The sequence below is a fragment of the Schistocerca piceifrons genome, chromosome 4, assembly GCF_021461385.2.
Source record: "Schistocerca piceifrons isolate TAMUIC-IGC-003096 chromosome 4, iqSchPice1.1, whole genome shotgun sequence".
NCBI classification, from domain to species: Eukaryota; Metazoa; Arthropoda; class Insecta; order Orthoptera; family Acrididae; genus Schistocerca; species Schistocerca piceifrons.
In genome coordinates, this window is record NC_060141.1 from 56,826,397 (window position 1) to 56,970,575 (window position 144,179).

At 41.2% G+C, this 144,179-nt stretch overlaps 1 protein-coding gene across 4 annotated transcripts; it reads left to right on the plus strand.

Moving 5' to 3' along the window:
• Window positions 1-21,198: 21,198 nt before the first annotated feature.
• Window positions 21,199-112,272, plus strand: LOC124794709 (prefoldin subunit 2-like). Of its 4 annotated transcripts, none has more exons than XM_047258288.1 (2): window positions 21,199-21,452; window positions 110,979-112,272. In XM_047258288.1, exon 2 carries the CDS (start codon window positions 110,987-110,989, stop codon window positions 111,476-111,478), a length of 492 nt encoding a protein of 163 aa, XP_047114244.1. In that variant the 5' UTR covers window positions 21,199-21,452; window positions 110,979-110,986; the 3' UTR covers window positions 111,479-112,272. The 4 variants fall into 4 exon arrangements, with proteins under 4 accessions (XP_047114244.1, XP_047114241.1, XP_047114240.1 ...); XM_047258285.1 differs by lacking the exon at window positions 21,199-21,452 and adding an exon at window positions 90,177-90,401; XM_047258284.1 differs by lacking the exon at window positions 21,199-21,452 and adding an exon at window positions 90,178-90,372.
• Window positions 112,273-144,179: the final 31,907 nt, after the last annotated feature.

Genomic DNA, 144,179 nt, shown 5'->3' on the forward strand with positions numbered 1-144,179 from the left:
TCTTCCGAATGCGAAAATATTTTGTTGAGCCCAACCTACATAGGTAGGAATGATCATCAAAATAAAATAAGAGAAATCAGAGCTGGAACAGAAAGGTTTAGGTGTTCGTTTTTCCCGCGCGCTGTTCGGGAGTGGAATGGTAGAGAGATAGTATGATTGTGGTTCGATGAACCCTCTGCCAAGCACTTAAATGTGAATTGCAGAGTAATCATGTAGATGTAGATGTACGCTGTTCCGCCTATAGACATTTCCAACAGAATGACACTGTCGAAATACCGCGATGTGTTACTAGTGTTATGCCTAAAATCTGACAACAGAAGAGAGAGAGAGAGTTATGACGTTATCCGAAACTTTTGTTTCAGCGTTGACACTCGGATGGGAAATATAAGAAGTGTATCTTCCGCAACGGCGAAAATTTTATAATGTTGACAAATATAATCACCTTGAGGAAAACATATTTTCTACAGTCCTCGGCATAGTCGTGTTGTTACACCGAGGTGTGTCACAGAAGGGTATGCAAACTATGTAAATCACTAGAACAATGGCACGTCCGCTGCGTGAGCATTGCCCGTTTACAACGGACAAACAGGAACTGATAGCACGGCCGTTAACTGTAGTTCCGTGCACTGCGCGCTGCGGGCGCCGCAGAATGATTCATGCGCCCTGCATGCAGTCTCGTCAAGCCTAGTATGTTGACGACCAGAAGTGTGAACAGCAGCATTCTCAGAAGTGACGCATAGTACCCAGCTGAGAAACTGGGCTGATACACACAAATTCCACCTATCGTGCTGATATTACCCTGTGGAACGTATGGTTTCCCTCACGACGAACTAGATCGTAACCAACAAAGGGTAGCATTAAATGACTGAACAAGGCAAACAAACTGCAAACGATTTAATATTTCGTCCTTCAGCTGTGTTCCGTACTGTGTATGGAACATGATAGGGGCATGGCCCAATGAAATGTGTAAGATCCACAAGTAAACGATGTCTTACCCTAGGAGACACGGCCCTTACTACGTGGCTCCGTCCGTGCGAGTACAGAGGTCCGCAAGTGAATTTGCCCGAAGAAGATAGTGACGCTAGCAGGAGTGTAGCTACTAGGACAGTCTTGTCAAGAGCTTGATACAGCACATTAATAACAAAGTATGGCTTCACAGCACCTACTCACTCCCGCGTGAGAGTCACTATCCTGTAATACCCATATATTGTCCTGTAAACTTCTGACAGTATGAGACAACGAATTCATGTGCTAAGACCATTCCAAACCAAGCATTCGATTTAGTTACTACTACATGCACAATAGACTTTTGCTGAATGATTCTTCATTACTGAAACCACTTAACAGCTTATATAATTGCGTAGGATTCCGCAGCCAGAGTCAGTCGACATAAAAGTTTTTTGGGTATAGTACCGCGTCATAACGTATAAAACTACTGCGACTGCAGAAAAACTTATGTCGACTAAACAGCTTCTACGCTCCGAGTGCTATTTGGTAGCCGTGTAAAATCACGCGGAAAATAAAGCGTCTTTGAACTTGAATGCTTAGAAATCTGGACTGTGCAAGGGCTCCAAGTGGCACAAAGCAGATGTCTGACGGCTTTCAGAAAGGAGATAAATGTTTTTCTTAAGAGCGTCACTACGAATGGGAATTGGATTTCCGACAGTAGTTGCTCGATAATAGGTCGCGAAAATGATGCTTAACCTGGAAGAGAGAGTAAGCTTTTCCCCCGCTATCCGGCCGTCTTAGGTTGCGTACCTCGCAAAAGTTCGAGGAGTAGCAGTGTGGGGAACGCCCTGCGGCACCGATCGATAGCCCAATGCTGTTAGGAGTATCCACTACGGCCCAGGGAAGCTCAATTACCGGCTTCTGGCCAAGTGGGGCGAATGCTGGGAGTGACTCAGCGGTAACAACTTCCGGCCAACTGATCTCGACACACATCCCAAAATTAGTTTTGCTGTTGATCTAATTTTAGCTATTCAAAGTGTTAAAGGCTGCTCCATCACCCAAGTGTCTCTCTCTCTCTCTCTCTCTCTCTCTCTCTCTCTCTCTCTCTCTCTCTTTACTGGATTTCTGCTAGATGTATTACTCTGTATCTTATCTTGATCGAACTGGTCTGCTCTTTTGTACTTCCAGAAAACTGCTCGGTTTCCGAACCAGATAAGCGGTAACGTATTATGCTCATTATCTCCCATCTCACGTAAGTGTACTCATTATACTAATTTTTAATAATATGTACGGTGTCTAAAATAACTGACGACCATTTTTTCTGTCTGTATATACGAGGAAAACTAACGCCTTTACCACAGCGTATTTCTAGGAATGGGTATAACATCTGCAGAGAGATGTCCTCTGCATGTTTCACATTCAGGCGCTCACCTGTTCTGCGACTGTTCAGGGACGACTGATGAAACTGCCAGGTCGCAATGCAAGTCTCTCACTATGCGCCACCACTGTGTGTGTAACGAAGCTAGATTCAAAGGCAGACGCAACGCTGACGTCTTCGATGCAGTATCCTGAAATTAAATTTCGGTTTTAGTCGACAGATAGTACATATGTGCGCGACAGAATTCTCAGACACTGAAGCCACAACAAACTGGATCAGATTGCAAATCAACATGCTAAATGACGGAAGTGTTATCACAGAGTTCTTACCTCTGTTGTAGCCTAATGTTTGAACTACAAAATTTTAATCAAATACCGATCGTGCAGAATACATAAACACTATCCAGTGACACTTCATCAGTTAACACACTATTCCTTTCTATCATTAATACCACGTATGCGTTTTTCACCTAATTACGAAATTGCAGTGCCTAAGTTATTCTGAATTACAATGCAAAGTTCCTTTGACAATGCATGCGTGTCCAAAGGAACAGGCACTGTGGTGACTACAGCCGTTAGGAAATACATTAAATGTATTCGCACTTGCGAATATGGGGAACCACCAGCTCAGAATGAAATGGCAATGAAAATCTGTGCCGGACCGGTACTCGAACCCGGGTTTCCCGCTTATCGCGATCGGTCGCCTTACCATTACGCTATCGAAGCACGCTTCACGACCAGACCAGGACTCCCGTATGTCGTCAACCATGACTCTACAACCGGCACTCTTACATCCATTATGCATGTTCCCGCAGAGAAGGGGCATTTTTAATTGAAAGTCGCTTGCCCGGTGTCGGCGGATAAATTCCATTACACACATTTATGGTTGTCCGTATTCGCAACTGCGAACGTTTTTCATCATTACACAACGGTTGTAAATGCCGCAGTGCCTGCTCCTTTGCACACGCATACATGTCAGAAGGAACGTTGCATCGTACTTTTGAACAACACAGACACACAATATCGTCTCGTAAAAATAAAGTAATTCACATAAACAGACATTTAAGAGACCTACAAGTCTCGAATAACAGGGATGGTTGGTTGGTTTTTGGGGAAGGAGACCAGACAGCGTGGTCATCGGTCTCATCGGATTAGGGAAGGATGGGGAAGGAAGTCGGCCGTGCCCTTTCAGAGGAACCATCCCGGCATTTCCCTGGACTGATTTTGGGAAATCACGGAAAACCTAAATCAGGATGGCCGGACGAGGGATTGAACCGTCGTCCTTCCGAATGCGAGTCCAGTGTCTAACCACTGCGCTACCTCGCTCGGTAACAGGGATGGGACAGGTAGTCGGCCGTGGCCTTATAGTATGAACCATCCCAACATTTGCCTGAAATAGTTCAGGGTAACCATGAAAAACTTATATCACGATGGCAAGATGAAGATTGGAGCCTCCACCCTCCCGAATACAAGGTCACTGTTAAAAACAATGCTACCTCATTCGGTTTACTCCTGGTGTACAATATTGTTTTACAAATAAGTTGTGAAATAATGGTAAAACCTAATGCTACACAGTTCATTCATTTTTCGCTCTCAGTCACTGTACTCGCGCGCGTCACCACTGTATGTGTAACGAAGCTTGATTCAAAGGCAAGCGAAACGCTGATGTCTTCGATGCAGCATCCTGAAATTAAATTTCGGTTTTAATCGACAGATAGTGTACACACACACACACACACACACACACACACACACACACACACACACACACACACACACACACAAAAGAGTGCGCGCGCACCCGGGTACGGACTTTAATACCACTGTACATATTATCAGATGGTGTCACGACCATTTTGTGTACCGCCATTTCCTATTTTCTGATCAGAAAAGCTGTCACCCTTCTTCTATAACAAGCGAGATGTAGATCTCAGAAAGATAAGGCGTCAGTATTATGTACTACATACATTTGGGAGAAAGTGTTTCCAGAAAACGGGAAAGTAAGAAAAAATATATAGTGCGAAAGTGCTGTGTGGAATGTTGGATGTTTTATTATTATTTGCGTTATATTTTTTCCAAACCACTACTCTTCTATTACATGAGTAATCCTTCAATATACAGTGTGTCCCACTCAAACCTCCCTGATTGCAAAGACCCAGGGAAAAAAACCACAGTAGATATGACAATGAAAAATGTACCACATTGTAAAGTACCTCAAAGAATTTATTTATTTATCACTACAACTCTACATGTGAACCCTTTGTAGCAAGAAGAATATAGAGTCCATGTTCAATTTCTTGCAAGATCTTTGTAATATTTCCTCTGTTATTGTTACAATCGCTTTAGTGATACGATGTCGCAACGTAGGAATATCGTCCACTTTGGTCGCATACACGCGGTCCTTCACGAATCCCCACATGAAGAAATCAAGCGGCGTAACGTCGGATGAACGTGGTGGCCAGGCAATGGGTCCTCCGCATCCGATCCAAGGATTGGGAAATTTCCTATCCAGGAACTTGCCAACAGCCGTTGACCAATGCGTCGGAGCTCCTGCTTGTTAAAAAATGATGTTGGGTTGCAAGTCTTGTATCTGAGGGTACGCAAACTGCTCCAACATGCCCAGATACAGTGATCCATTCACTTTTTGTTCCGCAAAGAAGAACGGTCCAACAATCCTGTCGTGCATTAGCTCGCACCAGACGTTTAGTTTAGGGCTATCACGAACATGTTTAATGACAAGGTGTGGATTTTGCGAACCCCAAATCCGAACATTATGCCTATTAAGCCTTCCTGATAGGTGAAAGGCTGCCTCATCTGAGAATAAACATCTTTCAGGATCCTGGCATCCATATCAATACGCTGCAACATATCCGCAGCAAATTATTGTCCTCGTGGTTTGTCGTTCGGCGTCAGATGTTGCAGAATCTGCACTTTGTAAGCACACATACGAAGACGCTGGTAAACTACACGACGCAATGTTGACCGAGGTACATCAAGTTGCCTAGATGCTTGACGAATTGACTTACGTGGACTTCTAAGAAACGCTTGTCTGATGTCCTCCACTGTCTCTTCTGAAACTGCGTAACGTGCACAGCCAAAATATTTCAGAACACTTCCTGTTGCTAGCAACTTCATATACCATTCCTTAATTGTTTTCACATCAGGTCGATCACATTCACACACACGACGATAATTTCTTTGCACAGTAATCGGCGAACCACACTACTGCTTGCACGCGCTGCTGTGGAGTCGCCATTTTCGCTTCATGCGACTATGCTGCACTCTGGCGACGATACTTGGCACTTCTGACGCGGGAATATAAATTCTTTGAGATGCTCTATAATGTCCTTAAAATCAGTGAGGTTTCAGTGAGACACCCTGTATGAAGTATTTGGGTAACAGGTGGTTTTTAACTGCCTTTCTATATAAGTTTGTTTTAGCTATTTCTTTAATCTGCTTTGGCAATTTATTGTACATCCTTATTTCTTCGTGGAAAACACTATTTTGAAGTTCATGTTTCTTCTTTCTTAATAAATCTAAGGCCAGTCTAGATCTTTTCCATGGTCTTGGGCAGAGCTGTTTGTACAGCAACTACCAAAGATATTTTTGAGGTGTAGAACTGTTTGGTAATTGTACTAACATAATGCAGTTAAAAACCCCCACCGTTTTGAACAGATCATTACAATGAGCTCGATTACTATTTTTGGTTGTTGTTTGTCAGTAGCTGTTAATGCAAGGTGGTTAAAATAAAACTTCCATTATTTAGGCCAATGTAGGCGGAAAACTATTTACCGCATGGGTACCATAATTTAAAGGAATGATGTTCAGTTGTGTTGTCAGCAGCGTTAGTGTCATAACTCGCAGTTAGGCGCCAGTACTAATGCGGCGACATTGCGACCCATGCATCAGTGTGTATTACAGTTGCAGTAAACTTGGATTTGGATAAGGTGAGCAGCGCTTTACTCGTTAAGCTATTTCAGCAGAACGACGACAACAGTGCTGCTGCTCTTCATAAGTACTGAAGGAATTCGGAGTAGTCCTGTAACCCGCAACAGGGTTGAAGAACATGACTCGGAAGTTCAGTGCTCCTAGGCGAGGTCGATGACCAGTTGCGCCGCAAACTATTGAAGTAGTCGTTGCCATGGCTGAGAACGCAGGACGAAATGTGCTATCTGCTAGACGTGCAGGAACTGTGTCAAGACAGCCTAACATTCCACGGTCCACCATTCGAAAAGTGGCGCGAGCAACTGTTGAATGGTATCGCTAGTACGGTTCCATGCTGTCGTGGATGCAGATGGTCGTCACACTGAGCAAAATTCTTAATTTGGAAAGTAAACATGATACGCAATTAAAAATGTTACCCTCTCAAGTGGAAATTAAAGTGTATTTCTTGTTTCCCTTACCCACGCGCTTACAAATGTTTCCAAAATGTTGCATTGCCCTTCGACGATTCATTTTTCATGGGGGCCCTCTCAATTAGCTAAAGTTTAATTATAAGCACTCTGTAGAATATCCTATAAATGGATGAAGATGATAATCGAGTTGTGAAAAAACATTTTCAAACAAAAAAGTGGTCTACAGATAATAAACAAACTGCGTTGAGAAAAGTCTACGGAGACACTGTGCCAGCTTTCAAACAGTTTGCAACTGGTTAAAGGAATTCAAACTGTTGTACGAGAAGTGCAGATGTGGCACGCTTCTGACAAGGAAACCTCCCCATCGCCCCCCCCCCCCCCCCTCAGATTTAGTTATAAGTTGGCACAGTGGATAGGCCTTGAAAAACTGAACACAGGTCAATCGAGAAAACAGGAAGAAGTTGTGTGGAACTATGTAAAAAATAAGCAAAATATACAAACTGAGTAGTCCATGCGCATGATAGGAAACATCAAGGATGGTATGAGCTCAGGAGCGCCGTGGTCACGTGGTTAGTGTGAGCAGCTGCGGAACCAGAGGTCCTTGGTTCAAGTCTTCCCTCGAGTGAAAAGTTTATTTTCGCAAAGTTATGATCTGTCCGTTCGTTCATTGACGTCTCTGTTCACTGTAATAAGTTTAGTGCCTGTGTTTTGCGACCGCACCGCAAAACCGTGCAATTAGTAGACGAAAGGACGTACCTCTCCAATGGGAACCGAAAACATTTGATCGCAAGGTCATAGGTCAACCGATTCCTCCACAGGAAAACACGTCTGATATATTCTATACGACACTGGTGACGGCATGTGCGTCACATGACAGGAATATGTTGTCGACCCACCTAACTTCACCACTTGGCGAATGGGTAAAAAGATTCTTCTACCTTGCCCGATTCAGGTTTCTTGTGGATGTGATAATCACTCCCAAAAAAGTGATGAAAACATGAGTTTGTCACAAACTGTAACAAATGAATGCAACAGTTTCACAGTCGCACAGTTTTCCCTGTGCTCTGTCAAAACATATGCTTTTAACGTTTTCAAATTTTTCCGTGTGTAGAGCGTCAAATCCTGCATATGCCCAAGCAAATCTGAAAATGTCCTGGAATTTTGGAGAGCGAAGTTGATTATATAAAAAATTAAACTTTTCACTCGAGGGCATACTTGAACCAAGGACCTCTCCTTCTGCAGCTGCTCACGCTAACCACGGGACCACGGCGCTCCTGAAATCACATTTTCCTTGATGCTGCTTATCTTACGCATGGACTACTCAGTTTGTATATTTTGCTTATTTTTTTCATAGTTCCACACAATTTCTTTCTGTTTTCTCGATTGATCTGTGTTCAGTTTTTCAAGGCCTATCCACTGTGCCAACTTATAACTAAATCTGAGGGGGGTGCGATGGGGAGGTTCCCTTGTGGGGAAAGACGTTTTCTTTTAAACAAATCGTCAGTTTAAAATCATGGTATTGTGACAGAAGAACGGACACGTTTGGAACTAGTGTGGCTCTGTGGCTAAATCAAGATTTTGAATCTAGAAGGTCTCGGGTTCGATCTCCAGTAGCTCATGTGATTTCTTTTCTGCCACTTATCGCTTGTTTCGCCTCTGACAATGTTCTGTTAATATGAAAATTGTAAAGTTCCACAGTGACTTGGATCTCATGTAGAATTGTAGATTCAGATACAGCTGGCTGAATAAGATAGTTCACGGACCATGGCAGGAACAGAGCAACGGGACCATACCGACTGAAGCAATGCGACCTTCGAAATGGCCTTCGGGTTGATGGCAGCTTTATCATTTTTACCGAAGATTATTGACATGGTATGAACGAGTATATAACACTCTGAACGATGTTCTGCATATGAATACCTCAGTGTGTGAGTGCGCCGAGCTTGTTTACGCCACACCAAGGAATTCGAAGAATGTTTCAAAATAGTGTATAGAAAAACTGAAGCCGTTTGCCGTCGTTACGTGACTAGAGGGAACCCCGTGGATCCACCAGATGTCGTAGACCAAGCGTACAAATAGCGGGACAAGGAAGATTAAAATACACAGAAGACTCAAAACAGAGTACAATATTTTGTGGTGGGAAAAAGAGCGGTGACTTTTTTGGGATTCGCACTGTATTATCACGAATAAAATATATCTGGAAAAGCGTGAAACACTGATCGGCTCTTATTACGCATCGCTACTGGACATTTCCGTAATTAGTTGTAGCGGAAGCGGTCTGCTATTTACACAAAACGTACATGTCATTACTAACGTTATTTAATACACCATAAAAATGTTAATTTTAAAACAATCTGGAGTACGCTCTAATACTCCAGTAAATCTATAACAATTATTTCTACTTGAAAAACGACTATTGCAGTCGACTACAAAGCTTGGTAAGAACTGATGTGTGTTTCTACGGCCAAATGTCACTACGTCATTTTGTGAGGTTTGAGAAACTGCTTAGGAGACTAGGACTCTCACCATGTGAGGCAAGCAGGATCACTTGATCGCACTATAGATTTAAAAAACCGAAACAGATGTACTGTGTCTGCTCACAATGGTTTCTGAATGGCTGGCGCCTTGAAAATTCTTGCTTTCAGACCTCCTAAAAGTGGTAATTAGTACAGCTTGTAATGAAATAACGCCCAGGGACATCAGCAAACGCACAATACTCAATTACGGACCTCAATTTGCAAGGCTGGTAGGGTTAAAAGGATGACAAAATAATTTAAAATCGATGTACATTCTTCCCTACAGTGAATCAAAACTCGGTAACGTTGCAGTTAATGAGCGCCAAGTACAATAACCTTAGGGGTAGTCTGTTACGGACGTGTTGTGATTCAGTAACAGCTTGAGCACAGGAGCGTAGTCTATGGACCGTCTCTACTACGTGTTGCAATTTCGAAGTTGTCAATCGCATGCATTAGAAACATTGTACTTCCTGAACCCGAGGCAGAGTACTAAACTTCCCTGGAATCGTAATTCGGAATTGATACCTCGTTATGCTCACGCAATCTGGGGGCCATTTTACATTGTGAAGTAGTCGGTGATTTGTTCTCTATTGTCAAATTCTTGAATACAAGTACGTACGTCAGAGATAAGAATGCTCTAGAGGAAGCCTCGTAGATTGGTGATCGGCACAGTACATTACGCGCTGACCACGTATCCAACGGACTGGATGTGTTTTAATACAGATGCGGTTTCCAGAGTAAGGTGTATCATATTCCTGGCTTATTTATGCCACTTATCTGCCCTTCCCGCTGGCCAACATCGAAAATATATACGCACATGGTCTGAAGATTATGTGAAAGTTGTTAAGCATAACAGGTGAGTTCGAAAAGAAACCACACTTTTGAAATAGCGTGGCCTCCGGCAGAGTGAGATCACTGCGGCTGCTGAGCCAGCGTAGCGCAACGTTCAGGAAACGAACAGTCAGCCGTTCGGCGCGTTGCGCTGAACGTCCACAGAGACATTGCAATTTATTAGCCAAGCATGCATGGATGGCTGTGTCAGCAGCATCGCACCCAGTGCTATCAGCGGTTTAAGTACGTTCAACATTGCAGAATATCGGTCGATGACAATTGCAAGCCTGGACGACCTTCCTTATCAACATATCATGACCAAGCACAGAGTACGTGCTGTGATTCTCGGAAATCGTCGTTCGACTGATCGAAGTGGGCATATGCGTATGGGGAACTGTGAAAAACCAGACTTCTATGTTACATCATGACAATACGACGGATCACGCGTCACTCCTTGTCCGCGGATAAAGCACCTAGAAAAACATCACACTCCCGTTGTTACCATCCCCGTATACTCCGGATCCAGCTCCAGCACACTTTCTCCGGTTTTCCAAACTGAAAATCACGTTGAGAGGACGCAGTTTCCAAACCACAGAGGAGATACAGGACAACGCGACAAGAGACCTGCGCGCCATACCAGGAAATGTGTTTCAGGAGGTTTTCCAAAAGTCGAAGAAATGATGGGAACGAGTATTGCCAGTAAAGGGGACTATTTTGAGGGGGCACTGCCTAAAATGCTGTACAATAATCAATGAAGGTGTCACAGCAGAAGGTCGGTTTCTTTTTTGAATAAACCTTCTACAACGAATTTCTGTACAACATAAATAGTTCCAGAGTGTATATGTACAGGCAAAACCACCAGGAGAATTTCAGGACGAAGTATACGAAAAATAAAATTTTCCGAACTAACACGTGAGGCATAGTCCATACAACGTCAGTGAATTTCGCTGGCAACGAACCAGTCTTCCAACATAACATTAGCATAGCTAAAAGTTGGGACCTCCGTTCCAACAGTGAGATGTTTTGTAATTGTCCACTTTCCACTGTGGATGGTAGATTCTGCATTTTATGGAGCTCTTACATCACAATTTGTCAGAACAAAACTGGTTTCATTACTCACCTCTTTTCATTCACAAGGAACGCAAAAGAAATCGTCAATAACACGTCACTGCATGGGTCTATCATTAAGCCGCGTCCACATGACCGGAATGTTTGCAGATTAGCAGCTGCGCGGTAAATGGACGCACTGCTTCGGCGCAAGGGTAGATGGAGCAACAGTGTGGCCCTTTCATGGCACTTTTTTGAAATACTTAAAACTTTTCTTGGACTACCTTAGGATTGCAGCGAATTTCTAAAATTAACTGCAGTATTTGTTGGCGACGCACCATGTCCGAGGACTTTTCCGTCCTCCACGGACTAATCATCATCTAAGGTGGACGACGAAACCCACTTATTGCTTGAAAATGTTTATGTTGCGAGACGAATTTGAAATATCGCCACAAGATGAGAAAGTAGTTTTTTATATTTTGTATTTTCCGTATCAGTGTGCATGGTTCTCTACCCTTTTCTGTGGCCAGAGCACCGTATATGGATTTAATTTACGGTACCTGTCTCCCGGATAGCTATAAGAAACCGCATTATTTCAACGCCGAGTGTCGCGGTACTGACTCCATGGCAGAGGCGTCATAAGAAGGGATGAAATATGAGTAACAGATGATGTGTCGCGCTTCCCACTGCGGGACATGTCCACGGTGACGTTGGACCGAATTTTGGTCAATATTGGCGCCGATGTGACATCATTAACCCACCTTTCACCTCACATGATCTTCCTACCCCTGGCCACTTTTTCGCACGTGTCGACACCTTACTGTGTGAAGCGTAGCCGAACCCGAGGCCGCGGCCGCAGGAAGCCACGCTTTTGCGCCACTACAGAGGAAGATGGAAGGCACCTTTGAGCCAAATTTCAAAATTATGCGTCGCAAAGGGAGACAATTACGTGGTTTAGAAAAAGGGACCCTTTAATTGTGTTGAGCAGTGTAAATTTAATTGGAATATCATGAGCTACGTAGGTTCTAAAGCAAAGACAGTGTAGTCAGTACAAATCAGTCAGCTATCAAAGCTGTAGATGCACGACGATTAGTAGTTCATAGGCGTTACTTACCTAGGTGGCTAAAGTCATGGGGCCGCGATATGCTCATATACATTTGGCCTACACATGGTATAAAAGAGCAGTGCCACTGGCGGAGTTGTCATTTGTACTCACCAAGTGACTCAAGTGAAAACGTTATGGCCGAACGACGGGAATTACCAGACTTTAAACGCATGGGACATGCCATTTCGGAAATAGCTAGGGAAATCAATAATCCGCGATCCACAGCGACAAGAGTGCGCCGAGAATACCAAATTTCGTCATTAGCTCCTACCATGGCCTTCACTTAACGACCGAGAGCAGCGATGTTTGCATAGAGTTGTCAGTGCTGATAGACAAGCAACACTGCATGAAATAACCGCAGAAATAGTGTGGGTCGTACGACGAACATATCCGTTACGACAGTGCAGCGAAATTTGCCGTTAAGGGGTTTTGGCAGCGAACGACCGACGCGGGTGCCTTTGCTGAAAGGCAGCACAACATCGCCTGCAGCACCTCTCCTGGGTTTGTGACCTTATCGGTTGGATCCTAGACGACTGGAGAACCTTGGCCTGGTCAGATGACCCCCGATTTCAATTGGTAAGAGCTGATGGTAGGGGTCGAGTGCGGCACAGACTCCACGGGCCCAAGTTGTCAACAAGGCACTGTGTAAGGTGGTGATGGCTCCATAATGGTGTGGGCCGTGTTTCAATGGAATTGACTGGATCCTATAGTGCAACTGAACCGATCATTGACTGGAAATGGTTACGTTCGGTCTTTTGGAGATCATTTGCAGCCATTCATCGACTTCACGTTCCGAAACAACGACGGAATGTCTATGCATGACTATACGCCATGTCGCCGGGCCAAATACTGTTCGCGATTGGTTTGAAGTACATTCGAGTCAGATCGAGGGAATCACTTGGCCACCCAGAACGCCCGACATGAATCCGATCAAACACTTACGGGGCATAATCGAGAGGTCAGTTCGTGCACAAAATCCTCCACTGGCAACACATTCGCAGTTATGGACGGCTATATAGCCAGCGTGATTCAGTATTTCTGCAGGGGACTTGCAACGACTTGTTGAGTCCATGTAACGTCGAGCTGTTGCATTACGCCGGGCGAAAGGTGGTCCGACACGCTATTAGGAGGTACACTATGAGTTTTGTCACCTCAGTGTACCACAGACTGTGCAAACAGATTCCAGATCCCTATTTTTTTCGTGGCCAGCCTTTTTTAGTTCAGAAGAATAAGTCAGTGGAAAGTTCGACACAAGTTTTAGTCACATATTCATATTTCAAGGGAAACAGAGAATGAATACGAGTATAACTTCTGTGTCGTAGGTCTGTATTGCTGAAGGGCCGTTAAATGGCGTACTAGTACTACTCTAAACACATCTAATTTTTCGTCGGTATCCAATTGTGTGTCATAGAGAATCTTTCTCATCTGATCAGAGTTCAGTACAGTTTATTTTCTGCATCCGTTAAATAACAAGGAAACAAATTAGAGCGGAAATCGTTAATTACACTGCAACCTGAAAGGATTTAATATTACAGTCTTCAATAACGAAAGTAACGCGATTACCAAATCATCTCCAGATCTGTGTTCCAGTATGCTAACATGTCAGTACTCACTAGTGATTTACCACCAACAGGAGGTTCTTACTCATTGGTTTGAAGATGACTCCAGTAGTGGTCGAAACCGGTCACCGTAAATAATAAATAAATTGTGATCAAGTCTGTTTTTGATAGTAAATACAGTATAAGTGGTGCGCCCTTGCCATTCTCCGACTCACCCAGCAAACTGAAAACAGCGTACAGTTCCAGGTGGAATAGAAACAAGTATGCAATTTGGAATCTGTATGCACGCAAGGTTTTGCCAAAAGTGAATGACATACAAAACGCCACAAAAATTTCCACGAACCTTTCGATTTAAGATCTGAAAAACTTCTGCTAAGCCAGAAAGTAGCACGTCATGACTAATTTTTGAATCAATCCAACGACGGCGACGGAAAGGAGGAGTATGTATAACGTCTCGTCAAAATCGATGTTAAAAACTGAGAAGTAGGTCAGCTGGGAAAGGATATGGAGAGCAAACAACAAGCGATTTATGGCGGGAACCTTGCACGTACTTCCTTTGTTATTGATGTAGGTAACAACGAAAACATACATCGGAGTGAGTCGCGAGGGATTTGAGCCCAGCTCCTCCGAAACAAACACACTGGTTTAATCATCGTTCCACTTCTTAAGGTGTATAACCTGGTGAGGCACCAAAAGCAAAAAATAAATGCGAGGTGTTGAATGAAATCTGAAAAAACGCACGTGCCTAATAGGGACCCAGCATTCATAAAACCGCCCACTGCTCAGAAATTCCGCCATAATATGACGTCGCTTCAGTCATTGTTGCTAGCAGCTAATTCGGGACTTCTATCATCTGAATAGTCGATGAAGATATATTTTTCAATATACCTTTCTTGATACGCGTAAAGCTAATATTGTGGTACGGGTGGGTAGCCGTCCAGGTATTTGCTGCTGCCCAAGATGCATTCGCGCTCATCTTTCCTGCCAGCAGGCGGCGCTCCTTATTAAATTCCTGGCCTTTCTCAGTGGCAACTTTCCTGCAGGGCATCCTTCCTGGAAGGCATGCGTGCCTTGGCAACGTGACAGTACCTTCCAACTCACTGCCCCCCCCCCCCCTCCTCTCTCTCTCTCTCTCTCTCTCCCCCCCTCTCTCCCATTCGCCCTCCTCCCACACATTGACACGGCGTAACGTCAACTTGAAAAGATCTCAGTTCCATAAATCCCGTGTCATATTACAAGCCAAACCACTGCTATCGACGTTTGTACTTCTAAGGCCTCTCAACGGAATGTAGTGCAAGACACACAGTGCAAAACTTAACATTCTCTGCCCCTCTTGTACCTTACGCAAAATGGTAGAGGGGATGACAAAAACACTTCTCTAGGCTAACTAAGTCTGCTGTCTTGCCATTATGATCATTTCGTGAGAGATGCGGTGTATAGAAGACGTGACACAATGGTTCACTTATAACATAGCGCCTGTCACTGAAGTTTGCGGTGATTTTCTGTGAGGTTTGCTTACATAGTGAACCCGTAACGAATCTTAATTATGTATTCTACTAACTCTACCTGGCAATAATCCACAGACTGGAGAGCAATAAAAAAATCGACCGAACGACGGTTTTCCTTAAGTTACCATTTCGTGGATGAATACGTTGTTACCTTACAGTTCTTTCAGTGGATTACACTATGACATTTTTTTTTTTTTTTTTCGTAAGACTTTTTTGTGGCCAGTGCACCTCAACTAGTGGCTAAGGTATAACCAAAATATTACACGGTTTTGATTTTCCAAGTAACTGGCGCCAGATGGGTAGTCAATGATTTTTCCCAACTATTTACGGGCGACAGGCGGCGTTTGTTTATGCCGAGTGTCATATTACAGTACGTAAGTGTCGATCATCCGCAAGTCTTCCAGCGCTTCACTACAGTTTTCTGGTGTCGAGAATTTAGTATGCGCTCACAATTCATCATTTCGCCTTCCTCTGGATCATTGTATGTTTCGGTGCAAGTATGACCATCGAGCGAAGGTACCGATGACTCATCTGTTGATAAGAAAACTACTTTGCGATTTCTTTAAATCCGGCCGTTCAGAATTTTAATTTCGAATTCTCGGACGCTTCTCGTGCTGCTCTCACTCCACTGCAACCAATCCCGCTTCACCGTCTATAGCTCGTAAGCAAGGCTTGGAGTTTAAATCTGATGACGCTATTTTTAGTTTCGTCACAACATTCTACCATGGCGATTTAACAATGGCGAGTCTTTACATCTGTCATTACAGGCCGGCAGGAGTGGCCGAGCGGTACTAGGCGCTTCAGTCTGGAACCGCGCGACCGCCGCGGTCGCAGGTTCGAATCCTGCCTCGGGCATGGATGTGTGTGATGTCCTTAGGTTAGTTAGGTTTACGTATTTCTAAGTTCTAGGGGACTACTGACCTCAGATGTTAAGTCCCATAGTGCTCAGGGCCATTTGTCATAATAGTGCTCAGAGCCATTTTCATAACAGTGCTCTGCACGTACCTGTCTAAGGCGTGTTGTTCAATAATCTTGAATTTTTGCCGTTGATCCTAATTATTTGAAGCTCCATAGTTTAATTTTGTTGACGGTTACGAAAGTAACTGGAACGTTTTCAGTCATACTTTTGAAATTAAAAATTTTTCTATCTTTATTAATAACCCTTTTAACACCAACAATAATAGATTCTATAACAACCCGTGTCACGTATTCCCTTCTTTACACTATGTGGAACGAGAGGCCGGGATCTGCGTGAAAACATATGAGCTAAGATTTTAACCTCATGTGTACGCTTTCTAAATTTCGTTGGAATTATTACAATCTTCCTGAAGCCTGAGTGGACTTCTACTGTTTCACATATAGCACACCAGGTGGAACAGTTTTATTATGTGTAGCTATCCCCGGGAAGTCAATGATTCTGAGGAAAATCGTCTATTCCGACGGCCTTTTTAGACTTAGGTTTTCAATACTCGGTTAAATTCTCGAATTCTCTCTCTCTTATCATCTTTATCTACTTCTCTTTCTATAATATTGTTCTCAAGTTCGTTCCCCTTATATAAACCTATATATTGCTTCCACCTTTCAGCTTCCACTTCTTTACTTAGTACTGAGCTGTTGATATACAGCTGATTCTCCTTTCTGCAAAGGTTTCTCTAAGTTTCCTATAGGGGAAATCCGCCTTTTCCCTAGTCATGTTTGCTTCTACAGCCTTAAGTTTGTCCTCAAGCCATCCCTGCTTAGCATGTTGCCACTTCCGTCGATCACTTTTTAGAAGTCTGTATTTCCTTGTGCCTGCTTCATTTGCTGTTGCACGATAACGCCCGCCCCTTCACTGCCAATTGGACGAAGGCTACGCTTCAGTGATGTTTGCTTGAGAAATACTACAACATCCTCCGTACAGCCCGGATATTTTACCGTGTGATTTTCACGTCTTTGGCGACCTGAAGACACACATGTGTGCGAGTCGGTTTCAGTTGGGCGAGGAAGTGCAAGAGTGGGTGCGGTTGTGGAGGCGACAGCGTCCGACCTCGTTCTACGAAACAGGAATTGATCGTCATGTCTCCCAGTGGGATAAATGTTTTAACGAGCGCGGTGATTACTTTTGAATGGAACCATTCCGTGGTCGTGTTGTGAGGGGTGTTCAGTTTTCATATGACTGCCCTTCATAGATAAATGATCCAACAGATAGGATAAGCAGCTATACGCGACTGTTTACTCATGACGCTGTAGTACACGGGAAAGTATAATCGTTGAGTGAATGGTATACGATGACTTAGTATTTTGAACGGAATGGACAGTGTCTTGAAAGGAGGATATAAGATGAACATCAACAAAAGCAAAACGAGGATAATGGAATGTAGTCAACTTAAATCGGGTGATGCTGAGGGGATTAGATTAGGAAATGAGACACTTAAAGTAGTAAAGGAGTTTTGCTATTTATGGAGTAAAATAACTGATGATGGTCGAAGTAGAGAGGATATAAAATGTAGACTGGCAATGGCAAGGAAATCGTTTCTGAAGAAGAGAAATTTGTTAACATCGAGTATAGATTTAAGTGTCAGGCAGTCGTTTCTGAAAGTATTTGTATGAAGTGTAGCCATGTATGGAAGTGAATCATGGACGATAACCAGTTTGGACAAGAAGAGAATAGAAGCTTTCGAAATGTGGTGCTACAGAAGAATGCTGAAGATAAGGTGGGTAGATCACGTAACTAATGAGGAGGTATTGAATAGGATTGGGGAGAAGAGAAGTTTGTGGCACAACTTGATTAGAAGAAGGGATCGGTTGGTAGGACATGTTTTGAGGCATCAAGGGATCACAAATTTAGCATTGGAGGGCAGCGTGGAGGGTAAAAATCGTAGAGGGAGACCAAGAGATGAATACACTAAGCAGATTCAGAAGGGTGTAGGTTGCAGTAGGTACTGGGAGATGAAGAAGCTTGCACAGGATAGAGTAGCATGGAGAGCTGCATCAAACCAGTCTCAGGACTGAAGACAACAACAACAACAACAACAGTATTTTTATTTCGTGTTATGAGTGGCAGCTTACGCAAAATGTTGAAAAACATTAAGTTTATGCAGATGAACAGGAAGAACAATCCAGTAATGTTCGAATACAGTATTAGTGGTGAGCTGCTTGACACAGTCAAGCCGATTAAATATGCAGGCACAAAGCTGCAAAGCGATATGAAACAGAACGAGTATTTATGGTTCCTAGTATTGGGAGCATTGAGGTAAGTTTTGCTTATCAATAAAGGAGACAGCGTACAGGACAGTAGTGCAAGCCATTCTCGAATACCGATAGAGTGTCTGGAATCCCCTCCAGGTCAAATTTAAAGGACGACAACGAAGCAATTCAGAGGCGCACTAATAGATTTGTTAGCAGTAGTTTGATCGATACGAGAGTGTTACGGACATGCTTCGTGAACTCAAATGGGAATCCCTGGAATGAAGATGACGTTCCTTTTGCGAAACACTAACGAGAAAATTTAGAGAACCGGTATTTTCAGCTGACGGCATAACGCTTCTACTGCCGCAAATTTTCATTTCGCGTAAAAACTGCGAAGACAAAATAAGAGAAATTGAGGTGCGTACGGAGGTACATAGACACTCGTTCTTCCCGCGTTTCATTTGCGAGTGGAACAAGAAACAAAATGACCGGTAGTGGTACAAGGTACCCTCCGCCATGCACCCTACGGTGGCCTGCGGAATATGCGTGCAGATTTACGACTGAATGAAGCTCGTCGTTACAGCTTATGTTTAACAATGTAACTACCGTTCTTACCATACACGTGGTAAGCAGGTCGCGGGACAAATTAATTACATGCGTCCTACCAAAAATCCGAATTATATCAAGTCTATCAGTTGTTTTTACTGCAATCTATTTTGAATGAGACTTGGCGAGACCCACGAAAAATTCCTGCACTTTGAAAGTACTACTGTTCGTAGCTTTCTCAGAAACAAAACTTTGAAGTTCAAAGGTCGTCGCAGTAGAATCACTTGACCGTGATAATGACAGTGTAATCATCTGGAGTTCTCCGTGTCACAAAGCTATCCTCGAAACTGCAGGGCAGAAAATACGCTACTTTCAAGTTCTGCAACTTTTACCAAAAGCTGTGCAAAAAAAGTAAAACGTGTTGCAGCCACTAGCGTCACAACGCAACATGAGAACATTTGCCGACAGTTTCATAACTCCGTGCGACAATGAATTGGTCAACAAAATAAATTTTTCTGTTACCAGACACTATTTTCTTTTTATTTATCATTTGTAGGACGCGTTTCGGAAAATTATTTCCTTTATCAAGGGCGTTTATCGTGTTTATGGAATTTATGTCGTGATGTTTTCGATGTGTGAGGGGCGGCATTGTTTTATTCCAGTTACTGTAATATATTTTCACGCGTAATTTTATAACTGATGACAGATCTTTATACAATGACGAATTTGGAAAAAATTCTACTTACGGTTTTCTTGTTTAAATATGTATATAATTACGTTCATCGTCACATACAATTTTCTCAAATAATAAAATATTCCGGGCTATTATGCCGTAGTCGAAGGGATTTCACATGAGTGCTAAAAGGAACTCAAACTTCGGTTACACGATAAATCAGTCTAATCTAAAAGCCGTAAATTCAACTAAATACCTAGGTATTACAGATACGAACAACTTAAATTGGAAGGAACACACAGAAAATGTGGGGAAGGCTAACCAAAGACTGAGTTTTATTGGTAGGACACTTAGAAAATGTAACAGATCTACTAAGGAAACTGCCTACACTATGCTTGTCCGTCCTCACTTAGAATAATGCTGCGCGGTGTGGGATTCTTACCAGATAGGATTGCCGGAGTACATCGATGAAGCTCAAAGAAGGGCAGCACGTTTTGGATTATCGCGAGATAGGGGGCAGAGTGTCACTGAAATGATACGGGATTTAGGGTAGCCATCATTTCGTTGCGGCGGAATCTTCTCACGAAATTTCAATCACCAACTTTCTCCTCCGAATGCGAAAATATTTTGTTGACACCGATCTACATGGGGAGGAACGATCACCACGATAAAATAAGGGAAATCAGAGCTCGTACGGAAAGATATAGGTGTTCGTTCTTTCCGTGCGCTATACGAGATTGGAATAAAGAGAACTGTTAAGGTAGTTCGATGAACCCTCTGCCAGGCACTTAAATGAGTTTTGCAGAGTACCCATGTAGATCTAGATATGGTGTGAAACGTCTGAAAGCGAACACCCAACAACGCTCATCGGAAGGGTCCAAGCCGGGCGAGGGAGCGTTATGGTCTGGGGAGGTTTTCGTGACATTGCTTGAGTGATCTCTTCATTATGGATGGCACAAGGATCAACACAAGCTGACGGTGACCACCCCTAAATCGTCAGTTTTCCCTCCGCACCATGGCTTCTACCAGCAGTTCAATGCAATTTGTGAGACAGCTCACAGTGTACATGTGTACTACAATGAGTTTACCGTAATTCCCTTGTAACATCATAATTAATTCTATAAATATTTTGTACTGATTAATTCTGTTCAATGTAGAGTATGTATTTTTCACTATGTAATGTCTCTGACCTATTGTAATGAAGTGGAAAGTTGTGTATAATGTTTTCTCTTTACTATTTAAATTCTTTGTATTAATTGAAGAAAATGTTATATAAATATGTGGCTTTTGTGTTGACATGTTAATGTATTTAAATATTAACATTTTTTAAAAGATGTTTGTTTACAACTATGTACAAGTTGGTTCATACCTAGGGACTTGCATTGTACAAAATGAAAAGCAAAAGTACTTCCCATTTGTAACGTGAGTTGGCGCGCACCAAAACGTGGTTGGCGCGGGCTAAAATGTGGATGTGGCGCTCAGTCGGGGCGCCAAGTGAGAGAACACAGTCAGTCGGCAGCTAGCTGCTGGATAGTTTTGGTCTGAGCAGCAATAGCGTGAGCTGCGCAGGTGCCGGTTGAGGCTTCCAGTACCTGGATGTTATATGGAAAGGCCTCAGATGTGTGCACGGCTATAAAATGGTGCTCTATTAATGGAAAAGGCTCTTATGTTGGAAATGTCGTCGCCAAGAAGAAGACAACGGAGCCAGTTACATCCAGAGGAGAGACCGGGTAGCCATCATGTACTCGCCACCAAATTGCGCCATTAATTCAGCAAAATCTAAGGGGTCAGATTTTTGTCAAAGTATAAACCAGTACATTTAAGTGTTGCTTAATTTGCAATAATAAGGCAAATTATTTTAAACTGTGTGTCCGACTCTTGGATTGGTTCCTCTCATCATACCTCTTAGGATCCATTCCACGTAATTACTAACATCCGAGTATCCTGCATGTGGAAAACGACTGAAAATAAGTGATTGTTGGTGTTGCTTAATTCTGAATGCAACAAGATGTAATGCAACAAGATGTATAGAATTACTGTGGGTCTCATTGAAATCAAGGGAGGTAGGTAGTATCGCATTTATGAAAACCTCCATAATGTTTGATTTGTTTTAATTTAAAGTATTTGTTCTTCAAATATTAACTGCATTCAATTCGGTCAGAGAAAATTACTAGTTGTGCTAATGACAAAAGAAAGCACGTTATTTTGAGGTTACAGTAAAATGCATTTAAAGTCATACTTGAGAACCTGTATGAAAAATCACTGGCATTAACTGTTTTAAAAGTCCTGCAAGGTGAGTGAAATTAGTGAAAGAGTAATACCTAAATTTGCATCTTACAAATTGTCTAAAAAAAGCGTGTTTAGTTTGCTTTATGGTATTGGACAGTTTAAGGGTCCCAAATTTTGAGGTGCCTAAAATGAATAAACCTGCTTGAATAATGAGTATGTTAATTGCAGTAATTTTGAATTTTGTGTACTTTGTGTGATGAAAATTCGAAAGCGAGTTTCAGAGTCCCCACCAACAAATTTGTTTATTGAAGATAAAGTTATTGTAATTGCCCTTATCCATAAAAACAGAAACAATATTACTTCTTAATGAGGGTAAAAATCCTATTGCAAGTGACTTTTAATAATCTTTGCACTATATGAAAAGTAACTATTGAAACAGGACTATGTCCATGTTCAGTTTTGATTTAGTAGTGTCTTTCACAACATCTGATGATGAGAACTTATATATGACAAAGTATTACTTTAAGAAGAGATAAAATGTCACTTGTTCCTGCGAGAGCTTGCACATACTATTCATAACTGCTGGTATTCACCGTATCACTTATCTGATTATAGGAGAGTTTCATTGCACTTCTTTGGGTAAGAAGCAATAATAGTTTTTCTTTATCATAACTCTATACAGATTATATAAAAGTAGTGTTCCACATTACTTTGCCTAATTACGCTGGCGACCATATTTTATTTCATTTAAGTAAACTTGGTTACTTAAAACATTTTCCAAATTTCAATCTTTAGCTTTCAGGTTTCTTTTGTAGCACTGAATTCAGGTTCGATAAGCCAAACCCATTAGGTAACTCACGGTCAATTTTACTTAAATCCTCCCAGAAGGTAACATACTGCATCGTAATACACATTGTTGTTGTTGTCGTGGTCTTCAGTCCTGAGACTGGTTTGATGCAGCTCTCCATGCTACTCTACCCTGTGCAAGCTTCTTCATCTCCCAGTACCTACTGCAACCTACATCCTTCTGAATCTGCTTAGTGTATTCATCTCTTGGTCTCCCTCTACGATTTTTACCCTCCACGCTGCCCTCCAATACTAAATTGGTGATCCCTTGATGCCTTAGAACATGTCCTACCAACCGATCCCTTCTTCTGGTCAAGTTGTGCCACAAACTTCTCTTCTCCCCAATCCTATTTAATACTTCATCATTAGTTACGTGATCTACCGACCTAATCTTCAACATTCTTCTGTAGCACCACATTTCGAAAGCTTCTATTCTCTTCTTGTCCAAACTATTTATTGTCCATGTTTCACTTCCATACATGGCTACACTCCATACAAATACTTTCAGCAACGACTTCCTGACACTTAAATCTATACTCGATGTTAACAAGTTTCTCTTCTTCAGAAACGCTTTCCTTGCCATTGCCAGTCTACATTTTATATCCTCTCTACTTCGACCATCATCAGTTATTTTGCTCCCCAAATAGCAAATTTCATTTACTACTTAAAGTGTCTCATTTCCTATCCTAATTCCCTCAGCAGCACACGACTTAATTCGACTACATTCCATTATCCTCATTTTACTTTTGTTGATGATACACACTGTATGTTGATATAATACGCGATAAGTATAGTGTTATACCCTGGTCGCCGAGGCCCCAGGATTTAAAGCGAATTGAGTATCTCTGGGAGCACCTCGAACGGGCTGTTCGCGCCATAGAACCTCAACTAAGAAGCCTAGCGCAACTGACCAGGGCACTGTAGTCGGCATAGCTTCAAATCCTTGTCTGGTACCTTCCAAAACCCCACTGACACTCTTCCCGAACGTCTCGCACAGATCAGCGCTGCACGAGGCGGCTATTCGGGATTTGGACAGGTGATCACTTTAATGTGTCTGGACACTGTATATTTACAAAGATACTTATATCTATTTATCACGACTTTCATATTTAACGATACTGCTGAATTTGAAGAAATTTACTGATTCACACTCACGTTTCCAATTTAATGTTTGGTTTTCGTATTTTTTGGTAATACGATACGTCTCCAGTTTTTCCAGTAGTTTCATTTTATGACATCTATCTAGTCGGTGGAGTATTCTGCCATTTTGCTCTACGTTTCCAAATAGGTGTCCCATACTGTGTCCAGGCTTTAATGTGTTGTGTATTCCTGACGTGGAAATCTACGAGTGCTTGTCCTAAACAGAACACGGAGCATTCCTGGACTTATTTTTTACATTGTAAAATCTGAATATGGGTCATCATGACACACTGTATTATGTATTAGTTTCTGCTGTAGTCTCTAGTAACTACGGTGCTTCCACAGTTGACTCAGTACTGTGCAAAGTAGAGAGACCCAGACAGAAATCGCACCGCAGAAGATAAATGTAGATCCAACTTTCTACACATTGGCAATATTTCACGAAAGATTGTAAATATCTTTAAAAAACTGCACGATAAAAATTGTGATTCTCTACATCTAATAATCTACAACAGAAACTAATGCATAACACAAAATAATCACGACCTGTATTGAGGAACTAGAGGACACACATTTGGAAATTTGGATGTCGAAGAACACCGAATAAGTTCATAAAAGAGTTCTGTCGGAAGAACTGGAGATATATTCACTTCACAAAAAAATACGAATGCAAAATATTAAATGAAAAACTGGAAAGTGAATCAGTGAATTAGAAAAAAATTAACACATGTAAGTAAGTCCCTTTGTAAATATGCATAAGCAAATCATCTTTTTCATGGCCCTATTCCGTACCATGAAGGGGTGCTGATGTTCATCTGCAATTGGCAATATTTGTGGTTGCGCGTGACCAGGTGCCTTTTTAGTTGCCTCCCATTCTTGACTAATGACTTCTGCAGGATACTGGTCCGCTTCATAGAGTCAGACTCTTGCTGCAGTGGCTGGAGGGGCATGATGGGGAACTCAGGTCCATGCCTTGACCACAAAATTTCAAGGATCAGAACTCACCTGTGACGCTATAGGGCACCATCTCCGTGCCACAAACTTACTGCCTGTAATTTATGGGGCTTGTGTAACCTGTGTGTAGGAGTCTGGTGCCACACACCTTTGAAAACATACCATGAGCTTGAATCCATGGCACACAAAACTGCTGCTGTTCTGCGTTTCAAAGGTGGACCAACACTATTAAGAAGTTGGTCATCAGTGTACAATGTTGTGCAGAACTTTGCTTTATTTCCGTCAGTTATCACAAAACTTTAGGTCCTTAGACTACCGGTTTTCATCAGCAATGACCATCTTCGGATGGTCAGAGCAGTCATTGCTGACAGAGACCGTTAGTATAGGCGCCAAAGTTTTGCGATCATTGATGGAAATGAAAGACTTTTATTCTACACATCCTGGATCACAGTTTTAATCAGCGACCATGTCGCAGCTTGTTACAGTAACTTTTTCATGCTGGGTCGCTACCAAGTAACATAGCCCGACGAAACGTTGACCATACACAGAGTGAACTGCTACAGTATAGTATAGAACAGTACAGTAGAGAACGTAATTGAAAAAAGCAATGAAGCGAACGCCCATGCTGCATTATACAACCCCACACAATAACACCGAGACCACCAAAACGGTTATTTTAGACAATGTTCCTGGGTGTGTTACGTGTTCTCACCTCTCGCCCAAAATCTGGCCTTCTGACTTAAGCCTTTCATCTCGATGAGCACAGGGCAAAGACTCGTTGTCGTAAGACATCAATGAAGTGCAGCAAATGTACAGTAGTTTTGCTGGGTGTCTCCTATTATGAAAGATATTGTCACGGGTAAGACAATTCCACTGCAACACAATGACAATCAGTTCAGTCAGCTACACCCTTACACGTAGACAACTGGTAGCTTACGACCAGAACAACAGCGAGTGTGTGAAGGGAGTGGAACAGGGAGAGAAAATGCTGGTTGTGGTACGAGGTACCTTGCGCCATGCACCGTATGGTGGGTTGCGGAGTATGTATGTAGATGTAGATGGCGCACCGCGACCCACGTGCATCCCTCATGCGCATAAATCTTAATTGGCTGAAAAGCTCCGCGACTATACGATGGGCCGGATCTTACACAGCTGCTGTAAGTTAGCTGGTGAGGTCGTGCACGTGTACATTACCCCGACCTGGGGTTCCTCCCGGCAGAAACTGCGCAGCGCCTGCAAAAGTCTTCGAAGCAACACTGCAAGGCGCATTGGCGCCACGTTCTGCAAACAGCGCGACACACGTACGGTTCCAACAGCCTTCAACGAGCCTCTAACTGTTTTAATTGGCAGTAACTGCGTGCTAGGGCAACTGGTAACGCCTTCTGCAGATACGTCTAAACTGTTCACGAAAAATGGTCGGCACTAAGGAATGTCTCTTCTCACGAATGTTTATACGGACATCATGGCCGTACTGAAATTAGTCGTAATCAAGACACGGTTAATAAAAATGTATGTCTCTATGAAGATGTGCTGAAACAACAGGCCATACTGTGGTTTCCTTTGCACTTACAGCGAAGGTAAAAACCACGACCAGCTAGTCTTAAATACTGCAGTTTCAGCTGAGGAGTATTATATAAGATTCGGCTCACTGGCTTCTGTACGACAGAAGATCGGACATACAAGCTGTGTTTCAGTAGATCTGCAAATATTTGATACAGATGATCCGTTCTTACAGGACAAAGGCTGGATGACGCTTTTCAACAGCAGCAAACAACACTACCAACCACCACCAGAGGAGTCTGGTTAAGTGCGACCCTCTGGTTAATAGACTGTACGGGATATTTCTCGGCTCTAGGTGCTACTTTCCTGTACGTTACTAAAAGTATCAGAAACATACTTCTAATCTCTGCAATAAAAATATGAAGAACGTAATTTCCCAGTTTATACTAGTGGTTTTTTTAGTTCTCTACACGCAGGTACACGAACAGGCGACAATGGAAACATCCACAGAGCTTTTAGTGCTATCTGTATTACCTACTTGCAACGAAAAATTTGTGTTACTACTTGTCTGGGTACTGAACCATCAAAGGTGGTAAAATATTTTTACACCATGAGCGTGTTTATTATTGATTTAGATGGTGTAATTAGTACAGTAGGAAAAAAAATTCTTATGTGTGGCTAACAGCTATCATTGATTAGTGGTTAACGGTAATCACAAAGCTTGGCATCTCGAACTTTCAAATAGGAAATACTTTTATTTTCCTATACCAAATTAATGTTCTCCTAATACTTAGTTCTCTGGTCAACAAAATAATCCAGCATTAAGAAACAATATGCTCATTTTCATTGCGCAGCTTAGCATGAACTTTCAGTTTCTTATTTAAGTTACACAGAGTACGCGAAGGAACTTGACCCCCTTCTTTGCCGCAGTGTACAGTAGGTCTCTAGAAGAGGGTAGCGTTCCAAAAGATTCGAAAAGGGCACAGATCATCCCTGTTTTCAAGAAGGGACGTCGAACAGATGTGCAGAACTATAGACCTATATCTCTAACGTAGATCAGTTGTAGAATTTTGGAACACGTATTATGTTCGAGTATAATGACTTTTCTGGAGACTAGAAATCTACTCTGTAGGAATCAGCATGGGTTTCGAAAAAGACGATCGTGTGAAACCCAGCTCGCGCTATTCGTCCACGAGACTCAGAGGGCCATAGACACGGGTTCACAGGTAGACGGCGTGTTTCTTGACTTCCGCAAGGCGTTTGATACAGTTCCCCACAGTCGTTTAATGAACAAAGTAAGAGCATATGGGCTATCAGACCAATTGTGTGATTGGATTGAAGAGTTTTTAGATAACAGAACGCAGCATGTCATTCTCAATGGAGAGAAGTCTTCCGAAGTAAGGGTGATTTCGGGTGTGCCGCAGGGGAGTGTCGTAGGACCGTTGCTATTCACAATATATATAAATGACCTTATGGATAACATCGGAAGTTCTCTGAGGCTTTTTGCCGATGATGCTGTAGTATATCGAGAGGTTGTAACAATGGAAAATTGTACTGAAATTCAGGAGGATCTACAACGAATTGACGCATGGTGCAGGGAATGGCAATTGAATCTCAATGTCGACAAGTGTAATGTGCTGCGAATACATAGAAAGAAAGATCCTTTATCATTTAGCTACAATATAGCGGGTCATCAACTGGAAGCAGTTAATTCCATAAATTATCTGGGAGTAGGCATTAGGAGTGATTTAAAATGGAATGACCATACAAAATTAATCGTCGGTAAAGCAGATGTCAGACTGAGATTCATTGGAAGAATCCTAAGGAAATGCAGTCCGAAAACAAAGGAAGTAGGTTACAGTACGCTTGTCCGCCCACTGCTTGAATATTGCTCACCGGTGTGGGATACGTACCAGATAGGGTTGATAGAAGAGACAGGGAAAGTCCAACGGAGAGCAGCGCGCTTCGTTACAGGATCATTTAGTAATCGCGAAAGCGTTACGGAGATGATACATAAACTCCAGTGGAAGACTCTGCAGGAGAGACGCTCAGTAGCTCGGTACGGGCTTTTGTTGAAGTTTCGATAACATACCTTCACCGAGGAGTCAAGCAGTATATTGCTCCCTCCTACGTACATCTCGCGGAGAGACCATGAGGATAAAATCAGAGAGATTAGAGCCCACACAGAGCCATACCGATAATCTTTCCTTCCACGAACAATACGAGACTGGAATAGAAGGAAGAACCGATAGAGGTACTCAAGGTACCCTCCGCCACACACCGTCACGTGGCTTGCGGAATATAGATGTAGATGTAGAAGTTAAATTATGATCATGAATAGTGGAAGTGGATGATGATGATGATGATGATGATGATTTTAGGGCGCTCAACGGCAACATTAGCAGCACCTTTGCAGTGTGTGAACTAAAGGTATAGTGAGAAAGTCTTTCGGAATCAACAGTCTTTGGACAATGGCCCATTGAGGCATTAAGTCACTTAAAAGACTAACTGGCAATGACACAGTCAGTGACTGTTTATAACTGTATTAAAACTAAAAGCAGGCAATGAGGCAGCCGCAGTGATAAATACTGGTACACATTTCTATATATATGGATGAAAAAAGTACTTGAATAAGAAACCTGACTCACTTTTCCTGTTTTTTATTTTTTAAGTTGAAACTTCTAAAACCACATGCAATGCAGTCCATACTTTGAAGTCAGGTCAGTACACTATCAGTACAAATCATAGAAGCTTCAAATCTGAAGCCACCGATTGCTACGTAGCCCGCTCGTAGATGCCGTATTCGTTAATTATGTTGATCGAAGTTCAAGACATCAAGCAAGGCAATAGAACATTGTTTATACTGTCACAAAACCAAGAAAGAGCTAATTACATTAATTTCACACTATCTGGAAGACAGAAAAATAGCGTAACATTTAAGCAAATACATCCCGTTTTTTGAGCAGTGTCGAGCTTCATGAGGGGCACTATTTCAGTACCCCTAAATAACTTGTCTTCGGCTGTTGGAGCGGAGGGGGGGGGGGGGGGAGAAATCCTACTATTTCGCTTACGGTAACATGATAACATTCCTGTAAAAAGCGAACCTTCGTTATTCATCTAGTGAGGCAGAAAGTGAAACAACTGTTCGAGCAAAGACGCTGGCTCCTCGTACTGAGAAAATGTAGCTCGTTACGAAAGAAGTCTTCGAATTACATTTTCTCCTTGTTCGTAAACGAAAAGCACTTTCAAACTCGTGTGAAGTACATTGATGTTAACATCGTTGACCGAAAATAATTCCATTTACGAAAATCACTGTCCAGCATGATATTAGGACCCGAAACCAGACAACATGGTGAACTAAAAATTTAATTTCTTGATGCCTATTACACTGAGTTCCGTCCGCAAGAACAAACCTTTCTTCCGTCCTCCCAAACGTTCACTTGCACGGTGACTTTTAGTTTCTTATGCGCCTACTATGAAATTGGAAACCTTGTTGCGATACTCTACTACAATTTAAAAAGCGACATTAGCGCTTAAGGATCGGCAACAGACCGTCGTGTCGTCGAAATAAGAACTCTGTGACTGGGTTGTCCATACTGCACGGTTTTCAGCTATTGGTGACGTCTGATCTGCCACTTTCGATTACAGTTTTGCTGTCAAAGCTGCAATTCATATACAAAGTGACAATTATTAAGCTATATGGAAAAAAACGTAAATCAGTTACAAACTACGGCGTGCATGCACTTTATTCAACATGTAAACGTCACTACAGATATTCGGATTCAGGTTATGACATGTTCGATATCTCTGCCATCGTTGGCGATGATGTGGCAGAGACGAATAGCTAAGTTCTGCGTGACCCGCTCAAGCGTCGGATCATCGATACTGCCGATGACCTCCTGAATGGCGTTTTTCAGTTCATCAATGGTTTTGGGTTTCTACTGTACACCTTGTCTTTAATATAGCCCCACAAAAAGGAGTCGCCTGTGTTCAGATCCGGACAATATGGCGGCCAATCGAGGCCCATGCCAGTAGCCTCTGGGTACCCAGAGCCAGAATACGATCCCTAACGCGCTCCTCCAAGACATCAAACACACTCCTGCTTCGATGGGGTCGAGCTCCGTCTTGCATGAACTGCATCTTGTCGAAATCAGGGTCACTCTGGATAATGGAGATGAAATCATCTTCCAAAACCTTCACATACCGTTCTGTAGACACAGTGCCATCAAGGAATATCGCACCGATTATTCTGTGACTGACACTGAACACCACAAAGTGATAGGTGTCATGCATAATTTTGGTATCTGAATAGATTGTGAGCGAGCAGCGATGTTGTAAAGCTGTATCGCATAAGTAAGTTTAGTATCTCTGGCGCAGTGGGTCAGACAATGGTAAGCTAGAGTGAGAAAGCAATGGCAATGTTATGTTTCAAATGTAAAGTCTCAATTTATCAATGTGTTTAATGAACGTGATCATATCAAGATTGTGACGGAAACTGATTTGTGAAGGAGGAAGTCTAATGGAATGTAAAAGGTAAATATTATAATTATGTTACTTCTTTCACTATTGCTACGCCATGGGGCTAACTTGGAAATTGTACTGAGAGTTGCTAGATTTGAGATAAAGGAAAGTGTATATGGCTCAAATGGCTCTGAGCACTTTGGGACTTGACTCGTGAGGTCATCAGTCCCCTAGAACTACTTAAACCTAACTAACCTAAGGACATCACACACATCCATTCCCGAGGCGGGATTCGAACCTGCGACCGTAGCGGTCGCGCGGTTCCATACTGTAGTGCCTAGAACCGCTCGGCCACCCTGGCCGGCCGTTTTGCAAAACTAATTAACGTAGGTTTCATGTCAAAGTTCATTATTCAGGCAGTTTACACTGTTCAAAATTCTTGCAGTCAGAATGATAACTTTTACAGTATGAAAGACTTCCCTTTTCATTACGACAGTCAATTATTGTTACAGTGGGCCTTTGCTTTCACATTACGACACATGTCCCTTACGTCAGTTCATTTATTATTACAGCTCAGATGTTGCTATCAGAAACAGTACGTCAGTTATTTATTATTTTTTTAAAAAACTTTCAACAGTCACCCGTTGAGGGTGAAGTGATTCTCGATCGCGAAATGCGGATTCTCAGTTCCCCAAATGCCCCAATTTTGTTTAGTGACGAACCATTCCACTGTGTTGTTGTGGTCTTCAGTCCTGAGACTGGTTTGATGCAGCTCTTCATGCTACTCTATCCTGTGCAAGCTTCTTCATCTCCCAGTACCCACTGCAGCCTACATCCTTCTGGATCTGCTTAGTGTATTCATCTCTTGGTCTCCCTCTACGATTTTTACCCTCCACGCTGCCCTCCAATACTAAATTGGTGATCCCTTGATGCCTTAGAACATGTCCTACCAACCGATCCCTTCTTCTGGTCAAGTTGTGCCACAAACTTCTCTTCTCCCCAATTCTATTCAATACCTCCTCATTAGTTACGTGATCTACCCACCTTATCTTCAGCATTCTTCTGTAGCACCACATTTCGAAAGCTTCTATCCTCTTCTTGTCCAAACTAGTTATCGTCCATGTTTCACTTCCATACATGGCTACACTCCATACAAATACTTTCAGAAACGACTCCCAGACGCTTAAATCTATACTCGATGTTAACAAATTTCTCTTCTTCAGAAACGCTTTCCTTCCCATTGCCAGTCTACATTTTATATCCTCTCTACTTCGACCATCATCAGTTATTTTGCTCCCTAAATAGCAAACCATTCCACATGAAAGTGAAATTCGTCGCTAAACCAAACAATGCATTCGCATACTAATTCCCATAATGCCCCGCGGCCAACCATGCAGTTTGAACGCCCTAACGCAAACCGTTCAGTATGGCTCTGAGAACTATGGGACTTAACATCTATGGTCATCAGTCCCCTATAACTTAGAACCCAACTAACCTAAGGACATCAAACACATTCATGCCCGAAGCAGGATTCGAAACTGCGACCGTAGCAACTGTTCAGTAGTTATGACGATTTTATGTCAAATAATTCAATAATCGTCACCCAGTAAAAGAACGGATCCACTACAGATATCTATCATATTATCATGCCGATTTCACGACAACAATAAAGTAGAGATTAACACTGAAGTTGCTATAATCCTGCACGATAACGCGCATTTAGGTCTCCTCGAACTGTTTACGAAATTTGTGGCCCACTTCGCTTACCCCAGGCGTTGCCTGCAAAAGCTTACGTGCAAGCCTATGCTGTGCAATGTTGAAAATAGTCTTGGAAACACTCGAAAGCCTCGCTGAGCAACCTACGCAGACCAATTAGCGACTGCAGCGTTACGTAAGCGCAGCAGAAAAAGCACGATGGCATCCCGTGCTTGCGCCAAGTCGTAAATTTCCGCACGTCCATCCGTCAAAAATGACTGAGCGCCGGTGGGCGCACAGCTCAACAGCCAGCCTGGCGCAAGCAAGACAGCGCCTCTTAACGACCGGCAGGCCAAACCGGGGCGTTTCACTTTTATGCCGCGGCAGTGTTCCTGCTTGGTGCGTCACGGTCGACGCACGATTCGCTCACATCCGCATCTCTGGGGAGACCGTTGTTCTTGCGGCGCTCATGCTGCATCAGACGGTGAAATCTTGCTGGCTGCGTTCCGTCGCCCCCAATGTAGAAAGTGAATTGCACCCATAAAACTATCGTCTACACGCGACAGCTGTGCTTCCACAACTCCCATCAAATTTCGTTTTTTTTTTTTTTAAATCTGGCTGGAACTGGTTGGGAGCTCTGCGTCACCACCTCATATTTAGTGACCATGACTGTGACGCAAAATATTAAATAAGAGAACAAGCAGGGCATTCCTATAAATCCGATTAAAATTGCTTGACAGTCTATGTCTGTCACTTGGTGCTTTAGTGTTGCCACAGCGGCTGCCGATTACCGCTCGGTTGTAGGCGACACTCAAATACGGCTGCTGTAAATATGTATCGGGTAGCCGTCGCGAGGTATGACGGAAATGCGAGATGCTCTGTCTAATTTTAAATGAGCTATGAGTGAACTGCGGCAGAACACGCGTTCTGGAGCCTGAGTTTAAAACTCATGTCATGTCCTAACCTAACCACAACCTCGTGATGTGCAATGTATACGAGAAAACGGCAGTCACCAATCTACGGCAGAAATAAAATCGCGATCGCTTTGTTCAAGGCGACTGAAGCTAACCTCTACGAGCAAAACCAAAACAGAAACTTTTAAGATTCAGCGCCCAAAAGCAAACTGTAATTTCTCGCTATCTTGTTTACCTGCAATATTCCGGTCGCATTACCAACCGATGAGCAGTCCTAGTTGGCACTTGGCTGCAGATTATGGGCAACACAAGCAGATTCAAAACGAGAAAAGAACGATACGAAGAGCAAATAAAGTCAATTCGGACATGAAAAAAAAAACGCAGCAAAGTGTTACACCGAAACCAATTAATTGACTAGATTTAGAAATAATAAAAATTCCTAAACTTGACGAGATTCGGACTTACTTCCATCTACACGCCAGGTATATACGCTTACCACTGTGCTGCGCCACTGCACTGCATCATGTTCTTATGACTCTAATGATCCACTCGCAACGATGAATTGCAGCCTTCAAAAATTCGGCTGGACGCAATGTCATGTAAGCCGATAATAACTGTATGAGGCGTTCAGAAGCCAAGCCGACCAACGCCAACTTATTACGTGACGCTGAATTGTGTCTTATGCGGAAGGATCCGACAGTGTCCGGTTAGGGAGTTGCGCACGAAGTTTGATTAGGGTGATGTGTGTGACACGTGTATATTTCGTTAGCAGCGCGCGCACGCGCGTGTGCATTTGTGTGTGTGTGTGTGTGTGTGTGTGTGTGTGTGTGTGTAAGGGGGTAGCGGGGCGGGAGGGGTGGGGGGGGGGGGGGTAGCGCACGCACGCTCGGGATCCAAACACATCAAGAAAGAAAGCCCAAAGGGAATCTACGTGTGCTGACCAACTGTTGTGACAGTTTGGCAACGATGAAAGGTTCGGACGTGACACTGATCGGTGTCATCGGAGGAAACCAGCTCCAAAGCGTGAAGTGTCAATTATCCAGTAATTTTAATCTGACTATTTAGACGCGTTCTTCACAGCTTTGGCTGGTGTTTCAAGAGGAAACACTGGAAATGGCATCGATTATTTTTAAGGAACGCACATATTCTAATTTCAACAATTACCGAGACTCGGCTTCTTGGAAGTCTCCCGCTTTCCATGGTACACGCTCGAGAGCGAATAAACTGGAATGATGATAAGGGAAACTCCGTGTCCCCTCAGATTTAATTCCGCATCCCTCTTCCCTCAGATTTGGTGGTAACATGGCCTTGTGGATAGCCCGACAAAAACTGAACACAGATCAGGCATGAAAACAGGAAGGAAGTGTACTGAACTGTGGAAAAAGCAAAATAGGAACTGTAGACTATCTAAGAACCGATCTAAGAACAAGAAGTGCAATAAAGGGCAGCGTGCAATAGCGACGGCGTCGTGGTTAAGCGGCCATGATGTTTGACTACCAAGCGGGCGAGCCGTGTTCAAAACTCCCTCGTGCTATTTTCTTTTCGCAACATTATGAACTGTCAGTCCAGTCATCGAAATGTTTGTTCTCTTTTTGTAGTCTTGGCATTTGTCATGCTATATATTGATTACACAACATGAGTCATGTGGTAAGAATACGTTACCGTCGTAAGTAAATGTGACGAATAGCGAGAGCAGGCGAGATACCACATAGACGTCTCATAGAAATGAAAACAAGAAACAAATGCTTGTGAACTACGTAATAAAGGAATTCAAGACTTCCTCCAAAACGGAACGCAACTTCAAAAACGTTAAAAACATGTATTGACAGAGCAGAGAGAAACTGTATGATTGTGAAACTGTTGCGTTCATTTGCTGCAGCTTATGGGACAAACTACTATGTTTTCATTTCTTTGGGAGTGGCCACATTCACATAAACACCTGGCAAGGTGGCATTCCTCATTCACTTACAAGTCGTACAAATTAGGTGCGTCTACAAGAGATTCCTACTAAACGACACATGTACTGCCCCTAATGCCGTGTATGACACAACAGACGTGTTTACCGGTGGAGGATTCGGTTGACTTCTCGCCTTGTCATCAAACGTTTGCGGTCCCCATTCGAAAGCCACTTCCCTTCGGCTGTTAACAGAATAGCTGTGCAGTATCAACTGTCATTATAGGTCCCTATCTTACACCTCACTGTTGCAAACGGACGTTACACAACTACACAGACAAATTCGAATAAAGCGAACAGCAAAAAAGAAAAATTAAAAATTTCAAAAATTGCACAAGGGAGGTTTGAACGCGGCTCGCCCGTTTGGCAGTCCAACACCGTAACAGCCACAATGCCATTTCATTTTCCGGCTGCTATATATTGCACTTTTTCTTGGACCGTTCATTGTTTCTATTTTGCTTTTTTTTTCGCAATCCAATACACCTTCTTGCTGTTTTCTTGCTTGATCTGTCTAAATCTGAGGGGGGTGGGGGAGTGAAGGAAGGGAGGGGGTGTGCGATGGGGAGTTTCCCTTGCAAGTACTTTGACGAACTTCCTTTGGTAGCAAGGCCGGAATGAACCTACAACAGGATGAAATTCATTAACATTTTCACTAACAGTAGTAAAATACTTAGTGCAACACACACTAGGTGTCGGATGGGGAGCGGCTACGGCACTGTATAGTCAACAAAGCTAAACTTTTCTTCACGACACACTGGGGTCGTTTAACGGCCCCCCAAGCCAAGGCACCAAAAGTTCGCGTTCGCGATCTGAATGATCGCGCACGCGTTAAAGAAGAATGTACATTTCGTCTCCGATCAACAACATGTTTGTTTACATAAGCTGCTAAATGTTCTTAAGACGAAGGCGATTTTGAACAGTTTGAAATGAAAACTAACAATAAAACAGCCCACGTAAAGGCCTGATAATGTACTATTATTTTCACAGTTTTCACTCGAGACAAATCAGAAATAGTTGCGACTGGGAAATAATTGAAAATACAACGTAGCGTACATCTTTCCCCTACCGAATGTTCCACACACAAACTTATTGGCGTATGCACTTGTCTTGCTGGAATACCATATATAATATTGCTCCTATTGAACAGAATGGGTATTACATCACAATTAAAAAAGTAGCGAAGCAGCATATAGGCGGTTGAAAATTATTAAAGTCTACATGTTACGAGAATATGCAGAGTTCCTATTGTAACTGTTTTCATTTTCTTTTCTAAACATCTCACTGCTCACTAAGAAGGAGTCTGATACATTTTAACACACACACACACACACACACACACACACACACACACACACACACACACACACACACACACCCACACACTTGAAATGGTTCAAATGGCTCTGAGCACTATGGGACTCAACTGCTGTGGTCATCAGTCCCCTAGAACTTAGAACTACTTAAACCCAACTAACCTAAGGACATCATACACACCCATGCCCGAGGCAGGATTCGAACCTGCGACCGTAGCAGCAGCGCGGTTCCGGACTGGAGCGCCTAGAACCGCACGGCCACAGCGGCCGGCACACACTTGAAAAATCGTCTAAATAATAATGAACTTAGCGCGCTAATTTAACATTTGCAAGGGGCGTTTCCGTCTTATATTCTGTCGTAACTCGACACCGTAACATGTGCGTTTTCGTTCGGGTTAGCGTTTTTATCAGTGGTATGAGCCATGCTCACGAAACCTAACAAGGCCGTCAAGTAACCATGACTTACTACAGTAAATGTTACAATTCGTTAAGTTCAGTGGAGACAACAAAACGTCCGTACCTCACTGGGCACATCTGAAGTAATACCGGAGGCGGGCGAGCGAGTTCCAACAGGTACTGCAGACTTTATTTAAGCGGTACAGATGCCCGAGCTGTTCGCTGGCGACGACGTTCCTTTCATTTCCGTTCACTTCACGCAGAAGCCATGTGCACCACCCGTGAAAATCTTATTGCCTACGTCTATCATAGGTTGCAAATAGCGCAGTATTGCAGCTTAATACTAGAGAAATCTTTCGTTCACAAGTGAAGAGTACGTTGCAATGGAACAGGCAACCTGTGTTCCATGGTCGAGTGTGGAAGGCGTACCATGGTCTTTCACGGGCAGTGCTCTTACCAAGTAAGGTATCCACAATAGCCATCAAGTAGAAACACTCAGACGATAGCCATATGTGGAAACACTCAGACAACTTCCCTCGTTAGCAATATCACACTTTAAGGGGAAAGAGTCCTCTTGAAGTTTAAGCGCTTATTTCTGATACAAAGAGAATCATCCCCACAATAGCTCACCACTGAAGAAAATGTTTGATAAAAACTGTGAAAAAATGTTCCTTCTGCTGCCCCTTACATGCATCTTCAATAGGACAACTACAAAAGTATTGGCTCTCTCTCTCTCTCTCTCTCTCTCTCTCTCTCTCTCTCCCTCTCTCTCGTTTAGGTTGCATACAGTAATCAGTGTTTTTGGTACATACACTCTTTAAACAAAAATACCATGAAGCATAACGAAGAAATTACCCGAATGCGACGGAAATCTGTGTATGTGATGTGCATGTACAGACTCACAAATTATCATAATTTCATACAAATTGGATGATTTATTCAAGAGAGAGATCTTCACAAACTGAGCGTGTCAGTAACGCGTTGGTCCATCTCTGGCCCTTATGCAAGCAGTTATTCGGCTTGACATTGATTGACAAAGTTGTTGACTGTCATAGGGTCTCAGTTCGAAGCGGGACTCACCACTGAATACATGTTGCTCCAGTCAACGAGGATGCAGGCCGAAGACATGTCTGGAGACGCCCCAGACAGAGGTGGGAAATCAAACCGACTCGCCCGCCATACGGCCCGACAGATGGTCTGAGGTGTCTTTTTTTTTAAAGCAGGACCCCTTTGGTTGTCATCTGCGACGCCCTTGCAGCACAGCGGTAAGTCGACGATATTTTATGCCCAGTTTTGTTGTCCTTCACGACAAGCCATCCTTGGCTTACATTTCAGCAAGATAATGCCCGCCCACACACGGCGAGAATTTCTACTGCTTGTCTTAGTGCTTGCCAAACCCTACACTGGACAGCATGGTTGCCGCATCTCTCCCCAATTGAGAACGTTTGGAGCATTATAGGCAGTGCCGCCGCCGATTTCCCCCCCCCCCCCTACGCACGAAAATGACTTTCTTTAAGTAACTTAAAACAGCCTTGGACAAGTACATACGGAAGGCTACGAACGGTGATATTTAACAATAGCGTTACCACGGAAAGTAACCTTTGCAGCGAGGAATGAAGCTCTCATCTGCTGATAAAAGGGAAACAGATACGACTACTTCTGCAGGCCGCCATAACAACTCAAGTGCCCAGGCAGATCTGTACCGGAACTGCCACTCACGTACGCTGTTTACATTGGCGCGCGCCCGATGTTCTGCAGACTATGGCGAGACGGGTGGTCGGTGCTTCTTGACAAGGTCGTTGTTCTGCAGAAGATTTCTGCTTCCTCTGTTTCTCGGTACGTGTCAGACAACAAAGGATCAGCGTTCAGTCCTCAAATCGGTCCTATTTTTATGTCATTGTTTGTTTCGTACCTCACAATGTTTGTATAAATGGGAAATGTTATTTGGACCGTGTTTCAGAGGTCACGTTGAAGTGTAGATCCCTTTGTAGATGTCAAGGTAATCCCGTTCAAAAGTAGGAAGAAAGTAACGACATATCGCTTCCAACGTAACCATACTTAAGCCTCTTTGGCTTTCAAACGTAACTTTGGGTTCTTTCTTCAGTTGCTTCTCGTCTGTCATAAGAATATAGGTCAAGGAATGTAAGTCGTTACTTCGGCACCATCACACTGTGTTTAGTGGTTGGTTGGTTGATTTATTTGGGGGAGAGAGAACCAAACAGTGAGGTCATCGGTCTTATGATCAACAGGATGGCAGAAATCAAGGGAGAAACAACACAAACATAACAGTCCAGTCAAGGTGAAGGGATAAAGTGCAAATAAAGAGGGTAAACGGACGTCAGGATTCAGGAAGACAGACAGACAGACAGACAGAACACACACACACACACACACACACACACACACACACACAATCATCATGATACAACAGAGACAACACCAGGGTAAGAAGACATAAGAAAAGGGGAAACAGAACAGTACAACAGACCAGACAAATGTAGGGAAAAGGCGGCTTGATGGCGCGAAGTGGCCACTAACACAGAGGTCATCATGTAGTGACCAGTGTAAGGAAGGAAGAATGGGAGAGGAAGAGAGCAAAAGATCAATGGCAGATAAAGTGCCATATGTGGCACTAAAATGAGTAGGGAAACCATTATTAAAAAGTCACAGGTCATGGTTTGCAAGAAAATGGTCAATGAGGAACCTCCGACTAGATGAAAAACCACTGCCTCACAAAGGGTGATGGGGATTAAAATCTCTGAGGAGGAGAAAGGGAGAGGGGAGTTGGTGAAGGAGAGCAGTTAAGGCAAAGATATAGGCGACCTGTCAGGAGGGAGATAGAGGTTGCAAACCATGACCACAGAATGCAAGAGGACCCCAACGGCAACTCCTTCCAGTGGGGGTATGGAGTGGGATGCATCTACCAATAATACCCATACAGACCAACATGCAGACGCCATCAGAAGCCCTCAATGGGCCGACTGTATTCCGACAGAAAGCATGAAAGCCACGAAGAGTCGGTGAGTGAGAATCCATAAAATGAGATTTCTGGAGAACAACACAAGATGCCAAGTAAAAGGTAATAAGGGATTGCAACTCTGAGGTGACGATAGTATCAATTACAGGTCCATTGGATATGCACGGAGTGGGAATTCAAATGAGACGTGTAACAACACCGGACCACCCATCACCAAGGCCTTCTCCTCCTCTTTCATAGGTTGATGATACACACACACACACACACACACACACACACACACACACACACACACACACACACACACACAGAGAGAGAGAGAGAGAGAGAGAGAGAGAGAGAGAGAGAGAGAGAGATAGAGAGAGAGAGAGAAAGGCTTCTGCATTATCTGGAACCGAAAGAGAGTGGGTGACCTTGGGACGCACAGACTGTGTGTCCCATGGCAGAGTTATGGTGGCAAGTCTCCAGCTGAGAGACGCCACGAGGATGGGTGACAGAACACAGAGGCTCCCACCACGGAGTGGGTGTCCACAGTCACCACACAGATGGTCCGCCATACAGTGGGAACACGTGCCGAAACGCAAGCAGCAAACGCACCTCATGAGAAGGAGGGGACAGCAGAGAAGGAGCGAGGATGGGCAGGGTGGGACACAGTGAAGGCCGGGAAGGAAGAATGGGCGCCACGCACAAACTCACGAAAGAACCGTGAGCACCCTGGGAGGACTGTGCTCAATGATGTTTGACTATATGTCTACAGAGATGAAAACACAGTTGAAAAGATGAGAGGGACGTTGATGGTCAAAATTGCCATTCCACTACACTAGATACAGAAAAAAATAATGCCCACACTTAAATGGGGAAAAGAGCTATTTTAGAGGTGAATCAGTGCCCTAATACTGGATGCTTAAGCTTAGAGTAACACCAGAGAATGGCTGTAGCTGGCAAAGTAGAAGAATAGGTTAGTTTGCTGCTTGTAAAGACATTACTAAGTCTGTTGTGAGATCACAAGCATGTACCTACGCGGGTAACAAATTTTTCCTGTTTTTTGTAGTTGCTATATGGCCTTCCTTCTAAACTCTTGTTGCGATCAGCTAACCTATCCTTAATTATTTAGTTTAATTAGCGATGGATGAAACATCTTAAATTAGACTGAATCCGTGTACTCAGAATACAAACAAGGTTGACAATCTTATATTCTTTCCTCTTGTGGGCCTTTACGCAATCCTCCCTCCCTTTACTTAAGCGTTCACACAGCATAAGGTTGACAAGTGGTTCATTCCCTAAAAGGATTTTTATGTTTTTATAATATGTATTACAGATTTAGCGTAAATAATAACTGTTGAAAGGTTTATAATTGTAGCCACCGCCACTACTACACAGTCATCAATTTCGCCCTCCATCTTGCGCAGAGACTCGTCACAACCTCAGGATTGAGGTAATTGATAACAGGGCGGAGAAAGTTTGAGACTGCCATTTGTCACTTTCCGCGTCTCTCCTCAGCAACAACAACGCTAGCTGATTGTCGTTATTATCGAATGGTGCCATTTTCCAGACTCCGATTCTAGGCTCCGCTATACTGAACTCAGTTTCGAGCAAGTGAATCATCATTTCACTGCCACAAACTTGTGGCATTTTTCTCATTGTGTTCCTGTGCCTACGAGACAGTGCTGTTTGTTACATATTCTTATTACTCATTTTCAACCGTACTCTGGTTAGTTCAGGAAAATAAACGCTGACCCACGATAGCACATCCTCTTTCTTTCGTGATTCTAAACCAACTTCCACAATTGATGTCACTAAGGCACGACAGTGCGCTGTCTTCCAACTGCAATCAGTAAGTTCGATTTCTGATGGTGCGAGAAATTTTAACAAGAATTTGGGTACGAAAACAAGGAAAAGTGAAAGACGATAGAGCCATCTCTGGTGTTAAATACCAAATGTCTGCGCACTGTTTGGGGCGGGGGGGGGGGGGGGGGGGACGGAGGGAGGGGGGACTAAGCTTTCTATTGGTTGTGATTCATTCAACAGATGTGTGCATCGAGCTAGATGGCCATTTGATACAACACGAGAAGAGTAGGATTTGTGTCTTTAGCTGATATGTCAGCATTCCTTCCACCTATTTACATAATCATCCACTGACAATTTTTTACTACGCTGCACTGCGCCACACCGTACACAAGCACTCAACACGGTACTCTAAAGTTACAAATCTGCAATCATTCGCTGAGTATAAGAAAGTTTGTGTTGGAACACGTGAGGCAATACTGACCTTACGACTTATCTTAGAAGAAAGATTAAGGAAAAGCAAACCTACGTTTCTAGCATTTGTAGATTTAGAAAAAGCTTTTGACAATGCTGACTGGAATACTCTCTTTCAAATTTTAACGGTGGCAGGGGTAAAATACAGGGAGCAAAAGGCTATTTACAATTTGTACATAAACCAGATGGCAGTTGTAAGAGTCGAGGGACATGAAAGGGAAGCAGTCGTTGGGAAAGGAGTGAGACAGGGTTGTAGCCTCTCCCTGATGTTATTCAATCTGTATATTGAGCAAGCAGCAAAGGAAACAAAAGAAAAATTCGGAGTAGGTATTAAAATCCATGGAGAAGAAATAAAAACTTTGAGGTTCGCCGATGACATTGTAATTCTCTCAGAGACAGCAAAGAGCTTGGGAGAGCAGTTGAACGGAATGGACAGTGTCTTGAAAGGAGGATATAAGATGAACATCAACAAAAGCAAAACGAGGATAATGGAATGTAGTCGAATTAAGTCGGGCGACGCTGAGGGAATTAGATTAGGCAGTGAGACACTTAAAGTAGTAAAGGAGTTTTGCTACTTGGGGAGCAAAATAACTGATGATGGTCGAAGTAGAGAGGATATAAAACGTAAACTGCCAATGGCATGGAAAGCGTTTCTGAAGAAGAGAAATTTGTTAACATCGAGTATAGATTTAAGTGACTGGAAGTCGTTTCTGAAAGTATTTGTATGTAGTGTAGCCACGTATGGAAGTGAAACATGGACGATAAATAGTTTGGACAAGAAGAGAATAGAAGCTTTTGAAACGCGGTGCTACAGAAGAATTCTTAAGATTAGATGGGTAGATCACATAACTAATGAGGAGGTATTGAATAGAATTGGGGAGAAGAGGAGTTTGCGGCACAACTTGACTAGAAGGGATCGGTTGGTAGGACATGTTCTGAGACATCGAGGGATCACCAACTTAGTATTGGAGGGCAGCGTGAAGGGTAAAAATCGTAGAGGGAGACCAAGAGATGAATACACTAAGCAGATTCAGAAGGATGTAGGTTGCAGTAGGTACTGGGAGATGAAGCTTGCACAGGATAGGGTAGCATGGCGAGCTGCATCAAACCAGTCTCAGGACTGAAGACCATAACAACAACGACAACAACAACAACAAGAAAGCAATGGCACATCGTCTTCACTGACCCATTGTAAAGGAATGGCACGGTGTAACTGCCCAACAGTGAGTATGCGTTTGCAATAACACTTAGGGATTCCAAATGTAGCCCTTCAACCTAAGGCACAGAGAATGGATTCTTCCCAAAATTTGTTTTTGATTAACATCGCGGTTCCAACATAGCGGTTGGTCTTCCCTAAACATCCTACCGCGTAATGTTTTAGAGTAATCATAGAATGAAACAAGTTGGAAAGACGGAAGAGAATGGCACAACTACCGCGTATGTACGTGAGGGAAAACCACTCAAGAAGCTATGCCCAGACCAGTGGACTCAGTATCGCGAGCTTGAATTCCAAACCTGACAATAAAGGTCCTCCACGGGCGAAGTTGCTTTGTTAACGCTGGATGAAATTAGCTTCTACTTGCTACATTTTTCATGTAACAGAAGCAACAATTGATGGCTAGCCACTAAATAGGAGATATCTGACAGTCCCTCTTTCTTTAGAAAAACAAAATAACAAATAAATTAACTAATACGAGACACAGCCACATATTAACGACTACAGAAACCTTTTTATTACAGTAGATTACCAAATGGCAGTTATCTCTGAATTCATACGATGGAAAACAAATGCTCCCGTTAAGATAACTGGCAACAGCTGCAGCACGACTTTGAACGTTTTTGTCGGAATAAGTTTTAAGGGTGCTCTTTTTTGGTTGAATTAAATACATTTCTAGGATGCCATACATTAGATATATTCAAGTTGCTGGGAGCACTCATTGAGCCATAGCATAAATTTTTCTCGCCTTTCCATTCACGAATGCAGTTTGGAATGCGTGATTGCTTACTTATTACTCTAAAAAGTAATGTTTCCTCAGTTTTTACGTGAACAACAGGGACATCCCACTCAACTGTCCTCGTTTAGAACATGCTCTCAGCTCGACCATCTTCAATTTTGATGAAATTTATGCAGTCTGTGCCTGAGGGACGAGCATGAACTTCTGCAGAGTTTCAGCTCCATCTGTAACTTGTTTGAGGTACTAGACCCACTTTTATGAACACCACTTTTTCGGGGACCGAAAAGTCACGAAGAAATCTTCAAGTTTGGCGTACCGCTGTTCCTAATCTAAAAAAGCTAGCCACTTGGTTCTGGGCATAGTGGTACAACTTTTTCTGCTCAACACATAAATGATACAACTAAACTTCAGAGAGCAATGCTTTTGGCATAATCTCACTCAGAGTGGGCAACAAATCGTGTCGCAACAAATTTGCCCCATAGCTTAACAGGGCATAAATGGTGAGGAAAGGGCATATGGACCTGTTTTTTTGGACAACTATTGTCTGTCTGGCTGTTAGATATTTCACACATTAGGGCCTACCTTGTAGGTTTAATTACTGTGCTACTATCCTGTAAATTTGCTAAAAAATGTGAATGTACCAAATTATACCCGTGTTCAAAGTCGTGTGTCTCAAAGAGAACACCTACCACATTACATTCACTGACAACCATCGGAGCACATTTCATTCTATTACAAATACTTACTTCAATTTTGATGTCTCTTTGGGTAAAGGGCAAAAATTTGGCCTAAAATATGAAATTTTATAGCTTATGTTTTCATTGTTTAAATATGTGGTCTGTTTTTGGTGATTAACAAAAATTTAAACCAGTTTGTAACAGGTTCACTGCTACATTTAACTATACGAAAAGCTGCAACGTAATCTTTTGTGAATACTAATTGTATGCTTATTAACATTATTTCTTTTCTTTATTTAGGGCTCGACAATTTGATTTAGTGTCTGAAGTTCATCAATTTATTGTTAAAATGGAGAAAGAAGATCAAAAATGGTTCAAATGGCTCTGAGCACTATGGGACTTAACATCTGTGGTCATCAGCCCCCTAGAACTTAGAACTACTTAAACAAAACTAACCTAAGAACATCTCACACATCCATTCCCGAGGCAGGATTCGAACCTGCGACCGTAGCAGTCGCGCGGTTCCGGATTTAGAGCCTAGAACCGCTCGGCCACCGCAGCCGGCTATGATGAGATTAAGGTTTCTCACAATTTGAATGCAAGCTTAACATCTGATGGAATATCGCCATTAAAATTCCAACAAATTGGTGCAAGGGCTATAAAAAGGCTATGCAAAGCGAAAAATACATCAAGTGGGAGCTGCAATTATTAAGAAAATTGCAGCAGTTGGAGGATTTGATCCGAGTAAACTGGAAAAACCATGCACAAGCAGGACCTGTTTAGATTACAACCAGCTGATTCAAGAACTGAAAGAAAAATTACGTATATCATATCAAAATGAGAAAATTCAAACTTTGACTTTAGTTCGATATTACTGGTCTATCAAAAAGACTATGGATGACTCTTGTGTTCCAGAAAGAATGGTAAGAAAGGCTAGAAAGTTAAAAGCTGAAGAGGGAAATTGGCACAGCTCAAAGGTAAGTGTGGAAAAAGCTTCATGCGGCTGTGAAGGCAAAAGTCAGAGTATTTTTATGATTAAGAATTTAGCCAGATTTGTCCATGTAAAATGGACTGTATTACTGTTCGAATAGATTGAGAAAAGGTTCAAAAACAAAAGTACTTGTTACCGAACACCTTAAAGGAGATACTTGTTGCTTAGAGCAATAAAAATGGACGGGAAATTGGATTTTCCAAATTTTCTGAATTCAAGATAAAGTGATGTGTGACTGTAGGTGCAGCTGGTTCACAGTCAGTTTGCGTCAGCACATTAAATCGGAATATGAAACTAAATTGTCTGTAATTTGGAAAAGAAGAATATCATGTATCATCGCTGTGAAGTACGTCCAAGCGCACACGTTCTAAAGCAATATTTGGAAAGTGTTTGTGCAGATATTAATACTGAGGATCCAATTTAGTTTAAACAATGGATTCACACTAACAGAGATCCACTTGAAACCAAAGAAATGACAGTTGAAGAATTCATTGAAGAATTAGTTACAAAACTTTTGGGCCTTTCTACTCACCACTAAATTGCTCAGCATCAGAGCAAGCATTTGCAATTGACTAAAGAAGATATCAAACCAGGACAATTGATTACATTAATGGATTTTGCTGAAAATTATTTCTTTATTGTCCAAGATGCAGTTGATTAGATTAGATTAGTTTTTAGTTCCATAGATCCGTGCTGAGGCATTACTGCAGAAAGGAATTTCTTCGGAACAAGCCATGGGATCACCATGCAATGGAACTGGGGACACAGTTAAGCGTTTAGCATCAAAAGCTAACCTTCCGCGTCCAACTGAAAATCAAGTTTTAACACTAACTGCTCTGTTTGAATACGGCAAAGCAAATGTTCCTAGCATTGAATTTATTTGTCAAAAAATAAATTATTGAAGATGCAAAAATTGATCAAGAAAGGCGTTTTGAGGATGGTTTTACATTTTCTGGTTCAAGAGAGCATCACCAATTTGTGCCAGTTGAAGAAAAGCGACTTCAGATTCGTAGAGTATCAAATGGTACATTGTTCTTTATAGCAGATGTTGATCGAAATGCTAAAGTTACTTCTAAACCTGTTGCCATTACTGAACTACAACCTGGCAAGTACGTTGTTGCTTGTATTTATGATGGAAAATGGTGAAAAGGAAATATCTGTGAATCTTCATATGAAGAAAAAGACGCATTGATTAATGTTATGCATCCTCATGGAGTTGCTCAATCATTTCATTCGCCTGCTAGAAGAGACATACGCTGGATACCAGAACTGATAGCTACAGCCATCCAGCTGTATGAATGACGGGGCGGTAACACAGCTTTCCAGAAGCAATAGTTTTGGACATCAGCAACAAATTTAAAGCATTCAGCAACTGAAGAATTCTGCATTACGGCTTGGGAATCAGAAAGAGACCAGAACAAGGCTTGGAAACCTACTAGGTTCCCACATCCAGGCTTGAGAACCTGCTAGACACCCACATTCAGGATTAGGAACCTGCAGTAAAAGAAACCCACCCGTGGCTGACCTTGCCTGGCTGTCGGGCGTCCCTCTGGCGATGAGGTTACCAGTCACAGATTGGTAGTGGCTTAGCCACCATGGGCCAACGCAAGGATTTTTCTCAAATTAAAAAAAAAAGTTAATAGTTCAGACGAAATTTTTGCACCTTACCCAAAGAGGCACCAAAATGGAAATATGGATTTTTAATAGAATGAAATGTGCTCTGTTGAATGGTGTTAATGAGCGCAATGTGGTGGGTGTGCATTTTGAGAAACATGACTTAACACGGGTGTAGTTTGGTACATTCACATTTACAGGATGTAGCATAGTAATTAACCACGCAAGGTAGACCCTAATTTGTGAAATGTCTAACAGTAGATAAAATTTGGCAAAAGACCAGGTGAGTAGTGCCCTTTCCTCACTACTTATGCCTTGTGAAAGTATGGGGCAAATCTGTTGCGACGTGATTCGTTGCCCACTTTGAACTGAGATTATACCAAAGGATTGCTTTCTGAGCTTTATCTATGTCATTTATGTGCTGAGCACAAAAGTTGTACCATTATGCCCAGAAGCAACGAGACTAGCTCTTTTAGATTAGGAACGGTGGCATGCCGAACCTCACGGTTTCTTCACGACTTTTCGTTCTCCGAAAAAGTGGTCTTCACAAAAATGGCTCTAGCAGCTCAATCAATTTACAGGTGAACCTGAAACTTCGCAGAAGTTCGCGCGGGTCTCTCAAGTACAGACTGTATAAACTTCATCAAAATTGAATATGGTCGAGCTAGGAGCCCTACGACACTTGACAAGGAATGATCCAACAGGCTACCCAAGTCTGTCAAAGATTACCAGTACCTTGAAAACAACCGACAATCAAAATTTCGTAAACAGAATTTACGAGTTAAACGAGACTTCTCATTAGCATAGACAAGAACGAGCATACTGGCACAGATCTTGTAAGTGGTCCACAGGTACTTTCTCTAGCAGACAAGCTGGGCCTGTTATGTCCCCGTGTATGCCTGTGTCGTCATTTGTTCTCCTGTCAACTCTAATTTGTTTCACGTGATGAGCTTCATTTGTGAACAATACTCATAAATTTTACAATAAAATACTACTTTTTTACGCTTTAAGAGATGTACAACTTCTTATATTCCGCCTTTCACGACTGTACACTGTTACTGGATGGCAACTTTCCTAGACTGCCGGTAGCTTAACGCGTCATCGACGCCGACGTTATTAATGACGTAACGTTAGTTTTGCTGACGGCAGGTGGAGAAAGGACTAGATTCGGCCATGTCATGTTTAACGAGCCTGCCAGTTACATTACCAGCACTTTATTTGTGTATTCGTGGCAGAAGCACTATGAAAGGTGTACACAAACATCGTACACATAACATGAAACGAAACTAAAATTACGTGGAGTAGAAAGTATCAAAACGAAACATTATTTAGGAAGGAAACTGTAACATAACGCCATATACACTACTGGCCATTAAAATTGCTACACCAAGAAGAAATGCAGAAGATGAGATAAACGGGTACTCATTGGACAAATACATTATACTAGAACTGACATGTGATTACATTTTCACGCAATTTGGGTGCACAGATCCTGCGAAATCAGTACCCAGAACAACCACGTCTGGCCGTAATAACGGCCTTGATACGCCTGGGCATTGAATAAAACAGAGCTCCGTTGGTGTGTATGGGTACAGCTTTCCATGCAGCTTCAACACGATACCACAGTTCATCAAGAGTAGTGACTGGTGTATTGCGATGAGCCAGCTGCTCGGCCACCATTGAACAGACGTTTTCAATTGGAGAGAGATCTGGAGAATGTGCTGGTAAGGGAGCAGTCGAACATTTTCTGTATCCAGAAAGGCCCGTACAGGACCTGCAACATGCGGTCGTGCATAATCCTGCTGAAATTAGGGTTTCGCAGGGATCGAATGAAGGGTAGAGCCACGGGTCGTAACACATCTGAAATGTAACGTCCACTGTTCAAAGTGCCGTCAATGCGAACAAGAGGTGACCGAGACGTGTAACCAATGGCACCCCATAACCATCACGCCGTGTGATACGCCAGTATGGCGATGAAGAATACACGCTTCCAATGTGCGTTCACAGCGATGTCGCCAAACACGGATGCGACCGTCACGATGCTGCAAACAGAACCTGGATTCAACCGAAAAAAAAAATGAAGTTTTGCCATTCGTGCACCCAGGTTCGTCGTTGAGTACACCATCGCAGGCGCTCCTGTCTGTGATGCATCGTCAAGGATAACCGCAGCCGTGGTCTCCGAGCTGATAAGTCCATGCTGCTGCAAACGTCGAACTGTTCGTGCAGATGGTTGTTGTCTTGCAAACGTCCCCATCTGTTGACTCAGGGATCGAGACGAGGCTGCACGATCCGTTACAGCCATGCGGATAAGATGCCTGTCATCTCGACTGCTAGCGATACGAGGCCGTTGGGATCCAGCACGGCGTTCCGTATTACCCTCCTGAACCCACCGATCCCATATTCTGCCAACAGTCATTGGATCTCCACCAACGCGAGCAGCAATGTCGCGATACGATAAACCGCAATCGCGATAGGCTACAATCCGACCTTTATCAAAGTCGGAAACGTGATGGTACGCATTTCTCCTCCTTACACGAGGCATCACAACAACGTTTCACCAGGCAACGCCGGTCAACTGCTGTTTGTGTATGAGAAATCGGTTGGAAACTTTCCTCATGTCAGCACGTTGTAGGTGTCGCCACCGGCGCCAACCTTGTGTGAATGCTCTGAAAAGCTAATCATTTGCATATCACAGCATCTTCTTCCTGTCGGTTTAAATTTCGCGTCTGTAGCATGTCATCTTCGTGGTGTAGCAATTTTAATGGCCAGTAGTGTATTATTTTCGGCTCAAAGATGGCTATGTCGATCGCTTTTGGCGTTGTTGGCAACAAGTCTTCAAAGGAGCTCGTTGCCAGACATAACGAACAGAGGAAATACCTCGTTATTTGCACGGGAATCCCCGTATTCTTCCAGCTCTAGATATAACTCCGTTGCGCAGTCCACCCGGCGGTATCCCCCTCGAAATTATATCCTAACATTCGGGTGGAAGATACATTATTTGATCGAAACACCGGAAACGTGACTCGGGCTGACCGGGCTGGAGTTCGATCTCCGTTCGTCTGGAAAACGAACCCAGTGTCGTAGTCAGTGTACCAGTTCGTACCGTGAAACATGCAGTACGCAGTATGGATACTGCCGCCTCGAATACAACAAACACTCTTCCGGTTCCGAGAGAGAGAATGACATAACCAGGTGACCAGCGGCCTCTGACGTCGGACGGTGGCGCGACGCGACGCGCTGGACAGACGCGCCGGCGCCGGGCATCGATCTGGCGACCCGGGACTCCCCCTGACGGGGCACCGCCCTCCACCGCCGGCAGCCAAACACGACCTCGTCAGCCGTCCCCTGCGGCGCCGCTGCACGCCACTAACACCCCCTACCTCCCGCCACAGTGACGTGCAGAGACCGGCCGCCGGCCTGCACGGCCGAGAGCCGCACTCACTTTCCCTCCAACTAGCCTCTTCTCAAAACATTACCGTCTCCTGCACTAGTCTTTGTACGAGCTAAGTTCTTTACGTAATTTTTGTTCACTACTGCACGGAAACAACGATATGCAATAGCATCTAATGTACGCAAATGTTTTTAGCCGTATATTCGTCATCTTTCATAGTGGTGAAGTCTTGTCTCTACCACTTATACGCTGGCGGCGTTTAGTTGTACGAGGGGTGTTTTTTTAAAGTAAGTATCGTTTTGAAATTAAAAAAACGTGCTAACTCAATTTTATTTTTTACATGAAAGCCTGTACCTTAATCTACGCACTGGTGCCATTACAGTCTGATTCTTCCCTGTTTACTTTGTGTACTAACAAGGAGACGGCACGACCGTGGGGTCGGGGATTTGTCCGCAATTTTGTGTGGTGAAAGAGGACTCCTAACACCTCACGCGGTTAAAATATTAGGACGCACTACTCGGAAAATCTCGAGAAAAATCGATCCAAAGTTTCTGAGGTGCCTTATGAGTATAAAATACTAGTACACTGCCGAGCCGCCGTCTGGCCTACATGGTTAGCACTCGGACCCTTACGCCCAAGGTCTGGGGTTCGATTCCTCCTCCGGCACTTTTTTTTTCTTCTGTTGCTTGCAAAATTGCAGCGCATTGTTACAGGAGAATCGTGAAATTAATTCCCTGGAAGACTGTATAAAAATTCATTCTATAATTCACCATCAATGATCGTCACCAATATTCCGAGACATGATTCAATATGCCTGGTTTGCCTGAAAATTGTCAGAAACTCGAAACATTTTCGTAAATGTTAATGGGGCACGTTTTTGTACAGATTTATTGCAAACGCCCTGTGATTGTAAAAAATCCTCTTTTATATGTTGCGCAAGATGTCGCAAAAATTATTGCTTTGTTTGTTTTTACGATAATTACCACTGCGGTTCGTGTTTATAATTATAATATGTATAAAAATTAAATGTTTTCCAATCGACTTTGTTATTCTGATTAAAAAGGCAATGTTTCTTCTCATACTTTACAATGAAAATGGGAAAACCCACCGCCATGAATTGTGTTGGAGAAAAAGGAAATAATTTTTATTCAATAATGAAACTAATTTGTTAAAGATAATGTAGGTTTGGGAAACTTTCTGAATAATTGGTGGAATAACGAAAGAAAATGAAACTGAAGAAAAAAAATTGCCAGAGGAGGAATCGAACACGAGACCTCTGGAGTAAGAATCCGAGCCCTAAACACCTAGGCCAGACGGTGGCTAGGCAGTGTACTAACATTTTGTACTCATAAGGCACCTAAGAAACTTTGGATCGATTTTTCCCGGGATTTTCCGAGTAGTGCGTCCTAAAATTTTACCACGTGAGGTGTTAGGGGTCCTCTTTCACCACACAAAATTGCGCACAAATCCCCGACCCCACGGTCGTGCCGTCTCCTTGTAAGTGTTTAAGATGCCTCCGATAATCGTGAGTCCCGTCGACTGTGAAGTACGGGCTGTTATAAGATTTCTTTCTTAGTGCTAAAGGCTTAAACGCGATCGATCTTCATAATGATATCTGTGCAGTTTACGGAGAAAACATTATGAGTGATGGAGTGGTAAGAAAGTGGGTTAGAGCATTTAAACATGGCCGCACAAATGTCCATGATGAACAACGGAGTGGGCGTTCTTCGGTCGTTAATGAAAGTTTGGTGCAGGAAGTGGACAATAAGGTGAGAGAAAACAGACGCTTTACGATATCCTCCTTTCGGGATGACTTTCCTAATGTTACTCGTAGTGCTTTGTATGGCATTGTGACCGACCACTTGAATTACCGAAAATTGTGCGCACGTTGGGTACCGAAAATGGTGACGGATGTGCACAAAACCAAACGTTTAGACAGTGCATTGACTTTCCTTGAGCAGTACCGCAACAACGGTGATGATTTCTTAAGCCAAATTGTTACGGGCGATGAAACATGGGTGGCCTACGTCCCACCAGAATCAAAGCAACAGTCCATGGAAGTTGAGCAAGGGCATCGTTTTGCTGCAAGACAATGCCCGTCCGCATGTGGCGAATCAGACTAAAGATCTCATCACATATTTTCGATGGGAAACTCGAAATCATCCTCCGTACAGCTCCGACCTTTCGCCCAGTGACTACCATCTGTTCCTGCACTTGAAGAAACACCTGGGCGGTAGCGTCTTCAAGACGATGACGAAGTCAAAACAGTGGTGATGCAGTGCTTAACAAGTCAGGCGGCGGACTTCTATGAGGAGGGTATTCAAAAACTGGTACAACGTTATTACAAGTGCCTCAATATTGACGGAAATTATGTAGGAAAGTAGATTAAGGTACAGGCTTAAAGGTAAAAATAAAATTGAGATATCTTAGCACGTCTTTTTTTAAATTTCAAAACGGTACTTAAAAAAACACGCCTCGTACAAGTTATACACATAAGGTTTTAATCATCACCTACAAAAAACAAAGTTACGTGTTAACATGATTTTTTTATCCATGCTGGACGTGGTGAACTCTGCGGCCGTTAAGGATTGTTGAAGAACGCAACCAAATCCTTTTCGTTCCGTAACAGGTTTGGGCTATCATGCGCATCTTCACATGGTTAGCTTTTCAAGTTACATCAACGCTTCTCTACGAACCATGTCTGCTCCTGCACTGCGCAAGAGCATTTGAATATAGCCATTAACTGTCTGGATATAAAAAATATGCTATGTGCTTGCAGTCGTGTGCACGTTCGTAAGTTCCAGTGGACTTGCAGGTACGTCTTTCCGGCCTCAGAACTGTAACACGCCCTTAAATCATAAAATAAAATGGTACAGCCCACTGATAAAGTTGGTACAGCCCACTGATAAAGTGGAGTGCCTTGAGGTAATTCGTTCTTGGAATCAGCGGAAACGTTGCATCTGTGTCTGGCCAACCTATACGGCTAAAGAAATTACATGGATTGATCTGACACAGCTGCACGGTTCCCGCCGATTCCAAAAACGAACTAAAGGCACTCCACTTTATCAGTGGGCTGTACCATCTTGTTTTATCTCGTAACGGCGTGTTACGGTACACACGAGGATTCTGTGTGTATCCTGATTGCAGACATGTGCCACCAAATAGACAAAATAATTACGTAACCATTTTTTCAACCTGATAACTGGAACTTAATGATTATCCCTCATTATCTAAGAGCCAGCCCAAAGAACACTGCTGTTGCTGTATCAGAGTATCAGACATGAATGAGAACCTTTGTTCAGTATCACGATCGTCACAAAAACTTTGTCTTAAGTGGGTAGTCCTCTGCGAGAATCTTAAAAAATCAGTATTTTGGGTAAAAATGTTCTCTATGATAGCTACTTCACTGCAGTGTTATCCTTAGTTCGCCAGAAACTTTATTAACTAGTTACAAGGCGAGTTGTGAGAATTATCTCAACAGGGGGGGGGGGGGGGGGGGGGGAAATAGCCGACGTGTAATTCCAACGATGGCGTAACAACCATTAATTAAATTATGAACGTGTTCTAACCTGAGATCGAACCAGCCTGTAACAATGTCTGCACAAAAGCGGACTACAAGCGTACGGAGTGAGCAGAGCACCGGGTGACAGTATGGCATCCCTATCCCTCTACGAACTTGTCGATATGTGCGTCAAGTATACATTACGTGAAGTTCTTTCACGCGGCCAGCCATGATACAGAAGTGACTATAGGGAGTTATCTATGTACTCCCTGGAATTAGTGACGCTTAGCCTACTCCATGGGATAGCATTATGAACTTAGCTTTTCTTCGGCGAGTACTTCCAGTGACAGGAAAAATTCAAATATATCGTATAAATTGGAAACTAAAGTTGTGAACTCTGGAAATTCTGAGAATATATAATTATATACACTAATGAAGATACGTTCAGTGAATTTCTCGATAACTGAACCGCAAATTGTTGAAATCAAAATAAGTCAAAATTTTCAATTTTCGTTTTTTCACTTAAGAGTACATTTAGGAGTATAGCCTATCGTTTGGTATTGAAATGAAACACGCCATGCTCCTGAAAATTGTAGAAAAGGTGGTGCACTCTACGCTGTTGTTGAAAGCAAGTAAGTCACTGATTTATTTCGTTTCAACAGATGCTGCTCGTTCCCACGCAGACTCTTTTCCTCCAATCTACACATTTTTGATAAAATTAACCACTTCCTTTGTTGTAGCACTAACAGTCACTGTTATTGTTCATTGAGCGGCAGTTGGTTGTATTACTATGGCTCCTAAAAGGAAGAATAGTGGTGCTGATTATGATAGAAATAGGGTAAAGACAGTTCGTACCAAAGGACTGCCTTATCGAAATTACAGAGGAAATTATGTTCCAGGGAAAGCAGTTAGAGGATCTTGCCGGTAAATATCAATCTTTCTTGGAACAACCGCAGGAAACTGTATGGATGTAAAGAATATCAATATTACCAGCAGTACCAATCTTACACTATTAATTTCCTTTCAACTGCAGATTGAAATTCTATGACTCCATTGACGTAATTCAGCGTAATAATATTTAGGCAAAATTTCTTGATCTTCCCTACCAAAGATGCCCAGAACTTGCATCTGCTGCGCTTTATTGAAGCAAAGGAAGTAAAGCAGAGGCGTCCTCTCGGAAATCTGATCCAGAATGTTGTGAAAACTGCAGAGATGCGACGTTTCTTTACTATATAAGGCTTGGAAATGAGAAACTGGTTTGCAAGAAAGCTTTCCTGAATATATATGCAGTGACGAATTCGCACGTCTTTCAGATCTGTAAATTATCACACCTGTTGAAAAACGCGGGAAAAACCTGAACACCAAGAAGACACCAGACAATACCCTTACACTATTTCATGAGTATTTAAAGTCTTTCCCCACAAAAACCTCATTCTTTTCTGTGGCTCTCAGTAAATACGACGCTCCCTCAAATGGAAAAAATGACGAGCGTCGCAGCAAATCCCAAACAATGACTGTGAAGATGTCATCGATTTATTGTTCAGATCCGCGGCAGCGGAGTTCTACAATGATAGTGTACACAATCTCATCCCCCCGCAGGGGTAAGCGCCTTAAAAACCAAGGGGATACGTAGATCAGTGTTTTAGCTTTAATAGGTACATTGGACTAAACAGTCATCTTAGGTGACGTCATGCTAATACAATGTTACGTCGCTTCTAGCCTTGATAACCGCCTCAAATCGAGGATGAAGCAGCTCCGCGAGTTTCCTCAGGTGTACTACATCCAGCTGAAGCCGTTCATTACTGGTGATTAGTTTCCATAGAGCTACCAAATTGCGGGTATGTTGATAGATACAATTAACCCCCTCTTCTAAATACTCCCCCGAGGAACCCCTTGAGTGGGAAGTCGCAAGTACAACCCTTACTAAGACTCATTTGAAAGCGTTAACAAGTACGGCAGGAAACACATTAGCTGCTGATGACTCACCATGTTCCTCAAGAGAGCGACAGAAAATGAGTGTCCGGGAGCTGCAGAACTTCTATGGGATATATACACATCAAGAAAAGTTCTGCATCACCCTGGTTCCCAGAACTCCTGAAGATAGATATTGACTTTAGATATTTTGTCACACACGGAGTCGCTTTGACTGCTCAGAGATGTCACTAAACCCGCCCAAAGAGGTAAACAATCATGCATGAGCAGCGCCTATTAGAGGGGGTCCGACAGCCGATCAGTTCCAGTCACTCCTCTAGGAAGGAGGTACACGGCTCGTGTTGTCTGTAGTTCAACCACGTGTAGACGATCAATACCCCGGTTCGATTGCGTCCGCATTGTTACTTTGTGCCAGGAAGGGTTCTCAACAAGGGAAGTGTTCCGTCGTCTTGCAGTGAACCAAAGCGATGTTGTTCGGACATGGAGGAGATACAGAGAGACAGGAACTGTTGATGACATGCCTCGCTCAGGCCGCCCAAGGGCTACTACCGCAGTGCATGTCCGATACCTCCGATGGCTCGGAGGAACCCTGACAGCAACGCCACCATGTTGAATAATGCTTTTCGTGCAGCCACAGAACGTCGTGTTACAACTCAAACTGAGCGCAATAGGCTGCATGATGCGCAACTTCACTCCTGACGTCCATGGCGACATCCATCTTTGAAACCACGACACCACGCAGTGCGGTACAGATGGGTTCAACAACAGGGAGAATGGACCGCTCAGGATTGGTATCACGTTCTTTTCACCGACGAGTGTCACACATGCCTTCAGACAATGGTCGGAGACGTGTTTGGGGACAACCAGGTCAGGCTAAACGGCTTAGACACACTGTCCAACGAGTGCAGCAAGGTAGAGGTTACCTGCTGTTTTGGGGTGGCAATATGTGGGGCCGACGTGCACCGCTGGTGGCCATAAGAGTCGCCGTAACGGCTGTACGATACATGAATGCCATCCTCCGACCGATAGTGCAACCATATCGGCAGCATATTGATGAGGCATTCGTCTTCACGGACGACAATTTGCGACCCCATCGTGCACATCTTGTCAATGACTTCCTTCAGGATAACGACATCGCTCGACTAGAGTGGCCAGCATGTTCTCCAGAGATGAAACCTATCGAACATGCCTGGGATAGATTGAAAAGGGCTGTTTATGGACGACGTGACCCACCAACCATTCTAAGGGATCGACGCCGAATCGCCGTTGAGGAGTGGGACAATCTGGACCAACAGTGCCTTGATGAACTTGTGGATAGTATGCCACGACGAATACAGGCATGCATAAATGCAAGAGGATGTGCTACTGGCTACTAGAGGTACCGGTGTGTACAGAAATCTGGACCACCAACTCTAAAAGTCTCGCTGTATTGTGGTACAACATGCATTGTGTGATTTTCATGAGCAATAAAAGGGGCGGAAATGATGTTTATGTTGCTCTCTATTACAATTTTTTGTACAGGTTCCGGAATTCTCGGAACCCAGGTGATGCAAAACTTTTTTGATGTGTATGTATTACACATCACAATATAGACATCGTCGACAGTCAAGAAATATTCAGAGCAAGCCATTAGCTTGCAACATGAACACCGAAAGAAGAATGGCGCGATCGATGGCAAACTCCTTTGGAGTTACAGACCGCGCAGAACGTTCAGCTAGGTAGCCACTCTTAAAGAATGCATGTAGAATCATATTGGTGTAACGGGGCAATATGATGGCAAGCTATCGAATGCGAAATAATTTGTCGTGGAGCTTACCAAGAAACTATCATTTAAGACGTAGCTGCTGATAGTGCAATAATATGTTTTACAGACACGGAAAAAACAAACATCTAGAAGCTGAATTTGTCCTGTTCTTCAGGTGGTATAAACTGCAATGTCACACACTTTACAGGAGGGACAGTTTGCTCTAAAGCAGTACGATTTTTATACGCAGACCAGGAATTAAGCACAAGCAAGTTATTTTTACCTGCTATTCACCAAAAGCAGTATTCATATCCAAGTTTTAGTTCTCTTACATCTCTTTTACCACTCTTTCTTGCTGTGATGTAAATATTTCCCACTGCCGTTGCGATATCACGCACAAGAGAAAAGAATCCAGGGTGCATAGCATCTCCAACTTCTCGCAGCACAATAAATAACTTTCCAGCCAATTTATCGTCCAGATTAACAGGTGGAATAGTTGTATACGAATGCGCTAAGTTATTGATGTTAGTTCATCTTGATCCAACTCTTTTGGTATCTCTCATTTCGAGGGTTCCTTTCATATATATTTCCTCTTAAATACCAATTGGCTGGAGTTGAACACAAATTCCTTGCTGAGCGATGGTAAAAGTTTATCTCACCTACAAATTTTCGGGCCGACTCCGCAGTTGGTGTGCATAGTCAAGTTGGCGGTTTGTTTGAAATTTCATTAATTCTTCCAGCTCTGTATCAGTGTTTGAAGTTATGTTTGGTTGACTGATTTGGGGGAAGGGACCATACAGCGAGGTCATCGGTCCTGTCGGATTAGGGAAGGAAGTCAGCAGTGTCCTTTCAAGGAAACCATCCGGGCATTTTCCTGAAGCGATTTAGGCAAATCATGGAAAATCTAAATCAGGAAGGCCGTACGCGGGTTTGAACTGTCGTCCACCCGAATGCGAGTCCAGCGTGCTAACCACTGCGCTACCCCCTCGGTTTGAAGTTAGGCAACCATGCAATATGATGTGCATAGCGTAGTAGGTCACTACCACGCACATTGTATCCAGCATCCTTGAAACGCGCCAACATCAGTTTTTGCAACAAGTGCGCCCTATCCTCCCAGGCACTACAGGGTCATATTCCTGCGGACGTGTTCGTAATCTGTTCATAATTGTTTCTTTTTTTACTATGTTGCGGATGATATTCCGTGTACGTAATTATGTTTCGTACCCGCTCCTTGAATAACGATTGTGTTTTACAACATTTCACTGGGGACGGGATTTGTGGCTCGCTGTCCGCCAAGGATCATGAACTACTCGGTTCGACACGTGTTTCGGTATCATTCTCACTTGTTAAGCACGTCTCGTCGTCATTGTACTCATGTACATGACCGCACAGACGAGTGTATACGATACCACACATTCCACTGACTCACCTTGCACAAACACTAATATTTCATCTGCCACTTCTTTCTCACTGTGCGATATTCCTTGGGTTCCTTTCTGACGATATGTCAAGTTCGGCAACTGTTTTAGATATAATGCATGTTTGCTGTTTATCGTTGCCATTGGCCTGCTTTCTAGCAACACCACTAGCACTGTAGTAGGCCCTACTGTTGTGAATCACTCGCCGACTAAGCAGTTCAACTACTCTCAGTAGGCTCATGCTATGCTCACCACTTGACACCTCCACTCACAGCCCCAGTTGCCTTTACCAGCCAATACTACGGTTGAATGGTAGACAATATGTGATGCATCGAACGGAGTGATCATCTTCGGCCTTCTGCGACCTCGCACACATGGGGTTTCCGGTCACACATTTTCTATGTGCTTAAAAACCTCGTGATTTAGTGAGCCAATCGAGATGAGACGGAATGCCCCAGTGTTCTTCAGTATAGCTTTGTGAGCAAGCAGTCATGTGAACGCGGCTGGTCGCACTTTGGAAGACAGGAGTATGTTCAGCCAACTGCTCCGTCATCTCATACTATCCGCCTCTTTTAAGTGTGTGCACTGTTTAATATTTTGATCCATGCTTGTTACAATTGAAACTTGATCTTCGAGCTACGCAGTTCGTACTGAACAAAACGAAACATCAAAGAACAAGTCACGTAAAATACACGATGTTTCTGAATGATTCATCCGATTTCGCCAGGATTAGAATTGCTGCGTTAATGGAGATAGAAATTTGGGTTAAAATTTAACTTACGCAGCGAAACAAGTTCAACTAGGCGCTCGCTGTAAAGTTGGCGGCTCATGTAGTTGCTGGCAAGAGACTTCCTGATGCAGCTCGCTTGTTCATTAGCAATGTGCGTCGAGTCGATATGGGGTTACTTATTCCCAAAAGGCGTGTTGTCCTCTCCTTTTCGATGGGTGCAGTTCAGTTATATCTGTGCGTCACAATTTTCGTAGAGAATGCAGCACTGCACCACCTACAGATCAAAGCATTCCACCATGGCACCGACAGTTTCAAGATACTGGTTGTCTTATGTAACGGGAAATCCACACATGGGTTAGTCCTCGTGTGCTCGTTCAGAGCGTAGAGCGCATTTGACAGATTTCTGCGCGCAGTACACAGAGGTCTACTTATGCCAGCCGAGAATCAGCCATTCCTCTGTCTGTCTGGTGCATTGTGCCGCAGCCTTCATGTCTCAAACCATAAACGTTTCAGTTGTTACAGTCCCTTCACGTTGGTGACAAAGAAATGATTAGGGTTTTCTGAATTCATTCTGGACGTGGAGATGAAGATAAGAATGCCATTTAGTGTTCAGTAGGGCGACCGACATTTGATCATGGTTTTAAGGGAGGCGACCAACATCTGACCATGATTTTAAGGGAACTTTAAGGGAGATTTTTCAACTGCATAAATACATCGCATTTTCTTGGAATGGATGACAATAGTAATATGAAAAAACTGACATTTTGCTTACTCTTAGTCTATTATGTTGGTGTCTGAGTCAATTGAGAAATAAATAATGTAACGAGTGTTTTTAAACACAAGCGTCTCTATAATCCGTTTTCGCGAGTCCTTGCTACTTCCATGTCTTTATACCATAGCTGTTAGTTGGTACGGGGCGAGCGCATCCGTGGGTTGTCAGTACTGATCGAGAAACAAGTAAACATTACCCTCTTACGACTCCTCTAGACGCGTAGGCTATGTCACATTCTGTATCCGCTCCTCGTATTCCTTTGACCCAAATCATCTTTCGATAGGAGCAGGAAAGAAAAAAAAGTCGACAATAGTGTTGATCATTATATGAAAACTTTTGGAGGGCTGTCGGCCAGGAAATTTGAACTCTGTAGTACTATGGGTATTAATATTTATAAAAATGATCACTGGCCAAACATACTGAAGAAACAGGCTGTCACAATAAGGAACCAGAATTATTATTATTTTTTTTAAGAGAAAAGGAATATACCGGACAGACGGTCATTTTAGTGCTCAGCGATGAGGCTACGTTCCATTTTAGCGGAAAACATAACAGCAAAACATGCTATGGGGAACACCGAGCATGGGAGGGGTTTCCCAAAGTTTCATTTGTTTTGCGCCCTTTCCTACTAAAAGATTTACGACCCATTTATTTATTTATATATTTTCAGAAAAGTGTTACAGGAATCTCGTACCTGGTTATGTTATCCGCAACTGCCGAGAAAATAACGAAAATATTAATTTCTACAAGGCAGAGCACCACCGCATCGCCACCTGTATCTAAGAGCACTGATTAACATAAACTTTCGCCAACGATAGATCGGCTGTAAGGTTGCCTTTCGATTGGCCATAATTTACGGAAATATTGCCATCAACACTGCTGCAACGTGGTGGCAATACACATAAATTTTGCGGTATAGCTGGGAAGTATTGAAGACGCTGCATGTAGTTAACGACGCACTGCCGAGGGGCTTACCGGTGTTTTCCATGAAGGGTGTTGAATATTTCGTATCGCAGGCCAATATCCATCTCTGACCTTGCCTGTAAATGCTCCCCCCCCCCCTCACTCACTCACTCACTCTCTCTCTCTCTCTCTCTCTCTCTCTCTCACCTACTTCGGCATCTCTCTCCATCTTCTCCTCTTTCCTTTCTTTGTCCATTTCCTCCCCCACCATATCTGCGTATACCTCCTCCTTCCTCATATCTGTCTGTACATCTCTTCCTCACGCCGTTCTCTATGCACCCCAACAGAAGTTGCTTGTTCTTACGCCCACAGTATTTCTTCCAGATAGTAAAAACATGTGTACCAAGTTTGGTTGAAATCGTTCCCAGACTTTAGGAGATTTTCATCTGCGGGTTTGCCCGCATACGCACATGTCTCTAACGTGCACTAACGTGACATTTTGTCTAGAGAAATAAAAACACAAACACAAATTTAATATTGTAAATATATTTATTTACTCGGCGGTAATAGGTATAAATGGACAGAATGTACACCGAAATGCGGGAAATTGAGCAAGTACTTGCGTATCTTCGGGTTCGCACCGATCAATTTGTACATGGGAACAAGTATGCGACAAGAAGAATCCGAGAAAACGTTGACATCGAAATGAAGGGAATGAGGGCGGCAGGTCAATTGTTTTTTCAGTGCTCTGTCCGGATGCATCAGTTGCGTGACATAGCCTGGTTATACTCTTATACAGCCACGTGTTTTGTATGTGATTTAAAGCACTGTCTACTTGCGTTCACTAACGGTAAACCTGTCGGTCATCAGAGGACTTCCATCTCATGTGTGATGAAACTTGGCACATTCCTCTAAACGAACTTTGATTTATGCAATTCCCCCCCCCCCCCCCCTATCGCATGTTGGGTGTAAAATCAAGGCTTCAGCGTCATAACTAAGTTAGCGACAGGTGCTTATGAGGCGCTGCAGTCCCCGTGTATACATTTGCCAGACATAAGTGCTGTTTACTGAGTTAGTGACGGAGTGACAATTTTCGCATGGCGGACTCTGTTGCTATGCATTTATCTGTTTCCTTGTAAGAGGTGTTCGCCGTTACTAACGATCATTTTATGTAAGGCTGATGCATGTATAGTATAATTTCCGAGCCGTGATCGGATGTGAACAGTGGATGCTATACATCTCCGGAAAGCTGTATTGTACTCGTATCACACACAGTCAATGTTTTAAGGAAGTAGTTTCTTTCGTTTTACGGTTCAATAAGATGCGTCGAACTCCATTTGTCTGGAGCTCCATCGCGCATAAAAATCATTTGTTTCTTGTTCTTCTTAACCGTCTGCTATTACATCACGACACTTGGAAATCTGTTACTAAACATTGATAAAGAGTGCTAAGCTCCTCGACATGGGCGCATCTCGAGAAATATCATGCACTTGGATTGGTGAAGGCTTGGAAAGCTCTATTCATTCACGAGACGTGGCGTATAGTGGTATAGTTCTGATCGGTTGCAGATTAATTCGGTAGTGGTGCTGCAGGGCGTGTTGGTCAAGTACAGTGTGAGGAGGGTCTTTCACTCTCCACTTTTACCGTGAGGCGGCGAGAATGCTCTGCAACTGCCATACGCAGAGAGATTGTAAATTAAAAACTATGCTTGATGTGATAGAAATATGTGGAGCGCTGTGTGGTATACTTTGATGATTTGTGTGTTCGAGAATTAACACTGAATGGACGTACTGCACAGTCATCTATTCATGTTCGCAATGATACTCGCAAAGTGGAGAGGGGGCGGTTTAGCTATGATACTGAAATTGGGGGAAATATGCTGTCCCATCATTGGCAGGTATTGAAGTTACTGTAAAATTTCTAAAATTGTTCGCGCTGTCAACTGTGATGGAAGAAGAGTACGTAGATGGTGTCTTTTCCACCCCATCCGTGCACTGGCACGCTATTAGTCACCACATAATGATTGACTGATATAGCTTGTTTGAGTTGGTGAGAGAGTTTTGGCGGCTGGGCTACACCTTCTGGGGTGGACTGCATCGAAACTGTGATCGCGTACATGGCTGCAATATGAGGAATCAATCAAAAAGAAACGTAGAGTTATCAGCTATTTCGTCAGTGTGAGAGACGAGTCTAAATGTAGAGCTCGTGAATCACGTTGGGACTGTAGTTTGGAGACTCTACACAACGCCAGCAAACTCTTCCGGTTTCCTTAAGTTGTAAGTGTCTTATTTAAAATCAGCCGATGTGTTGTGTGTTATGGTATCCACCACAAGAACATGATTTACACTGTGCAAGGTCTAGTTTCCTGCAAAAGGTCGTGGATCAGATCATCTTAATGTCAGTTTAGAACCTGGCACAGGCCTCGAAGTCGTGGCAGAAAAACTAAGTCTTTGGCATTGTACAAAAGCGTGTTAGAAAACAGTGTTTCAAACAATTAAACAGGACCAGAGGGAGCGTCTTTTGCGACTCAGTATAGTCTGTGGGATACGACCATTCGCCTAGAGTATAGGTGATCAAACTTTAAAAGTGGCCTCTGCAGCGCCTGTACATTTAAAAGGATCGTGCCACACAGGAGGCAATAGCAGCAGCAGTTTGAGGTGTAAATTCGGTGAGGGACTGTATATACCACTAGGAATGCTTGGATGGATGTACGCTGCGCTATTCTGGGTAGCATTGCGAAATTTCTTTCTCCGTGCTGGAGCCCCACCGCAGCTTTGCATCATCACGCCAGCATCGGTGCCTGGGTGACTTCTACATCGGATGAAGTTAGTTCAGCTTTTTATAGGTCGTAATTTTTCTATGTTGGGGGAAGAGAATAACGATACAAGCATGTTGGGCTGACTGATTTGAATGGACGCGGATCTGCTTCGGGCTGTAGTATCTGTATCTAGTTTGGAGACGTACCACATTGCGCGCATTTCCACCAAATGGTCAAAACATGGTCCTGTTGCAGTAACTCAGATCGTTCTGTTTCTACATGGGTTGCAGAAGGTGGTGGATATGTCTTTCTCCGACTTATGCTCAGTTCTGACAAACTGGGACGATCATATGCGGAAAGCTGTAGAAATGGGAGCAGCTACAAGATGGGTAGGGGGTGACTAAAATCACGTCGGAATTATACTGTAGCAGCTAGGTTCGGGAAAGGTGACTCGTTCCGAGATATCAGAGTGCCAGAAATATGATTGAGTAGTGGTCGTAATCATTAAAGCAACTGTCAATAGGATCCAACGCAGACATGTGCTTCAATTGAAAGACCGGATTCAAAATCATGGACATCATTTCTAACGGATAGCGTAACACTAGAGATCTGGGAAGATAGTGTACATTTTCTTACGCCCTCAATCGACACATCTACTACTACTGTTTGTGTTCCTTCTCAATCAGTCATCACCTGTAACTCAGTGGACATATCGCGTAACCTCTGATATGGTCTCGAGACAGAATGCGCCACAAATACTATAGAATCATCCAGCTGGGGCGGTGTGAGGGAGTCGCTAATATCGCTTACATACCACATTCCTTAGCCGAATCACTTTCAAAACGAGGTAATTTTATGACGAGGTTGCATCGTGGGCTGATAATACACATTCCTACGATGACCGTCAAGGTATTTAGCCGAAAACAAAAAACCACCTCATTCAGAGGTAATGTTGTACCTCGATTCGTAAAGTGGGTATAGCTTTTAAGACGGATACTTGTGTGCAATTGTAGAACCAAGATCGCTTGTAACAGTAACATGCAGTGGGTAGTAGTTGCGATCGGTTTTTTTTTTTTTAACATCTGGCCGATTATCTCTCTCTCTCTCTCTCTCTCTCTCTCTATCTCTAAGACACAGTGGTAGTACTCGTAGGAAGAAATCTAAGAGACTTGCACACCCATCGCTGATTTTCGGTCAGTATTATTTCGTATCGTAGGCAATCAGCTATTGACGAAGTATTATAGTTAGTAGTAGGGGATACGTGATATGTTCGCACTTGAGGATCAGGTTTATAAAGTATGCGTGTGTGTAAAGGAAATGACTATGTCCAGTCGTAAGGAAGGTACATATATTTCCATTTCCAGAGCAACAGCCTTCAGCAGGGTATATTTCCAATACTTCGCTCAATGTCGAATGCCGTTCAATTGAGACCGCGATCACACCATTTAATTGTAAGTATAATGATAAAACACTTATGTGACCGGTTTTCTAGAATGATTCCATGTATGCATGGTCTGTGTTGGGAATGATTAAAGTTTCCTGTTAGCAGCAGCATCCGTCCGAATGCAAAGGCCTGTTGGAGTGTAGGAATGTATCTGAGTTAACTCTGCCATACTCTGGACGACCGAATAGCGAACTAATACTTAGTATGTGTTGGATAGCTTTCTTGATCAAGTGGAAATCTGAGAATGAATATAGAGGTGCGTTTGCGTTGGACTGTTATTCCCTCCCATGTAAATTGTTTGGTTGACTGCTTCTGCACATTTCGCACCTTTATTTAGTTGAGAGAAGATCGATTGTGGGATGTGCATCTAGCAGGTGAAAGAGACGTATCCTTGTTCTCTAGACATGAGAAACACCTTAATTGGCTTGTAAATAATAGGGATGATTTTGAATCTGTTACATCAGCGAGATCGTTATTCGCGGGTGGAAATATTTTTCATTTGTTTGTTTCTAGTTACTGGTCTAGAGCACGCTCCACCTAACTAAAGTTTCGAGTTTGTAGAGAAATAATTTCCAGTGTATATCTTCGGAATTTTGTTGCGTGAGCGATTGGGAGGCTACTGCTGTGTGCTTGATATCGAGAAGTACCGCGAAAATCATATATTATAGTAAACGATGCGAAAATACTTGTGTTCTTGCATTCAAGCTCTTGTCATCAGTGGGAGAGCAGTATAAATGAGTACCAGTCTTTCCGTATTTGACGATATGTATGGCACTTTGTGAGGTTTAGTTGTCGCTCCAATATGGCGATCAATGTAAAATAGTTTATTGCCGCTGAAAGTCTCGTCTGTAGAAAGAAAGAAAGAAAAGGCGGACGGTGCTTCCCTAGGACTGGGGAGCATCGTGACATAGCCAGTGTGAGTGTAGGTATAGGGTTGGGTTGTTTGGGGGAAGAGACCAAACAGCGAGGTCATCGGTCTCATCGGATTAGGGAAGGAATTTGGCCGTGCCCTTTCAAAGGAACCATCCCAGCATTTGCCTGGAGCGATTTAGGGAAATCACGGAAGACCTAAATCAGGATGGCTGGACACGGGATTGAACCATCGTCCTCCCGAATGCGAGTGTGCAGGTATACCATAATTTTTTCGGGTGCTGTACAGATATAAAAGATAACAGCACTGTTTCTGTAGAATGTGTATATATTGCATTGTAAAGTTATTGTGGCTTATGTTGTATAAAATGTGTATATATTGCATTGTATAGTTACTGTGGTCTATGTTGTGGCACGACTAGAGAGGATGACTGTGTGTCCTATTGTGAGGAACGTATAAATTCAGCACATCGATGACCGCGAGAGATTTTTTACGTGGAAAATTATGTGCACTATAGATGGTGTGATTCGTTCCAGAGGCACAGCCGTCAAGAGGAGACATTACCTGTACATCGATCTGTGCCAGACTATAGCAGCAATGTTAATATTTAATTATAGTTACACTGGTAACTATGTTTGCGATCTGGCCCGGGAGCCGTACCAGGGCAAGCGGCTAGGGCACTTTGGAATTCCCACTCACTGAACGGAGCATTGTACGATTCAGGGTGGCGCGTGTGAATGTAAAGGTTCCGACGTTCCAACCGCTCTTTCAGGGAGAAAGCAGAACTCTGAGCAAAATGCTCCATTCAGTGAAAGCGCATGTACGCTGACGGGGGTCTGATAGCCATAGAGTTGCCTAATCTTGGCCCAAACCTACTATGGAGAGGTACGGAGGCCAATGGCGGAAACATACCTTTCCCAGCACTCCCGCTTGCGTTGGCGAATGAGATGGCGGGCTCACGCACAGAGCCGTTTAAAGGCAATGAGGTGTGCCAATGAGGGATGCCGCTTGTGACCCTGGAGTGCCCACCTGCGATCTGTAACAGCCTCAGCGATCTTGGGCGACCACCAAGGCACAGTCCTCCGCCGAAGAGACTGAGAAGAACAGGGAATGGCAGATTCTGCAGCAATAACGATGCCGGTGGTGACCGAGTGAACCACCGCATCAATGGAAAGAGGCTCAATAATGGCAATCGAAGTGAATAAGTCCCAGTCAGCCTTATTCATAGCCCACCTGCAGGGGCGTCCAGAAGATTGACGCTGTGGCAGTGAAAGAAAGATTGGGAAGTGTCACTGCCGCACAAGTTGTCCTGCACACTCCATTGGACAGATGGTAACAGGCTAGGGCTGCAGATCGAAAGGTCGATGGCTGACTACATGACATGCGCCACACTGAAATGTGTGAAGGCACCAGTATTTAAAAGAGAAAGGTCAAGCTGTACCAATACTTGCTCGATGATGCTGCCTCGGCCTGTTGCCACTGATCCACCCCACAGAGGGTTATGGGCGTTGAAGTCGCCCAGTAACAGAAAAGGTGGTGGCAATTGGGCTATCAGCGCAGCCAGAACATGCTGCGGGAAATCACCATCCAGTGGAAGATAGAGACTGCAGGCAGTAACAGCCTGAGGCGTCCACACCCGAACAGCGACAGCCTCTAAATAAGTTTGTAGAGGGACAGACTCGCTGAAAAGAGAGTGAAGGATGTAGATGCAGACGCCACCAGATACCTCTCGGAAGCTGCCCGGTTCTTATAATAACCCCGATAGCCACGGAGGGCAGAGGTTCGCATCGCCGGAAACCAAGTTTCCTGAAGAGCAATGCAGAGGAAAGGGTGAAGGCTGAGAAGATGTCGGAGCTCAGCAAGATGGTGGAAAAAACCGCTGCAGTTCCACTGGAGGATGACATTGTCCATGGCCTAGAAAGGTGTGAAGGGACCGAGGAGGCAGATTACGCCACTGGGTCACCTGCTGCCACCGACTGAGTACCGACAGGAGCGACATCCATCATGTCTGAGGGACCGGTGAGATCTAGATCCTCAGCAGACGCCAGAATCTCCACCGCATCCTCAGACGCGGTTTTCTTTTTGGATTTCTCTCGCTGCTCCTTGGGTTTCCCTGGCTGGGAGGACTTCACTGGTTCAGTCTCCGTGACTGAGGATGAGTGTGAAGCTGTACGACCAGCTGCTTTTGGGCTCTTTCCCACTAGAAGAAACCTGGGAAGGGAGTGACCCACAGGACCCCTTCCTAGTGAGAAGCCGAAGAAGACTTATGCTTCTCCAGCTTAGAAGTGGGGACGGACGTCCCCGATGGTTGGGGGGGGGGGGGGGGTTGCTTCCAAAGTATGTGGTGCAGGAGCAGCAGGGAGGGAAATGCCCCACCATCATGGGGCGGGTGTAGTCTTCCGGCTCTGAGAGGTGACCTGGGTTGGCAGAGCTGATGGTGCCAGAATTGTTGTTGTGACGGTGTAAGACAATGTCATACGCACAGGATGCAGGCGTTCAAATTTTCTCTTAGCCTCAGTGTAGGCAAGTCTGTCCAGGGTCTTGTACTCCATGATTTTGCTTTCTTTTTGGAGAATCCTGCAGTCGGTTGAGCAAGGCGAATGGTGCTCTCCGCAGTTGACACAGGTGGGAGGCGGGGCACATGGAGTATTGGAATGTGATGGGCACCCACAATATCGGCATGTGAAGCTGGAAGTACAGCGAGAAGACATATGGAAGAACTTCCAGCACTCAAAGCTCCCCATCAGGGGAGGGACATAGGTCTTTACATCACACCAGTAGACTATCACCTTGACCTTCTCGGGCAATGTATCACCCTCAAAGGCCAGGATGAAGGCGCTGATGGCAACCTGATTATCCTTCGGACCCCGATGGACCCACCGGACGAAATGTACACCTCGCCACTCTAAACTGGCATACAGCTCATCATTGGACTGCAAAAGAAGGTCTCTGTGAAATATGATATCCTGGACCATATTTAAGCTCTTATGGGGTGTGATGTTTACAGAAACATCCCCCAGCTTGTCACAAGCAAGTAACTCCCATGAATGGGCAGAGGGTGCTGTTTTGATCGAGACTGACCCAGATTTCACTTTGTTCAAGCCCTCCACCTCCCCGAACTTGTCCTCTAAATGCTCAACAATAAACTAAGGCTTCATCGTCATGACAGATTCCCCATCAGCTCTCGAACATACGAGGTACCGGGGCGAATAAGATCCACTGCCATCCTTAGCCTGATGTTCCTCCCATGGTGTGGCCAGGGAGGCGTACGATTTGGGGTCGTACTTCTGTGTATTGAATTGAGCTCGTGATTGCTTTAGAGACTGCTGGTGTTTCACTACCAGCAAGAGATGATGGACAACGCTTCATCGCGTGCCATCCACCCTGATGCCACGCACTCCGACCAGGGCCTCTCCCCACAGGCACCACACAGCTGCAGCAAAGGCCACATGGCAGGATGGCCATTGCCGGCAGCCCCGATGCCCCATGGGAATGGGCATCTACCCCTTGGCATATGTGGGGAGTTAACGGCGCAGGCATCAGCAGAGCGATCCCTGTGTGGTCAGGGGGCTACAACCAACAGGGTAAATGGCGGCCCCACAACGGACTGGCTACCGAGCTGGATATCAGGCACAAATAAGTCCATGGTCATCGTCGACGCAGATATCAACACTGCATAGTGCAAGGTGGAAAACGCACCCAGGAAGGTGTCCTCGCCCAAGAGATGGAGAATAGGCAGGACTGCAATGCGACAACGAGAAAGTGGGCTAATGATCTCTATGCACGATGGACACGATGCACCTTGTAAGGTGCCCTTCCCCAATTGGCTCGCTCTTCGGGAAAATTTTGAAGAATGGAGGTCAAACCCTACAGGGGACCATCACATAGAGGCAAAAAACATGTGAAACTCGTTTTAGTTGCCTTGTACGACAGGCAGGAATACCTCGGTTTTATTCCAACACCCGGATCCACCTCCCAACGGCCTAACCATCCTTTTCAGATTCTGCTAGTCCCTGTCCCTCAAAAACTGGAACTGAAGAAAACATCTCTATACACAGGCATCCCAGAACCACGCCAGCTCCCTTCACAAGATACTGCTTCTGTGCAATCCCTGTTACATAAACCACATGAGTCTATTACTCTCCAATACCTGGAAGAGCATTCGAATTGCCACCTCCACACGTTATCCAACCTACTGCCACCTTGGGCATCACTATCCAATCCCTATTCTACCCACAGTGTTTTTGCTTGTCAACCCCTCATAGCACCCAGGACCTGCCTATCTGACCTTTTCAAGTTGCCACATTCCCACTCAACTACATTCAGAGCCAAACAAAAATCCCAGAACTCTGCTGTTAACTTTTGCACCATAATCTTCAGCCTCCACAGAAGTTTCAGTCCTACTGAAAGGTCTCACTTTCAGCCATACACCCAAATTTTACTATGGCAGACTTGTTAAAGACCTGCCCCCTGCAAAGGAAACATTTCTTTGTCAACAGTTGTCCAACAAAAGTCAACCCTGCCTTTCCCAGTTCACACTTGGTGTGATCCAACCCCACCTCCATCCCCATCCCCCTCATCTAACCACCCCCTAGTGAACGTCTAGTAAGTCCTTACCTTCAACTTGGCCTCACCATCCTTCACAATGTCTCTTCTAAGAACACAAATATCCAGCAGAAGAAAGGAAAGCTATACACAGATCCTGACCTAATCATCCTATCTTCTGACAAAGGTTCCACCACAGTCATTATAAACTGCAGAGACTACCAAGGAAGGATTCTGCCCATTGTCTGACTCCTCCACTTAACTCTCTTCCAGTGTGATCCCATCCCCGAAGCACAACATAACCTCCAATCCCTGCTTAAAGCCCTAGGCCTTTCCCAGAACCTCTCCCCTGTAACCTTTTCTTCACCTCACCCCTATGACACTAGTACACTCACCTTTCACATGCTCCCCAAAATCCACAAACCCAACAAACCTGGAAATCCCACTGAAAGAATTTCAGTCATCAAATCAATTTCCAAAACCTAGCCTCCCACGTCAAAGATACCAACCACTTCCTTCCTTCACCATCCCCACCAACTTACCTCCTGGATCCCTACCTGTCACTGTAGACACCACTCCCTCTATAAAAACATCCCCCACACTTATGGTCTTCCCACTATTTAACACTACCTCTCCGAATATCCTCCAGAATCCAAAAAACTACCTCATTCCATATACACCTTACTAACTTTTTTAACAGTTATTTCTTTGAATGTAACGTATCCCTTTGCAGCACAGCCATAGTCACACCCATGGCACCCTCCCATGCCAATCTGTTTGTGGGCCATCTAGAGGAAACCTTCCTAGTCTCCCAAACTGCTGGTCTGGTTCAGGATTACTGATGATATCCTCATTATCTGGAATAACAGCCAAGACACCTTATCAACATTCCTTCAGAACCTCAACACCTTCTCTCCCATGCTCTTCACCTTGACCACCTCAACCCAGTGTGTGCCATTATCCTGGACACCTACTTCCTCCTCTCTGATGGCTCCATCCACACCTGTGTCCACATTAAATCTAACGTCAACAGTGCCACCAGCATTTTGACAGGTGCCAACCCTTCCACATCAAAAGACTGCCCCAACACAGCCTAGCTATCCGGAGATGGCTTATCTGCAAAGCTGAAAGTCTCACAAAGGCCTTCAAACTCAAGCACTAACCCCTAGACCTAGTCTGCAAACTGATTTCCCATGCCCTAACTCCATACACCCCCAATCCTCCCACCCCCTCCAAGAACAAGCTACAAAGAAGCGCCCCCTTCATCACCCGGTACCACCCATTACTGGGACATCTGAACCACATCCTTAATCAGCGCTTTGATGATCTATCATCATACCCTGAAACAAGGGACATACTACCCAAGATCCTTCCCTTCCTTCATCAGTGGAGTTCCATCACCCACACAACTTCCACAATATTCTAACCCTTCCCTATGTACTCCCAATTCCAACCCCTTGCCAAAGGAGTTATATCCCTGTGGAAGAACCAGGTGTAAGACCTGCCCAATTCACCCACCCAGCACTTTCTACTCCAGTCCTGTTACAGCACTGTCCTACCCCGTCAGAGGCCAAGCCAATTGGGGAAGCAGCCATGTCACACACCAGCTCTGCTGCAACAGTTGCACAGATTTTTATGTTGGTATGACTACCAACTGACTGTTTGCCTGAATGAATGGCCCCACCAAACTGTGGCCCAGAGCAAAGTGGAACACACTGTGGCACAACATGCAGCTGAACATAACATGCTTGATTTCAAAGGCTGCTTCACAACCCAGTCCATCTAGATCCTACCCTACGCCACCAGCTTTTCTGAACTGCGCAAATGGGCATTATCCTTACAATATAGCCTCTGCTCCTGAAATTATCCTGGCCTCAACCTACGGTAACCAACTGTCCCCACATCCTCCATCCAACAGTTTCCACCCCTTCTGTCTTGTCACCTACTTCCAATTCATGTCCCCCTCACCCTCACCTTCATTTTTGCCACTCACTGCCAGTGTGCCCACCAGTCTTTCCCCCTTCTCTGTTCCTCTCCTGTTCCACTCCGTTTCCCTCCTATCACCTGCCCACCCCCTCCGTCTCCGAAGCTGCACCTGGCAGCCTTGTCCTCCTACCATCTAGTCCCTGCATGCTCTGTCAGACAGGGTTGACTCCTCTCTCCCCATCCCTACCCTTCTATCTCCATCACACTCATGATTGCTGCTTTTGTTCAACGTGACAGTTGCTAGAGCAGCCAGAGATGGTGGTCATTGATGTGTGAGTTTGCTTGCTTGTGTGAATGTGCTTGTTTCCTTTTCTTTCCTTTTCTTTTCTTTTCTTTTCTTTTCTAAAGAAGGCTCTGACTGAAAAACTAATGTGTAACAGTCTTTGCTGTGCCTGTCTGCATCATCTTTATGGTGAGTAGCAATCTATGTTTTTCACAATATTATTGATATTCCAAGCTGAACTTTTCATACTTTGAATAAATCGAGTTCATAGGTGACCATGATGAATTTTTGAACCAGGTCTGAAAACAATTGAAGCCAGCAGTGCAAGAAGGGGATAACTCATTTTACAATTTTTTCACGAGGAACAAAAAACTAATTTAAAAGATCTGGAATGGTATTTCATGTATCGTTTATATGAATTGATTAAGAGTCAAAGTTTACTTTGTAGGCTCTGACTTTCAAGTTAGTCACTCTAACAGGAAGAATCATCACTTTTGGAACACAGACCCAATCCCAATATCAGAGATCCATAGCAGCACATGCCACTCTTACAAACATTTTGCCGAGCAAGTTTCACTGTGTCCTTGAGTTTGGCATTCTTAACGGGAAGCCTACTGCTATATGTAGGCTCAGCAGTTAGTGTTACTTTTTGCCCAGATTTTATAAAATCAAACTCTTCCTAGTACCTAGTACATTGTACTCTGGTGATCACAACACAACAAGGCATCTGATGTGCTTGAATAAAGAAAAATATGATATCTAGATAGACTGAATTTTGCATTCATTTTACATCCTCAAGAAACATCAGCTGTAGATAGCTAACAGTTTCAAACATGACCCTTCAACATTAATAACTCTGAACTTCATTGATGATGTTCTCTTAACAAGTTTTTTATAATCTTCTGGTACATTAATTCACCTTGTTTTTCTAATTTTCTTATCAATGCAATCAAAACATCAGTTGCAAGGCACAAGCAATGGCCTGGTCCTGGAAATCAGTCTACATTTTCAAATCTCCCCAGCCTTAAACAAGCAGAAACACACTATATGAAAGCACAGTTTTTATTTTGTGCACAGCAGTTGTCTGAAAAATATGAATTATCTCCCTTTACTGAAAGAAGCTTTTTCCCTTATACAGCATTAAAAAAGTGGTGCTATCCCCTTCTTGAATCAAGGTCTTCAATTGTGTAGCAGCGTACATTATAACACTTGCTTCTGATGTTATGAATGGCTACAGTTTTAGCAGCCTCCAGAGCATAAGTCAACGCATGAAGCTCTTTAGTTCACTAACAAAAGTTTAAGTTTCTTTAGAAACATAAAATGTTGAGCTAAAGGTTTTGTCAATACACTACTGCTCTATGCCTCCAGTCAGAAATTCTACTAATTTCACATTTTTACCCATAAAACCAATTTTGAGTTCTTCATGAATAAAATTAAGTTAGCAGCAAATTGTTCCTTAACTATGATGGCAAGTTCTCAGCACAGACCTGTGAAACCTCTTGTCTGTCACCATATGACGGCACCACTAAGAATTACAGAGGAATGACATGATAGTAGTGATAGTAACCTGTGTCTTCTCAGATTTGATAGTTATTTACAGCTATGTGTCAAGCGGAAAAAAAATTGTGAATATTTATTCGACTCTGACACGATTATATCTTAATGCAAGAATAGAGTTGTAATCTTCAATAATGTAAAAATTCTGGAGGCTGACAAAATGATACCTGGGGTTAATTACATTGTAAGTGCCCATTTGTTAAATGTGCCACAGTATTCATCAGAAAAACGTTACGATGCAGACTGGTTAATTTATAAAGCAGTTTCACATATTTACAGGTATGTAATGTGTATAGACCTACAAGAAATCTTTTACAGTGTGGGAAGTGTTATGAAGGAGGAACTTTTTATTTTACTATGCAACATGTTCATGCTCCCAGCAACATTGTATTTTCCTACAAGGATTAGCAAACAACTTCACAACTGAGCTGTTCATTAAATAGTGTCAAAATTAGAAAAATTAAATTATTTTTTTTTTACTCTGTAACGTGCGAACCCACTATTTTACTCATATATTGGGATTCTGTCACACCACAAGCCACAGGTTTGACAATATGATGAAAAATCCAAATTGTCAGATGATCAAACAAAGACAGAAATTTGTAAAAACCATACTCATAGAAATCTAAACTCATTCTTACATTATAGAATGTACAAATTTGCTCCTGTTGTTGAAACAATATTCAACTAAGGACCATAAAGCACTACCGGCTTAATTACCATTTGGACAAAGCCATAAACAATTATCTTTTTATTATTCTGTTCAAATATGGAACTGGAGAATACCTTCAGATATATGAAAAGAGGTCTACATAAAAGCACTACTGAGAAGTTTATACTGAATGCGAAGCAGTATATCCTTCACAACATTGCGTCTTTCCTCCACATCTCCAACATGAAGGAGGCTCTTGTGTCAGAATCTTGCACCTTAGTAATATTTAAGTTACAGTTTTCCAACAACTTTTATTATGAACTCATCAAAAATTTGGGGAAAAGGAGGAGGGGGCGGGGCGGGGGAGGTGCAAGCCAGAGCATTTCTGTCTCAGTGCTGCAAATGGCTGACACTCCTATGAGGCTCTGGATAACTGCTGTAGTAAATGTGATGAAGTGGACATACTGAACAATCAGTATATCTGTGGTGGACAGAAAAAGTACTCCAGCAGATGTCCTCTGTCACCTATCATCTTTTGTGTAGGCATGAATCACCTAAAATGAATGACATGGTGCACTAAGTACATCATTTGGACAGCCGACAACTGGAAAAGATCTTTTGGGGTAGCAGATAAAATTTCTTTATACCTTTCTGTCTGTGTGTATCAATGTTAATACATGAATACAATACTGGTTTTTCGATTTCTCCCTGTGATCTGGACCCTACAACACACTGTCCCCACAAACTAATGCACTGTTACGAAAAGAAAACACATGATCATGGATTTCCTGGATATGCATGATTCAGAAAAGTGGACCATAATTTTGAGTGGTTTACAAATCTATAGACATCAGTTCTACTATTGGTTGTGGGACTACAGTACTTGGAACAGAGAAATGCTCAGTTATATGACCTCCACCTTCTTATTGACACTAATGATCACTCTGCATGCAGGCTACATATTTCACACAACATACAATTATCACTGCATGTTACCAGCTACCATCAGCTCATCAATCCAGCAAGCCATGTTTCCAGTTTTCTGTGTCTCGTCAAACTCTTATATAAATTAGGTTATGCACATTACTGTATCCTGATTCAGTAGTTTTGAAATGAGGAATAATTTTGTCTGCAATAATATGATTGCTGGCTAGTGTAGACAATACTGCTGTTTATAATCAAGAGGCAATTATTATAACAATGAATATTTTGTATATGACGATCTCTGAAGACAGAAGGTTCTACCCCACATCATCAGACAAAAAGAGTTGTAGAACTTTACAAGCACTAAATTTCTTATGAATGGTACTCTCCAAAGAGTCTGGCATGTAGGCCCACTAATCAAAATATTATAGATCCACCTCCTTAAGTTCACTATCCCAACACACAACAGAACTAAAAAAGCTGAATACAGGATATCCCAGAGCAAATGATCAGTATTCAGGAGCAAGACACAAAAGATCACTCCACACAAAACAGTCCAGCAAATAAGGGCTCTAAAACACATACCTTAAGAGCAACAAGAACTCGCTCAGTAGAAGATATGTATTTCACAGTAACAAAGACAAAGAAATGCTCAAAGTTTCTAGGGTAAGCATTATAAAGTCCATGCTTACTGGATTTTTTTGCTTCAAATGACTTTTCCTGTCAAATCCCTGGATATTTATCACTACTCCTGGGTCACCCTGTGGATCCATAACTTATGATACCTATTGCTGACTCGTGTGAATCCTTAATTATGTAGCTATGACAGGAAGCATGTACCACACTTTAAGAATGTATGAAAATAAATAGCTGCAACAGATGTAAGAAATATGGTGACAAATACTACAATTATTTTAGCAGAATAAAATATTACTTTCAAGAACACTTTTTACTGAAGGGTGGATCAAGCAGAAAAATAAACTTAGGAGCATATAGGGTGGCCAACGAGTCTGGGAATATTCAGTTTTATGCCAAATTCTGTCTCAAACTACATTTTTCATTGAGTTCTTGAAGTACTCTCCAAATATAATGGCACCAGTGCCTATATGCCAAACCAACCTGTCCTTCAGGAAAGGAGTAGTTCGTTCCACTAAATGCCACTGGCAAGGAACTTCAGCCCCCTGCTACATAAACTGACATACCCACACTATGTTCACCAATAGTGTACATGCCAAGCAAGTCACGTGTGTTGTCACTGGAAGGTCCTGGCAGGCAGAATGCATTTGCACCACTCTTGTGTTGGAGACTTCAGACAGAACAGACTCAAGTGCTAGTAGTCATACATAGTGGATGGCCTTGTGTCCTCTGCTTCTACTCTCTCATACATCAGACTTCCGACTTTAAGCAGATGGCTGCTGCCATCTGCCTCTGACCTTACTCACCAAGAGCAGCCACCAGCCACACAAAGGAACTGCATAAAGGAACTGCCACCTTTCTCATTCCCTAAATATTCCTTTATTATTTCTGATCAAACTCTTAGACTGGCATTCAACTGTTACCTCCGGCCTTAGGGTGAGCTCTCTCCATATTCCATACACCACTCTCTCTTGCCCCCACTTTATGACTCATCCATTCCACTCTGCATCCTGTACAAAACACTGTTTAACATTTTTTGGATTAGATTGGATTCAGTTTACGTTCAGTAGCCCCAACATGAGACCATTCTCATGTGTGTGGAACACATCAGGAGGCTGTCAAAATATGTGAATAAATTACAGTAAACTGGAACTGCTAATATTTACTGATTTAATACACTACCAAAATGAAACATTGTTATGTACTTTTAATAAACGTATCATACATAAAATACCTCATCTTGACTGTTGTGACCAAGTGCTGTCAAAACTGAAATCTAACACACATTTTTACTTAAGCTGATCTAACAGTTCCTGTTAAGATATTCATCTATAGAATGGAAAGAGTTGACTATTAAAAAGTCTTTCAAAACCCTGTTTAAACTGTGCTTTATCTGAAACCAAGCTTTTAATGGTTGCTGTCAATTTATTGAAAATTGTGTTCCTGAATATTGGACCCCTTTTTGGACCAAAGTAAATGATTTTAGGTCTTAACATATCTGACCAGATAAGCACAAACAAGCAATATTTCCATTTTTCAATTAAGCCTAGAAATAAATGGGTAAAAATAATTTTACTGCGGTAGGATTATTCAGTTTTGAATTAAATCATTATACAACTCAAAGTTAAGAGGAGCATGCCAATCTTGCGTGCTTGTGCTACCTCGAGGATATACCACACACAGACAAATTTTATCAATTAAAGTGATACAACTTTTCTTTTAATTTCACTAGAGGTAAAAAAAGTGCAAACCTTTCCACACCAGACACTCCTGGATACTAAAATGTTTTGAAACACGAGGGCAATTCTGTGTGTTGCAGGCACAGGATTTGATATAGTGCATAAAGCTTGGATGGTGCAAAATGAAAATGAAGGAAGGAACAGTAGGATATAATGTCCCATTAATGAAGTCTTTATGTACTTAGCCCAAGGGAAGGATGGAAAGCAAGATCAGGAGTGTCCATTTAAAAGAAACCATCCCAATATTTTCTTTGGTACAAGAACAGAAATCATAAATTTACACTGCTGATCTGGAATTTCAACCTCACTCCTCTGTAAGTCCAGTGTTTTAACTACCTACAGATTAAGAGGGGTGACATTAGAAGTTTAAGTTGGGCCGAGGTCTTTAGAGACAGAACATTAGCTCAATCGAAAAACGTATGAATCTCACCACAAAAATACAGCTATTAGTTATGTTCACTTCAGACAATTCATTGCTCAGTTACGAAGTGGAGCATCCAACGGAAGACACAGGTAAGCTAACTGCACTTTTGCCTAAGGAAGGATACCACCCATAACTTTGTATACTAAATTACCTCAGGATCAATCCGAAATGATTAACAGAATTCCCAGAAAATCTGGATCAATATGAGAAGATGGAGTTTGAAATCATCTGCACCCAAATATTTGAGTGAAATTACACAAAGGCCTCTGTACTGATCAGTAAAACCGAATTAACATTAATGTATTTACAAAAATGTTTCATAAAACTATTCGTGAACTCACTCCTAGTACTAGAAATGAAAACCTCTTATGGGCTCCAGGCACGAAAATTTGAAGATCTTCAGTTCACATATGAATGTTCTGTCGGGGTCATTCCACGTCAAATCAACAAATGAAACCATCGTTTTCAACCTTACCCTCTTGGATTTAAATGAAATGAAGTATGCTTATAGTACTCATAAAGAGTACCACAATTAAATTTTTTCACATTTTTCTGATAAAAAGTTACCGAGTCACGAACTTTCAAAAATTGAAAAATTTTTGACTCGCGGAACAATGTTGTTTTCTTTATAACTCGTGTTCTTAAATATATATATATGATGTGACTTACCGAACGAAAGTGCTGGCAGGTCGATAGACACACAAACAAACACAAACATACACACGAAATTCAAGCTTTCGCAACAAACTGTTGCCTCATCAGGAAAGAGGGAAGGAGAGGGAAAGACTAAAGGATGTGGGTTTTAAGGGAGAGGGTAAGGAGTCATTCCAATCCCGGGAGCGGAAAGACTTACCTTAGGGGGAAAAAAAGGAAGGGTATACACTCGCGCGCACACACACACATATCCATCCACACATATACAGACACAAGCAGACATATGCTTGTGTCTGTATATGTGTGGATGGATATGTGTGTGTGTGTGTGTGTTGTGTGTGTGTGTGTGTGTGTGTGTGTGTGTGTGTGTGTGTGTGTGTGTGTGTGCGCGCGCGCGCACGAGTGTATACCCGTCCTGTTTTCCCCCTAAGGTAAGTCTTTCCGCTCCCGGGATTGGAATGACTCCTTACCCTCTCCCTTAAAACCCACATCCTTTCGTCTTTCCCTCTCCTTCCCTCTTTCCTGATGAGGCAACAGTTTGTTGCGAAAGCTTGAATTTTGTGTGTATGTTTGTGTGTCTGTCGACCTGCCAACACTTTCATTTGGTAAGTCACATCATCTTTGTTTTTAGATATATTTTTCCTACGTGGAATGTTTCCCTCCATTTTATATATATATATATATATATATATATAGGGAAACATTCCACGTAGGAAAAATACCGTATTTACTCGAATCCAAGCCGCACTTTTTTTCCGGTTTTTGTAATCCAAAAAAACACCTGCGGCTTAGAATCGAGTGCAAAGTAGGCAGAAGGTCCGAAAAATGTTGGTAGGTGCCGCCACAACTAACTTCTGCCATTAAATATACAGGGTGGTAAGAATGTGTGAAATGCTTGTAGGGATGTTACAGGGCAGGTTGTACTGAGACATAAATGTTAAGAAAGAAATTCGATACGTTTCTCCATTTTCGAGTTATTTAGCATAGAATTTAGCCAATCGGGGCGTCGCGCACTTGCATTCAAGCGGCCTGCCAGGGGCGGCGTTGCCCAACGAGTGCTTTGACTCGTTAGCTGGAACTTGAATTTACACGCGCGACGATTTGATTGACTAACTTCAATGCTAAATAACTCTGAAACGGCGCAACGTATCGAATTTCTTTCTTAACATTTATGTCTCACTACAACCTGCCCTGTAACATCCCTACAATTATTTCACATATTTTCTGACCACCCTGTATGCGCTACACAGGCATGCTTTGCAGGCACAAAGATAAATACTGGCGCCAAAACCTCTGCGTCAGTAAATAAATTAAAAAAAAAAAAAAAAAAGGTGGAAGACGAGCTTTTTTTCTCCGCTCCGAATTTCGACCACTGCATTTTCATACATTATCCATCGAAGTAAATAAAAATTCCGTATTATCTTCGAATGTAGCAGCATTTCAATTTACTACGAAAATCCGACTGGCAAGACTGGGATGTTTGTCAATATGGCCAACTCTACGTTCTGAATTTTTTCCTACCTGTGAGAAGTGATGGTTGCTAAAAGGAACTTTTATGAATTGTGAATCACATGCAGTATTGTCTTCACCATAAGAATAATACGAAGATAAACATTTTGCCATGTATTCTTTCATGTTTGCTGCTATCTCATTTAAATTCTGTCTGCCTAATAAACTACGAAACTAGAGTGAGACAACAGCAAACGCGGAAGAATATACATATCATGTCATGTTTATATTCGTATTATTCTTATGCCTAATAGTGCTACAGTCAGAAATGAAGTACGGCAATTGACTAGATTTTTAAATCTAAGATGACTAATTTCTGTGCAGAATGTAATGTACTAAAGAGGCGTCTGCAAAGATTTTCAAACGGAGAAAAATTTTCGCTAAACTCACGTTCAGAACATCATCCATCATACGCAGTCTATTATTTGGTTTTTGTTGATCATTATCAAAGAAAGCAGCAGTGTAAGTAACAACAAATAGCAGTCTCTTGCCATGGTTTCGCTAATGAGACAATTCCTGTCTTTTTTTATTGTAAGCGGCGGAAGCGCGCACAAAAGCAAGCCGTGCCGCGAGCGGCGACAGGCCGTAAACACTCATTATCAGAATGCGACAAACAATGCACAGTACAGTAATGCATTTTCAGCTGAGTGACGTAAATGGACACAGGCAGACAGTGTTTGTTGGTAATGAGGATCACACTGTGGCTAAACATGCCTTGGTGCACGGCCAGCACATCTTGGCACAGTGTTACACCGTCCGGGTTATCTGGATACTTCCCACTAACACCAACCTATCCGAACTCCAGAGATGGGAACTTGCTCTTCAATATATCCTCTCTTCCCGTTATCCACCAGGCCTCAATCTCCGCTAATTTCAAGTTGCCGCCACTCATACCTCACCTGTCATTCAACAACGTCTTTGCCTCTGCACTTCCGCCTCGACTGACATCTCTGCCCAAACTCTTTGTCTTTAAATATGTCTGCTTGTGTCTGTATATGTGTGGATGGATATGTGTGTGTGTGTGTGTGTGTGTGTGTGTGTGCGCGAGTGTATACCCGTCCTTTTTTTCCCCCCTAAGGTAAGCCTTTCCGCTCCCGGGATTGGAATGACTCCTTACCCTCTCCCTTAAAATCCACATCCTTTCGTCTTTCCCTCTACTTCCCTCTTTCCTGATGAGGCAACAGTTTGTTGCAAAAGCTTGAATTTTGTGTGTATGTTTGTGTTTGTGTGTCTGTCGACCTGCCAGCACTTTCATTTGGTAAGTCACATCATCTTTGTTTTTAGAGATATATATACACACACACACACACACACACACACATTGTTTATAAAAACAACATTGTTGAATTTATCCAATTTTGAAAAACTGTATTTTTAAAATTCTCAAAAAAAAAAAAAAAAAAAAAAAATGTGAAAGATACACTTTACATCTACATATTCTGAAACTTTCAACTTGTGATGAGCATGGGATCACTATCAAAAGCAATTTTATGTTTACCATGATTCTCCAAAATCACAGTCAGATAGGTGACTTTCTATAATTTGCTGTACATGAAAATATTACAGTGTTGGATTATGTTACATGGTCCACAAATTGTACTTTTGAAACGAATAACTGCTTATTAAACTTTAGTGCTAACTATTTATTAATAGCTGTAAAATCACAGGAAAAAAAGGAAGCTATCTCTCATTTTAAAGATTATATATAAAAGGATTATTCTGGGTTACTATCTGCAAGCTATTCAGTATTTTATCTCTGGTTAATATTGTCAGCAATTTTCACCTATTGTTGAAAGTGACCCACACATTCTTTTGCTGTTAGGCAGCTGTAGTAAAATTATGTGATTAACTCTGAAATGTGTTTTGAATCTAGCTTAAAGGTACTTTTGTACAAACCTCACAAGAGTCTGTAAGTTTATATGCCTACAACCAGTTAATGTTTGCATACTATTAACATAATGAAATAATTTTTTACAGGAAGTGAAAGAATAGAGAAGTAATATTGTATAGTATTGAATATAAAAAGCTGGGGCATTCAACTTAACCACAAGAAACACTTACGGCTTGTTTCACAATGGATGATAGCAAGAAAACCTTTCTTAACTTTAAATCAAAAAAGTGTGTGACAACTGCCGTAAAAAATTGCACGAGTAGAAATTTGTGATACGTCTAGCACAGAAAATGATGATGATGATCTACTGTATTCTGTGGTGAAACAAGGAAGTGACAGGGTTTTATGTGATAGTGACGTACAAGACATTGCAGCAAGTGGGGCCTTAGAAAGCTTGAATGCTTCTTTGCAGTCTGTTGGTGAATCGCCAATTAAGAAGAAACGACTGTGTGAAGCAAAATATCCTAAGGAAAAACTAATTAAATTAACTTCAGCAATTCAAACAAACGTATTATTGCTTCCTTCCGAAAAAGAAGAAGAGGTACATGATCATGCAGAATCTGAGATGATCAGTCAGCTAAAAGATAAATTTCGTACATGTACATCTCAAAGTAAACATGGATATTTTTACCATTTTATCTAAAAGCTGGAGTGTTAAGAAGCTTCAAGATGAATTTAACGTAACAAATTACATGGCTCGAAGAGTAAAAGATTTGGTGAAGGCCAAGGGAATTTTGTCTTCACCAAACCCAAAACCTGGCAAGACTCTTGATCAAACAACCGCTGATTTTGTTAGAAACTTTTATCGTTCTGATGAGATAAGCATGGCAATGCCTGGGAAAAAGATTTTGTGCTTGTGAGAGATAACAGAGAATAACTGCAAGTACAAAAACGGCTAGTTTTAAGTAATTTGAAAGAAATTTACGCAAACTTTAAAGACAACCATCTAGAGTTCCACATTGGATTTTCGAAGTTTGCAGACCTACGTCCCAAAAATTGTTTTAGCTGGAAGTAGTGGTACACAGTTTCGATCAAAACTTCAAACTCATGCTGACTGGGTCTAACATTCCTCAGCTGACAAAGGATGAAGATAATCCAATAAAAACTCACAAAGACTGCATTGCAAGAGTTGTATGTAGTCCGTCATTACCTGCTTGTCATTTTGGTGAATGTAAATTCTGCCCTGGCCAAGAAACATTTAAGACATATTTACAAGATTTGTTGAATACTAATGATATTGATAATATAACTTATCAGCAATGGGTTTCTGTTGATCACACATCTCTAGAAACAATCATAAAATCATCTGACAACCTTTTTTTTTTTTTTTTTTTTTTGAATAAAATCGCTTACACGACATTCATTTGTTGCTAGTCAACAATCAACCTTCCAAAAGAGATTGAGAAATGAACTTACAGAAGGAGAGGTCTTAGTGATCTGTGACTTTTCTGAGAATTACTCCTTTGTCATCCAGGACGAAGTTCAAGGCTATCACTGGACAAACATACAAGCAACGATTCATCCCATTGTTGCTTGTAACAGGATGGGAACAAACTCGAGCACACAAGTCTTGTAATCATATCAGAATGCCCAACACATGACACTGTTGCTGTGCATTTGTTCCAATCGTACTTGATGGATTTCCTGACTGTTAAATTCGGTAGAAAACCAAGAAAAATATATTATTTCTCTGGTGGAGCAGCAGCTCATTATAAAAATAGGAAGAACTTTATCAATCTGTGCCATCATGAAGACGATTTCCAAACTGAAGCTGAATGGCATTTTTCAGCCACCTCGCATGGGAAGGGAGCTAGTGATGGTGGAACTGTTAAATGACTTGCAGCTCGAGCAAGTCTGCAACAGCCATACAATGATCAAATAATGACACCAAAACAACTTTATATGTTTGCCAAGGATAACATAGAAGGAATGAACTTCAAGTATGCTACTAAAGAAGATCACAAAAATGGAGAAATGAAACTTACGAAGAGATTTGAGAAATGCTGCAAAATTGTAGGGACACAAAAACTTCACACTTTTATTCCTTTTAGCAAGGACAAAATAATAACAAATGTGTGTTCAAACTCTGATGATAGTAAAATTGAACTGGTGACAGCTTCTGACAGTGATAAAATACCGTTCAAAGACATAAAAGGATATGTTGTTTGTGATTATAATGGACACTGATGGTTAACCTATGTACTTGAAAAAAATCAGGACAAGGATAAAATCACAGTTAGTTTCTTACATCCACATGGACGATAACCATCTTTTACATTTCCGAGTCATCCAGACATTCTTTCCATAAGCAGTAGGGAAGTAGTGGCAATTGTGAACCCTCAAACTGCTACAGGGCGAACATATAAGTTATCCAGTGCAGAAATTTTGACGTGCAACAGACTGATTAGTTCGAAGTATGAAGAAGTGCACTAATAGGATGCCTATTTGTAAATAATAGTACTCACTAACTGAATTTAGGTCTGATCTCAGGTATTCATCTTTCTGTGTTTTTTTATTTATTTTTTTAAGTTTTCATTTTGTATTTATTAATTACAGAAGCATAAAACATATGTTCTTTTATCAATTATAAATTATTTTTAATTTCCACATTTTACAACAACATACAGCTGGGGGGAAGTAGGCCTAATATCTAAAATACATTAGTTTTTACTAATTTTTAAAGCACCACCCTTAACGTAAAATTGGTTATGATAGTGATCCCATGCTCATCCCAAGTTGAAAGTTTCAGAATATGTAGATGTAAAGTGTATCTTCCACATATATTTTTTGAGAATTTTAAAAATAACAGTTTTTTAAAATTCGGTAAATTCAACAATATTGTTTTTTTTTAAACAATTTGTGTATATATATTAAACTAATGATGTTTGGTATCGTTAAAAGCTCTTTAAAAGAACTTTCCAATGAAGTAAATTTTATTGTTCTAGCTTAATTAGAACATAAGTTGTAAAGAAAACAACATTGTTCTGTGAGTAAAAAATTTGCCATCTTTTCAATTTTTGAAGATCCATTACTTGGTAACTTTGTCAGAAAAATGTGAAAAAATTTTTGTCATGATTTATGAGTAATATACGCATACTTAGTTTCAAAAAAATCTGAGAGGGTCAGGTTGTAGCACTTGTTGATTTGACATGGAATTACCCGTTGCTGTTGTGGTCTTCAGTCCTGAGACTAGTTTGATGCAGCTCTCCATGCTACTCTATCCTGTGCAAACCTCTTCATCTCCCAGTACCTACTGCAGCCTACATCCTTCTGAATCTGCTTAGTGTATCCATCTCTTGGTCTCCCTCTACAATTTTTCCATCCACGCTGCCCTCCAGTACTAAATTGGTGATCCCTTGATGCCTCAGAACATGTCCTACCAACCGATCCCTCCTTCTAGTCAAGTTGTGGCACAAACTCCTCTTCTTAGTTATGCGATCTACCCATCTAATCTTCAGAATTCTTCTGTAGCACCACATTTCGGAAGCTTCTATTCTCTTCTTGTCCAAGCTATTTAGCATCCATGTTTCACTTCCATACATGGCTACACTCCATACAAATACTTTCAGAAATGACTTCCTCACTCTTAAATCTATACTCGATGTTAACAAATTCCACTTCTTCAGAAACGCTTTCCTTGCCATTGCCAGTCTACATTTTATCTCCTCTCTACTTCGACCATCATCAGTTATTTTGCTCCCCAAATAACAAAACTCCTTTACAACTTTAAGTGTCTCATTTCCTAATCTAATTCCCTCAGCATCACCCGACTTAATTCAATTACATTCCATTATCCTCATTTTGCTTTTGTTGATGTTCATCTTATACCCTCCTTTCAAGACACTGTCCATTCCGTTCAACTGCTCTTCCAAGTCCTTTGCTGTCTCTGACAGAATTACAATCTCATCGGCGAACCTCGAAGTTTTTATTTCTTCTCCATCGATTTTAATACCTACTCCAAACTTTTCTTTTGTTTCGTTTACTGCTTGCTCAATATACAGATTGAATAGCATTGGGGAGAGGCTAAAACCCTGTCTCACACCCTTCCCAAGCACTGCTTTCCTTTCATGTCCCTCGACTATTATAACTGCCATCTGCTTTCTGTACAAATTGTAAATAGCCTTTCGCTCCCTGTATTTTACCCTTGCCACCTTCAGAATTTGAAAGAGAGTATTCCAGTCAACATTGTCAAAAGCTTTCTCTAAGTCTACAAATGCTAGAAACATAGGTTTGCCTTTCCTTAACCTTTCTTCTAAGATAAGTCGTAGGGTCAGTATTGCCTCACATGTTCCAACATTTCTACGGAATCCAAACTGATCTTCCCTGAGGTCGGCTTCTACCAGTTTTACCATTCATCTGTAAAGAATTCGCGTTAGTATTTTGCAGCTGTGACTTATTAAACTGATAGTTCGGTAATTTTCACATCTGTCAACACCTGCTTTCTTTGGGATTGGAATTATTATATTCTTCTTGAAGTCTGAGGGAATTTCGCCTGTCTCGTACATCTTACTCATGAGATGGTAGAGTTTTGTCAGGACTGGCTCTCCCAAGGCTGTCAGTAGTTCTAATGGAATGTTGTCTACTCCCGGGGCCTTGTTTCGACTTAGGTCTTTCAGTGCTCTGTCAAACCGATCTATTAATAATAAATGGTGATCTAATAATGCTGGCTTATTTTAAAGGAACATAACATTAAAAATCAGTTGCAAAAAAATGGAAAACTGAGCCCACTATATGTAATTTTAATCAAGTGCCTTATGCCAATCATGGCTCATTCAATTGTTACATGCTGTAGCTTTATTTGTAGGAGAAATCTCAGATATTTATCTTGAGAAAATTTACTTGCTTTGTCATGTGAGTTTCCCTCTGGAAGAATACAGATGATTGGGCACCTACTATTAGCAGCTATGTCACATTTGATAGTGAGCCTGCCCCACTGAATTTACAAGAGAGTAACTGCTTCTCAGTAAATTAGGTCGAGGCAAAACAATTGAACTTCACAGTTGGTAATAGAAACAGGCCTTACTGTCACTTGCTGATTGGCCCCAGATTCTTGTGCTCATTAATCCCGTGTTTTGTTTCTTTCATGGATTATTGGAGCAGTAATGGAATTACTGAACGAAAAAGATAATTATGTGTAAAAAGTCTTGTTCTGTTATGAGCAACATAATAATGAACAGTATGACACAAAACCTGAGGATCTAGTTACAGATCTCATTAAAATTGGCAATGCCATACCAAGAGCAGAGCGAGCAATGGAATAATATGACATGCATTCCCTAGACCTCTGTGATCAAGTTGTAGGTTTTTTTTAAATTTAAAATTGTATGCAGCTCAACTGCATTGGTGTAGTTGACGCAATCAGTATTTGTGGGTAACAGATAAAAGCATTCCACAGGCATCATCTAACTGCAGCAGGAACGCAAGTGAATACAAGGCCTAAATTACATGGCACTTAAAAGACGTCTATGCTAGCAGAAACTGGCAATAAATTACGCTCACATAGCATGGAAGGCGTTGATCTGAGATGTCTACTGAAGCCAGGAAGTGTCTAAAATGCAATAAAGAAACCTTTGAAAAATTAAGTTGTCAGCTTAACACAAACATTAAAGTATGTTGCCATAAATGATGCAAATTCACTACCCATAGAAGAAAATCAGGGAGTTAATAAAGAACAGACTTCTTGTTAATCATCCCTGTATAATATACAGGATAGAGACAAAGACTCCGCAAATGATGTAATACTTACTGTAGAATATGCAAAAGATATTTTAGAATACCTCAGGGCACTTGAGGTAAAATATCCATTGAGGGCAAATTTCCTGTGTGGCGATTCTGTGTATATTTGCGGTAATCTCTAAACAAAAAATTAAATATTAGAAATAGAATGCCAGATCTTGAGGACCGTGGATTTCATTTCATCTAGCGAAAAAGCACGCAATATCTCTTAATTTAGCGTCACCCTCTTCTGCACACGTCTAGGTTGTTAGACTACAAAATTAAAATTGTAGGCGGGATGATTCCGTACAAATTTTACATATACACCGGATTCTCACGAAATAATTTTGTAAAAGCAGCTTTTTTACGAAAACGACAAATTCTAATAACTATTTAAGTCTGTCAGTAAGAAGGAACTAAATATGTCACAAACTGGAACGTTATAGGCACTGAAGATCACCAACCTTTCGTATTCTCTCGGTAATATCCAAACACGCCCAACTACAACAACATTCCACTAACTCAAATTTGACAAACTATCTGTCAGTTGTTTCGCATGTCTGTTATCGCTGATAAACACAGGTTGGTAAATAACATGAGGCAAATATTTGAATCTGAATTTTTGTTTTATCAAACTTTGAATGTTTATCAAAAACTTGACCGTGGTTTTATTCTTTAATATCACGCAAAATTATAGCGTTAGTCGCAATAAAATCTTGCGACAGATATTTAAGCTAAGAGCATCAAACATATATCAAAATATCTGTGGACTGCGCAACTAAGCAAGCGTGTTTTCGTTGAATTTATGATCGTAGTGGTGTTTCTAGTTTGCTAGTTAATGAACATAATTTATTGATTATGGTTTTTGCTCGATAATTGTAATTTCGCACAGCACATTTGTAAGGAACTATTTGCTGAAACTGCTCCCGGTTTCTCAGATTTCAGTAAGTGACCTAGACTGAAAATTTTTGAGGTTAGGTGGTATAATCAAATTTTATTTTTTGTAATTACTTGATATATTTTGTATTTTTCTATCTTTTACATTACAATGTGTGAGCTTAGGATACACCTTGAAGTAGATATACTTAGCGCTTGTTAGCCAGATGTTTCTTATTTACGGGAATAAAAAATATGCCGGCCGTAGTCAAAAATGTCACTGCAGGAAATGCAACTTGTTGCAGTTTTTACCGCATTGATTTGTTTTGAGAACAATCCCTGATTTCACACACCCCTCATCTACGGTTTGAGAATAAGATGAGATCATTTCCAATCATTCTTGTTTTCTATTTGTTGGGTGACAGAACATCGTACTGTCTCTTAATTTGATTTGAAAGATTTTGGAAGAATTATATCTCATTGTGTTCCCGTTTAATGAGGAACATTGTTGGAATAATTGACGACATATAGGAAAATATGTCGTTTTGCGATTTTTCGGTGTATTGATGTTAAGCAGTTTGCCTTAACAAGAGGTGATGTAGCAGGGATACTGAGGATACAGTTTATAAATAAGAAAAAAGTACGTTCAGGTTCATAGTGAAATGAATTTTTGCAAGATTAACAGATTATGCTCGAAATTTGCTCCTCCGATGTAGAATGCTGCAATACATAAATAACGTTTTCATATTTTTTTAATGTTCTTCTCTCTACATGACTTATATTTATTTTTCTGCTTATATTTATTTACATATAAACGTACATCAGAATATTATAATTCTTAAATCCCTTTGTGTTGTAGAATCTGTCAAGCAGAAATGAGAGATGTTTGCATTTTAAATTTAATTTTGCCTGCTAACCACATTTAATTTACTGTAGACATATTCAAAGATTTGTTGCTGTAGTGATTTACACTTTCCTGTGCCAGAGTAATATTTTTTCCTGCATAGGGAAGTCAGTTTTGTTACTGCTATATTTGTGTTTAAATTGAGTGTACTTATCAGTGACAAACTTCACGTGTATTATGAGTCTGTTGTCAGTGAGCTACAAAGCTCAAATAATTGCCAAATTTTGATGGTGTGCACTAGATATTCTGCTTGTACTATATAGTTAGTGTAATGAATACTTTATGTATAATACAAAACACTGTATTAGAATGTAGAATATTAACAGATGGTTGTTGGTTTGGCTCTCAGTCCGAATACTTGTTTGATGCATTTCTTCACTCGACATTAGTCTTATTGTGTGCAAGCCCCTTCATCTCTGCATAATGGCTGGAACCTGCAACTACTTGAACATGCAACTGCTTGAACCTGCTCACTCTACCCGCCAGTATTGACATATCCAAAGTAAACTCACTTTGTGTCCTATTCATTGCCAAAATCAGGGGTCATAGGAGAACCAATGTCATAGGTTTTAACTGTGAAAAGCAGTCCATTGCTTTGTCATTTCTGAAGTTACTCATCTTTAAGAAAGTAAGTCTTCATTGCTCAAAAATGTGCTGTAAGGATAACACATGGTGCCCACACATGATCATTTTGTAGACATCTGTTTAAGGAGTTGGACATCTTGACTTCTGCAATTCAAAAGGAACAGTGATGTACATAATAATGATACCACAAGGGAAAATGGTACTCGTTACTCCACATTAAAGTTGTCTTTAGTACAAGAAGGGGGTGCACAAAAAGGAATATACAATGCTGCAACTAAAATTTTTTCATAACTTGCTCAGTGATATAAATGTCTGACAGACAGCAATGCAAAAGCAAACGGAAAAGTTTCTTCTTGACAACCCCTTCAATGTGTGCTATTGCGTAACATATGAAAGGTAGTTGGTAGGAATTACTAGCTCACATCTCTGTATTTAATAACAATAATAATAACAAAAAATGTATAAACATTCAGCATATATAGTCATATTTACAAATTAATTTGTAATGCAGTTATAAAATGGCTCATTCTATATCATTACAATTTATCATGCAAGTGATGCATGGAACATTTAGAGACGAATAAATAAACAAATATCGTACATTATACATTTTCAGACATCTTGGACTTTCGCTATAGGCCTAATTACTTTTTTCTTTGGTTCTGTATTTTATTATTATTGCTGTTATTATTATTATCATCATTATCACTACACATTAATGCCCCTACAACAGTAGTTGACCTTGAGTGTTACAAGATTATTCAATTTTTTTTTTTTTTTTTGTTTACTTCTTCATTTTGTCTTCCCAAAAATCTGTTCATTCTCTGACTGTGTTTTTGTTTCCTTTGTTACATCCATATTGTTCTTCCTTTCTTTTACTTCAAGTATTGTGTTCATAATTTTGTTTCAGAACTTGTCTCTTTCATTTACTATCATTTCCATATTGATTCCTGAATATTTTATGTGGTCTTCTATTTCTTGCAATCAATTTCTTTTATTGAACTGTTTGCTACAGCAGAAACCCTCATAGTGAATGTGCTGCTGTTCATTCTGTATAGTTTTGCATAGAATATGTCAGCATTTTCTTATCATGTCTGTGTGTTTGTGTAACTCTTTAATTGGTCCTTCATCCATATACCGCCCTTGTTTATTGCTCCTTAAATTTTTCTGAGGGTTTACATTCTATTTTTTTTTTCTGTCTGTGAAACCTGATGCTTCAGTTGTGGTCATTTCTGATGCATAGAGTGCTTCTGGTAGTACATCTGTATTGTAGTGCCCAATTTTGGTCTATTTTGATATGTTTCTTTTATTGTAGTAAGTCCATGTGTGTTTGTATGCTTCCTAAAGTTTTTCTGTTCTTATTGCCTTGTTTGAATTACCTATTTGTATATATTCTCTTCGATTCTTGAATTTTTCCACACTATCAACCTTTCTGTATTTTGTGTGCTTGGATTGAGCATTGTTCTTTCTACATCAGAGACTTCATGTAAGCATTTCTGTGCTTCTTGTCTCTTGTTGCTAAGCATGGCCAGGGCACCTGAAAATGCCAGGTATTTCATGATTATCTTGTTTGTACATGTTCTTCCTAACTGGATCCCCTTTGCTGTTTCTTCCCATTGGTTGATAATTTTGTCCAAGACTGTTGAATAAAAGTGGTGAGACACCATATCATTGTCTTTCTCTGTGTGTATCTCAAATGGTTCTGGGACTTCTCCCATAAATTTAATTTTGGATGTGGTGTCAGTTGCATGACCATTCCAGTTTTTGTGCCTATTCCACATTCTTCTGGCGTGTCAAGGAGAGTCTGCCTGTCTATGGAGTCGTAGGACTTCTTGAAGCCATGGCATGATGACGGCATAACTTGTCTGGCTGACCTTCAGGAGTGTTCACAGGTGCCAAATCTATTGAATAAATGATCTTCCTTTTCTGAAGCTTACTTGGTTTTTAGCCATCTGTGTATAAGCTTGTATTTCTAGTCTGTTGGGTAATGCGTTGGAGGGAAAGAGGGAAAGGGAATTTTGCAAGTGACTGGTTTTTTATATGGGGACAATGGGACGGCCGGGATGATTGGGTTTGTGAATTTTAGGAAGAAGGTAGAAGGTAGGGGTGCGGGGTGTCAGTGGGGTCAGGAGGTTGATGGGGTCAGGTGAAAGGTTTTGTAGGGGGCCTAAGGTTCTGAGGATTCCTTGAAACTCTACCTGGACATCAGGAATAGGATTACCTTGGCAAACTTTGTAGCTGGTTACCAAGCCCCCACAGAACGTATCTCTGCCTACGTAGATCAACACCTTCAACCCATTACATGCAGTCTCCCATCCTTCATCAAAGACACCAATCACTTTCCCGAACGCCTGGAATCCTTACCCAATCTGTTACCCCTGCAAACCATCCTTGTAACCATTGATGCCACTTCCTTATACACAAATATTCTGCACGTCCAGGGCCTGGCTGCGATGGAGCACTTCCTTTCACGCCGATCACCTGCCACCCTACCGAAAACCTCTTTCCTCATTACCTTAGCCAGCTTCATCCTGACTCACAACTTCTTCACTTTCAAAGGCCAGACATACCAACAATTAAAGGGAACAGCCATGGGTACTAGGATGGCCCCCTCGTACGCCAACCTATTTATGGGTCGCTTACAGGAAGCCTTCTTGGTTAGCCAGGCCTGCCAACCCAAAGTTTGGTACAGATTTATTGATGACATCTTCATGATCTGGACTCACAGTGAAGAACAACTCCAGAATTTCCTCTCCAACCTCAATTCCTTTGGTTCCATCAGATTCACCTGGTCCTACTCCAAATTCCATGCCACTTTCCTTGACGTTGACCTCCATCTGTCCAATGGCCAGCTTCACATGTCCGTCCACATCAAACCCACCAACAAGCAACAGTACCTCCATTATGACAGCTGCCACCCATTCCACATCAAACAGTCCCTTCCCTACAGCCTAGGTCTTTGTGGCAAACGAATCTGCTCCAGTCCGGAATCCCTGAACCATTACACCAACAACCTGAAAACAGCTTTCGGATCCCGCAACTACCCTCTCAACCTGATACAGAAGCGAATTACCAGAGCCACTTCCTCATCCCCTCAAACCCAGAACCTCCCACAGAAGAACCCCAAAAGTGCCCCACTTGTGACAGGATACTTTCTGGGACTGGATCAGACTCTGAATGTGGGTCTCCAGCAGGGATACGACTTCCTCAAATCCTGTCCTGAAATGAGATCCATCCTTCATGAAATCCTCCCCACTCCACCAAGAGTGTCTTTCCGCCGTCCACCTAACCTTCGTAACCTCTTGATTCATCCCTATGAAATCCCCAAACCACCATCCCTACCCTCTGGCTTCTACCCTTGTAACTGCCCCCGGTGTAAAACCTGTTCCATGCACCCTCCCACCACCACCTACTCCAGTCCTGTAACCCAGAAGGTGTACACGATCAAAGGCAGAGCCACGTATGAAAGCACCCACGTGATTTACCAGCTGACGTGCCTACGCTGTGAAGCTTTCTATGTAGGAATTACCAGCAACAAACTGTCCATTCGCATGAATGGACACAGGCAGACAGTGTTTGATGGTAATGAGGATCACCCTGTGGCTAAACATGCCTTGGTGCACAGCCAGCACATCTTGGCACAGTGTTACACTGTCCGGGTTATCTGGATACTTCCCACTAACACCAACCTGTCAGAACTCCGGAGATGGTAACTTGTCCTTCAATATATCCTCTCTTCTCGTTACCCACCAGGCCTCAACCTCCGCTAATTTCAAGTTGCCGCCGCTCATACCTCACCTGTCATTCAACAACATCTTTGCCTCTGTACTTCCGCCTCGACTGACATCTCTGCCCAAACTCTTTGCTTTACGGATGTCTGCTTGTGTCTGTGTATGTGTGTGTGTGTGTGTGTGTGTGTGTGTGTGTGTGTGTGTGTGTGCGCGCGCGCGCGCGCTCGCGAGTGTATACCTGTCCTTTTTTCCCCCTAGATTAAGTCTTTCCACTCCCGGGATTGGAATGACTCCTTACCCTCTCCCTTAAAACCCACATCCTTTCGTCTTTCCCTCTCCTTCCCTCTTTCCTGACGAAGCAACCGTTGGTTGTGAAAGCTTGAATTTTGTGTGTATGTTTGTGTTTGTTTGTGCATCTATCGACATGCCAGCGCTTTCGTTTGGTGAGTCACATGATCTTTATATATATGATTGTATGTGGTTTTGAATCTGGTTTTGGTCTCGAGTTTGTGAAGTGTAGTTTCTTTTTTAAGGTTTCTCACAGTTATAGTGTCTGTTTCTAGAGATTAGTCTGGTTGTTATTTTGAAGCATCTGTTAGGAGGCCGATAACCCTTTATATCTTCTCTGAACATTCTGTAGAAATTTCTCGGGCTATTTCTCTTGAAGTCTTTCTCAATTTCATTTAATTTACTTTAGTCATATATCCTTTTTGTTTTTGTTTTTTTATATATTTTGAGGACTGTTTCCAGACTTCGTGGAAATCCTGCTATTTTTCTGTAATTCTCTTACTGTTAAACTTCTTCCATGCGTGGATCTTCATTCAGTGGCATGGTTACAGCTTGTGTTCTGCCATCTATTTCTCACACTACACCAATACCAGAACCATTAGTGACAAAACACTAACCAATCAGGGCCTTGCACAAGGAACCAGCCCAAAATTTAGTTGAAATGTATTACATGGACATACTGGACAACACAATAATGTTGCAATAGACCTTTAACATCATCAGTATGGTGGACATAGAAGCCTAGAAAATTGAGCAATGGATTATGTCACCAGTAACTCAAAAACATTACTAAAAGAATGCTAGCAAACTAATGTGACCTCTGAGAGAACAGAGTTTTGGCAAAGTGCACTTACAGTGTCTGCAGCTGTTGTGTTGCATACCGATATTGGCACCAGCTTGCATGTTGAACAGTGGTAACTGAATACAATGACTTAATGAGTAGGTTGCTGGTATCAAGTCATAATCTTCATTCAATATTAGAGAAGGAAAGTTGCTACTCACCATATAGCAGAGATGCTGAGTCGCAGATAGGCGCAACAAAAAGATTCTCACAGTTATAGCTTTTGACCATTAAGGTCTTTGTCAGCAATACACACACACATGCAACTCGCACAGACGACTGCAGTCTCAGGCAACTGAAACTGAGACTGCCGTCGTGTGTGCGAGTTTTTTTTTTTTTTTTTTTTTTTCTTTGTGTGTGTGTGTGTGTGTGTGTGGTGTTGTTGTTGTTGACAAAGATCTTAATGGCTGAAAGTTATAATTGTGATAATCTTTTTGTTGTTCCTATGTGCTACTCAGCATCTCTGCTATATGGTGAGTAGCAACTTTCCTTCTCCAATATTGTTAGATTCCTTCCTGGATTTTCCGTTGTTTGATTTCATAATCTTCATTTGTAATTTCCTGTTGTTCGTAAACCAAGTAAGCTAGCATCTCGTTTGTTATGATAGAAATTAACTGTGTCATCAGAATTTGTGGCAAAATATGAAGTAAGACGTACATGTAGGTTTCTGCAGTGATGAATGTAAATGAAACTTCTTGGCAGATTAAAACTGTGTGCCAGATGGGGACTTGAACTTGGGATGTTTGCCTTTCTGTGCAATTGCTCTACCAACCAATCACGACCTGTCCTCACAGCTATACTTCTGCTAGTATCTCGTCTCCTCTCTTCCATATGTCACAAAAGTTTTCCCACATACCTTGTGGGACTAGCGCTTCTGGAAGGAGGATATTATATTATGGATGTGGCTTAGCCACAGCCTGGGCATGTTTCCAGAATAAATTTTCTGGAGACTGAGAGGTTTATGTCCATGAATCAGCATGGTTTTACAAAGCACTGCTTACGAGAAACTCAGCCTGCCCTTTTCTCGCGATATACAGCCATCTATAATGAGGAGCAATAGGCAGATTCCATATTTAGAGATTTCCGGAAAGCATTTGTCATACTGTCCCATTGCAGGCTGTTAATGGTTCAAATGTCTCTGAGCACTATGGGACTTAAGGCTGTTAATGAAGGTACAAACATATGGAATAAGTTCACAGATACATGAGCGGCTCAAAGATTTCTTAAGTAGTAGAACCCATTATTTTGTCCTCGACAGCGAGTGCTCATCAGAGAGAGACAAGGATATTGTCAGGAGTGCCCCAGCGAAGTGTGATAGGACTGCTGTTCTTCTCTATATACATAAATGATTTGGTGGACAGGGTGGGCAGCTGTCTGCAGTTGTTTGATGGTGATGCTGTGGTATACGGTAAGGTGTCAAGGCTGAGTGGCTGTAGCAAGATACAAGATGACTTAGACAAAATTTGTAGTTGGTTTGATGAACGGCAGCTAGTCCGAAATGTGGAAAAATATAAGTTAATGCATATGAGTAGAAAAAACAAACCTGTCATGTTTGGATACAGAATAAGGAGTGTACAACTTGACAGTCACATTGTTTAAATATCTGGGCGTAATGTTGCTAAGTGATATGAAATGGAACGAGCATGTGAGAACTGTGGTAGGGAAGGTGAATGCTCGACTTTAGTTTATTGGGAGAGTTTTAGGAACTCGCTGCTGCAGTTTCCAAAAGACTTATTCTTTCTAATGAGAGTTCAGCATTGAAAGAGGAATTGGCCAAAAGATTCTATCTTGCTGCTATTCTGAGCAGTCCTTGGCAAATTTATCAGAGCTCTAAACTGGGAATAAGGAGATATAATTAGTGTTAATGTTGCGTATCTATACCATCTTTCTTTTACTGACAGTGTTGTGTTTGCATCTAGTGCAAATAAACTTCACCGACTACTGTAATGGTTGAAGTTAGATATCAGTATGTATTGTTTACACAAGCCGTCTTACGGTGTATGGTGGGGGTACCTCTGCTACTACTAAAATTTTCCTCTTTCTCTGTTCCATTCACAAATGATGTATCGGAAGAACAACTGTCCGTGTGTGTTGTAATTTTCTGATTATGGTCATTTCATGAGATATATGTGGGATGAAGTAATAGGTCGCGTGACTCTTCTTTGAATATGTGCTCTCAGAATTTCAATGGTAACCCTTTCCATAACACACAACACCATTGTTGTAGTTAATGCCATTGGAGTTTGTTGAACACCTCCATAGCACTCCCACTCTGATTAAACTATCCTGTGACAACACATCACTCTCTGTTGGACCTTGTCTATCTCTTAATATCTTTGTAGACAAATCTAAGGAAAAAAATCATATCACAAAACCAATAGCAAATAGGCTATCTGATCATGACATGCATATCTTATGTTAATTGTTGAAATTTGTCAGAATATAAAATCTATTAAATCTGAGTACAGGAGGCTAATAAATCAGTCAAAAACTGTGAATTTTAGGAGACGGCTCAAACTCATGAATTTTGGATGGATAGTTTAATACTTCTGATTCAAATGGAAATCGGAAAGCATTGATTAATAAAGTTACTTGCTCATTTGAAAATTGTTTCCCACTGAAGATAACTCAAATCAAATAGAAGTATAAAAATAAACCATGGATTGCACAAGGAATAAAGATATCATGGGACAAAAGGAGACTATATTTACTATCTAGGAACAGCTCTGATGTTAGTGTTGTGATGCATTACAAAGAATACTGCAAAAATATTGAAACAAGTAATCCAGAAATGTAAGCGGGTCATTCCATGTCAGTTCAACCAGGGGCTCCAGCTCATAGTCTGAGATTTGACTGAAATTCAGTACACTAATTCTACCATGTGTGGAACACTCGTGTACAAAGTATTAGTTTCCCCTGCCAATTAGTTCCAGAATTATGACTTGTGAAAGAAGGTGGCGTGACCCGGAAATTGCAACCCGCATCTGGCAATCTATCTTCAGACCCAACTTCAGGTCTTAATAACTTTGGAACTATTCCAAACTGTCCAGTGAAATTTTTACAACCCACTAACATCCATTTAGAGAATTTAGAGAACACACTCCATGAATCAAAACACCAACAACATATTTATGAGGGAAAATAAAAAGTTCCAAAATGTGATTAAAAAAATGTAATACGTTAAAAGGTACATATTGTAGACTAGTAAATAAGGAAAATTGGTATACAATGCTTTTTGTAAACAATGTTGTATTTTTTAACATAAATTTACCAACACATTTGAAATGGAAATTTTATTTATGTGTATTCCCTGTTTTGACTTGTGGTTGTGAGACATAGGTTTTAAATGCCAAAACCAGAGGGTGTCAGTCAGAGGACTTGGGGCATGTGAAGGCATACTAGAAGAAACTGGAACACAAACAAATTGAAAGTAAATGGCATTGTGGGAGTTGTCACTGTAATGAAAATGAAATGGAGTGTAATGAAATATATAACCAGGCAAGTGGATTGTTGACAGACCAAGGAAGTTATTTGCTGGATGACAGTATATAAGAAAAGCCAGAGACAATGACCTTGTTTACTCTAGTGAGCCTATATCCAGAAGTCAATCTTTGATGATGTGCAGGGTTTCTGTTAAGACAACACTTATTTTTCCATTATGTTGAAGTTAAAAAAGGTGGTTTTCATTTTGAATGTAGAAAATGTTATTACCATTGTAAATTAAACTTATCATAAGTATCTGAGTTGTTGTCTCAGTGATGTAAACATTGTGGTAAATAATTGACAGTTTTTTCTCAGGTGATGTACTTAAAACATCATGGATTCTGTCATTAAGATCACTGTGTGTGTGTGTGTGTGTGTGTGTGTGTGTGTGTGTGTGTGTTGACAAGTCTGCCCAATCCCATTAAAACATTGTTGAAGGACGTTCTGTCATTTCATAGTGGTCCATCCACTGTTCTTGGAAATGCTCTAACCAGTGTCAGCTGTCAATACCAGAGTGCAGAGGTGCGCTATATTGCATTCATAAGAGGTCTTTAACATTATCCTTTACAATAATGCTAAGTAAAAATAGTCACACCTTTAATGTTGAAACTACGTCTATATCTGTACTCTCCAAACCCCTTGAAGTGCAATTCAGAGGATACATCCCACTGTAGCAGTTATTAGAGCTTTTTCTATTCAATTCATGTATGGAGCAGGGGAAAAACAATACATAGTTTAAATGCCTCTTTGTGTACTGTAATTAATCTAATATTATCCTCACAGTGCCAATGGGAGTAATATGTAGGGGGTTCTGGTATACTCGTAGACTCATCATTTAAAGCTTGTGCTTGAAACTTTGTCATTAGACTTTCTCAGGACAGTTTCTGTCTATCTTAAAGTGTCTGTCAGTTCAGTTCTTTCAACATCTCTGTGACACTCTCCCATGGACCAGGCGAACTGTAACCATTTGTGCTGCCCTTCTCTGTATATGTTCAATATCTCCTAATAGTCTTACTTGGTACAGGTTCCACACACTTGCACAAGTGATTTGTGAGCAATCTCCTTTGTAGCCTGATTGCACTTCCCTAGAATTGTACCAGTAAACTGAAATCTGCTACCTGCTTGACCCACAACTGAGCCTCTGTGATTGTTCCACTTCGTGTACTTACTAAGTGTTACACCAAAGTATTTCTATGAGGTTACAAATTCCAACTGTGACTCACTAGTAATGTATTAATAGGATACTACGGATGCTACATGTTTTTGTTTTGTGAAATGCACAGTTTTACATTTTTGAACATTTAAAGCTATTTGCCAGTCATTGCACCACTTTAAAGTTTTATCAAGGTCAGACTGAATATTTGTGCAATTTTGTCCAGACTGTACTTCATTTAGATAACTGCGTGATCTGCAAGAAGTCTGAGGTTACTATTAATGCAGTCTGCAAGCTCATTAATATATAAAATGAACAGCAAGAAACCAACACACTTCCCTGGGGTACACCTGAAGTTACTTCAATGTCTGCCGATGACTCTCCATCCAAGATAACGTGCCGCATCCTCCCTACCAAGAAATTGTGAATCCAGTCACACATTTCATCTGTTGCCCCTTCTGATGGTACCTTTGATAATAAATGTAGATGTGGTATTGTGTCAAATGCTTTACACAGATTGAGAAATACTGCATCTACCTGACTGCTTTGATCTGTGGCTTTCAGAATGTCAGATGAGAAAAGTGTTAGTCAGGTTTCACATGATCTATGTTGTTGAATTTCATGCTGGCTGGCATGTAGGAGTTCATTCTGTTCAAGATACCTCATTGTGTTTGAACTTCGAATATGGTCTAAGATTCTACAACAAACAAATGGGGAGGATTTTGGTCAGTAATTCTGTGGATCGCTTCTGCTACCTTTCTTGTAGACAGTGTGACCTGTGTTTTTTCCCAGCTATTAGGCACAAATTTTTGTTCCGTGGATCTACAATAGATTATAGTCAGAAGAATGGCTAACTCAGCTCTGAATGTGTGTAGAATCTGATAGGGATTCCATCAGGCCCAGATGCTTTGTTCGGTTTTAATGATTTCAGCTGTTTCTCAATGCCACTAACATCTGTTTCACTCATCTTTTTAGTGCTATGAGAACAAAATTGGGACAGCACTCCTGGATTTTCCTTTATGAAGGAACATTTGAAAACAGAGTTAAGGATTTCTGCTTTTGTCTTGTTACTCTCAATTTCAGTTCCTGTCCCATCCTTGGGTGACTGGACACTAACTGTGGTGCCACTAACAGCCATTACTTATGAACAGAACTTAATTTCTTTGTGTCTTGTGAAAAATCATTTGACAGTATTCTGCTACAGTAGTAATTGAAGGCTTCACCCATTGTTCTCTTGGCCCCCAAAAGTATTTCATTCAGCATCTCTCTATTACAGCCCTATGCTGTGCTTTATACCTTTTATGCAGTCATCTGTTTCTTTAGACGTTTCATTACAGTGGCTGTATACCGTGGAGGATATGTCCCATTATGAACTGTTCTACTGGGTACATATCTATTCAATGTATTGTCAACTTTTCTTTTGAACTTTGGCCGTTGTTCCTCTACTTGCTCCTGCCATTACTAAAAGTTTCCAGTTCCTCATTGAGATATGACACTACAGTTTCTGTGACTAGTTTGCTGAACTTATAAATCTTTCTGCTTGTTTTAGTTGTTTTTTGTGATTTAGTATTCATTGTTACCATGACAGCCTCACGGTCACTGATATCAGTTTTGATGTGGACTTCTTCAAAGAAGCCAGGTCTGTTTGTTGGCATCAGATCTAGATATTTCCATCATGAATGGTGTTCTGAACTGTCTGTTCTAGGTAGTTTTCAGAGAAGGCTTTTAGAATCATTTCACAGGGTGTTGGTTCGCCCCCACTAACAAAATTGTAATTTTCCTCATTGATTGCTGGATAATTAAAGTTTCATCTGGTACAGAGACGAGTTGAGGGTCTGAATCAGAGGTTGAGACGGTTCTGCGACCGTGTGGGCTGCAGATTCCTCGACTTGCGCCATAGGGTGGTGGGGTTTCGGGTTCCACTGGATAGGTCAGGAGTCCACTACACGCAACAAGTGGCTACACGGGTAGCAGGGGTTGTGTGGCGTGGGCTGGGCGGTTTTTTAGGTTAGATGGCCTTGGGCAAGTACAGAAAGGGCAACAGCCTCAACGGGTGCGGGGCAAAGTCAGGACATGCGGGGACCAAGCAGCAATCGGTATTGTAATTGTCAACTGTCGAAGCTGCGTTGGTAAAGTACCGGAACTTCAAGCGCTGATAGAAAGCACCGAAGCTGAAATCGTTATAGGTACAGAAAGCTGGCTTAAGCCAGAGATAAATTCTGCCGAAATTTTTACAAAGGTACAGACGGTGTTTAGAAAGGATAGATTGCATGCAACCGGTGGTGGAGTGTTCGTCGCTGTTAGTAGTAGTTTATCCTGTAGTGAAGTAGAAGTGGATAGTTCCTGTGAATTATTATGGGTGGAGGTTACACTAAACAACCGAACTAGGTTAATAATTGGCTCCTTTTACCGACGTCCCGACTCAGCAGCATTAGTGGCAGAACAACTGAGAGAAAATTTGGAATACATTTCACATAAATTTTCTCAGCATGTTATAGTCTTAGGTGGAGATTTCAATTTACCAGATATAGACTGGGACACTCAGATGTTTAGGACGGGTGGTAGGGACAGAGCATCGAGTGACATTATACTGAGTGCACTATCCGAAAATTACCTCGAGCAATTAAACAGAGAACCGACTCGTGGAAATAACATCTTGGACCTACTGATAACAAACAGACACGAAGTTTTCGACTCTGTATGTACAGAACAGGGAATCAGTGATCATAAGGCCGTTGCAGCATCCCTGAATATGGAAGTTAATAGGAATATAAAAAAAGGGAGGAAGGTTTATCTGTTTAGCAAGAGTAATAGAAGGCAGATTTCAGACTACCTAACAGATCAAAACGAAAATTTCTGTTCCGACACTGACAATGTTGAGTGTTTATGGAAAAAGTTCAAGGCAATCGTAAAATGCGTTTTAGACAGGTACGTGCCGAGTAAAACTGTGAGGGACGGGAAAAACCCACCGTGGTACAACAACAAAGTTAGGAAACTACTGTGAAAGCAAAGAGAGTTCCACTCCAAGTTTAAACGCAGCCAAAACCTCTCAGACAAACAGAAGCTAAACGATGTCAAAGTTAGCGTAAGGAGGGCTATGCGTGAAGTGTTCATTGAATTCGAAAGTAAAATTCTATGTACCGACTTGACAGAAAATCCTAGGAAGTTCTGGTCTTAGGTTAAATCAGTAAGTGGCTCGAAACAGCATATCCAGACACTACGGGATGATGATGGCATTGAAACAGAGGATGACTCGCGTAAAGCTGAAATACTAAACACCTTTTTCCAAAGCTGTTTCACAGAGGAAGACCGCACTGCAGTTCCTTCTCTAAATCCTCGCACAAACGAAAAAATGGCTGACATCGAAATAAGTGTCCAAGGAATAGAAAAGCAACTGGAATCACTCAATAGAGGAAAGTCCACTGGACCTGACGGGATACCAATTCGATTCTACACAGAGTACGCGAAAGAACTTGCCCCCCTTCTAACAGCCGTGTACCGCAAGTCTCTAGAGGAACGGAGGGTTCCAAATGATTGGAAAAGAGCGCAGATAGTCCCAGTCTTCAAGAAGGCTCGTCGAGCAGATGCGCAAAACTATAGACCTATATCTCTTACGTCGATCTCTTGTAGAATTTTAGAACATGTTTTTTGCTCGCGTATCATGTCATTTCTGGAAACCCAGAATCTACTATGTAGGAATCAACATGGATTCCGGAAACAGCGATCGTGTGAGACCCAACTCGCCTTATTTGTTCATGAGACCCAACTCGCCTTATTTGTTCATGAGACCCAGAAAATATTAGATACAGGCTCCCAGGTAGATGCTATTTTTCTTGACTTCTGGAAGGCGTTCGATACAGTTCCGCACTGTCGCCTGATAATCAAAGTAACAGCCTACGGAATATCAGACCAGCTGTGTGGCTGGATTGAAGAGTTTTTAGCAAACAGAACACAGCATGTTGTTATCAATGGAGAGACGTCTACAGACGTTAAAGTAACCTCTGGCGTGCCACAGGGGAGTGTTATGGGACCATGACTTAGTAGATAGTGCCGGAAGTTCCATGCGGCTTTTCGCGGATGATGCTGTAGTATACAGAGAAGTTGCAGCATTAGAAAATTGTAGCGAAATGCAGGAAGATCTGCAGCGGATAGGCACTTGGTGCAGGGAGTGGCAACTGACCCTTAACATAGACAAATGTAATGTATTGCGAATACATAGAAAGAATGATCCTTTATTGTATGATTATATGATAGCGGAACAAACACTGGTAGCAGTTACTTCTGTAAAATATCTGGGAGTATGCGTGCGGAACAATTTGAAGTGGAATGATCATATAAAATTAATTGTTGGTAAGGCGGGTACCAGGTTGAGATTCATTGGGAGAGTGCTTAGAAAATGTAGTCCATCAACAAAGGAGGTGGCTTACAAAACACTCGTTCGACCTATACTTGAGTATTACTCATCAGTGTGGGATCCGTACCAGATCGGTCTGATGGAGGAGATAGAGAAGATCCAAAGAAGAGCGGCGCGTTTCGTCACAGGGTTATTTGGTAACCGTGATAGCGTTACGGAGATGTTTAATAAACTCAAGTGGCAGACTCTGCAAGAGAGGCGCTCTGCATCGCGGTGTAGCTTGCTCGCCAGGTTTCGAGAGGGTGCGTTTCTGGATGAGGTATCGAATATATTGCTTCCCCCTACTTATACCTCCCGAGGAGATCACGAATGTAAAATTAGAGAGATTAGAGCGCGCACGGAGGCTTTCAGACAGTCGTTCTTCCCGCGAACCATACGCGACTGGAACAGGAAAGGGAGGTAATGACAGTGGCACGTAAAGTGCCCTCCGCCACACACCGTTGGGTGGCTTGCGGAGTATCAATGTAGATGTAGATTATGAGTATGATTAGGGAATTTACATACAAGTGATGTGAGGTTTTCTCTGAAGTTTTCAGTTACATCAGGAGGAGAATATGGTGGTCAATACAAGGACCCTGCTATAATTTTATGCCTGCCCTTGATACCGAGTCTTGCTCGAATAGTGTCGCTTGCAGCTTCAGTTTCTCTCTCGAGGGATTTTCGTTTCTTGGCTGTTGTGACAAATACATCATCTTCATTTCCCATTAATTTGTCCTTTTAATATACACATAAGTTTCCTTAAAAATCTCACTGCTATCTATTTCAGATTTCAGCCAGTTTCCTGTGCCTAGTATTATGTGAGCTTCCCTGATTTTCAAGAGCACTTCAAACTCTATCACTTTGTTCCGAATGATTCAGCAGTTTACTACTACAATTTTGATACTCTTGCTCATGGGGAGCATTCTTTTGGACCTTAACTTATGCTTACACTGACACTTAAACTTTAGGGTCTCCTATATTTGTTGTTATCTGGACTGGATGGTCAATCACCTAACCTAGAAAGCCATTGTGTGCACATCTAACCCTTTTAGAGGCAACCTACAGCTCTCAACCCTATGGCTCGACTCCAGTCAGTCTGTGAAATATTGTTGGTCTCTGATTCACTCCTTCCACTCGACTCACAACCAGGGGGCCGTGATAAATTCTGGAAATGATCCAAGTATGAGCTTAACACGCATGACAATATACAGTTAGCTGCACCCAGTTTCCTCAATTGTGCCAGAATAGGCTTTTCAGTATGTTGAATGAGACGCTAAGGCATACACACTAATTGCACCTGGTATTCCTCTTGTCTCTTGTTACCATTTCCCTAATGGGAATCATTATGCACTGTACTTTTGAACTGCCAATGATTAAGAGATCTGTGCCCTTTTGCATCTGCTTCCTCTTGACACGGGACAAACCAGGTTTCTGCCGAACAGGTGAAGTGAATCCAACTGGCTGAGTTTCAGTTTCACTGAAAGACAGCACCTCGAACCTGTTGTTTTGGGGGATTGTAACAACACACTGATTCCTCCCTGGTCCCTGTCTTCCCTATAGAGGATGCTTGGATGTGTTCCGTTGGAAAATAAAGACATAGCAAATTTATTGGTGTCGTACCATATGACTCTGTAATTTTCAGCGTAGTGAATGATTTCAATAGAGCTGCCAAAACCAGCACGAGCCTAGTAATTAATAATAATTTTTGTTAGTAAAAAAATTCACATGACTCATTCTTTCAACAAATCATAAGATGTTTTGAAACAGACTACAATTATGATAGTTCTACCATAAATTATCTCCAAAATTCAAGGGTGGTCATAATGCTCAAAAAGAAGCCGACCAATGTCATCTTAATCATGATGAGGTCAGTCAAGAATAGCAATCTCATACTGCTCTATAAACCACCCATGCATTATTACCAACTTGTGCTAGTAGAAATATGTAACCCACCTCCCTCTCTCTATTCACAGGATGTAGCTGTTACACTAATTGGTTAAAAAAATTACTCATTGTATAAGTAAACTGAACAGCATCAAGCCAACCACAGATTCTCTGAAGCATTCAAGTCAAGGGGAGAAGATCCAGCATTTTACCACTAAGGCACCTGAACACTGCAAGATAACTTTTAAACATTTATTTTAGATCATTATTCTTCTGTCTAGTTGTGGCCTGCCACAATTCCTTATGTTGTGCCAACCTTTTCATCTCAGAGCAGCAGCTAAACTCTAAATCATCGATTATTTGTTATGTATATTCTAATCTCTGGCTTTCTCTACAATTTTTGCCCTCTGTTGCTTCTTCTGGTACCTTGGAAGATATTCCCAAAGATCTTAATGATATGTAATCTCTTCTTCTAGTTTATTTTCCATATATACCTTTACTTGCTGATATTGTGGAAAATCTTATATGTTTTACCTCACTAGGTCTTCTAATTTTTAGCATGCTTCTGTAACATACATGTGAAACACTTTGATTGTATCTTTTCCCTCATTTTATTATTCATTTCCAGTTCTGTGCCTTCGAAATACATTTTCAGAAATTTCTTTGTCAGCTTCATCCCGAATTTTATACTAGTAGACTTCTTCTGATGTGGAATGCTCTCTTTGACTGTGCAAGTCTGCTACTTGTATCCACCTTGCTTTGTCCACAGCAGAATTTCTTCACTTCATGTACTACACGGCTCCCAAATTTGTTGCAGAGTTTGGTAATTATATCATTTCTGATGCTGCAGGATAATTTCATTTGCCTTGGATTTACTTTAAATCCATTTTCTGTGCCCAGTGAACTGTTATTCCCATTCGCAGATTCTTTTATTTTTACTCACTTTCACTGAGAACAGCAACGTCAGCAACAAATATTATCATTGATATCATTTCAGCCTGATTTTTAATTCCACTTTTGAACATTTCTTTTATTTCCTTCATTGTTTCTTTGACATATTTATTGAACAGTAGAGGAGAAAAACTCTTAACTCTCTGTCTTACGCCCTTTTTAATCTGATCACTGCTGTGTTCTTATGTTCTCTCTTGGTTCTTCTAAATATTTTGTGCTATTCTTGTTGTTCCATAGCAGTACCTGTTTTTTTGAGGATTTCAGACATCTTGTTTCACTTCACATTCTCTAACACTTTCTCTAGAAAGCCTATGAAAGCATTTTGATTTTTCACAATTCATGTTTCTATTATTGAGTGTAATGTCAGAATAGCCTTTGCGCAGCTCTTATATTTTCTAAACCTAAATTCATTGTCATTTAACAGATAATCAGTTTTCTTTTCCATTCTTCTTTACATCATTATAGTCAGTAATTTGGATGCATAAGCTTCCAGACTGGTTGTCTTTGCTATCTCCGGGAATACTTGGTTGATATTCTTCTGAAAGTCATGTGCATTTTCCCAGCATTGTAGATTCTATACACTATCTTCAGTAATTGCTCATTTGGCACTTCCCACAGTAATTTCAGAAATCAGTAGGAATGTTACCTGCCCCCTTCTGCCATGTTTCATCCGAAAGCTTCCAAAGCTGTGTCAAATTCTGACTGATATTGGGTGGCCTATATGATCTCTCATGTTTTCTCAGTGCCCTTGGTTAATGTTGTGCTCTGGGGTGTACTGTTGAATTGTTGTTTCCCTTTTTGCAAAATATTTCTATGACTGAACTAATCATCATCTTCAGGTGCTGCGAGTTGTTCTGTTATGTGTACTCAGTGCCTGGAATCCAGTCATACTGTGAAATATTGTTGATCTCTCACCACTACTTGTTGCAAGTTGTGTATTTGACTCCTGGTGCCCTCTATGCTCTTTGATGTTCTTTTTAGTTTTTCAGAGCCTGCACTGATATTCCATGCAATGCACATTCTCTCAACATTTCCCAGTTTTGGTTGAGAGATCTTAATAAACCAAGTGCCTGTCTAGTTGGAGTCCAGGCAGTGAGTGCACATAACAGCACAACTTACACCAACTGAAGGAGATTACTGGGTCGGAAACAACTCGATTGTACACCCAGAAATACACCATGAATCCCCTATGTCCTCCAATTCAACACACTTTCCATCTTCTATTACATTATCAGACAGTTCCTCCACTGTTTGAAGGCATTCAATGTATGTTTGCCATTTATGAACTCTCTTCTCTCAATTTAACATTGGAATTTCTTTTGCACTCAAAATGTTGTCGCCTTTACTTTTAATTCCCTAAGAGTCATTTTAATTTTTCCAGCAATCATTTCACTTAGTTTCCTTGCCCTTCCTACTGATTTCATTCCTAAGTGACTTATATTTGAATCCATTATTTGTAGTTACTCATTGGTAACAAAATAAATAAAAATGAAAAATTAAATTTTGAAATAGTGTCTTGTTGCGAAACAGAGATACAGCAGGTACAAAAAATGAAGTAATTTACACTCACAAAACACACACACAAAATGAATAAACCACAGAATGAACTCTCATGCCACCTGATTGTATGTACAGTGGAGCATCTTGACTGATTTGAAAATTGAATAAACCATCCCTGTTTCTCCAAAGAATCACAAGATAAACACTCCTTTGTGAACTTGTATCATTCATGCATGGCCTCACAGTACCATAACCAGTGCATTATTTTGGAACAGTGTTTATTCTATGATTTGTTATATTTTGATAAACCATCCCTGTTTCTCCAAAGAATCACAAGATAAACACTCCTTTGTGAACTTGTATCATTCATGCATGGCCTCACAGTACCATAACCAGTGCATTATTTTGGAACAGTGTTTATTCTATGATTTGTTATATTTTGTGGAAAATGCAAATCAGTTTGTAGTTCAAACTTGCTAGTTGTGGAAGGCACAGCTTCTTCTGTCTTTCAACAGGTGTTAAAATGTGATTAGCGTCTTGGCTACAACACTGTGCTATATCTATTAACAACAAAAATTGTGCATGGTCATTGTTCTGATGTTGGATGCTGCTTCCAGGTGTCAACAACTGGTTGATGCCAATATTGTATTCTGGGAAAAGGAGAAAAGGGGATTAAAAATACATAAATGAATGGAGTGTAAGGCCTGTTGCTGTGGAGAATTCGCTCTATGTTTATGTGCAGATAATATGACCAACAATGGAAAATTGTTGGTTTATCAAAGTGATTCTGTGAAGAGTTGAAAACGGGGTAGGGGGGGGGGGGGGGGGTTAATGGAAAAATCCTATGGATACTACAGAAAATCATGTGCTCTGTTTTTTTCAAACATTAACTTCACTACTTTTAAAATTTCATGACTTTGATCAATTTCAAGTTACTCTCAACACATTCTTTTAATTCCAGTTAATAGTATGGCGACTACCAGTGATAATGCTCCAAAGAATAAAGGGAAACCATCCCTAACACAAGATGAAGTGATACAGAAGTTCCAGACATTAAGAAATGAACAACGTCAACTTGCTTTGAAGCTATCTGAGCTGGAGCAGGATCTGCACGAACACAATCTAGTCCTGGAAACTCTGAAAACTGCAGACCCAGCTCGACGTTGCTATCGACTAGTGAGTGGAGTCCTTTGTGAGATGACCGTAGCTGATGTCTGTCCTGTTGTACGCAACAACAGTGAACAGCTGACACGTTTGATAGCAACACTTAAGGAACAACTGGTCTCTAAAGGACGTGAACTGGTTGAGCACAAAGAACGCTACAACATCCGTATACGTGGAGCACCTGATGACCGTCCACCTCCTGGTTCAGAAGAAGAAAAACAAGGCACAGGAGCTGTGGGCAAAGAACCTTCTAGTGTTCTGGTTGGAGGTAGCAGTGATGCGGCCATTGTTAATTGAACATGTTAATATCTGTGAAATAAATGGTTAATTGTGAACTCATTAATTAAAAATTCCTATAGCTAAGTGGAAAACATTTAGTGAAATGGGCAGTGTATCATTCTCCAGAATAATCTAAAACCAATATTTTCTGCACTACTATGTTTAATTTTTAACTTGCTTTTTATACGCTAATGGAGAAAAGAGTGCCGAACACTTGTGCTTGTAACATACTCATAAGGTGGCATTATGTTACATATGACATATTTGTTCCATATTTTGTTAACATGTAACATTCGGAATTTAGGTTTTCTTATATCTTTCAGAGCAAAACTATATATTTGATCATATTTGAAATCTACCTCACAAAAGAAATAATCCAGACATAACAATTTTGTTTTCTGTCCTGATTGTCAGATTTCTCATTTTTGAGCGTTCACTTATAAATTATAAATACTCATGATGTAATGCTTGAAGATAAATTTGTCAACTTTTCTTGATAATTCCTGACTCCTACCATCATTAACCCGTATCTGATTCATCACAAGTTATATATGTACTAAGTTTTCATAATGTAACACTGGTTAAGTATACAATGATGTTTTAAAGTGTGTTAAATGTGTAACCATTCATCACAGTTTTATTTATTTGTGTATTTTTGTTTCAAGTTGGCCTAAATACAAAACCAGACATACCAAACATAAATGCTTAAGGACTGAGTTACACAAACTGGTGTTAACTCTCTAGCTGACATGAAGAGTGTTTGAAAAGTCATAAAGCTTTACTATGGAAAATATCTTCCTTGCTGAAATTTATCTGCTTCTTTTTTTAAGTAAGGATTTCATCTCCCAAAAGTTTGGTTTTAATATCACAGTTCTTTAAAATGTATTGTGTTGTTGTAGGCAGTATAACCTTGCCTTCTTCTGAATTTTGAACTACCTTCTTTTAGGGTGAAAATATTAGTTTAATATGTGGTTCTATATTTAAACAGTGTTTTGGAGTAATCTTGACCGTTCAGATCCAGTACATAGTAAGATGTCAATTTTATGTATCTCTCTCCTCGAAGTGACCACAACAGATATTTTCATCCTTCAGAGTAATGTTATTAGGCTTCTGAGAACCCTGGTGTTGCTGGCAACATATTCTGGGCCCATTCTTGATCCAAAACATCAGGAAACTTGACACACTTTGCTGATTTTCAGAACTTCGCTACATGCACAAGTAAAGTTTATAGAATTGGTTCGAATTGCCATACATAAAACTCTTACATACACTTGAAACGTTCATCATTCATTTTTTAAAACTAAAAATAACCAACTGGAAACACTATGTGAATTCCACATGAGAAAAAGTAGATACTTAAAAATAAGTTTGTGACTCTCGGTGAACTTAGTGTTCACTATAAAAAATAAAACTCTCATTCTAATAATCAGAAGAGCTTTACTTCAGATTTAACATGGGATTTACAACAAGTGCACACACTAAATGTGCTGACAATTCTAAGTTCAACACCAGCTAACAGGAAAATAAGGTCTACAGTCATGTCACACACTGAACGAGGAAAAATGTTCATAGCTGTCATCTAGCCATTTTCAGTAAGCAACATGTAGGTGACCTTGCCACACACTAAACTCTACTCTGCTCAGGGAAGCACATCTTAGTAAATGTCCAGTGAATAGTAATAGTTCCTTGGGCTATAATATAAGTGAACCAATTCTTGCAGATCTTGTCCTAGCCAATCAGCATTCATAGCAGCATTTCACAGCTGAAAGATTTAAGATAAGTTAAAAAAGTATGTGCTATCATGATATAATTTTTTAAATTGATCATAGACTCAGAAAACTGGGTGAAGTTATCCAACCTCACCTCAAAACTGGGGCTATGTAATTTTATGGACCAATAAGTTTTTGCTACAAACCTTTATTCAATAAATCATTCCATCTACAGATTTACTTCTAATGTATAAATTGAAAAGGATAATTAGTTATCAATCCCTTCCTGTTATGTTGTTAGCATGTGATGGTATTCCATACTAATATCATAAATACGGAAGTAACTCTGCCTGTTACACTTTCACAACCAAACCATTGAACCAGTTTTGATGAAATTTGGTATGCAGGTAGCTTGAATGCTGCACATAGCACAAAAATTGATTTGAATAATATAACACTAAATATAGAATAATAATTACTCTTTGAAAAAGCTATTTAGTCTTTGACTTTTGAACTGTATCTTACGTGTGTGATTGCTTTTATTGTTTAATATGTCCTACATAATAAGATTAAACATAATGAATACAATGAATATACAATCCTCTACGTGTTGAATCTATGCTTCCACAGTAACATTAGTCGTAAGCTCATCACATTTTAGGCACTGAGTGTTACACGTCTGTTATAACTTCAGAGATGCTTGAAGACTCACAATGGTAGCAACATTTAAAGGTTGTAGAGCAAACAGAGTGTGTAGCACCCTTCCGTATGGAAGCTTTTGGTGAGGCTGAATTTCATTATGATCTTGTATTTGACTGTGTAAATGATAAATTGGTCATCTTAGGGGCATGGATAGAAAATGTAGGCACCATACTGCATTGAAGTAAGGGAAGTGGTCGGCATGTGTTGCTCTAGTAGTGAAATCTCAGATCCAGTACTAATTAAAAAATATAATGCATGACTGCAGATTCTACATACAGCAGAATAAGTAAAACATTCATTACCTACATTCCACAACTGCATATGTTTTAATACCTACATCTCTGCACTGTTATATACTCAGACATTTATAAATTACTAGCTTGTTTACTATTATTCACCATAACAAAACTACTGATATGCGGTGGCAGCCACAGGTAACAGCTAGTTTATTATAAATGTGAAAGTTTCTGTGTGAATATGTTTGTTACCCCCTCACGCTTAAACAGCTGGACAGACTTGGAAGAAATTTGATATGTGATTAGCATATACCCTGATCCAAACATAGACTACTTTTAAATTTTACAAGATTTTAAGAACATAACACGAAAAGTGGAAGAATAATTACTCTTATTAAAAGCTATTTACTCCTTGAATTTTGAACAGTGTCGTATTTGTGCAAGCGCTTTTATTGTTTAACATGTCCTCCGTAATATGAATACAGTGATTATACAACCCTCAAAGTGTTTAATCTGTACTTCCTTACAAGCCTTTTGCATTTTATCTGCTGAGCATCAGACGTAACTTATAGCTTCTGAGAAACTTGAAGTCTCATGATGACAATGTCATTTAAATGCTTTACGACAGAGAGGCATTGTGTCTTTACGTGTAGAACATGGTAGGCATTTAGTGAGGCTGGATTTCATTAGGATATCCCAGTGTATCTGCTGGTAACAGGTGCACACATGAGGGCAGATAATGTTGTTGAACATACAAATATAAAATTTGCACTATGCTGAACTAGATACTGCTTATTTTCTTTCTTTGTCAAGTTAGTATGATTGTCACTCCTTCAAACTGAAGAAGCTGGACAGAAATGGATGAACTTAGGAATGGAAGTAGCCTATACCCTGAATTAACACGTAGGATATCTTTTATTAAAAAGTCACTGTTCCTGTGGGATGGGCAATGTGACTACTGTTCCGATGTCGCACGATTTGCTGGGCCGCAAGTAGCTCACGCCTCAATACAGGAGATAACTTTTTTGATGGCGCATACACATGGATAGTGAGTTTTGGCATTAACATTTCTTTATAAATAACTGTTTAACCATGGATAACACTGTGGGCTGCAGCTAGTTAATCTATAAAGACTCTATAATTTATTGACAAACATTAATAATTGGTATAAACAGATCATCATTGTTATTACCTTGTATAGTTTCCCACTAATGTCGAGGGCTGCTTGAAACATGAGTCTCTCCATCTTCTCCAGTTTCCACCATATCTCTGTCACCACCCAGACGCAGTCTTCTCCTCTCTTACGAATCTTTCTTCGACTCCTATCAGCAATTGTGTCTTTGACTTCCCCTTGGTCTCTCGCCTTCTGTATTCATTTCATGCAGGCCCATAACCGTCCTTGTCTTATCCCTTCTGTATGGGGACTTCCCACGAAGCTATCAGGTTGCCTTTCATATTCACTAGTGTAAAACCAGTCTGGAACCAAAATGGTTTTCAGGGATGTGGCTTTACGTAGGAACAAAATCTAATTTCAACATTACAATCTGCTTAGAGGATTTACAATTCAAATACAACAAAATTTAGAAAGGATTATTTCTAAACTTATTCCATCAACTGGTGGTGATAAAGTTGCTCCTTATGAGGGAACATAATTTTTTAAAGTTGTATTGCATACCATTGGTTTGTACAAGTGCTGGTGGCAGCACTAACAGGTAGGTGACCGAGCGAGGTGGCGCAGTGGTTAGCACACTGGACTTGCATTCGGGAGGACGACGGTTCAATCCCACGTCTGGCCATCCTGATTTAGGTTTCCCGTGATTTCCCTAAGTCGCTCCAGGCAAATGCCGGGATGGTTCTTTCGAAAGGGCACGGCCGACTTCCTTCCACGTCCTTCCCCAATCCGATGAGACCGATGACCTTGCTGTTTGGTCTCTTCCCCCAAACAACCGCAACAGGTAGGTGAAAATCGAGACTGCAATATGTGGCTCACTTCACCATGAACAAACAGACTGCCTGTAGAAATGAAACATGCCTAAGAAACAACATAAATGCTGATATGGGAATGAATTGAAAGAAGTTCATCTAAGATTGTAAGGGCTTAATACCTGCAGGAGTCATCTGATGTCCCAAAAAGTCCATTGCCTGTTTGCAAAGCACACACTTGTCATTATTTATCTTCAATTCGTAATCGGAAAGCTTTTCAAAAATAGTCCGTACCTGAGTTTCGTGCTCGGTAGCAGATGCAAAAAAATCAACATGTCATTCTGCAATGCTAAGCAGAAATTCAGGCTGCAGAGAACATCACTGACAAAATGTTTCCATTTTTCTGTAGCATTCTTAAGACCAAATGACATCCATACATATTCAAAGAGCCCAATAGGCTTAATTACTACTGTCTTTTGTATATCCTCTGGTGCTACTGGGAGTTTGATGGTAGGCTTTTTGGAAGTCAGTATCACTGAACATTCGGGAGCCTGCCAACACAGCTGTAAAATCATGTAAGTGGTGAACAGGACAGCGATCCAATGTGGTGAGTGCATTCAGGGCACTGTGGTCCTCACATAGACACCACGTACCATCTTCCTTTTGAATCAGATGTAGGGGAGATGCCCAAGGCCTGTCAGTGTGTCTGATAACCCCCATTGCCAGAAATTCTTCAAAGTCTTTCTTTGCAGCAGTGTACTTATTAGGAGCCAACCAATGGGCCTTGTAAGCAACCAGTGGCCTTGGCACTGCGGAAATATGATGTTTAGTGTTATGTTTTACTTAAACTGTGGCGTGGGCTGGCGTTCTGCTATGCCCTCTTTTGTACTGGGAGTGGCGTCATCTCTGCTCTTGAGTCATAGCAAGTGCAGTGGCGCCGTGAGAGATGTAGGCATGCAGGGTCTCATTGTCCGCGACGCCAAGCATATTCATAACTTTGGAAATAGATCACTAACACTGGACAGGAAGTTACGGGGCTCCTTTAACAGAGGTAGTTTTTGCATCTACTGCTGAACATGCTGAAATCCAGAATCCTCTCCTAGAATTATCATATGACCATGTAAAATTCCTTTGTTCTTGTGAACGATAACCTCCTGTATGTACACATTTGCATTGTAACAGTGGAGAAAGTCCGCACCGAGTATGGCGACGTCAGAGATCAGGAAAGTCCATTGAAAATCCTTTGGGAATCCTAAATTCATGACAGCACATCGGTGACTGAACATAGGAATTCTAGAATTGTTCGTTGCTGTGAGCTGTGATTTTATGGATGAATAGTTTTCTGATCTTGCAGGGAGGACATTGACGTCTGAACCAGTGTCAGTTAAATAAACTAGCTCATTACACATGTCTTTGACATACAGCTGATGCAACATAGAAACACTGTGAAGAATAGAGTGCTCGTCAGCTGTGTTTAAGACAGCTACATTGCTGTTACAAGAAAGTAAATTGTCATCATGTAGTGGAGTTTGAGTGGTACATCTACTTCGAGTGGGGCAGAGTTGTTTGTAGTAGTGGCCAGGCAGAGTGCTGTGGAGTGATCAGTTATGCCTAATTTTGATTGCTGCCCCCATTTAGGAAATTGCTTGGCTTCATGCATTTGTGCACCATTTGTCTGAAGCAAGAATATACCCCCACAGTTTTGCATGCTTGTTGACATTACCTAGTGAAGTGCACTATCTGGCAGGTTGGGTGCTGCTGAAAGTGCCGGAGCTTACCTGAGTTGCTGCTGCTACGTAGCTGCAATGTCCATAATGATGATGTCCAGTTTGTGGGGGCTGCTTGCATCACTGAATAATAAAACATGATAAAGTTGATCCGTGATCAGTAATTGCGAGTCAATACGTGAGGAAGCATTAGAAATCGCCACCTTTTACTGTGAAAGCTAACTGGCTTGTCCAAATCTGTTTGAGCGTGGCATCAGAAAACTCGGTTGCAGAAATCAGTGATCACAGGTGGTGCCAGCAAGTGGATGAAGGCTTGTCACCAATAGTTTCTCATAGTAGCACGTATTGAATGCGGATGTCTGTTGGTCTGCATACTCAGTGAAGCATACTGTTCGTGATGTGTGTGTATGTACTTTTGGAACGTGTTTTGTGCACCACGTCCGATAATAACAATAAAGTTTGCGAGTCCAATGTTCCAGTGTTGTTGTTGTTGTCTTCAGTCCTGAGACTGGTTTGATGCAGCTCTCCATGCTACTCTATCCTGTGCAAGCTTCTTCATCTCCCAATACCTATTGCAGCCTACATCCTTCTGAATCTGCTTAGTGTATTCATCTCTTGGTCTCCCTCTACGATTTTTACCCTCCACGCTGCCCTCCAATACTGAATTGGTGATCCCTCAATGTCTCAGAACATGTCCTACCAACTGATCCCTTCTTCTAGTCAAGTTGTGCCACAAGCTCCTCTTCTCGCCAATTCTATTCAATACCTCCTCATTAGTTATGTGATCTACCCATCTAATCTTCAGCATTCTTCTGTAGCACCACATTTCAAAAGCTTCTATTCTCTTCTTGTCTAAACTATATATCGTCCACGTTTCACTTCCATACATGGCTACACTCCATACAAATACTTTCAGAAACGACTTCCTGACATTTAAATCTATACTCGATGTTAACAAATTTTTCTTCTTCAGAAAAGCTTTCCTTTCCGTTGCCAGTCTACATTTTATATCCTCTCTACTTCGACCATCATCAGTTATTTTGCTCACCAAATAGCAAAACTCCTCTACTACTTTAAGTGTCTCATTTCCTAATCTAATTCCCTCAGCATCACCCCACTTAATTCGACTACATTCCATTATCCTCGTTTTGCTTTTGTTGATGTTCATCTTATACCCTCCTCCAATAGGGAGGACAAATTGCATTTATCATCTGAATTCCATAGGCCTTAAGGGAAAGTTCAAGAAACTGGAACCCAAGATCAGGTTGTTGCAGTATGTACAGTGGTGTTATGAATTTACTACGCATCACTGAAGGCGTGATGCAGGTCGAGGGCAAACTGCGTTTCAGTTGCATAAGGTGCAAAGTGCCCAGCGTTTGGCCGAAAGTTAAAACCAGTTGTGGTATAGTGTGAAAGTCTTCTGAAGCACCCAGTAAATGCCTTGGAGGTGTAGTGTCCTCATTAATAGGCAAAATTATCTTGCTCTTGATTAGCTTATCATCTGCCTTGGTTGGGGTCATCACTTGTGGGAATTATCGTCCCCAATTGAATACATATGGTGTAAATATTATATCCTTTATTACATTAATGAAATACAAAAATCAGAGCACAAAATACTCTGGAGAAAGCCAGTGACGTCTTGGAGGAACATGGAGTAACTCCAAACAAAGATACAGTTAGATCATCCACCACATAGGCACTAAGATAGTCAACACTGTTAGTTAGTTCTTAGACTGCTTGTGTTGCCACAGAATAATTATTTCCACAGATTGAAACATACAGGTGGAGGTATCGCTATATACAAACGGAAAACTGATGATCTGCAAGATTCTTAGTTCTTGCAGCATGCAAAGAAAAAGACTTTAAAATTACTGGTATAATGAAGAAATACCAATGATTTTTTTTCATGTACAGGTCTCCAAATAGAAATGTTGCAATAATTCATAATAAACTAAAAAATGTATTCCTAAAGTTTAAATGGAACAAGATTCAGGAGAAGTATTATTACAGTCTAATAGGAAATTAATAATAAATTTATCTATGAAAGTGATCAAAACCTGACAATCATTAAAAACATTGTCAACCACATCGATAACATATTCATATGACTTAAGTTCCACAAGGATCAGTAGGTGAGAATCATTATAGGTTATTGTGTTATTTTTACAGAAACAGGAACACAGAGCACAACAATAAGAAAAAGGGCAGGATTTTCAGTCAACAAAACCTAAAAATTTTTAGAATTTCGCTGAGAAAATTAAGTTGAACTGAATTAATGCAAGTACGTGACACAAATGAGATATTTTAAGTATTCCTTAATACACAAACATTCCATTTTCAAGTAACCACAAAATGACCTATCAGTAAAAACAGGGTCACTCTACGCAACGGCGTAGCAAAGAAATAATAAATCTTTGATGTAGCCTAAGGGATCTCGTGCAAAGGGAATTTTGAGATACGGTTTACAAAAATTACATACACAGAATTGTAGAGTGTTCAAGAGGAGATAAAAAAGGAACTCACAAAAATGTCAGAGGTGCATCATTTCCCCATTAGGGGTCAATTTTGACGCGAATGATATTTAGACACAGTGTTTGAAGTGGTTCCTTTTGTATTACTTAAGTTTCCTGTTCATGTGTATTGTAAAGTCTCAAATGAAAGGATCCACTTCAAAGGTGGTCGGAAAGGAGGAAATGCAGTTATTGCCATTTTGTAATTTAAATTTTTACAAATACTGATTTTTTTTAAAAATAAAATCAAGTTCATTTGCTTTATTAGCTGGAATTAAAATTCAATTCATACCAAAATAGTTATTGTTGGTTAATGGCACACCTTGTGACGATGACCATGTACAGAGTTAATGTTCATACAAAAATGGTTTATTTTGTAATAAGTTAATCAGACATTAAACTACGATACACATGCATCTTTCTGATAATAAATAACTAACGATAAAGTGCTTATGGCCTCCAACTTAAATTAAATGCCTAGAAATTACTTCCATTATGTAAATAAAATGAGAATTGAGAGATTGGCCATTTTACAAAATAAACCCAGGTTCAGAACATAATGGTCCAATTATTGTCGGCAAAGTGTTACAATGAATACACTTACCACAGCTGTGCATGCCACCGCAAAAAACAGAGGAAGGAGACAATCTAATGTCGCTTTTTCAAATGTAAAATAATTACAACTTTGTAGAAGAAAGGTCAGCAACATATAAAGGATTTTCAAGTGCTAATTTTCTGAAGACTTACCTTTTTTATACATACAACTAAAAGAAATAGTTTTTTACTGTTCATTCAGTATAGTTTCTATAATCCTGTAAACATTTGAACTGAAATAACATTAGGAATTATTAAACAGAAGTCCATAAGCAGGAATCTCACCTGAAATTATTGTAATGTCCATTAAGAACAACTCAGTTGGGCACAAGAGTTCACCTTTTTTTGTTTTATCAAAATATGTGTTATATAGGTTTCTCAAATGGTCCAAGCAGTGTTCATTAGTTTAACCTGGCTTCTCCTATTCAACTACATGTTATTCACTTCAATTGTTATGAAAAAAACTTTAGAAAGCCACAGTAAATATTAGTAATTTGGCTACTGTAATTGATTATGTAGTGTTTGTTGCAAGAGAGTTATTTGATTGAACAATGTTGTTGTTGTTTGAATGTGGCTTTACAAAAACAAACATTATTATTAGAGTCTTACTGTGGCATTGTATTCACCTCATTATGAGTTACAGATATTATCAGGACTACACTAGATAATTAGAGATCACAGCATATGGTCAACATCCAGATTATTTTGTTAATACTGAAGATTATATTTAAGATGTTTGCCCCCTGATTCAGGTGAAATCCATGGGGAATCTGAGCTAAAATCTGAGAGACGGCCTCCAGACTTACACATCATTCACAATTACACTGTCCAGTCACATTAATATGGGCACCTGTCAAAAGCCTGAATAACCACCTTTTGCAGGTGGACCACTGTGAGACATGTAGGAAGAGAGTCGGTGGGATTCTGAAAGGTACAGATGGGGATGTGGAGCCATGTTGCCTTCAGTGCCATGGCACTCTCGTTTGAGCAGCCATGTCTCGAATAGCGTGATTGATGTGGACACCCCCTCCCCCCCCCCCCCCCCCACCACCACCACTAAATTCTCAATTGAGCTTAAATGAGTTTAAATCCAAGGATTTTTATGGCCAAGGGAGTATGGAACACTCATCTTGGTGCTCTTCTAACCACACAGGTACACTGTGAGCTGTGTGACATGTTGCATTGTCCTGCTGGTAGATTCCATCATGTGAGGAAATAAACTGCATGCCGGGACGGACATGCTCCCGAAGTATAAAATGCATACTTATATTGATCCAGTGTGCCTTCCAGAATGACTGTCATCCAGGGAATACCTTCAAGCCTGGACCCTTCTGAAGAGTGTCGTAGACTGCTTACTTTCAGACATTCCACACCACACACACCATTGGCCATCTGTCCAATGGAGCATAAAACATAATTCATCTGAAAAGGCCACCTGTCGACATTTAGTGAACATCTAGTTGTGATTAAGTGGACATCTAGTTGTGGTACTGGCATACAAATTCCAGCTTTCATCAATGATGAACAGTAAGTAGCATGGGTGCATGAACCAAAGCATCTACTGCAGAGTCCCATACACAATATGTTCACTGAACATTTGTTGAGGAGACTGTTGGTAGCTACTTGGTCCCTCTGAGTTGTCAGTTACTCAACTATTGCACATCTTTTTGCCCATATGGACCTCCACAGTCATCATTTCCCCATCGTAGTGCACCACAGTTGCCGTGGCACTGGCTTTGTGTAGCACCATTTTATCATACTCTGTATACCACAGCGGCACATGAACAGTTTACAAGCTTAGGCATTTCAGAAATGCTTTTACACTTGACCATGAAAGCCAATGATCATATCCTTTTGAATGTCAGTTGAATCACTTCGTTTCCACATGACAGCAACTGCACTGTTTACCATTAGCAACATGCTTTATATACCCTCCAGTGCTAGTGCTGCCACCTACTGTGTGTGAATAGTTATTTCATGATGATGTCCAACATAGGTGGTATTCACATTAACATGAATGGACCAGGTATAAGTAATATGCATCAAGGATGCCCATATGACGGTTTGGGGGTCCCAATACCTGGAGTATGGAGTATTTTTAATATTTTGGAAGATGAATGGCATCTTGTAAGTAGCCATAAAAATTTTACAGTTCTTACCCTGTTAAAAACCTATGTAATACTGACTTCTAAATCATTTTCTGGGAAGGAAAAAACCTGACTACACTAACAACCTTTCCCTATGTTCTAGGGGGGCCATGCCCCCTCCCCCCTTGCCTCTGTTTATGAACACTCTTGGTGTGGGTCAGGAGGTAGAATTAATTTCATGTAAAATGAATCTGATGTCTTTAGAAACCACTGCAATTACCTGGCTTTTAGATAAAATTCATATGCTTCCAACAGGTTTACTAAAAGTACAGATATTTGGGTGAATACAACATCCAACAATATTTAAATTTTGCCCATGAGCAGTGAACTTTGAACATAGTGTTGTGTTCTGAGCATAAGTAATTAAATTCTGTGGAGCTTGTTAAATCATAATAGTCTTTATCAAAACATCATGCATACACACAGTGTAAAAAGAAAAAAATTCTCTCAGTTCTTAGGAAATATGAGTTCAGCTTTACAAGTATCAAGCACTTTTGTTAACCTATGGAAAAGGGAAACACATATTAGTACAAGAGTGTGCTGGAAAGTAATGCCTATAAATTTTTTTATGTGAGAACTATTAAAACTTTTTAAATAAAGCAAACATTATTAACATTTTACATCTTTACTCTTCATGTCTACGCTTTGCAGCCCTCTGCTGCTAGAGGCCTCTGAATTGTAGTGTGTAACATGGCAGAGTGTAACAGAACTACGTTGGTGTATGAGAAACAGTCTGCTGTAATTGAGTTTTGAAATTGAGGCATTCATGCAGATATGGAGCACCCTCCCTTTCATCATGACAATGCCAGACCACACTTGAGTGCTGCTACACCTGCAACAATCCGACACTTTGGGTTCATCGTCATCAATCTTTCTCCATAGTCCTGACTTGGCCTCATCCAGTTTTCATCTGTTTTCAAAACTTAAAGAACACCGAGAACTTAACTTTGTAGTGATGAAGCAGTGCAAGGCTAGGTTGTGGCTCCACCAAAAAGGCAAACAGTCTACATTGACAGAATCAAGAAACTGGTCTCTTGTTGGGGGAAATGTGTTCATTATCAGGCCGACAAACTTGAGAAATAAATATGTAGACATAAAGAATAAAGATGCAGAATCTTAACAGCATTTCTTTTATTTAAATAGCCTTAAGATCTTTTGTACAAGAAACTCAAAGGGATTACTTTTCACCATGCATTAGTTTGTATGTTCATCGGTGGTGGTGGAGGCTGCAACTCTATTCCAAGAATACACAGTTTCTTCCTGAATAGAATGAGCATTTCAGCTCAAATTATGGATGTGTTTCCAGTGCCTAGACAGACCAATACTGGTGTAAAACATGCATCCCTACAAATCACCCCGAACAGTTGGAGGAGGACAGGGTTGTAACTGACAGTGCTTTCTTGCTTGTCGCTTGGCCTCTTTGTGTCTGTAACATTCTCCTTCAAACTAGTTGACAGCAGTGAATGTAGTGTTCCTCCACAGTAAGTGGTCCATAACACAGTCTTCTCATGTTGTCTAGTTGTCATTGTGATGGATTTTAAGTGGCACTTAAAAAGCCTGAGAGAGTCTCCATGTCAGCTGTCAGAGCAGAGTTCACCATAAGGGATTTGGTGCGAAAGCTTTGTATTACATAAGCAATAAACAGTCAGATTACATGAAATTGTTGTATGTTTTATCAATAAAAATGAAAAGTGGTCACCCTGCTCCAATGCTGTGTCTAGCATGTAGATACTGAACTCAGGGAGAGATAATCCTGGGGCATGTTGTGTGAGTACCTTCATTTTTCCCACATTGATGGTAAGACCAAAGTGATTACTTGCAGTTTTAAAGCAGTTGACTCACTGTTGTAATTCTGCTGGTATTAGAGCAGGAGTTGCAGTATCTTCGGCATACTGTAGTTCTGCCACACAGATACAGTGCAGACAGTATTGTTGCTCACAGTGGCCTTGTGTGCACTTGCTTATGTAAAAGAGATCATCTAACTGGTCTGGAGGTGTCTCCGATTGGATCATGGGTGTGAAGACATTTTGCTACAGACTTGAATAAGTCGAGGGAGGAATCATGATTTATTCATTTATCTATTGGATTTGACATCCATGTTATCACTTGCTAGCGTGACTTGGAGGAGTGCCTTTAACCATTCACTTTGCAAAGCTTAAACACTAGCACTCCTACACAAAGTTTGTAGTAGAACAGGCTTACATTTCTCATGTTAGGTGAGCATACATTTTAAAATTGGCCTCACAGATCATAATTTCTCAAGATACAGAGTACTACCAAAAATATTTACATATTTCATAGGAAACAAGAACTGTAATCCACAATGACCACATACATTTATAAGAGCGTGATGTTTTGGCCTCGACCATACAGACATGTGCCATCACAAACTTATCATACTTACTGAAGGTATAGGACATCATTGTTTATTTTCAAAGGTACAAGTCTCTGCATATAGTATACCTACATCAGAATATGAGAAGTACACTGTGTATAACCTGGAAAGGAAAGCAACGGTAAGCTCAAGAATGATAGACATCGAAATTTCCTAGCTGTGAACAAGTGTAAGTTGCACAGTAGATTGTGCAAAGCTCATATAGGTCTAATATTATTACCCCTATGTCTATGAATCTCCACAAACATGAACTTGGAAACTGTTCTTACACTACTGTCTTATATTGCCATGTATGTATACATACAGTAAAGGAAAGGCAACCGCTCACCTGTGGCAGATTGATGCATGGAACACAGTAACACAAAATAGAAAACAAGAAACAATTTTCACACTAGCTTTTGAGCACTTTCTCTTTTCGCAGCAATAGTACACACGTTCACCCACACAGCCATGGGTTTGAATGTTGTATGTGTGAACGTGTTTATTACTTATGGAAAAACAGCTAGTGCTCGAAAGCTAGTCTGAATGTTGTTTTCCGTTATGTGTTACTGTGTCCACACATCGATACACTGTGGGTGAGTATATATATTGTGTGGCCAGAATCAGTCTGAGGAGCATGAAAGAGTGTTGCAGGATAGGTTGTGCTGAGAAATTATTTGTAAGAAAAAATTTGATATGTTGTGCTGCTTCTGAGCTAATTAGCATTGAAGTTAACCAATCAGGCTATTCATGTGCAAATTCAAGAGATAATGTTACCATACATGTTCTCTGTTTGAACAAAATAATGACAGAAAACTTGGACATGGGACAACAATAAAGATCAAACCAAAGCTATAGGCTGACCAAGCTCATGCAGTATCGTCTCCACAATGAGAACAACTGACACCAATTGTGTCTGGTGGGTCATTTGAACTTGTACTCACAATGGTCTGATTCGGTAACTTCAATGCTAATTAACTTGGAAGTGACATGAGTACTGACCTTTTTTCTTAACAATTATTTCTCAGTACAGCTGCAACATCCTTACAAACTTTGTAGACTGATTCTGATTACTATGTATGTTCATATACACATATTAAAAACAGTTTCGCATCATCCCTGTTCCCAGAACTCCTGAAGATAGACGTTGACTGTTGATATGGTATCACAGACATAATACCTTTGGCTGTTCAGAGATGCCACTAAACCTGCCTCAAGACATAAACAACCTTGCTTGAGCAGCACCTGTTAGACGGAGGGGGTAAAACAGCCGATCAGTTCCAGTCATTCCACCAGGAAGGAGGTACATGGCTCATGTTGTCTGTAGTTCAATCATGCCTAGATGGTCAATACCATGGTTCGATAGCATCTGCATTGCTACTTTGTGCCAGGAAGGACTCTCAACAAAGGGAGTGTCCAGGTGTCTTGGAGCGAACTAAAGCATGTTGTTTGGACATAGAGGAGATACAGAGAGACATGAACTGTCGATGACATGCCTCGCGCAGTCCGCCCAAGGGCTACTACTGCAGTGGATAACCACTACCTACGGATTATGACTCAAAGGAATCCTGACAGCAACACCACCATGCTTAAATAATGCTTTTCATGTCATGTTATGACTCAAACTGTGCACAATAGGCTGCATAATGTCCAACTTCACTCCCGACATCCATGATGAGGTCCACCTTTGCAACCACGACACCATGGAGTGTGGTACAGATGGGCCCAACAACATGCCAAATGGACCGCTCAGGATTGGCATTATGTTCTCTTCACCAATGAGTGTCGCAAATGCCTTCAATCAGACAATAGTCGAAGACATGTTTGTAGGCAACTCCGGTCAGGCTGAATGCCTTAGACACACTGTCCAGTGAGTGCGGCAAGGTGGAGATTCCCTGATGTTTTGGGGTGGTATTATGTGGCGCCAATGTACACCATTGGTGATCATGGGAACCGCCATTATGGCTGTACAATGCGTAAATGCCATCCTACAACCAATAATGCAACCATGTCAGCAGCATATTGACGAGGCATTCATCTTCATGGATGACAATTCATGCCCCCATTGTGCAAATCTTGTGGATGACTTCCTTCAGGATAATGACATCGCTCGACTAAAGTGACCAGCATGTTTTCCAGACATGAACCCTATCGAACCTGCCTGGGATGGATTGAAAAGGGCAAGTGATCATGCTACTGGGTATTAGAGGTATTGGTGTGTACAGCAATCTGGACCACCATCACTGCAGGTCTCACTGTATTGTGGTACAACATGCAGTGTGTAGTTTTCATGAGCAGTAAAAAGGTAAGAAATGATTTTTATGTTGATCTCTGCTCCAAGTTTCTGTACATGTTTCAGAACAGAGGAGATGCAACACTTTTTTTGATGTGTGTATAACCACAAAGAATCTTGAATTGTGTACTTATCCTACACTGCCCTTGTACATTTTCTTTTGTATCAGTTTTGCCCATAATGATAGTAAAAATATTCTTTTTACTGCTAATTATTACTCATGGAGCACAGGTATTATATCATGGACACTATAAATCATCCAGCTCTTGTCTTCACTGCATTGACAACTGTGTGAGTGTCAACCACAATCTTAGTGAATATATATTTGACTCTAGAAACCATATGAAAATATACACAGTAAAACATACTGTCTCAGCAGTAACTTGTGCATTCCTAATGGAACACAAGAATATTTTGTTTTCTGTGCAGTCCAACGAATATCTCTTCTTAATAATATTAATTTTCATAGTTCAGTGAACTACTAATAATTATCAACATGGACACTGTTGTCAACAGAACTGTCATTAACCTTTGGTAGCACAGTCCTGTTCCGATTTCAAATACTTTAAAGAATTTTATCCTAGGTGCTTTCTCACTACTATATACTTACATAAAAGTAGGGTATAGATGGAGGGGATTAGTCTAGTTAATCACTCACTCACTCTGTTTCTATGTTTGCACGACTCATTTAATTGTTGTTGTTGTTGTTGTGGTCTTCAGTCTTGAGACTGGTTTGATGCAGCTCTCCATGCCACTCTATCCTGTGCAAGCTTCTTCATCTCCCAGTACCTACTGCAACCTACATCCTTCTGAATCTGCTTGGTGTATTCATCTCTTGGTCTCCCTCTATGATTTTTACCCTCCACGCTGCCCTCCAATACTAAATTGGTGATCCCTTGATGCCTCAGAACATGTGCTACCAACCGATCCCTTCTTCTGGTCAAGTTGTGCCACAAACTTCTCTTCTCCCCAATCCTATTCAATACTTCCTCATTAGTTATGTGATCTACCCATCTAATCTTCAGCATTTTCTGTAGCATCACATTTCGAAAGCTTCTATTCTGTTCTTGTCATTTAATTGACAGAAGGCAATTTCTGATTCTGTATATTCTTTGAATTACATATTAAATAACTATATAATATACCTATGTTATATGTTCTTGAAAACATTTCATCTCAATCACTACAGTTTATTCATACCCTTTGCACTGTTACATAAATTACGTAAATGGATTTTTTCTCAATTCCTATACAGCAGCAAACTTCAGTATAGATCAAAATTTTTTTGTACTTACACAAACACGTAATATTTAAAGTTACTGTACGTATTTCTTTAGGTGCTGGTGAAGGTACAGTACTTTAATCCTGTTTGAATCAGGGAAGACTAACAAGTAGCTCCCTTTGTTAGATATTCTAACTATTTTAAGTGAGCGTAAATACATCAGTTGCCATATATGATTTTTCTTCTTTAAAACAGGTGGCTTCATGTGTGTCCTCAAAGGGATTTTATCCACCACATGGAATTCTTATGTATGTGTTAACCTTTTATCAAATTGTATCAATGAGAATAATCAGCTTTTGAAAATATAATATTACTGGTTAGCTAAAAATTCTACTTACAAAATGGTGGCAAGAGAACGCACATATCATAGTGCTGAAATTTGCAGTCTTTCGGAACCAGCGGCTCCTTTTTTGTAGAAGGATTGAAGGGGAAGCAAGAGGGGTGAAGGAAAATGACTGGTGGGATTTAGGACGAGTCCAAAAAAGTCGTCCAGAGCCCCAGGTCAGGGAGTATCTTATGGGATGGGGAGGAAACACTTCGGGACTGCACCAGTCTAGATTTGAAAACCTGAGAGTTTAAAGGCAATGTGCTGTCATACAACTTTTCGAGCACACCGGTCGGTACTACTAAACATTGTATAGCAGGTGCTGAACTAAGCGCACTTGTGACGAGAAGACTGAGACACGCCCCCAGGGTATGCGCTGACAACACCACCTGGACGGCGTGCATATAGGCCACCGCCGCTGACAAGCTGTCTCAGTCTCAATCTCAGTACCTCAATATATCACACTGTGCTCAAGTCTTCCACAGTGATAGTCATTGCCTCACACCTTAGCTAGCTGTGAGGGAATGTTAGTCATTGTACATAGTTGTGATATGGACACGGACAAGATTTAAGAATTAGTACATGTTATTTGCATGTAAGGATATAGAGGCTTATCTCATGAGGGGTAAGATAGATACTGCCTACAGGGAAATTAAAGAGACCTTTGGAGATAAGAGAACCAGTTGTATGAATATCGAGAGCTCAGATGGAAACCCAGTTCTAAGTAAAGAGGGGAAAGCAGAAAGGTGGAAGGAGTATATAGAGGGTCTATACAAGGGCGATGTACTTGAGGACAATATTATGGAAATGGAAGAGCATGTAGATGAAGATGAAATGGGAGATACGATACTGCGTGAAGAGTTTGACAGAGCACTGAAAGACCTGAGTCGAAACAAGGCCCCGGGAGTAGACAACATTCCATTAGAACTACTGACGGCCTTGGGAGAGCCAGTCATGACTAAACTCTACCAGATGGTGAGCAAGATGTATGAGACAGGCGAAATACCCTTAGACCCTTAAGACTTCAAGAAGAATATCATAATTCCAATCCCAAAGAAAGCAGGTGTAGACAGATGTGAAAATTACCGAACTATCAGTTTAATAAGTCACAGCTGCAAAATACTAACATGAATTCTTTACAGACGAATGGAAAAACTGGTAGAAGCCAACCTCGGGGAAGATCAGTTTGGATTCCGTAGAAATGTTGGAACACGTGAGGCAATACTCACCTTACGACTTATCTTAGAAGAAAGATTAAGGGAAGACAAACCTACATTTGTAGCATTTGTAGACTTAGAGAAAGCCTTTGACAATGTTGACTGGAATACTCTCTTTCGAATTCTAAAAGAGGCAGGGGTAAAATACAGGGAGCGAAAGGCTATTTACAATTTGTACAGAAATCATGTGGCAATTATAAGAGTCGAGGGACATGAAAGGGAAGCAGTGGTTGGGAAGGGAGTGAGACAGGGTTGTAGCCTCTCCCCAATGTTATTCAATCTGTATATTGAGCAAGCAGTAAAGGAAACAAAAGAAAAATTCGGAGTAGGTATTAAAGTCCATGGAGCAGAAATAAAAACTTTGAGGTTCGCCGATGACATTGTAATTCTGTCAGAGACAGCAAAGGACTTGGAAGAGCAGTTGAATGGAATGGACAGTGTCTTGAAAGGAGGATATAAGATGAACATCAACGAAAGCAAAACGAGGATTATGGAATGTAGTCGAATTAAGTCGGGTGATCCTGCGGGAATTAGATTAGGAAATGAGACACTTAAAGTAGTAAAGGGATTTTGCTATTTGGGGAGCAAAATAACTCGATGGTCGAAGTAGAGAGTATATAAAATGTAGAATGGCAATGGCAAGGAAAGCGTTTCTGAAGAAGAGAAATTTGTTAACATCGAGTATAGATTTCAGTGTCAGGAAGTCGTTTCTGGAAGTATTTGTATGGAGTGTAGCCATGTATGGAAGTGAAACATGGGCGATAAATAGTTTGGACAAGAAGAGAATAGAAGCTTTCAAAATGTGGTGCTACAGGAGAATGCTGAAGATTAGATGGGTAGATCACATAACTAATGTGGAGGTACTGAATAGAATTGGGGAGAAGAGAAGTTTGTAGCACAACTTGACAAGAAGAAGGGACCGGTTGGTAGGACATGTTCTGAGGCATCAAGGGATCACAAATTTAGCATTGGAGGGCAGTGTGGAGGGTAAAAATCATAGAGGGAGACCAAGAGATGAATACACTAAGCAGATTCAGAAGGATGTAGGTTGCTGTAGGTACAGGGAGCTGAAGAAGCTTGCACAGGATAGGGTAGCATGGAGAGCTGCATCAAACCAGTCTCAGGACTGAAGACTACAACAACAGACAACATGTTATTTGATTGCTATTAACAACAGAATTATAGATTGGACATCACTGAAGTTAAGAACTTTATTGGTTCCTGTAATAAAGTGTATTTTAACCACATGTGCATTTTGTGTTTTAGTGATAGGAAACCGGTCACCCACCAATTGTACCACCTTCTCCTTATGTAGCCAGGGACCACAAAACATTTCAAGAATGCACAGCCACAAGAGGCATGAGATAGGATAATAAGCAAGACATAGATTACTGACAAAATATCATGAAAAAGCTAGTAAGAGCATAATGTTAAGTGTGTTACATGTGCTACTGGTGAGGGACAGAGAAAAATAGGTCAGAAAACAAAAGATATAAAAAACTAAAATGAAGCAAGAATGGACTAGTTATGTAGAAGAAATGCTGAGACTGAAGAAATTAATGTAAATTATGGCCAGGTCGGTAGTGAGAACCGAAGATACACTGTATCGCCAGTTCCCATCATCCGAGTCCTGAGAAGATATTGTCTGGGGAAAGCATGTGTGGTGAAACAGACACTAAAGCCATGACTGTCATGTTGTAGAGCATGCTCTGTGACAGGATACTGTGTGTTGCCAGTATACACCCTCTGCCTGTGCCCATTCATCCTAAGCAATAACTTGGTAGTAGTCATGTCAAAGTAAAAGGCTGAACAATGTTTGCATAATGGTTGGTACATGACATGTCTCATTTCACATTTGGCTCTCCATTTGATAATAAATGTTTTGCCAGTTATAGGGCTGGTATAGGTGGGGGTAGGAGAGTGTTTAGGTCAAGTCTTACAGGGGGGGGGGGGGGGGGTCGGTCACAGGTGTGGGAGCCGTAGCGTAGGGAAAAGTGCTGGAGCATAGGGTCTGACAAGGATATTGGGAGGGTGACAAAAATCTGTGTTAGGTGTGATGGTCAAAATGTCAGACAGAATGGACCTCATTTCAGAGCATGATTTTTAATAAGTCATAGCCTTGCTAAAGTAGCTGATTAATGCATTTGAAAATAGGATAATACTGATTGACAAGAAGTGTACTAATAAGTCGTTTTTTGGAGGGATCAGCAGTTCCAGGATTGGATGTGATGGTGTGAGAAATCTGCTTTTGAACTAGGCTGATGGGGTGATTACATCCAGTGAAGGCTGAGATAAGCATGGTGATGTATTGCTGTAAACAGTGTGCATCCACACAAATATAATATCTGGATTACTTCACAACCCTTCTCTAGGTCCCTGCAACATGATCCTAACCTAGCCTTAGCAGAACTCTAGGTTCTTCATTCCCTAAAAACTGATGATTCCATCATTTTCCTCTCAGGAGACAAGTGATCTACCACTCTGATACTTGACCAATAGGTTTATGTAAAACCGATGGGGGTATGTAAGCGAGGTTCTACGTCAACTATCTGACACCTATATGTATAGCATCTACCATCAAGATCCCATCCCTGTGATACAAATTGACTTACAGTCCCTCCTCTAAACTTGAGGTCCTTCAAAAGGTCTGTCACTTCAATCCATAGATCTTCTTACCCCATCCAACCATGCATCTCCGCCTTTTACCTTCTTCTGAATATCCACAAAACCAATCACTCTGGCCATTGCATGGTTTCTGGCTTCAAAGTATCCACCAAACATATGTCTGTCTTGGTCGATCAGCATCTGCAGCCTACAGTACCAATGGCTTCCCTCCTATATTAAAGACACCAACAACTTCTTAGATCATCTGAAATCTGTGCCCATAACACTCCTACCACATACCATGCTTGTCACCATTGACACCACCTCTCTCTATACCAACATGCCCCATGTGCTTGATCTGTCTGCTGTTGAACATTTTCTCAATCAGCACCTACCTGACTGCAAACCTATGATGTCATGCCTGTTCACCTTAATCAATTTCATACTTAGCAACAAGTACTTTACTCTTGAGGGGTGGACATACAAACAGATCCGGTGAATGGCCTTAGGAACCACAGTGGCTCCTTCCTATGCCAGCCTCTTCTTGGGTTGCATAGAGGGGGCTTTCCTGTGATCCATAGACCTTCTGCCCCTGGTTTGGTTTAGATCCATTGATGATATGACCAGTTAAAATTCTTGGAATCTCTAAATACACTTTTCCAATTAAATTTCACATGCCCCTTTTCCATATTCCATCCCAGTTTCCTTTGTGTTGGCCTCATCCTCATGAAGGGTCAGCTACACACTTCTATTCACATTAAACCTACTAACAATCAACAGTACTTATGAGTCATTTTGACAGTTGCCATCATTTCCACATCAAATGTTCCCTCCGTTACAGCCTTGGTATTTGAGGCAAATGTTGTTAATCAAATGCAGACTCTTTACAACAATACTCCGCTATTCTCACCTCATCCTTCACTGGATGTAATTACCCCACCAGCCTAGTTCAAAAGCCCATACCTCAGGCCATCACATCCAATCCTCATACTGATGATCCCTCCAAAAATCAGCTTAGTAATACACCACTTGTTAGTCAGTATTTTCCTGGTTTTGAGTGTATTAATCAACTACTTCAGCAAGGCAATTACTTCTTAAAAATCATGCTCTGAAATGGGGCCATTCCATCTGAAATTTTCACCATAACACCTAAAATAGATTTTCGTTGCTTTCTCAATCTCCACAATATCCTTGTCGGACCCAATGCTCTTTCTGCACCGGTTCCCCTACCCTGTGGCTTGAACCCCTGTGACCATCCTCACTGTAAGACTTGGCTTATGCATGCTCTACCACAACCTATAGCAGACCTGTAACTGGCAAATCATATACTATCAGACAGAGAACCACCTGTAAAATGACACATCATGTACCAGCCAGTAAACAAGCACTGTTCAGCCTTTTACATTGGCATGACTACCACCAAGTTATTATTTAGGATGAATGGGTAAAGACAGAGGGAATATACCGGCAACACACAATATCCTGTTGCAGAGCATTCTCTGCAACATAACAGTTATGATGTTAGTGGCTGGTTCATTACATGTGACATCTGGATCCTTCCCCCAGACACCAGTTTCTCAGAACTCTGTTGGTGGGAACAGGCATTACATCATGACCTTGGTTCTTGCCATCCACCTGGTCTTATTTTATATTAATTTCTTCATTCTCAGGATTTATACTCAGTAAATAGTTCTTTCTTCATTCCCTTTCAGTTTTCTATGTCTTTTTATTGTCTGATCTGTTTATTTTCTCCTGCACATAAAATGTGCTTAGCTTTCTGGTTTTATTAACTCTTGCACAATATTTTGACAGTAATCTCTGTCTTGCTTATTATCTTATCTTCCACCTTTATGCTCTCAGGTTTTCAAATCTTGTCTGCTGCAGTCGCCAACAATCAATCTATCCTTCTCGTCCCGTGAGGTATGTCTCCCCTGACCCTGGGTTCTGGGCATCTTTTCTGAACACTCCCCACTTCCTAAACCTCACCATTTCTTTTCCTTCATCCCTCTTGCTTCCACCTCAACCCTTCTTCTGGCACAAGAAGGAGCCACTGGTCCCCCAAGTTTGCAGACTTCAATATTCTCCTTCTGTTGCTTGGTTGAGCTGATTTTTTATGTATGTAATCGCAGTATACTTTATCATATTGTGTTTTCCTTATATGAATGGTTTCCGTTAATGTACTGTAATCAATGTTTGTCTTATTTTCTCTTCTCTGGAGTTTTCCTTCCTCAGGATTTAGGGTAGTGGTTCTATCCACTAATTTCTTTCTGATTGTTTAAGTGTGAATTCAGCTAGTGTGTACAGGGTCAGGTGTGTGGGAAATAATTGACTATTTATTCAAAATGCCTAAGGTTCTCAATGCAGTGTGTTTGCTTATTGGCAGCATAAGTATGAATGAATTGATTAAATTCCCTATACTTCTTTCATCATAAGAGCAAACTTGATGTAAACAAACACAAAGGCAATGATTGGTCAGAAGCCTTAGCTCTTGTGCACTGGTGGTGTTCTGCTCTTGGAAGTAGATCCAACTTATATATTAGATATCTTATTACTATGTCACTGTAAAAGAAACTTTAAGACATTCCGATGTCTTAACAACTATCTACATTTTTCTTGATCATACTTTAGCTGTGTAACTTTTTATCTCAAAAATCATGTACAGTCACAGTCTCTGCAAATGCTACTTTCGCTCTGATTATCTTTCTCTTCATATGTACTGTGAAAATGGATGACCCTGCTTTCTGTTCATATCGACACATGTGTGTGGAACACCACCAACGGTGTGAAACAAGTTGTTGTTAATGTTTTCCAAAAGATTACGGAGAAAAATCAGCTTTGACATTTTTTGAGAAACACTGTGCAGTAAAAATAAGGGCAGGCATTTTAATTATATTTGTGGTGTAATCAATAGCGTCATAGGTTGTTGAGTGTGTGTGCTAGTGGGTGGCAGTTCAAAAAAATTTTTTTTCGGTTTGAATACCTAAATCATTTAAATATGAAATTCACAAATATATGGTAATTAACTCATATTTAACCATCATTTTTCAAGTAAAATGTATGTCTTTTAGTTTCTAAATTATATACCACATACAAATTTCTTGTTTTCATTGCAGAAACACATTCTTAATTATCCATATTTTATAAACAATTGTTAAAGATTGTTGAAGTTAAGAAAATATTATACAATTAAATTTTTTGGAGAAAAATGAAAGATCAAGTACTCTTTGTATGAATATGCCCATAGTTTTGTTGGACAGATGTGGTCTCACATGAGCTAAAGTGATAAGCATTGTAGAAGCATGGAGAACATTAATGTTCATGATGTTGAGCACACTGTACAAAAGCTGTATTTTTACAGTTGTCACCATAACACTGCAATCTGAACCCAATGGAATTGATCCAGAGCAAAGTTAATGGATTTGTCATGAGAAATAACAAGACATTTGAGCTACCAAATATACTGGAACTAATGCACGAAGCTTTGTGACATGCCACTGCTGAACAATGGCAAAATGCAGAACCGCATGTCATTAAAGAGGAGGAGGAAATGTGAATTTTTTTTTATGGCTGCCAGAGCAGAGTTCACCATGAAAGATTTGGTGGGAAAACTTTGTATCATCTATGTGATGAACATAGCCTAACCGTCTCAGTTGATGAGCAGTGATGGTCGCCTCACAGCTGTTTAGATGCACTTTCTCGAGAACCACAATGTGGGTCACATGGTCCTCCCACTTAATGTTCAAGATGTCTAATTTTTTGTTGGTGGAAGTGCTTGTGTTTCTTGATATCACAGCAATAGAATGTTCAAGTTTCACAGCCATATAGGGGTGTGGAAATAACAACATGTCTGTACACTGTGAGTTTGGGGGAGCAGCTTTGGGTTTTTATTCATGAACACTCTGTGTATTAAACATCCAAATGCTGATAGGGCAGTCCCAATTCCATTATCAACATCTTGTTTGCAGGTAAATTGTTTAGACAAGATGCTTCCAAGACATGAAAAGTAGTCAACCTGCTCTAGTGCTGTGTCTAGGATGTAGATACTGAACTCAGGGAGAGATAATCCTGGGACAGATTGTGTGAGTATCTTCATTTTTCCCACATTGGTGGTAAGACCAAAGTGATCACAATCAGTTTTAAAGCAGTTGACTGACTTGTAATTCTGTTGGTCTTAGAGGAGGAGTTGCAGCATTTTCGGCATGCTGTAGTTCTGTCACCCGGGTAACCTCAGTACATCTTTGCAAACAAAGTCTTGCCAGATTGAAGAGATCTTCATCAAAACAAAATTTAATCTCCATGCCTGGATTGTCTGCAGATGTTTGATGCAGCACTGCAGCCATGAACAATTCAAAGAGTGTTGGAGTGAGCTCACAGTCTTGTTTCATACCCTGAGTGATTGGAAATGAGTTGTGACAAAGCAAGCTAGGATAGTTTTAATTCCCCTCTTGTTTTGCCATCTGCCTCCTTAAATTTGTTTTGTTACTTTTAACTATTTACCATTAACATACGTGAATATAATCTGCATTTTCATAAAAGAGAAAGGTTGGCCCTCAGTTTTAAAGAGTATAACACCAGATCTAATTTTGTGCTTAGTTTTATGTATGTAATTGATTTTCTAATTTATTTTGACTATTACTAGTTAGTATTTTTCATTATAGGGCAAAATCAGTAATTCTTTTGTAACTTAAATTCTATTGTTGATGTACAAACAAATATAAATTCTGTACTAATTATAAACATTTGGAGGAACAACTAATATTATTCTGAAAGTATTTATTTGGTTCTATTCGAAAACATGTTAGCAAAGCAAGCCCTTAATTAATTCCAAAGTAATTAACAGATTTGTCCAAAGTATTGTATGCATACTTATATTTGTTAATTTCACAATTTAAACAAATAATTCAGCCTAACCCTGTAGTAGAAGACACTGTTAAAAAGAAAGAATTTTTCAATGTATTCAGTTAATTTAATGAGTTAAGTTTTAATTGTAAATTCTGTAAATTAAACTTCAAACAATGTGTAGTTTCAGTATCTATTATTGTGAGGCCCAGCTTTTGGTCATGAGACAGTCAGTCCATGGCAGAGTTTCAGATGAGAGGTGTTGGTTAGAACAACAACAATGCTTCAACTTAACTATGAAATAAGTGTTACACAATTAGGTCGTGTCTTAAGACAATGACAATGTCTGCTCCATACATACCTGATTATTCTGAAAGAACTGTGAACTTTGCGGTTAGGTTTTAACAGCTCTTAGATGTTCAATAGTAAACTATTGTAGCAGTATGTGGAAGTTTGCCTGCAAATTATTAATGAGGCTTATCGAAAGTTAAACAATAGTGCACTGGCCAAATAACTGTTTATTATTAGGGGGTTTTGAACAGTGAAATTAAAGTACTGTGAAATACAACTGTGCACCTGTCAGCTACATTATTTACAGTAATCAGTGTGAGGATCCACAACCCATTTTTCAGCCAGTGTAGCAACGCAGTATGCCGACACTGAGGACAACAAACGAAGGAAATGAAGCAGGCGGAACCACTACAGAGCCTGATGCAGAGTTACCAGTAAGATCCTGTCCAGACACACCATAATGTAGAGCTTGACACAGTTCCACATAGTATCCATGATATCCAAAGTGTCTTAATACCCTCCACACGGTAGATCTAGGTGCAGAATGAAAGGCTTTTTCCAAGTCATAAAAAACTAAATATAAAGGCTCTTGCTGAAAATATCATATCTGTTGTGTGTCTGGAGGCTCAAAAACACATTGAGATAAAAGCAAAACCCACTCTGAAATAATTTGGGGCCAATTTAATAGAATTATTGTAAGAAATTTACCTGCAACTGACATTAGTGAGATATCATGCCCACATACACTACGGACACCTTTCTTAAAGATAGTGATGATGGCAGCATTCTTCAAGTCGTTAGGTACTTCTAGTGTTTCCCAAATTAAGAGGAACAGTATAAAAGGTCTAGTCTTCAAAGGTATACCTCCAGTTTGTTTCAATTCCAGAGGAAAATTATTTGGACCAGGAGCTGTTCTTAGCCTTAATTGTTTGAGTGCTTTGATAAAATCTCTGTATTTGGGTGGAAGTACCAGCCACGGTAGTTGGGGTTGCTGAGGGGCACAATTTAGAAGCACAGAGAAATGTTCCTTCGAATGCTGTAAGATTTTTTTCATCCTCAGTTAAATTGACAGAACTGTCAACAGTGGTGAGGATCGAATTGGGCCTTAAATCTCCCTTATGTCTGCGTAGAAGTTTTGCAAGTCATGGGCATCAGATAATCTTTGCAGTTATTCAACTTCTCGTTTCCACCAGTTACTCTTAATTTCTCTAATTTGTGGCTGACATTTCCCCGTAAGTTCCATTAAATGTGATTTCTTCACAAGGTACATGGATCTTGAAGAAAGGATAGATGAACTTCCCACTTGGCATTGATCAGACCCATGATTTAAATGATTAATGGAAAATCTCATATAAAGATGTGAAACAAATACTAACAAAGAGATAGAGGGGCTGGCCAGTACTTACCTCAGCTCAGTACAGCCGATAGATACACAAAAAACAGAACCGAAAATTTACGTTCCTAGCTTTCGGAACAAATGTTCCTTCATCAGGGAGGAGAGAGGGGAAAGAAAGGAAAGAAGGGAAAGTGGATTCAGTTACTCACAACCCAGGTTATGAAGCAACAGGGAAGGAAAACAGGGAGGGTAGCAAGGATGGAGGCATGGTTGTCAGAGGGAAGCCAAAGATATTCTACTGTAAGTACTGTGACAGCTTCAAACCAAAGAGGATGCAACAGAAGTAAAGAGGTATACAGTATAAAGATAAACACAACTATGTAGGATGAATAGATGTGTGAATGGCTAAAGAGGAAAGGGAAACAGGAGAAGACTGAAGAGTAAATGGGAGTGAGGTTGTTTAACGTAGGTTCAGTCCTGGGGGATGGCGGGATGAAAGGATGTGTTGGAGTGCAAGTTCTCATCTCCGCAGTTCAGAGGGACTGGTGTTGGGTGGGAGAAGCCAAATGGCACATACAGTGTAGCAGGTTCCTAGGTCCCTAGAATTATGCTGGAGGGCATGCTCCGCTACTGGGTATTGGACATCTCCTAGGCGGACAGTTCGTCTGTGTCTGTTCATGCGCTCAGCCAATTTAGTTATTGTCATACCGATGTAAAAGGCTGTGCAGTGCAGGCATGTCAGCTGATAAATGACATGTGTAGTTTCACACGTGGCCCTGCCTTGAATTGTGTATGTTTTACCAGTAGCGGGGCTGGAGTAGGTGGTTGTCGGGGGATGCATGGGGCAGGTTTTGCAGCGGAGTCGGTTACAGGGGTAGGAACTGCTGGGTAGAGAAGGTAGTCTGGGAATATTGTAGGGTTTAACAAGGATGTTACGGAGGTTAGGGGGGTGATGAAAGGCAACTCTGGGTGGTGTGGGGAGAATTTTGTCAAGGGATGATCTCATTTCAGGGGTTGACTTGAGAATTTATTCATTATTTTCCTCAAACAAGTTTTGTCATTCTTTCTTCACAAAACCTGTTGTTTCTTTAGCTGACTCCTGATTTGCACTTAGTGCTGACTTTACTAGATGGCTAGTCAGCTTATTTGTGGTAGTGTTTCTGTAATCTGTAGCAATCGATTTAATGTGAAGTTTAGAAGTGTTGACTTTCCATCTGGACAGGTCATAGATGGATCATTTTTGGTTTATAACAGACTGAGGGGCCTCAGCTGCCAGGAAAGGAGCATACAATCTGTCCAGCAGTCCTCTACTTTTCTTGCAGTTCTGGTGACAAGGACATCCTTTTTATTACATTACCTTCTGATTACATAGTCCAGGATGTGCCAGTGCTTCAAGTGAGTATACATCCAAGTGATCTCGTAACGATTAGGTGGGCAGAACTGGGTACTGGTAATACCCTATTATCCCTCCCCCTCCCTGCCCCAGCCTCCTCCTTACCCCCACCCAGTCACCACTCCCATCATGCACTTGTGCTGCTGCTTACTCTATGACTTCAACTGCCAGAGACTGCAGTCATATGTGTGTGAATTGTGTTTGCGAGAGTGTGTTTATATAAATGTATGTGTATGTGTGTGTGTGTGTGTGTGTGTGTGTGTGTGTGTGTGTGTGTGTGTGCGCGTGTGGTCTATTTTGATGAAGGCCTTCCTAGCCGAAAGCTCCTTTATGACAGTCTTTTTGTTGTGCCTATCTGCAACTCAGCATCTCCACCGTATGGTCAGTAGCAACTTTCCTTTGATAAAATTAATAAGAGCTTGTTTCAAGATGGTACTTTGGCAGTGGTTGTGCTCAGCAGGCTATCCAAGATGGGTTCATATGCAGAGATGAGAGTAATAAATTTATCTTCAGACAGTGGGATTTGGAGAGACATAATTCTTTCACTGACAGCAGCTGAAGTTAGCTAATGATCATTCACCAATGTGGTCTTCACAGAGAATCCAACACCATGAATGCAGCGTTTTCCCTCATCTTTGCACTTCCTGAAGATCATGCAACCTGATTTGAAGTCTGCAGTTTTACCTTTTCTGGACAATCTGGTTTCACTTAAGGCAGCAATATCAATGTTCATTCAACCAACTTCCTTGGTGACAAGTGCTGTTCTTCTCTTAGGTCTGTTATTGTCTTTCAAATCAAGTAAGATTTGAACATTCCAGGTTTCTGTCATTAGAGTTTTGATAATCTTAATTTTTTACCCACATGTAGTAGAGTGACCTGCTGGATGCTGCCTCCCAGCAGGCTTGGAGTGTGACTAATTGTGGTTAGCCCACATTTCATAGGGCTTACTCCTTTCAGGGTGTGCAGCAGTGATCCTAAAAAGACCTGCCCAAACACAGAGGCAGACTTTCAAGTCATAAGTCTTTTGACTGCTTTGATGTGGACCACCACAAGTTCCTCTCCTGTACCAATCTTTTCATCTCTTAGTAACAGTTGCAACCTACATCCTCAATTATTTGATGTATGTATTCTGATCTCCATCTTTCTTTACAGTTTTTATCTTCTACAGCTCCGCTTAGTACCATGGCAGTAATTCCCTGATGCCTTAATAGATGTCCTATCATCCTATTCCTTCTCCTTCTCAGTGTTTTCCATATATTCATTTCCTTACTGATTCTGTGGAGAACCTCCTCATTCCTTACTTTATCAATCTACCTAATTTTCAATGTTCTCCTGTAGCACCATGTCTCAAATGCTTCAGTTCTTTCCTCTTCCAGTTTTCCCACAGACCATCTTTCATTATAACACAATCCTGAGCTTCAAGCTTACATTCTTAGAAACTTCCTCTTGAGATTAAAGCCTATGTTTGATACCACACTTTGTAAGCAATGCCTTTTTTTGATAGTGTTAGTCTGCTTGTTATGTCCCCCTTGTTCTGTCCCATGGATCATTTTGCCACCTAGGTAGCAAAATTCCTTGACTTTGTTTTCTTCGTGATACCTAGTTCTGATGTCAAGATCTCACTGCTTTCATTTCCGCTACTTCTCATTACTTCTGTCTTTCTTTGATTTACTCTCAGTCCACATTCTATACTCATTAGACTGCTCATTCAGTTCGACATATCCTGTAATTCTTCTTCACTTTCACTGAGAATAGCACTGCCATCAGCAAATCTTATCATTGATATCCTTCCACCTTGAAGTTTAATCCCTCTCTTGAACCTTTCTTTTATTTTCACCATTTCTCCTTTGATGTATAGATTGAATGGTAGAGGCAAAAAACTACATCCCTGCCTTACACCCTTTTTCTTTTGAGCACTCCTTTCTTGGTGTTACAGCCTCAGTGTTCCACATGGTTCTTGTACACATTGTGTATTACCCATCTTCCCCTATAGTACCCCTATTTTCTCAGAATTTTAAACATTTTGCACCATTTTACATTGTCAAACACTTTTTCCAGGTCAACAAATCCTGTGAGCATATCTTGATTTTTCTTCAGTCTTTCTTCCATTATCAACCACAACGTCAGAACTGCCTTTCTGTGCGTTTACATCTCCTAAAGCCAAAGTGATCATCATCTAACAAAATGTCAATTTTCTTTTCCATTCTTCTGTATACTATTCTCAATTTTCTTTTCCATTCTTCTGTATATTATTCTTTTCAGCAACTTGGATGCATGAGCTGCTAAGCTGATTGTGTGATAATTCTCACTCTTGTTGGCTCTTGCTAGATTGTGTAGATGTTGTTTTTCCAAAAGTTTGATGGTATATTGTTAGTCTCATATATTCTACACACAAATGTGTGCAGTTACTTTCTGGCCACCTCCCCCAATGACTTTAGACATTCCAAAGAATGTTCTCTGCCCCTTCCAACTGACTTTATCTTACATTGTAAAAAGCTCTTTTAAATTCTAATTATAATACTGGATCCCCTGTCTCTTCCCTGCTGACTCCTGTTTCCTCTTCCATCACATCATCAGACAAGTCCTACCGCTCATAGAGGTGCCTTCAATGTACTCTTTACATTTATCCGCTCTCTCTCGTCAGCATTTAAAAGTGGAATTTCTATTGCATTCTTAGTATTACCACTTTTGTTTTAAATTTCACCAATGGCTGTTTTGACATTTTTGAATCCTAAGACAGTCCTTCTGACAGTCATTTATTTTTCAATTTCTTCACATTTTTCATGCAGCCATTTCTCCTTAACTTTCCTGCACTACCTATTTATTTCATTCCTAAATGACTTGCATCTCTGTATTCCTAAATTTCTCTGCAAATTTTTGTACTTCCTTCTTTTTTTAATCAGCTGAACTATTTCTTCTGTTACCCATGTTTTTTTTGCAGTTGTGGGTTTTACGTGGCGTTGAACCATAATAACACACTTTTAGGTTTGAAACAACATTTATTTCATTGCTCAATAATGTGAATACAGAAAGATGGCTGTCAAACATAGTGCTAGAACACAAAGACAAGAAGACAAAACCAAAGATCATAGTTAAAGAACTGTCACTTCACATCAGAGATGCCACAAATCCCCCCCCCCCCCTTCCCCCGTCCGGCAGTGCAGAGCACGTCAGGGCACAGCTAGCACACGTCCACAAAAAAACCTTTATGCCAGTG

Excerpts from the sequence above, each read along its gene's own strand:
- LOC124794709 (XM_047258288.1), top strand. The coding sequence starts at position 110,987 with ATGGCGACTACCAGTGATAATGCTCCAAAGAATAAAGGGAAACCATCC.